The 128,014-nt window shown below is 39.7% G+C and overlaps 1 protein-coding gene, 1 long non-coding RNA gene and 1 pseudogene across 3 annotated transcripts; 2 read left to right on the top strand and 1 right to left on the bottom strand.

Moving 5' to 3' along the window:
* Positions 1–7,942: 7,942 nt before the first annotated feature.
* On the bottom strand, positions 7,943–63,221 carry ACMSD (aminocarboxymuconate semialdehyde decarboxylase). 2 transcript variants are annotated; one of them, XM_030327659.1, is made up of 10 exons: positions 63,163–63,221; positions 56,526–56,570; positions 47,334–47,430; positions 42,073–42,122; positions 40,408–40,644; positions 36,032–36,125; positions 33,355–33,450; positions 32,153–32,325; positions 12,447–12,545; positions 7,943–8,005 (listed from the first exon to the last, which is right to left on the bottom strand). In XM_030327659.1, exons 1-10 carry the CDS (start codon positions 63,217–63,219, stop codon positions 7,943–7,945), a joined length of 1,011 nt encoding a protein of 336 aa, XP_030183519.1. In that variant the 5' UTR covers positions 63,220–63,221. The 2 variants fall into 2 exon arrangements, with proteins under 2 accessions (XP_030183519.1, XP_030183520.1); XM_030327660.1 differs by lacking the exons at positions 42,073–42,122; positions 56,526–56,570; positions 63,163–63,221 and having other exon boundaries at positions 47,334–47,408.
* LOC116738273 lies at positions 57,863–63,490 on the top strand. Its single transcript, XR_004344010.1, has 2 exons — positions 57,863–58,229; positions 63,228–63,490. It is a non-coding gene; the product is annotated as an uncharacterized LOC116738273 (long non-coding RNA).
* A 4,942-nt stretch (positions 63,491–68,432) lies between these two features.
* Positions 68,433–68,685, top strand: LOC115522067 (annotated as a pseudogene).
* Positions 68,686–128,014: the final 59,329 nt, after the last annotated feature.

The raw sequence follows: 128,014 nt of genomic DNA, 5'->3' as shown, positions 1-128,014 counted from the left end.
TACCCAGGAGTCATTTGCTTTCCTATATACCAGCAATGTCCAATTGGTATTTGAAATTTAAAACACAATACCATTTATAAAAATTAATAGGTATGAATCTAAAATATGTTACAGGATCTGTGTGTAGAACTGCAAAACTCTAAGGCAATCAAAGAAGATATAAAAAGGATATTTTGGGTTTATGGATTGGAAGACACTATCATTTGATGTCAATTCTTCCCAACTTGATCTATAGATTCAGTGCAATCTCAATCAAAATTTTAGCAAGTTATTTTGTAGATATCAACAAATTGATTCTGCGGTTTATACAGAAAGGCAAAAGACTATCCAAAACCAGCACAATCTGAAGAAGTTGGACTGACGCTACCTGATCTCAAAGCTACAGTAAGACAGCATATATTGGCAAAAGAATAGATCAATGAAACAGGATAGAGAGCCCAGAAATAGACCCACAAAAATGGTCAACTGATTTTTGAAAAAGGAGCAAAAGCAATATAATTGAGAAAGGATAGTCTTTTCAACAAATGATGCTAGAAAAACTGGATATTCATATGCAAAAAAAAAAAAAAGCTACACACAGACCTCACACTGTTCACAATAATTAATTCTAAATAGATCATATCCCTAAATGTAAAATGCAAAACTATAAAGCTTCTAGAAGATGGCACAAGAGAAGACTAGGTGACCTTTTTTTTGTTTGGCAATTGTTTTCACATACAACACCAAAAGCATGATCCATGAAAGAAAAGATTAAGTTGGATTTCACTAGAATTAAAGACCTTTGCTCTGCAAATGACCCCGCAAAGAAAGTAAAAATATGAAAAAATCTGCAAACACGTATCTGATAAAATACTTATATCCAAAATATAAAAGAACTCTTAGAATTCAACAGTAATACATCCCAATTTTTAAAAAAATTGAAACATAACATATATCGGTTTTAGGCATAGAATATGTAGATTCAACAATTCTATACATTACTCAGTGCTCACTGCAATATATTTTTTTCATCTGTTACCATATGTTATTGCAATATTATTCACTATATTTCCTATGCTGTACTCTATCTCACTGACTTATTTTATAACTGGAAAATTGTATCTCTTAATCCCCTTTATATATTTCACCCATCCCCCTACCAACCTCCCCTCTGGAAACCACCAGTTTGTTCTCTGTATTTAAGAGTTTTGTTTGTTTTTTTAGATTCCAAATATGAGTGAAATTGTATTTGTCTTAGTCTATTTCACTTAGCATAACACCCTTTATGTCCATCTCTGTTGTTGCAAATGGCAAGGTCTCACTCTTTTTTATGGCTGAGTAATATATCATTGTGTGTGTGTGCACACACTTGATGTCTTTATTTATCCATTGATGCGTGATTGGATTGCTTCCATATCTTGGCTATTGTAAATAATGCTGCAATTAACATAGGGGTGCATGTATCTTTTCAAATTAGTGTTTTCATTTTCTTTGGGTAAATACCTAGTAGTGGAATTACTAGATCATGGGGTACTTTTATTTTTAACTTTTTAAAAATGTTTTATTTATTTATTTTTTTATTTATTTTTGGGACAGAGAGAGATACAGCATGAACGGGGGAGGGGCAGAGAGAGAGGGAGACACAGAATCGGAAACAGGCTCCAGGCTCGGAGCCATCAGCCCAGAGCCTGACGCGGGGCTCGAACTCACGGACCGCGAGATCGTGACCTGGCTGAAGTCGGACGTTTAACCGACTGCGCCACCCACGCGCCCCTATTTATTTTTGAAAGAGAGAGAGAGCATGGACAGGGAGGGAGCAGAGAGAGAGGGAGACACAGAATCTGAAACAGGCTCCAGGTTCTGAGCTGTCAGCAAGGAGCCCGATGCGAGGCTCTAACTCACAAACTGTGAGATCATAACCTGAGCTGAAGTCGGATGCTTACCAACTCAGCCACCCAGGTGCCCCATCTAACTTTTTTTTTTTTTTTAAGTTTAGCTTGAGAGAGAGGGTGCATGCCAGAGAGCAGGGGAGGGGCAGAGAGAGACTACCAAGCAGGCTCCTCACTGTCAGCATGGAGCCCTGAAGATCTTGAACTCACAAACCATGAGATCATGACCTGAGCCAAAATCAAGAGTCGGATGCTCAAATGACTGAGCCACCCAGGCACCCTCTATTTTTAGCTTTTTTTTTAAATTTTATTTTTAATTTTTTTTAATTTATGTCCAAATTAGTTAGCATACAGTGCAACAATGATTTCAGCAGTAGATTCCTTAGCGCCCCTTATCCATTTAGCCCATCCCCCCCTCCCACAACCCCTCCAGTAACCCTCAGTTTGTTCTCCGGATTTATGAGTCTCTTCTGTTTTGTCCCCCTCCCTGTTTTTATATTATTTTTGTTTCCCTTATTTTCATCTGTCTTGTCTCTTAAAGTCCTCATATGAGTGAAGTCATATGATTTTTGTCTTTCTCTGACTAATTTCACTTAGCATAATACCCTCCAGTTCCATCCACGTAGTTACAAATGGCAAGATTTCATTCTTTTTGATTGCCGAGTAACACTCCATTTTATGTATATACCACATCTTCTTTATCCATTCATCCATCGATGGACATTTGGGCTCTTTCCATACTTTGGCTATTGTTGATAGTGCGGGTATAAACATGGGGGTGCATGTGTCCCTTTGAAACAGCACACCTGTATCCCTTGGGTAAATGCCTAGTGGTGCAATTTCTGGGTCATAGGGTAGTTCTGTTTTTAGTTTTTTGGGGAACTGCCATACTGTTTTCCAGAGTGGCTGCACCAGCTTGCATTCCCATATTTTTAGCTTTTTGAGGAACCTCTGTACCAGTGTCTGTACCAGTTTACATGCCCACCAATACTACATAAGGGTACCTTTTTCTCCACATCCTCACCAACACTTGTTCTTTCTTTTTTTTTTTTTTTTAATTATTTTCTATTTTTAGAGAGAGCACATGTGCAAGGAGGGGAGAGGCAGAGAAAGGGAGAGAGAATCCTAAGCAGGCTCTTTGCTGATAGTGCAGAACCTAATGCGGGGCTTGATCTCATGAACCGTGAGATCATGACCTGAGATGAAATAAAAAGTTGGATGCAACAGAGCCATCCAGACACCCCTATTTCTTGTGGTTTTAATTTTAGCCATTATGACAGGTATGAGTTGATGTCTCATTGTGGCTTTGGTTTGCATTTTCTTGATGATTAGTGACGTTGAGCATCTTTTCATGTGTCTGTTGGCCATCTGTCTTTTTTGGAAAAATGACTATTTAGGTCCTTTGCCCATTTTTAATTTTTTTTAATGTTTTTATTTATTCTCGAGACAGAGAGAGACAGAGCATGAGCAGGGGAGGGGCAGAGAGAGAGGGAGACACAGAATTTGAAGCAGGCTCCAGGCTCTGAGCTGTCAACACAGAGCCCAACGCCGGGCTTGAACTCACGGACTGAGATCATGACTTGAGCTGAAGTTGGACACTTAACTGATTGAGCCATCCAGGAGCCCCTTAGCATTTAAAAAAAATGTTTTTAATGTTTTTTCCTTTGGCTATTTTTAATTGGAATTTCATTATTATTATTATTGGTGTAAACTTGTATAAGTTCTTAATTTATTTTGGATATTAACCGCTTATTGGATATATCATTTGCAAATATCTTCATTTTGTTTTTTTGGTGGTTTCCTTCACAATGCAAAAGCTTTTTATTTTGATGTGGTCCCAGTAGTTTATTTTTGCTTTTGTTTCCTCTACCTGAGAAGACATACATACAAAGATGCTGCTGAGATTGATGTCCAAGAGATTAGTGCCTATATTTTCTTCTAGGAGTTTTATGATCTCGGATCTTGAATCCAGTTTGAGTTCACTTTTGTGTCTGGTGTGAGAAAGTTGTCCACTTTCATTCTTTGGCATGTAGCTGTCCAGTTTCCCCAGAACTGTTTATTGAAGAGATTGTCTTTTCCTCATTGTATATTTTTGCCTCATGCCTTGTAAGCATGAGTTTATTTCTGGGTTCTATTCTGTTCCATTGATCTATGTGTCCATTTTTTATACTGTTTTGATTACTACAGCTTTGTAGTATATCTTGAAATTTGGGATTGTGATACCTCCAGCAAGTTCGGCTGCCCATTGCTTGAAAAGCCATTACTCAAGAGCAAATTTTTTCGTTTGTTTTTTAAAAGTTTATTGATTTATTTTGAGAGAGAGAGAGCGCATGTGCATGACCAGGGGAGGAGCAGAGAGAGAGAGGGAGAGAGAGAATCTCAAGCATGCTCCCCACTGTCAATGCAGCTCTGGTCATAGGGCTGGATCCCATGAACTGTGAGATCATTACCTGAGCTGAAATCAAGAGTTGGACACTCAACTGATTGAGCCACTCAGGTGCCACTCAAGAGACAAATTTTGATTAGAAAGGAATTTGAGCTTTAATCTGAAGGCTGGCAACCTGAGGAGAAGGTGAACTCTTGTCCAAAAGCTGACTCCAAGGGGCCTCTGGGTGGCTCAGTTGGTTAAGTGTCCAACTTAGGCTCAGGTCATCATCTCGTGGTCAGTGAGATCGAGCCCTGCGTTGGGCTCTGTGTTGACGGTGTGGAGCCTGCTTGGGATTCTCTGTCTTCCTCTCTCTGCCCCTCCCCCACTCACACTCTATCTCTTCCTCTCAAAATTAATAAATAAATCTTTATTTTATTTTTTAAATGTTTATTTTTTGAGAGTGTGCACATGCAAGAGATAGAGATAGAGTGAGAGAAAATCTGAAGCAGGCTCCCGGCTCTGAGCTGTCAGCACAGAGCCTGATACAAGGACCACAAACCATGAGATCGTGACTTAAGCAACTGAGCCACCCAAGCACCCCACTAAATAAAACTTTAAATTAAAAAAAACAAAACAAAAGCCAACTCCGAGGTTTCTGCCTGGTGCAGGAGTTTTTAAAGAGGTTTAGGGTGGTTAATCAGCAAACAGAGTGCAGTGGCCTGCAACCTTTCTTGATTATGTGAAGACTTGATGCTAGCTACAAAAGTTATCTCAGTGTTTGTGGGCTGTGCAACAGAGTCTGGTTCTTGTTTCATGATATGCAGTAGTACTCTGTTCTTTCTGCAGAGAAGGGCTGGGTTTACAGATAACAATGAGAGGTCAGTAAAATCATTTGAGTGGCATAAAAAAAAAAACACTTTGCTAAAAAAATTTTAGGCTAATGAGAAAGCCTAGGTGGCTTCAAACAGAATTGCTGGCTTCTGTGACCTGGGAAAGTTCTGGTCCTTATTCCTCAAGATCAGTGGTCTGCAAATCTCAAAGAAAGTAAATTAGTTCTGTTACAGATCAAGGGACTCAGGTCAGCAAGTAAGGAATGTTTTATCTTGAGGCAAGTTAACACATAAGATCATCTGGAGTGCTGTTACCTTTGATGGGGATTGCATTAAATCTATAGATTGCTTTGGGTAGTATGCACATTTTAACAATGTTGATTCTTCGAATCTATCAGTATGTAATAGCTTTCCTTTTGTTTGTGTCAGTGTTTTGTAGTTTTCACAGTGCAGGTCTTTTACCTCTTGGTTAAGTTTATTCTTGGATATTTTATTTTTTATCAGTTTCTAATAGTTTTTTGGTGGAGTCTTTAGGATTTTCTATATATAAGATCTGCAAATAGTGAGTTTTACTTCTTCTTACCAATTTGCATGGCTTTCACTTCTTTTTGTTGTCTGAGCTGTGGCTAGGACTTTGAGGACTATGTTGAATAAAAGTAGTGAGAGTGGGTATCCTCTTGATACTGACCTTAGAGGAAATGCTTTCAGTTTTTCACCATTGAGTATGATGTTGGTTGTGGGTTTTTCATATATGGCTCTTACTAGATTGAGGTATGTTTCCTCTAAACCCACTTTGTTGAGAGGAAAACGTCCCACTTTTAAACTGGGTAAAAGATCTGAACCCACATCTCACAAAGAAGATACACAGATGGCAAATAAGCATACGAAAAGATTTTCAACATTTTTATGTCATAAGGGTGTTCTTAGTAGTAGTTTATCACTGCAAAAGAGTGGAAGCATGACTGTCCTTGAATTGAATTGCAATGTAATACTGTTCAGCTAGTAAAAGGAAGAAGGCATCCAAGTGTTGAAAGGGAAACAAAACAAAACTGTCAACTAAGAATGCCTGGCAAAGTTGTCCTTCAGAATTGAAAGATAAAGAATTTTCCGGACAAAGACAATCTCAAGGAGCTCCTCACCACTAGACTGGCCTTACACGAAATGTTAAAGGGACTTCTTTAAGCTGAAATTAAAGGGTACTAATTAGTAACAGAAAACATATGAAAATATAAATCTCACCGATAAAGGTAAGTATGTAGTAAAAAATCATAATAATCTAATGTTGCAAAGGTGTTGGGTTAATCACTTCTAAATCTTGTGTGAAGGTTAAAAGAAAAGCATTATTAACTGTAACTATAATAAGTTGTTAATGGATACATAAGATAAAAAAATGTAAACTGTGGTATGAAAGACATAAAACGTGGGGGCTGAGTTTAATTGTAGAGCTTTAGAATGCATCCAAACTTAAGTTATCAACGAAGATAGACTGTTATAAAAAGAAGGCAGCTTAAATGTGGAATGGTCACCAAGGTATTCAGTAGAAAAAACAAGCAAGATGCCACTGTCTGGGTAAAATGAACAAAGGAATCTGCACATGTAAGTACTTGTATTGTCCTAGATGATCTCTGCAAGAATATCCAAAAGAACAGTTAAAATGGGTTCCTTTTAGGATAGGTTGAATATGATCTTTTTGAGCTCTTCTAATATATTCATGTATTGACTTTTCAAAAAAACTTAAAAATTACATGCCAATACTGAACTCTTGGTTTTCTGAACTAATGGAAGGGAAAAGAACTATGAATGAATACAAGGCAAGAGGGTAATTTTGAAAAATTATATTTGGTTTTTAGAATTCAGCCAGAGGTACATGAACCACAGATGTTCATCACCCCTCCAAGACCAAGTTCATTTTCAGCAGCTCCAAGACCAAGTTCATTTTCAGCAGCCCAGATGAGACCACCATAAATGAAGTAAGTAGAATAAGGCTACCCTGGTATCACTCTGCTCAATCTCCATAACTATCTTTACACATTTTGCTCAGTATTTTAAATTAAAAGAGCTTCTGGTAAAGGTAAATTATAGACTGGAACTGTTTTCCAGAATAGGTAAGTTCTCATTCAGTTTGAAACCCCTGTTCTTATAGTTTTGCCCCTTTGTCTATTTCCCATCCTCCAACTCTGAACAAGCCTTTCTATCCTTAGAGACTCAGCCCAACTTCTGTGCAGATCTGCTCCAATTTGAACCCAAATGAATTTTTCTTACTGAAACTTCTATAACTCCTAATATATTGTTTAGTAATTATTCCATGAACATGTGTCTTGCCTCTTTAATTGGACTATAAACTCTCTAGGGATTATGGGATATATTATATATATATATATGTATGTATATATGTGTATATATATGTATGTATATGTGTGTGTGTGTACATATCACTTATTTTTTTGGACTCTAAAGCATTCCCAGTCCAGTTGTGGACCAATGGAAGTTGTTAAAAGTGAATGAAAACAGGTTATTTGGGCCCCATTCACATATACTTGCTCAAAGTGGAGAACCTACCTCAGCCCTCCAGGATGAGTCTGGTTTTGGTCTTTCTCCATATAAATCATGAATGACATTTGGTTTTTATTTCTGCCATTAATTTAAAAAGCGCTGGGAAAATCATTTTTGATTTGCACATGAAATAATATATTGCTTTTCAGAATGAAAACAAATTCTGTGACTCATTTTTGTTATGAATAATTTAGAACATTTGTGTATATCCTATTTCTGGATAAAATAGTTCAAAATAAGATTTTAGTAATGCATGTGTGATACATATTTAAAAACAAAAATAAAATATCTTCTTGAATGTTTGTCTTTGTAGTAAATGCAAGTCATTCAAATTGTTTTCTCTCAAGACCCAAAAATGCTAGGGCATTGCCAGCTTTGAGTCTATCCTGCAAAAGAAAAAAAAAGTTTTATTTTATTTTATTTTGTTTTGTTTTTGAGGGGGGGGGCAGAGAGAGAGAGAGAGAGAGAGAGAGAGAGGGAGAATCTTAAGCAGGCTCCACACTCAGCCAGAAGCCCAGTGTGGGCCTCAATCCCATAACCCTGGGATCATGACCTGCGCTGAAGTCAAGAGTGGGATGCTCAACCAACTGAGCCACCCAGGTGCCCCAAGGTTTTTTTTTTAAAGCATTATTTAATGGTTGTTTTAAAATACTTATTGAGTGTCTTTATCAGGTTTTTAAAAGATGAATTTCCCAATGTGAGAGAAAAATATTAGCAGGTTAAACAATGAATCTCTTGACCCCTGTTCTGCCCCACTATTTGAAATCTGTTTCAAACTTGGTCATGGGAACAAAGGAGAATTATAAGGGGGGGAGAGCTCTCTTAGGAAAAAACGCCTTTCTTTGGAAACCTCTGCAGGACCCTCTAGTGGGTTTCAAGGACTATTTAGAGGCAAATACAGTTGACCCTTCAACAACAGGAGTTTGAACTGTGTAAGTTCACTTACATTTGGATTTTTTTTTTTTAATTTTTTTTTTTTTTTTCAACGTTTATTTATTTTTGGGACAGAGAGAGACAGAGCATGAACGGGGGAGGGGCAGAGAGAGAGGGAGACACAGAATCGGAAACAGGCTCCAGGCTCCGAGCCATCAGCCCAGAGCCCGACGCGGGGCTCGAACTCACAGACCGCGAGATCGTGACCTGGCTGAAGTCGGACGCTTAACCGACTGCGCCACCCAGGCGCCCCCATTTGGATTTTTTTGAATAAATATATTGGAAAAATTTTTTGAGATTTGTGACAATTTGGAAAAACTCGCAAACTGTGTAACCTAAAAGTAGTGAAAAGTTTTTTAAAAAGTTAGGTGTTATTGTAACATTACGGTGTATAATACATGTAATATACAAAATATGTGTCAATTGACTGTGTTATTGGTAAGGCTTGTGGTCAACAGCAGGCTATTTGTAGTTAAGTTTTTGGGGGGGTCAAAGGTTATACATGAATTTCGATGTAGGAGTTAACATCCCTAACTCAGTGTTGTTCAAACGTCAACTGCATAGAGAAAAGGTACACTGTAGGTCTGTGGGACAGGAGAGCTGGAAACAGTGCCCAGAAATCTTGTAGCCATCCTCCAGTTTCTAGGCATATGTGTTATCTCTTCACATGGCCCTGAATAAAAGGTAAGCTCTTTTGGTGCAAGAAAAGTGACAGATGAAGCACCTCAGAATATGGTACAAGTATGTATATTTATAGATTTCAGATGAGAAAAGGACTCTGAAATTTTTCTTCACTTTCTTCCCAGTTATAGACTCGGTCGGCTCCACAAAGAAACTCCTGTGACTTAAGGGGTAACTTTTGTGATACCCTAATTGATATATGTCCAGCTTGCAAAGGGCAGGCAAGAATGGAAGGAAATGTATGGAGTTGTGTAACATTTGTGGATATTAATGCATTTCAGTGTATCTTAACGGCTTCAGGGTTCTCAAACAGCCTTGGAGAGTGGGTGATTTGAGCAGGGACCTCGTATTCAGGGTTCTTCCTTGATCCACACTTGGACCATTCCCTCTAAAGAAAGCTTTTAGAAGTGACTCCTTCTGCTCTGAGAAACTGTGTGCTTTACCTTTACAAATAGGTTGGTACCAACTACCGTTTGAAGAAGATACATTTTGGCGTGTTGGATTTGGGATTGGGTCCATGTGCTGTAATCCACCGGTTAATATTGCCTTTGGTAAATCACCCAGCATCCAAATCTTGTTTTCCTCCTCTGCATCTGCATGCTGGAATGCAACTACCTGTCTACTCCCAGTGTTGTTATGGTCATCAAATGGGTTTGTTTATTTCATTTAAAAAATGTTTTAGTGAGATTTACCTTCATATGGCTCAAAATTCGAAAGATACAAAATGGATGCTTCCTTTCACTACTGCCACCCAACCAGTACTTTTTCTTTCCAGAGTTATTAGTTTCTTGTCTGTTTTTTCCAAACGTATTTATGCATATATAAGCAAATACTTGTATTTAGATATATAGGTTTTTTCATAAATGGTTAGTATATTATACACAAATGGAAGTACACAATATGTGTTGTTTTGTACCTTGCTTTTTAAACTTAATATATCTTGGAAATTGATTTTTAATTTTTTTATACATTCCATTGTATGGATATATTATTGTTTAACTATTCCCCTATAGATTCTTTTCAGTCTTTTATTGTAAATAGTGTTACAGTGAGCAGTCTTTTAAGGAATGTCATGAATTTGTGACAGTGTAAAATTTTCATGCAAGAGTTTTTAAAAACTTTGACCTTAAAAGTCATAAGCATGGGGGCGCCTGGGTGGCTCAGTTGGTTAAGTGACTGACTCTTGATTTTGGCTTAGGTCATGATCTTGAACCCATGGTGGGTTCCATGCTAACAGTGCAGAGCCTGCTTGAGATTCTCTCCACTCTGTCTGCCCCTACCCCTGCTCATACTTTCTCTCTCAAAATAAATAAAGAAATATTATCATCATAGCACATAAAATTAAAAAACTAGAGGTATAAAATAATAGTAATTATTATTCCATTAAAGTTTTGTAAGTTCTATTTTTTTTTTTTAACTTTTTTTGAGAGAGTGAGAGAGCACAAGCAGGTGAGAGGCAGAGAGAGAAGGAGACAGAATCCCACGCAGTCTCCACACTGTCAGTGCAGAGCCAGGTGTGGGGCTTCAACCCACGAACTGTGAGATCATGACCTGAGCCAAAATCAAGAGTCAGATGCTTAACAGATTGAGCCACCCAGGCGCCCCTCCATTAAAGTTTTAATCGGGATACTTAGGATAATTTGATTTCAGTTTAATTTTGGTTACCTTTATAGAAAGTTTTTCATTTTCAATGTTTGTTGCAAAAAGAAAAATAAAAAAACCTTACTACATACAGCTTCCTACTTTATTTGTTTATGTTTAAGCTAACTTAAATGTTTATTCTGAGAGAGAGAGTGGATGTGCATGAGTCGGGGAGGGGCAGAGAGAGAGGGAGAGCGAGAATCCCAAGCAGGCTCCACACTGTCAGCATAGAGCCCAATGTGGGGCTCAGACCCACCAAGCGCGAGATCATGAGCTAAGCCAAAATCAAGAGTTAGACACTTAGCCAACTGAGCCACCTAGGCACCATGCTTCCTACTTTAAATAAGTGAATATTTAACAATCCAAGACTTTCAGTGCTTTACGATGGGTAAGTGGCAAAGGGGAGACTTTCTGTAGAAAGCAGTCTGAAGTTTCCCAGTTAATAATTGTCCCTATGTCTTCATCTTTGGCCACCCTTGACCCCAGTTGTGATTAATGGTGAGGCCCTTAGGAAGAACTTGTTCTGTTGAGGGGTATTGGTGAGGAGGGGAAGAGGATGACAAAGGAGAGGGGATCTGGGGACACAGCATCTCATTATAAACTCATCTGACTTCATAAGCCTAAAGGGCAGAATAGGCAGTGGCAGCATTATAGCACATTTTAGTATCATTTACCCACCCTAAAAGTCAAATGCCGAAAGAAGAAAATTGTTACTTGAGAGTTCTGGTTCTTTGAGTTCTGTTAATCAAGACTTTAGTCTTAAGATCCAAATAATGGGAATCATTACAATTTTTGAGATTGGTAGATTTGTTACAGAAATATTAAAGGAAAAACTTAGGCATTTTTCTTATTCATCTAACATGTAAACATAAATGTGTTATTGTGATATGCTTCTTGACAGTTTTCTTTCTCTGCTTTATGAATTTAGTTGTACGAGGTTGGCTTTCAGCTTTTTAAAAAAGTAGTTAAAAAAATTTGAATTCCAGTTAGTTAACGTACACTGTTGTATTAGTTTCAGGTGTATAATATAGCGATTCAGTAGTTTTACTTGGTCCTCATCAAGATGTTGTACTCTTAATCCCCTTTACCTGTTTTACCCATCCCCCAACCTACCTCACTGTGGTAACCATCTGTTTGTTCTCTATAGTTAAGAGTCTGTTTTTTGGTTTGTTTCTTTTTTTTCTGCTTTGTTCATTTGTTTTGTTTCTTAAATTCCATATATGACTAAAAATCATATGGTGTTTGTCTTTGACTGACTCATTTCATTTAGCATTATACTCTAACTCCATGTTATTGCAAAAGGCAAGATTTCATTCTTTTTTTATGGCTGAGTAATATATATGTGTGTGTGTGTGTGTGTGTACACACACACACACACACACACACACACACATATAAACCACATCTTCCTTTGCTCTTTAATAGTTTTGCTATTTCCAGTAACAGTTCTAGGAATATTAGGTGTAATGTTTCCCTTGTTCTTTGTTGTCACGTATCAAAGTACATACTCTGAAACCAAAGAATTAGAGCAGGAAAACTCAGGAAGGAGACCATGAAGTAAAAGGCATATACCTTTGTTTCTGCATCAAATTCTTCTATGGACTCTATTAATTTTCCAGGTTCCAGCTCCCCTAGTGGAAAGGGGTAATCAGTTCCCAAAATGACTTTATCCTGAAAAAAATTTTTTATAGAGCATCAAAGAACCTCCTCTAAATACAATTATATTAACTTATTACAAGCACTCCTATGATAAAATAACAAATTCCTTCCAGTTAATAGAAACAAACTGATCTAAAATGTTAAAGATTTAATGAATTCAAAACGTATTCTGACATTTTCTCCAGCAGGTGTCGCTATTGGGTTTCTTAAAGTTGCAAATCAACCTCCATCCTCCCTTTTTAAAATAACTGAATATATAATTCTCAAATATAAGAAGCAAGTATTTATTCAATAAAGCATGCTGATATCTTTAGATAAAATAAAGATTCTGTATTTCTTAGAATGACATGTTGCAATTGATCCTATATATATATATATATAGGATATCCCATATCCCATATATATGGGATATATCCCATATATATATCCCATATGTATATATATATATATATATATATATATATATATTTTTTTTTTATATATATATGAAATTTATTGACAAATTGGTTTCCATACAACACCCAGTGCTCATCCCAAAAGGTGCCCTCCTCAATACCCATCACCCACCCTCCCCTCCCTCCCACCCCCCATCAACCCTCAGTTTGTTCTCAGTTTTTAACAGTCTCTTATGCTTTGGCTCTCTCCCACTCTAACGTCTTTTTTTTTTTTTTTCCTTCCCCTCCCCCATGGGTTCCTGTTGAGTTTCTCAGGATCCACATAAGAGTGAAACCATATGGTATCTGTCTTTCTCTGTATGGCTTATTTCACTTAGCATGACACTCTCCAGTTCCATCCACGTTGCTACAAAAGGCCGTATTTCATTTTTTCTCATTGCTACGTAGTATTCCATTGTGTATATAAACCACAATTTCTTTATCCATTCATCAGTTGATGGACATTTAGGCACTTTCCATAATTTGGCTATTGTTGTTGTATATATTTTAAAGACTTTATTTTTAAGTAATCTCTACACTCATTGTGGGGCTTGAACTCACAACCCTGAGACCAAGAGTTGCATGCTCCATGGACAGAACTAGCCAGGCACCCCTGGTCCCATGATTTTTGAAAACATACTAGAGTTAGAAGGGAGAAAATAAAAAACAACTGGATAAAAAGTAAAGACAAACAAAAACCAATGCCCAAATAATTCCTATCTCTATAAACTGAACCATTGTCTTTTTTTTTTTAATTTTTTTTTCAACGTTTATTTTTGGGACAGAGAGAGACAGAGCATGAACGGGGGAGGGGCAGAGAGAGAGGGAGACACAGAATCAGAAACAGGCTCCAGGCTCTGAGCCATCAGCCCAGAGCCCGACGCGGGGCTCGAACTCACGGACCGCGAGATCGTGACCTGGCTGAAGTCGGACGCTTAACCGACTGCGCCACCCAGGCACCCTTGTCTGTTTTTTTTTTTTTTTTTTTAATGATGTAGCTTGAATCTCTATTTGATACTTTGTACAACAAAGTACAAAGGCTTGTCCATCTACAAATACAGAAAGTGGTATGTCAAGCAATGTGTTAGAATCTGGATTATCCTGGCCAGCAAACAGAAACGTTCTCTGTCTTCAGAGAACTTGTAATTCGGTAAAAAAGAGTGACATTAAATCAATAATGGAAGTCTATGAAAATAAAATAAGAAAAACACATTTTCAACCAGAAATTTTACTTCTAGAAATGTGTTCCACTAATACACTTGTAATGGAAATATATGTGAGAAAATTAATTGCAACATTATTTGTAACATCAAAAGACTAGCAAACTAAATTATAGCGTATCTAAGAAATAAAGAGGAATGAGGAATACTTACCTATGTTGAAATGGAATAATCACTGAGTTATATTGTAAGGTAGAATGATATTGAAGTTAAATTGTAAAGAGAAAAAAGTCTAGGACAATGTATCTGCTATGCTCATATTTCTGTTTTTAATAAGGAATATATAGATACGCAAATGAATGTTTGTATGTATGCAGTCTATTTAAGGAATTGTACCCAAGAAACAAGTAACATTAGTTGCCTCTGGAAAAGAACATTAGGGTTTGGGGATGGAGCAGATCCCTTCGCCCCCTTTTGGAATGTAATTAGCTTAATACAAATATACCTTTTAAAAATATATAATTCAGTGGGTTTTAATATATTTTTGAATTTGTGTAATCATTTCCATCATCTAATTCCAGAACATTTTTATCATACCAAATTTAATCCCATACCTGTTAGCAGGCACTTTCCATTCCCTCTTTCTTCCCTTCCTAGGGTAAACTAATTTACCCTAGGAATTGCCTGCTCTGGACATTTTATGTAAACAGAATAATGTATTATGTTGCCATCTTTTGTTTAGTGTACTGTTTTCAAGGTCATCCATGTTGTAGCCTAAATCAGTACTTCTTTCCTTTTTATGTGGAATAATATTCCATTGTATAGATGTACCATGTTTTATTTATCTGCTTACCAGATAATGGACATTGGGTTGTTTCTACTTTTTGGCTATTATGATAATGCTGCTCTGAATACTTTTTAAAAAAATTTTTATTTATTTTGAAAGTGAGAGAAAGCATGAGTGGAGGAGGGGCAGAAAGCGAGCAGGTGAGAGAGAATCCCAAGCAGGCTCTGTGCTGTGTGCAGATTTCATGACTGAGAGATCATGACCTGAATAGAAATCAAGAGCCAGATGCTTAACTGGCCGAACCACCCAGGCACCCCTCCTCTGAACATTTTTATGCAAGTTTTTACATCAACATGCTTTCATTTCTCTTAGATATACACTTATCAGTGGGGTTGCTGGGTCATGTGGTAAGTCCATGTTTAACATTTTGAGGAGCTACTTTTCACAGTGGATGCAGCATTCTGCATTCTGACCAGGAATGTCTGAGGATTCTAATTTCTCCAAGTCCTCATCAACACTTGCTATTGTCTGTCTTTTTAATTATAGCCATCATAGATATAAAATAATATCTCACTGTGGTTTTAATTTACATTTCTCTAATGAATAATTATCTTGAATATCTTTTCATGGGTTCATTGGTCATTTTATGTCATTGGAGAGATATCTATTCAGAACATTGTGTCTATTCAAGCCCATTTATTTTTTTATAGTTGAGTTGTAAGAGTTTTAAAATATTTTCTGAATGTTAGAGGTTTATCAGATATATATCTACAGATATTTTGTTAATTCTGTGGGTTATCTTTTCATTTTACTAGAAGTATATATGAAGTACAAAAGTTTTTAATTTGGATGAAGTCTAATTTATCTAAAAACTTTGGTTCCTTATGCTTTTGGTGTCGTATTTAAGAAACTGTTGCCAGGGGCGCCTGGGTGGCGCAGTCGGTTAAGCGTCCGACTTCAGCCAGGTCACGATCTCGCGGTCCGTGAGTTCGAGCCCCGCGTCAGGCTCTGGGCTGATGGCTCAGAGCCTGGAGCCTGTTTCCAATTCTGTGTCTCCCTCTCTCTCTGCCTCTCCCCCGTTCATGCTCTCTCTCTGTCCCAAAAAAAATAAAAAAAAAAAATGTTGGAAAAAAAAGAAACTGTTGCCTAATCCAAGGTCACAAAGATTTACAACTATATTTTCTTCTAAGTGTTTGTAGTTTTCATTTGTCCATTTAGGTCTCTGATCTATTGGGGTTCATTTTTATGTGGGGTATAAATAAGCAGTACAACTTAATTTTTATTTTTGTTTTTTTGCATGTGGATACCCAGTTATTTTCCTGCTATAAGTTGAAAAGACTATTCTTTCCTCATTTAATTCCATTGGCACCTCTGTTCAAAATCAGTTGATCTTTATGTCTGCCCTATGCTAGTACTACACAGTTTTGACTACTGTAGCTGTGTAAAAAGTTGTGAAATTAGAAGTGTGAGTCCTTCAACTTTGTTCTTCTTTTTACATTGGTTTTGGATATTTTGGGTCTGTTGCTTTTATATATGAATTTTAGGATCAGCTTGTCAATTCTGCAACAGAAAAAAAAGGCACCTGGATTTTTGATAGGGATTGCATTGAATCTGTAGGTCAATGTGGGGACTATTGCCATTTCACAGTATGGAGTTTTCCAATCAGTGAACATGAGATGTCTTTCTTTTAAGTTTTTATTTAAATTCCAGTTAGTTACCATACAGTGTAATATTAGTTTCAGGTGTCCAGTATAGTGATTTAACATTTCCATGCATCACCCACTGCTCATCACAACAAGTTCACTCTTTAATGAACATGGGATGGCTTTTCATATTTTTTAATGTTTATTTATTTTTGAGAGAGAGAGAGAAGAGAGAGAGAGAGTGAGCAGAGGAGAGGCAAAGAGAGAGGGAGACACAGAATCTGAAGCAGGCTCCAGGCTCTGAGCTGTCAGCACAGAACCAGATGTGGGGTTCAAACTCACGAACTGCGAGATCATGACGTGAGCCAAAGTCAGTCGCTTAACTGACTGAGCCACCCAGGCACCCTGGAATGTCTTTTCATTTATGTAGGTCTTTAATTTTCTTTAGCAATGTTTTATAGTTTAGTGCCCAAGTCTTGCACTTCTTTAGTTGGATTTATTCCTACATATTTCATTCTTTTGAATGCTATTATAGATGAAATTTATAATATGGATTATTTTTATGGATTTTTCATTGCTAGTATACAGAAATATGATCAAGTTTTATATATTTATTTTGTTACCTACAGTCTTGCCGAATCTGTTTATTAGCCCTAATGGTTTATTTGTAGATTCTTTAGAATTTTCTTTTTTTTTTTTAATTTTTAAATGTTTATTTATTTTGGAGAGAGAGAGACAGAGTGTGAGTGGGGAAGGGGCAGAGAGAGAGAGAGAGAGAGAGAGGGAGACAAAGAACCAGATGCAGGCTCCAGGCTTCACGCTGTCAGCACAGAGCCTGACCCGGGACTCAAACTCACCAGCCATGAGATCATGGCCTGAACCAAAGTCAAACGCTCAACTGACTGAGCCACCCAGGTGCCCCACATTTCTTTTTTTAATTTTGTAATATTTATTTATTTTGGGAGAGAGAGAGACAGTGTGTGAGCAGGGGAAGGGCAGAGAGAGAGCATAGGATTTTCTATGTATAAGGTCATGTCATCTGAAATATTTATGCTTCTTCCCTCCCAATCTGGATGCCTTTTATTTATTTTCCTTCCCTAATTTCCCTGGCCAGAATCTCCAGTGCATCATTAAATAGAAGTGGTGAGAGCAGAACCTTTCAGTTCACCATTAAGTGTGTTAATGTTAGTTAGTTGCGGATTTTTAATAGATGCTCTTTATCAGGTTGAGGAAGCTCTCTTCTAGTTGTTGAGTGTTTTTATCATTAAAGGCTGTTGGATCTTGCTTAGTACTTTTCCTGCGTCTATTGAGATGATTTTGTAGTTTTTGTTCTTTATTAATATGCTATTGATTGGTGTGTGTGTGTGTGTGTGTGTGTGTGTGTGTGTGTCTGTTGAAAAACCTTGTGTTCCTGGGATAAATCCCAGTAGGTCATAGTGTATAATTCTTTTTATCTGTTGCTAGATTGAGTTTAATAAATATCATTGGGGAAATTTGCATCTGTATTCATAAAGGATATTAGCCTGTAGTTTTCTTGTGATTACTTGGTCTGGTTTTGGTATCAGTGTGATGCTGGCTTCATAGAATAAGTTAGGAAGTGTTTCCTTCATTTGTATTTTTTCAAACGATTTGTGATGGATTGAAGTGGTTGTAATTCTTTTTAAATTTTTCGGTAAAATTCACCAGTGAAGCCATCTGGTCCTGGGCTTTTCTTTGTGAGACATTTTAAAATTACAAGTTTAACCTCTTTACTTGTTATGGGTCTATTCAGATGTCCTTTTTCTTCTTGAGTCAGTTTCTGTCATCTTTCTAGGAATTTCTCCATTTCATTTAGGTTATCTGATTTGTTAGCATATATTTGCTCATAGTTTTTTCCTATAATTCTTTTTATTTCTGTAAGATCTGTAGTAATGGCCTCTCTTTCATGTCCAATTTTAAGGTTATTTTTAAGTCTTTTTTTTTTTTTTTCAGTTTATTCATTGTTGAGAGAGAGAACAGGGGAGTGTCAGAGAGAGAGTGGAAGAGAGAAAACCCATGCAGGCTTCACTGTCAGTGCAGAGCTTGATGTGGGGCTCGAACTCATGAACTATGAGATCATGACCTGAGCCAAAATCAAGTATCAGATGCTCAACCGACTGAGCTACGCAAACACCCTCGTTACAGCCTTTCTAGGAGAAGGATCCCATCATTGTCCCCTGTGGGAGGCCGGGCCCCGGTGCCAGGCTGAGACCGGGTCGAGCAACGGCTCCCTGTTGACTCAGCCAACCCGGTGGTTCCCCCTCCCATTCCCCCACTTTCAAGGGCATACGAAAGCCTTGTCAAGGCTGAGAAAGTTAATTCCTGAAGCCTGTGGTCTGCAGGTGTTGGCAGTAATGTTACCCCCCTTTTTTCTACCCCCGGTCAAATAGAAACAAACATGGGGACTGTGTTTTGCTAGCAATCTATCAACAAGGTCTTGTGACCCGTGCAGAAAGTTCACAAGGTACACAGAACTAAATGTTTTGGCTGGCAGTGATCATGTGAAACCTGTTTATTCTTAGAATGACCTGGTCCATAAGAGTCTTACATTATAAAAGATTGTGTACAGCAACAATAAAGCCGTCACTTGGGCCATCAGCCCAGGGGACCCTCCTGTTCCCAAACTGTCTTCTCTTCTCTCTTTTTTTCTTACATTCCCCTACCCTCAGGACCCTGATCTCGGTGTTTGTTGTGCCGGTCGCGACAGTCCCCATTCAACAGACGAGGAAACAGAGATGAAAACTAACTTGCTTAGAGTTGCACAGCTAGTATGTGGTAGAGCCAGGCTTGTGTCTCCATTTCTTCCACTCAGCTAAGAAGTGGGATAGAAATTATCTTTAGCTCTGAGCCAAAGGCCTGGTACAGAGTAGATGTTTATTGAATTAAATTGGACCACTACTATAATTTTATAACTGATTCCGGTCTCATCCATTTTAATCAATATCTAACACTGGAGAGAGTGCTGATTTGAATATAAATCTGATCATGCCACATCCCTGCTCAAGCTCTTTCAATAATTTCCTCTTGTCCAGAAGGTGCAACCCAAATTACTTAGCAAGGAACAAAATGCCCCCAGTAAATGTGAGAAAAAAAGTTGTCCCAAATCTAAACTGGGGCAGAGCTTAGTGGCCTGATATGGCTATCTATTCTGCCTGGTGAATAATGAGCATTCTTTTTTTAAAAATTGAGGCATAATTGATGTATAACATTATGTTAGTTTCAGCTGTCTTGCATAATGGTTCGATACTTGCATATATTATGAAAACGATCACCGCAATAAGTTTAGTTAACATTTGTCACCAAACATAGATTAGCATTCTTGGTAAAATACTTGGGTAATTTTTTTTGGTAGACTTTAATGAGTTTAAGAGCTCCTAGGACATACCCTACATTGACTATTAGTCTTCAAACTAGACTAAGAATTGTAACCAATAATGTAAACAGGCTAATTGTCCTTAACTAGATAGTTATCTTCTTTCTTAAAATCCAGTCTAAAAATAGCTAACCATCTTTTCCCCTATAAAATATCTCTGCCAGGATTCTTTGAATTGGACTTTTCAGAAAGCCTGTTTTTGAAACATGTTTGAAATAAAACTCTGACATGCATATAATCAATCTGAGAGTGGCTTTGTGTGTTGAAGGAGTGAATACTTGAATGTATGAAAGAGGGAAGTTTGATTGTTACTAGGCCTGAAATATTAAATATATTTTAAGTTTGTTTGTTTGTTTGTTTACTTATTTTGAGAGAGAGAGAGAGCGCAAGCATGAGTGTGGTAGGGGCAGAGAGAGAGAATCCCAAGCAGTCTCCTCACTGCCAGTGCAGAGCCTGATGTGGGCCTCAGACTCACAACCCATGAGATAATGACCTGTGCTGAAATCAAGAATCAGATGTTTAACTGACTGAGCCACCCAGGTGCCCCTTAAATATATTTTGAATATGCTAAATTTGACCTCTTGTAAGAATAAACGACACTTTACCAGAAAAAAAAATAAAAAGATTTTCCTAGGTTTTATGAATGCATTTACATGAAATAATATGGGAAAGTGTATAAGAAAGTTAGAGGAAGGCCATGATGGACTAACAACTCTATTTCTAGATTCTTGTATTCATTACTGTAAAAAACCAAGCAAATACACCTGCTGACGGAAGCCCTAAAGACCCGAAGTTATGTCTACTCACATCTGTGCCAACAGCTGATCTCCTTCTGCACTGCCTGTTTTATATTCACTGGAGCTTCATTTGTCCTTATTTCTGCTCCTCTTGCTAAAGCTGTTTACAATTCTAAAACACAACATAATTTTAAAAAGTCCCATGCTATATTACATTTGTTAACTACATTACATGAAATTGAAATTTAGAAATTTATTTTGCTTTCTAGTCAAGAATTCTTCCATTTTCAGTATTATGGCCTTCCTGGATACAAATACATTTGGTGGTGGTGGGGGGGGGGTTGTCCCATTTTAATATGGAGAGAGCAAAGAATTTTAAAGCAGAAATAAAAACCACTTCTCTGCATTTTAATCCTTCTTGATTAGGATACTTCCCTGCTCTCCTAGCTAACTTGATTATGTATGCCTTTTGCCAAACTCCAAACTCATGGTTTGGCAGTATTCAATTATTATTTAGTAGCTATTGATCACAGTTCCTCTCTATAGGAGGTTACTTACCCACTTATGATAATCTGGTTTGTTAATTTTTCATGCCCTTTATCTGTACAACTTTTATTGATACTGTCTGGTAAATTTTCAACCATTACTAACTTGGTAGGAATTTCATAAGGGAGAATGAAGTGGGCATAGAAGAACTGGAAATGAAGTTCTAATTAATGGAATTTCTTGTTCAGAGGAAGAAGAGAGAGTAGCAGGGAAGAGGTGGGAAGAAGAAATTCCTCAGTGTAGTCCTGAATGATGAAGGTCACATACTCTATTGCTTAATAGCAACCTCCACGTGATAGATGCTTAATAAATACTTCTTGAGTTAAAAATACTTTTTATATTGCTATTTTTACCACCTGTTATCTCATAACTACAAATTGATTGTGTTTTAGAGGGATTACCTGGAGAATCCTGGTTAAGGAGGCATAAAGTATGGACTTGGATGACTGTTGCCCCATTTCCAAGCTCTTGGGGAAACCCAAGCTCTCATGACATCTCAGGTTCCTAAGTAACATACCAGATTCTGACTTCCCCAAAGCTGGAACCTTCTTCTGTCTTCTTTGGTCTAGGATTCTATTCCCCTGGGATCCACCATGCTCATGAACCAATTTTTAAGGATATCTGTGCTAATGTAACATTTGACAACATCTACATTTTAGAGGACTTTTCTAAAGAGTCTGTAAACCCAAAGGAATAATTCTAATGGTGGGCCTTTTAGTTACCACGGCTGCTTCTTCTGGGATCCTGAAATTATACTGTCTACATAGACAATGGCTTTCTTTATTAGGCAATAGATAATCCTGATTGATTTCTCAGCACCAACACTACCCCAACATACGTTTCCCTCCTAAAAGCTGGTAACACACATTCCCTATGAGGTCAAAAACTTACTGAGAGGATAGTAGTAATGATTAATATTCCTGCCAGGGAAAAGAAATAAACTGCTCACCTGCTGGGATGTACTAACTTCTCACATTTTCAGGGAATGCTGCAAACACTGAAAGATGTGGCTTGCTAAATAAATTCAAACAGTAGAAGAGAGTGCATTTGTCTTCTAGATAAGGAACAATTAGCTATCATCTCATTAGCCTATTCCATTAGTAGCATATGCAGTAAATACAACATAACTCTATTATAATGTAGCTTATTACAAAAATTCTACCTTACCAAGGATTCAGTTTCCCTGAGACATAATTTCCTAGAGGAGGAGCCTGGTTAATTTAATCAATGCAAAGTAAGATTAGCCTTATATCTGCAAAACCATTATACAAACTCAATTAAACAGACATTAACTTAACACCTCCTATTTGTAAAGCACTAGAGTAGGTGATACAAACTGCTGACATTTGTATAGTCTTTTGGCATAGTATTATATCAGCTCCTCGCATCAACTCTGCATGGTTTTATCATTTCCATTTTACATTTGAGGAACCTGAGGGTGAGAGGGATAAATGACTTAATATGAAATGTCACTTGAGCATCAGAGGAGAGGAAGAGGGTGGTGGAATAGGAGGATACTAGGCTTGCCTTATCCCATGAACACAGCTAGATAACTGTTAAATCATACTAAATACCCCAGAAATGGACCTGAAAACTGACAGAACAAACCCCACAATTAAAGGGAAAGAAGAGCCACCCTGAAGAAGATAAGAAGTGAGGAGACGTGGGTTAGGGGAGAAGCAGTTCATGGCTGCTGTGGAGGGGAGGGAGCTGCTGTCATGGAGACGGGAGAGAGAGAGGAGCACACAGGGGAACACACAAAGAGAATGTTACCCCAAAACCATTGGCTTGGAAAATGAGAGGGACTGAATTTTATGAGTTCAACAACAATCAAGGCTTAAAGCCTGGAGTTTTAAAGGTCAGAAGCCTTGGCTGGGATAGAGCTGGGAGAGCACTGTACTGCTCCTGGAGAGAAGTCAGGCAAACAACCCAGGGGCAGACAGCATGGAAGCAGTGATCTGAAGAGCTCCAGGGACACACAGAGGGGAGGTTATTTGCTTTTCTTGGAGCACATCCGTGAGAGGCAGTGTTCATGGAGACACCTCTCTGGGAACAAAGGAGCAAGCCCATGCCATTTTCCTCCCTTGCCCCTCAGCATAAGCACAGAGCCATCTGTGGGAAGCAGCACAATGCAGACACTGGCTGCCTAACTTGCTTACACCAAGCCCCACTCCCACGCATTCTGGAAGAACCACCCTTCTTAGTCAACGCTTGCCTCAGGCACAACATAGTGGCCCCTCCTTCATAAGACCAGCACAAACTCCAGCCTATACCACATCTCCCAACCAGAGAGTTTTGCATGGCTTCAGTTCTAGTGGAGGTGGTTAACAGATTTCATTTCACAAGCAGGCCAGAGAACACGTAGCTAAAACTCGCCACATTCCGGTCAGGGACCAAACACTGCCCACAGCTGGCAAGTAGAACCTCTGCAGATGGCTGGCATGAAGGATAGAGCAGCCATAACACAATAGCAGAGTGCATGTAGCACACACCAGAGACACTCCCTGAAGTGCCAGGCTCTGGGCACTACATGACCTCTTTTTCATAAGCTATTAATTTTAGGAGCAGTAGACATAACTGGCTTTTCTAACAGAGAGGAGGCAGAGACTTACACAAAATGCAAAGATGGAGGAATGTATCACAAATGAAAGAACAAGATAAGGCCACAGCCAGAGATCTAAGTGAAACATATATAAGTAACATGCCTGAAGGACAATTTGAAGCAATGATCATAAGGATACTTACTGGGTTTGAGAAAAGAAGACATTAGTGAGACCCTTGCCACAGAGATAAGAGTTAAAAAAGAATCAGAGATCAAGAGAGCAGTAAACGAGATTAGAAACACACTTAACACAGTGAACAGCAGACTGGAAGAAGCAGAGGAACAAATTAATGACCTAGAAGACAAAGTGTTGGGAAGCAATGGAGCTGAACAAAAGAAAGAACTATGCAAAAATGAAAATAGACTTAGGGAACTCAGTGACTCCTTCAAATGTAATAACATTCATATTGTAGGAGTCCCAGAAGAAGAGAGAAAAGGGGGCAGATAATTTATCTGAAGAAATAATAGCTGAAAATTTCCCTAATCTGTGGAAGGAAGCAGACCTTCAGATCCAGAAAGCAGAGAGAACTCCCAATAAAATCAACAAAACCAGGGGCACCTGGGTGGCTCAGTCAGCATCTGACTTCGGCTCAGGTCATGATCTCCCGATTCATGAGTTCAAGCCCTGCATTAGGCTTTCTGCTGTCAGTGCAGAGCCTGCTTCAGATCCTCTGTCTCCTCTCTCTCTCTGTCCCTCCCCTGCTCATGTGTTCACTCTCTCTCTCTCTCTCTCTCTCTCTCAAAAAATAAACATTAAAAAAAAACAACAACAAAACCAGGCCAACACCGAGACATATAATTAAATTTGCACAATATAGTGATAAAGAAAAAAAAATCTGGGGCGCCTGGGTGGCGCAGTCGGTTAAGCGTCCGACTTCAGCCAGGTCACAATCTCGCGGTCCGGGAGTTCGAGCCCCGCATCAGGCTCTGGGCTGATGGCTCAGAGCCTGGAGCCTGTTTCCGATTCTGTGTCTCCCTCTCTCTCTGCCCCTCCCCCGTTCATGCTCTGTCTCTCTCTGTCCCAAAAATAAATAAAACGTTGAAAAAAAAAATCTTAAAGACAAAAGAAGTCATTAACTTACAAGGGAAGACCCATAAGGCTAGCTGGAGATTTCTCAACAGAACCTTGGCAAGCCAGAAGGGAGTGGCATGATATATTCAAAGTGCTGAATGAGAAAAATCTGCCACCAGGAATACTCTATCCAACAAGGTTATAATTCAGAATAGAAGAAGAGATAGTTTCCTAGATGAATAAAAACTAAAGGACTTCATGACCCTAAACCAGCCTTGCAAGAAATATTAAACGGGATTCTTTGAGTGGGAAGGAGAAACCAAAAGTGATAAAGGCAGGAAACACAAGGCAGAAAAAATGAGTATTTCTGTAAAAATCAGTCAAGGAACTCGAATGCACAAAAAGGATATAATATTTAATAACACATATCTGAAATAGGAGGAGAGGAGAAGAGAAAGGGTTCAAACTTAAGCAACCATCAACTTAATATAGACTGCTATTTCAGAAGAGGTTATATACACCCTAATGGTAACCATATATTAAAACCACTAATAATCATGCAAAGAATAAGGAGAAAGAAATTCAGATATATCAGTAAAGAAAATCAGCAAATCATGAAAGAGAGGAAGACGTGAAAGGATCAGAGAAAATCTCCAGAAACAACCATAAAATAAACAATAAAATGGCAGTAAATAATATCTATCAATAATTACTTTGAGTGTAAATGGACTAAATGCATAGGGTGTCAGAATGGATAAAAAAACAAGACCCATCTATATGCTGCCTTGAGACTCATTTTGGACCTAATGACAACTGCAGATTGAAAGTGAGAGGATGGAGAAACATTTATCATGCAAATGGATGTCAAAGGAAAGCCATAGTACCCATATTTATATTGGAGAAACTAGACTTCAAAACAAAGACTGTAACAAGAGACAAAGAAGGGCATTATAAAATAATGAAAGAGACAATCCAACAAGAAGATAGAACAATTGTAAATACTTATGCACCCAAATATGGGACATGATAATGGGGCCACCAATTATATAAAACAATAACAAACATAAAGGAGCTAATTGATAATAAATAGTAGTGGATTTTAACACACCACTTAAGCCAATGGACAGTTCATCTAAACAGAAAGTCAACACATAAACAATGGCTTTGGATGACACATTGGACGAGATGGACTTATCAGATATATTCAGAATATTCCATCTTTGAACAGCAGAATACATATTCTTTTAAAAAATGGTTCCTTTTTTTTTTAAGTTTATTTATTTTGAGAGACAGGAAGAGAGAGAAAATCCCAAGCAGCTCCACACTGTCAGCGTAGAGCCTGATGCAGGGCTTGAACTTATAAACTATGAGATCATGACCTGCACCAAAATAAAGAGTCAGACACTTAACTGACTGAGCCACCCAGGTGACCCTGAATACACATTCTTTTCAAGTGCAGGTGGAACATTCTCTAGAATAGATCACATATTAGGTCACAAAACAGGACTCAACAAATACAAAAAGACTGAAGTCATACCATGCATCTTTTCATACAATGCTATGAAACTAGAAGTCAACCCCAAGAAGAAATCTGGAAAAAACACAAATACATGGAGGTAAAACATCATGGTAATAAACAATGGATGGATGAGCTAGGAAATCAAAGAAGAAATTAAGAAATACATGAAACCAAAGAAAATGAAAACATCAAAAGCTTTGGGATGCAGCAAAAGCTGTCCTAAGGTGGAAGTATAGAGTAACACAGGTCTACCTCAAGAAGCAAGAAAAATCTCAAACAACCTAATCTTACACCTAGAGGGGCTAGAAAAAGAACAAAAAATGAATCCTAAAGCCCACAGAAGGAAAGAAATAATAAAGATTAGAGCAGAAATAAATGAAATAGAAACCTAAAAAAAAGCTATAGAACAGGTCAATGAAACCAGGAGCTGGTTTTTTGAAAAAAAAAAAAAATCAATAAAATCAATAAACTTCTAACCAGACTTATAAAAAAAAAAAAAAAAAAAAAAGAAGAGTGAGTGAGAGAACAAGAGAAAGGACCAAATAAATAAAATCACAAATAAGAGGAGAAATAACAACCAACACCACAGAAATACAAACAATTATAAGAGAATATTATGAAAAAGTATATGCTAACAAACTGGACAACCTAGAAGAAATGGATAAATTCTTAAAAACATATAACTTACCAAAAGTTAAATAGGAAGAAATAGAAAACCTGAACAGACTGATAACCAGCAAAGAAATGGAATCAGTAATCAAAAGACTCTCAAAGAACAAAAGCCCATGGCTAGATGGCTTCAAAGGTGAATTCTACCAAACATTTAAAGAATTAATGCCTATTCTTCTCAAACTATTCCAAAAAAATAGAAAAGGAAGAAAAACTTCCAAATTCATCTTATAAGACCAGCATTACCCTGATACCAAAACCAGATAAGGACTCTGCTAAAAAAGAGAACTATAAGTCAATATTTCTGATGAACATGGATGCAAAAATTCTCAATAAAATATATAGCAAACCGTATCAAATAATACATTAAAAAATTTATGCACCCCAATCAAGTGGGATTTATTCCTGGTTGCAAGGGTGGTTCAATATTCACAAATCAATCAATGTGATTCGTCACATGAATAAGAGGAAGGAAAAGAACTATATGATCATTTCAATAGATGCAGAAAAAGCATTCGACAAAGTACAACATCCATTTATGATAAAAACCCTCACTCAACAAAGTAGATTTAGAGGGAACACACCTCAACATAGTAAAAGCCATATATGAAAAACCCACACAAGCATCATCCTCAGGATGAAAAACAGAGCTTTTCCTCTTTTGTCAGGAACAGGACAGGAATGTTCACTCTCACCACTTTCATTCAACATAGTACTGGAAGCCCTAGCCTCAGCAATTAAACAACACAAAGAAATAAAAGGAATCCAAATTGGCAAGAAAGAAACAAAACTTTCTCTATTTGCAGATGACATGATACTCTATATAGAGAATCCAAAAGACTCTGCCAAAAAACCACATTAATTCAGTAAAGTCACAGGATACAAAATCAATGTACAGAAATCTGTTGCATTTCTATACACCAATAATGAAGTAGCAGGAAGAGAAATTAAGGAATCAATCTCCTTTACAATTACACCAAAAACAATAAGATACCTAGGAATAAACCTAACCAAAGAGGTGAAAGACCTGTATTCTGAAAACTATAAAAAAAAATGATGAAAGAAATTGAAGATGACACAAAGAAATGGGAAGACATTCCATGCTCATGGATTGGAAGAACAAATATTGTTAAAATGTCTATACTACCCAAAGCAATCTACACATTTAATGCAATTTCTATCAAAATACCAACAACATTTTTCACAGAACTAGTATGAACCATCCTAAAATTTGTATGGAACCACAAAAGACCTTAAATAGCCAAATCAACCTTGAAAAAGAAAAAGCTGGAGGCATCATAATACCAGACTTCAAGTTATATTACAAAGCTAGAGTGATCAGAACAATTTTATGCCAGTACCACAAAAATAGACACATAGATCAATTGAACAGGATTGAAAAACCAGAAATGAACCCACAACTATATGGTCTATTAAAAAGCAGGAAAGAATATCCAGTGGGAAAAAGATAGTCTCTTCAACAAATGGTGTTGGGAAAACTGGACAGCAACATGCAAAAGAATGAAACTGGACCACTTTCTTAAAATCAAACACAAAAATAAGTTAAAAATGGATGAAAGACGTAAATGTGAGACCTGAAACCACAAAAATCCTAGAAGAGAGCACAAGCAGTAACTTCTTTGACATCGACTATAACAACATGTTTCTAGATATATCTCCTGAGGCAAGGCAAACAGAAGCAAAAATAAACTATTGGTACTACATCAAAACGAAAAGCTGCACAGTGAAGTAAACAATTGACAAAACTCAAAGGCAACCTATGGAATGGGAGAAGATATTTGCAAATGATATATCTGAATTATACATAATTATCTGTATCTCTGTTATCTAAAATATTTAATGAACTTATAAAACTCAACACCTCAAAAATGAATAACCCAATTAAAAAATAGGCAGAATATATGAATAGACATTTTTCCAAAGAAGACATTAAGATGGCTAAACAGACACATGAAAATATGCTCAACATCACTCATCATCAGGGAAATACAAATCAAAACCACAATGAGACATCACCTCACACCTGTCAGAGATTATGTAATTTAAGTCCTCCATTTAGCACAGTGTTTTAGGAATAGTAGGGACTCAATAAGTAGTGTTGGTATATATATATACATATATATACATATATATATGTATACATATATATTAGATATGTATATATACATATCTAAATATTTATTATTCTATTTATTCTTCCCTATTTCTATTTATTTGCTCTTAGGGTATTATGTAAAATTTTGTTTTATCAAAGTAATTCCTATACATAAATAATCAAATATCATTGAAGTATCTTTCTCATTAAAAGCAGTCTTGTGCCTACTTTCCTAACTCTTACCTCCAAAGCAGCCACATTTACTATGTAACTTGCATCTTCTGATAATCACCTTCATTGTTCTCTAATTAGCTTATTCTATTCTCTATTTATTAGCTTTAGAGAGTATTTACTGACTTCTCATTATGACCTTTGAGAATTGCTTTGTTATCCCAACTTCTCCCCTCCATTTTCCCAGTAGAATTAGAATTTTCACTTAAACTAGTACATCGTATTTATACTATTACAACCATAAATATTGTTCACTGCTGAGTCAAGTAACTCACAATGATTACCTGCCCTCATATAGGTGTTTGTTTTCTTGGAGTAAATTATTTCCTTTTCTTTCATTTGCTTAATTTTCTATGTACATACAGCTTGTTTGTTCTTTTTTTTTTAACGTTTATTTATTTTTGAGACAGAGAGAGACAGAGCATGAACAGGGGAGGAGCAGAGAGAGGGGGAGACACAGAATCCGAAACAGGCTCCAGGCTCTGAGCTGTCAGCACAGAGCCCGACGCGGGGCTCGAACTCACAGACCGTGAGATCATGACCTGAGCCGAAGTCGGATGCTTAACCGACCGAGCCACCCAGGCGCCCCGGCTTGTTTGTTCTTAATACATCAACAGATCTGTTGAATGCCTGGTAATCATTGTTTCAAACTCAAAAGCCCATGAAATAATCTATCAGTTCCATTTTTTCTGTCGTGGAGACCTCCCTTCACAGGATTCTGTCCTTGTGCTCTAATGTGGACAGGTTGCTCTCTTGTCTAAATGTCATGCTAGGACTTTCCTTAGCATTTTAGTTTGGGGCTTGTTTTTTGAGAGAGTTTGCTAATGTGAATATAACTAGAATGAGGAAGCATTAATATTTTGGATTCAAATTATTAATCTATACTGCTTCTATGTCCTGGATTCACCAGCCAGTGAGGTCACATAAAATGAGGTCACATTTGCTTTTGATGCCCAAGTTATAATGGCTCAAGCCTTCACAGTTTGAATGCAAGATCTGCACACCACTAACTGCAAAGTTCCCGCTGAGTTTTTCTGGGGATCCCTAATAGGACTATGCTCATGTGTGCTCACTAGCTAGTCCATCTGCTGGTCACCACAAGGCATTTGCCATGTTCTTCCTCTTTTGCTGTGACTCCCCGGCAATATGTTTTGCCCTGAATATTGTTTGAAGGTGCTGATAGTATCCCTCATAAAACGGATGTTGTATTTGCCAGGGGCATTTTCTCCTGATGTTACTATTTCCAAGAATGCCAGTGGTACTAGGTTTGATGGGAGGTCATCAATGACTCTTTCCCCAAGTCCACGCACTTCCTACACCCCCTCCTCCACTGCTGTACTGTGGAACTCACAGTCTCTTTCAGTTTTTCCTTTTTGTAATTTCCTCTCTCCAAACCAATAATCATCAGCATTCACAACCCATTCAGTACCCTTTTTGTCAGGAACAACATAAAAGCTAGAAGGTTCAGAAGCACAGCTCAACTATGTAATTTATTACCAAACCAGAATGTTTAACATTTATATTCTAGTGAGTTTCTTAAGCCAGAGAAACAGCTTTAAAGTAAGATAGGTCCCCATTCTGGAGATAGAGAACTTCTTGCAACTTTGAAATGATGGACCTCTTTTTCTGCTAGGAAAGATTTTAAAAACCTTAGAGTCTACTTTCAATCCAAGTACCATATTGAAAATCTTTAAATATGCCCATATTTAAAAAAAAATTTTAATGTTTATTTTGAGAGAGAGAGAGACAGACACAGAGCGTGAGCAGGGGAAGGGCAGAGAAAGAGGGAGACACAGAATCTGAAGCAAGCTCCAGGCTCCAAGCTGTCAGCACTGAGCCTGATGTGGAGCTCGAACCCATGAACTATGAAATCATGATCTGGGCTGAAGTCAGATGCTTAACTGACTGAGCCGCCCAGGTGCCCCAAAATATGTCCATATTTTTAAAGAAATCCTCAAAAATTTTTTCCTTAGGAGAATTTGGAAACTGTCTATAGATATTTAGAAATAATATTGAATTGAAATAGTAAATATTTCAGACTTCACTAGTTCAAACTGGACTTTGTCTTAAAAATGATGTAATTTGCTGAATTAGCATTTTCAAAAAATACTTAAAAGTGGAAATGTCACCAACAGAGAGATCTGCAGATGACAACAAAGGAAAGACTTTTTCTTGTGAAGTTTAAAGTAATACCATGTTGGTCTTTGGGGCCAAATGAGAGAATTGTTTTCAAAATGAAGGCCATATTATTCCAGAAAGAAATTTAAGATAGTACAGAGACCCTTTATCACCTTCCCCTGCCTCCCTGTGAAGTGTCATTTCCTCCTTCTTTAATGTTCCAATTTTCATTTAGTGGAAGAAGACACTACAATTTACCAAATCAGTAAGAGGCAGAGCCTGGATTTTAACCTAGGTCAATTTGACTTCAAAACTGGTAGCTATTTCCTGCCTACCATATTGTGACATGTCATTTTGGATGGGTACAAAGATGTCCCTAAGGCGCAGGAGTTGTTCTAAGGGAACTACCCAGCTGTGTGGATTATGTGGGATTTCTCTGGCATATATAATGGTTCCCTGGTGATCCACACTCTATGTTGAAGGAGACTCTGGAGAAGATCTTCTGTGCAAGTAAATTTAATTCTAAATCTCACTGTCCCTCCCCTTTCTCCTAATGCCTTTTCTTCCATCCCTTTTTTAGAGAGAGGCCAAGTAACTGGTTGCTGATCCTACACTCTGCTCCCATAAGCCATCCACATGGCAGACCTGACTTACCTTTCCTATGACATCTGTTAACAGTTTAAGTGCCAGAGGATCATGAACCAAGGAGTCTGTGTAAAAGGAACCAAGGTATTTCTTTGGGTTGGTCGGATTGTCCTGGGCACACAGATCTGGGCGCATGTTGAATCCATGGGAAATTCTTCCTACTGTGAAAGGGAAGGCACCACCTGGAAGTAAACCCGTTAGTGAGAGGTTAGTGTCATTGGAAAAGATATTTTTCAATCCTCATATTGTATGCAAAGAGGAGTTACTGTAGTCTATTATTTACAAAGAATGTACTGGAACCTAAATGCTGGGAGATGACCCAAAACAAACGATATGAACTCATCTATGAATTCATGTTCAAGGAATTTATTCTAAAGAAAGAAGACAAGTGTGTGAAGTTATGTGGTCAAGGTTTTCAAATGTAGCATGCTTAAAATAGCAGAATACAGAGGCAACCTATCAGCTGGGAAATATCCAAATAATGATGGCCTATCCATAAATGTACTGCCACGCATGCAACCATCAAAAGTGGTGGTTATGGGGGTATGTGTGTGTGTGCCCAAGAGTCACAAACTCCAGTTCCCGTAAGGATCAAGCAGGAAATGTAAATTACTGAAATAGGCCTATTTGTAAATAATGGTGAATGGTAGGGACTCTTGCAAATTGGAGAGCTTATAGTCTGACTAGAGGAATTTAAACAAAATAAAACAAAAGCTATGCCAACCAAACTAACCTTGACTGCAAAAATGGAATTTGGCTCCCAAACCATCATATACTTTATGACTAGAATGATGGCTGCAAGCCTGTTATGGGCTGAATTATGTCCCTCCAAATTAATATGTTGAAGCCCTAACCCCCAATATAACTCTATTTGGACACAGGGCTTTTAAGGAGGTAATTAAGGTTAAATGAAGTCATAAGGTGGGACTTTAATCTGATAGGATTGGTGTTCTTATAAGAAGAGACTCCAGAGATCTTTGTCTCTCTGTGCATGCACAGATTAAATTAAAGGCCATGTGAGGACACAGTGAGTAAGTGGCCTCGTGTAATCCCGGCAGACAGGTCTCACCAGAAACCAACCCCACTGGCACTTTGATCTTGGACTTCTGTCCTCCAGGACTATGAGAAAATAAGGTTCTGTTGTTTAAGCCACCGAGTCTGTGGTATTTTGTTATGGTAGATCAAGCTGAGTAATGCAGATACGGTCTTACCTCCATGTGCAAAACACACTTTCAGTTTAGGAAATTTCTCGAACACTCCTCCCATGATCATGGAGCAAATGGCTGTGGTGGTCTCTGCTGGCATTCCTGAAAGAGGAAGCAGTCACAGGGCACAGAGCTGGTCACCTCCAGCAAGAAGCTCAGTGATGCTAGTGGTTGGGGAACGTCAGCTTGCTGTGATTGTGACAAACATGAGGTTGCTGCCTCAGCATGGCTTGGTTGTAGACAACCTTTACTTTGGCAAGCAGACCATCTGAAGTTTCCTATGTGCCACTTGCAGGTGGAGTCATTTAATGGCCAACATAGTCAAGGAGCCAGAGGACCTAGCTTTTGTCCTGATTCCTCCAGCTTCACTTTAGGATGTTGTAGGGCAAGCAGAGTACAATGAGTCTGGGTTGAACCCTAATTCTTCCAATCTTCTGCTTCCTGGCCTTTGACAAATTATTTAACACCCCCAGGCCTGTGCTTCTTCACCTGTAAAATGGGGACACTGTTGCCCATCTTGCAAGACTATTATGGAACCTTGCAAATGATAATGTTGAGAAAGTTCCTGGCCACTGGCCAGAGCTTCACATTAGAGGTGTTCAACAATTATTAGTTGCTTCTGTGCTTCAGTTTCTTCATCTGTACAGTGGGTTTGTTCTTGCCACTAGTCCTTAATAAATATCAACTAAAATTATAATTCCTGCCAAATCTTTGCTGCATCTTAGAGATGAGGTTGAAAATAACTGGGTTAAAATGAATTATTTCAAGTGCTTTGTGCTCCTAGAAGTAACTGTTCCATGCTGACCCCTTTACCTCCTCAGAGTTAGTCTGGGTTACATTTCCAGGCTACTGCTTTTCAGACTATGACTAAAAAATCTCTGGGGGAATCCATATGCAAGCCTGTACCTTCTGGGGAAGACTGACTCTCTGGCTGCCAAGTGGGGATTTACTAGATGCTCATCCTGCTCCAAATCTCTCATTGCTCTATGGACAGAGATACCTCTGGCTCCCTGACCTTTTGGGAATTCTGGAAGCACAATGATTCATATCCACCTGGGAGAAGTTTGTGGGCAGAAATTCCTGAAGGCAGGGAGATGGAGATGGACAGCATCACTTCTTTTTGGTCTTGTGATTCTGCTCTCCATCAATTACTTGGACCATGATTGCATAATCCATTCTCCATACAGGAGCCAAAGTGGAATATTTTCAGTGTCTGTTGCATCATGGCCCTCCCCTGCTGGGAATTGTCTAATCTGCTAATGATCACTTTTCCAGAATTCACAATAGAATTCTGAAATTAGCCTGTTTGTTTGTTTATGGTCTGTATATTTGCTTGTTACCTGTTTCTTCTAACCAGAACATAGGCTTCAGAAAGGCAGAGGTTTTTTGTCCATGTCAATATCCAAAGTGCTAGGTACAGGGCCCAGCATGCTGGAGAGGATCAACATATATTTGTTGCATAAATGAATAATGAAATGACTCTTTATGCATATGTTCTCCTCTATTTTTCATGTGGGAGGCTGTAATGTAAATAAGTTTGTGGGACTTGTCAAAGTGTTATGTGAGTTAGGATGAGATTTTGTTTGGAGCTGGACAGCATTGGTCGCCCTTAGGTTATCTCTTCTTGCTAATTGTTGCTCGAGAATTTGGTGGGGGATGGGTAGGAAGCTGCCTTACTAAATACATTGGTCTAAAAAAGAAATCACAGAGGCATAAAATGTCAGAGCAGAAAGATAATCCAGACCAGCTCTCCCATTTTAACATGAGAAATGAGCCTAAGAAGGTAAAGTGATTTGCCACATGTTATAGAAATAGAGACTGGCTGGAACTGAAATTCAGTTTTCTTAATTTCAATATATGGCTCCATTTAATTCTTCATTGTGGTTCCTTTATAATTACTTGTACTAATTGGGCTGAGGGGAGAATGGATAATGGCTTCCCTAAAGAAAATCCTGGGCTGTTCATCTGGGAACCCCACTATTCATTGGGTTTATAGATGAGCTGCACTTTTTACTTGTGGCCACAGTTACACCTGTCTCCATTTCTTGTTATCAGGGGTAATAAGGAGAAATTGGATAGGCCAAGCAGAGGTCTCTCCTCTTTTCCTCTCCCTTACTCTCATGTGGAACCGTGAATGAATAGTGCAGGAACAAAGAGCAGAAGAGAGAAGCAGATAATAGGAAAATTAAAAGCCTGGGTTATCTACAATATAGGGCCTCAGATCCTTCGGTGTTGGAAATCCTACTTGTAACTCCAGTGTTCTCATTTGCAAGACCTGATGCTATTATTGGCTCCTTAAAAAAATCTATTAGATAGGCATGGTTAGTTATTTTGGGGACCTTTTTGGGAGTCTGTTTAATGAGGTAGCTTTGGAGCCAGACAGATTTGTGTAAATTCCATTTTCACTTATTAACGGCATGACTTGGACAACTTATTTAACCACTGCAAGACTCAGTTTCTCTACCTATAAAATGGTTATTATGATGTCAACATCAAAGAGTTTTGTGTGGATATGACTAAAATTAAATAAGATAATATATACAGCATTTATCTAAAAGCTCAGGAACTCACAATCCTGTTCATTATTCATACTTTCTCTTTTTGACATAGTAGTGTTCCAGAGATAATTGGAAAAAAACTCAAAGGCTTGGTCCTCTTTTCCAGACTCTGAGCTGACACAAACCTACAAGCCAAGGGAGCCAGTATTTGGCCATTCGTCCATCCATCTGCATGTCCCAGGGGTGGACAAATAGGGAACAGTTCAACTTTTCAGCCACCTTTAAAGAAGCAGTGAGAGAGAGAGAAAGTGAGAGTTATTTGGATGAGCCAGCAAATATAGTGGACTATTTTAGGAAAACTATTTTTCTCTGGGTCTATATTGATCTGAGTAAATAGGCTAAAATACTTAAAAAATTTTTAAATATTCATTTAGTTTTGAGAGAGCGAGAGAGAGACAGAGCACGAGCAGGGAAGAGGCAGAGAGACAGGAGACACAGAATCTGAAGCAGGCTCCAGGCTCTGAGCTGTCAGCACAGAGCCCAACACAGTGCTCAAAACCACGAATTGTGAGATCAGGACCTGAGCTGAAGTCAGAAGCTCAACTGATGGAGCCACCCAGGTGCCCCAATAAGTTAAAATATTTTTGAAGTTGTTTCTTGATCTATGTAAAAGAGTCATTGAGAAATTCTGCTCCTGCTTAGAAAATAAAAATGTCACTTAGAATTAATAAGGGGGTTGGTGGATTTACCATTGAGGTTGATGAATTTAATATGTTGTTTGGCAAAACAAGTCACAGGAAGTATCTATCATTCAACTGTTTTGGCTGAGAGCAAAATGCTTAAGGACTGATCCCACACATCAGATGCAGGTGAAATTCTCCCTGCTGGTTCCAACTTGATCCATTCTTTGAAAAGGATTGTTCAGATTGTATCCATACAGTCAGGGCTAGCGTGTTCCCTTATTTCCCCCCACTTAGAAACCTGAGGATGTAGAAAGTGAAGAAGTGATGCATTGGTGGCCAGGGGCTCATGACTGGCCTGGAGCAGGCTGGCCTGACCCAAGCCGTCAGCCATTCAGAGCGTGACACCAGATAGAAATTTCCAGGGATCTCTGGGTACTCATGAAGCCTTAGGAGCCTAGCTGAGTCCCTGAACAGTCTGTTGAGAATGAGATGACTTTAGAACATCAAGAGCCGTCAGTGCCTCAGCTGGGCAGGTACTGAGATGAATGTCATGGGCAAACCTTCCAGGGCCTTCTGGGAAATGGAAATCCTATCTGGATGGAATGACTTTTGTGCAACAAAATGTTTAGTTTAAAAAAGTTCCCTCAATAGGCATTGAGTATGAGTGCTTAACAAGGTTCAAAACAGATTTCCTTAGCGCATCTTTCCCAAATAATATTGAGGTGCTGGAGTGATTCATCCTACCTTTACATATAAATATGTGGGCTAAACGGGCTGATGCAGTGCAAACTCTGGGCTTAAGCATTTTTAAAATGAAGAAGCAGGGTGCCTGGATGGCTCGGTTGTTAAGTGTCTGACTCTTGATTTCCGCTCAGTCATGAGATTGAGCCCTGTATTGGGTTCTGTGCTGAGAGCGCAGAGCCTGCTTGGGATTCTCTCTCTTTCTCTCTCTCTGTCCCTCCTCTGCTCATGCATGTGTTTTCTCTCCTTCACAATAAATAAATAAACATGAAACAAATAAAAAAATAAAATGGAAAAGCAATTCTTGAATAGTAAGGGATTCTGGAAGTGGTAGGTAAAGAGTAGGTTGGAGAGAAAGGGCTTCTAATTCATCAGGTTCTGGGGGCAGAAGGAAGAGAAGCTAATTAGTTTCTGATAATTAGTTTGGGTCATCTTTTTTGGATGGATTGATTTGACAAAGTTACAAAATAATGGTATCTCAGTGAGATTTGACTCCTCATTAGGATGTAACTTTATTCTATGTGACTGTTACAGTACATTTCTATTCAATTCAAATTAGTAAATACTTTTGATCCCTTCTGTATGTGAGGCATTGTAGAGAACACAAAAAGGCACTTAAACTCTCAAAATCATATCTCATATTAATTGAGAACTTGCCATGTGCCAAAGCTGTTATAAGAATTTTACAGTTGTTAACTAGTTTAATCCTTTATAAGATGAGTACTTTTAAAAATTGAAATACAGTTGACACACATGTTACATTACTTTCAGGTGTACAATATGGCAGTGTGACAACTCTGTATGTTATGCTGTGCTCACACAACTCAGCTACCTTCTGTCACCATACAACTCTATTATAATATCGTTGACAATATTCCCTGTGCTGTACCTTTCATCCTCGTGACTTATTCATTCCATAACTGGAAACCTGTACCCCCCCTCCCCTTCACCCAGTTTGCCCATCCCACAGCTTCTTCCCCTCTGTTACTGTTCTTATTTGTTCGTTTGTCTTTTAGATTCCACATAAAAGTGAAATCATATGGTATTTGTCTTCCTCTGACTTATTTCACTTAGCATAACACCTTCTGGGATGAGCACTGTTATTATTCTCATTTTACAGAGAAAGAAACTAAGGCAAATAGAGGCTAGGTAACTCACTCAGGTCTTACGGCTGATAAATGGGAGAGGCAGGCAATCTGCCACTATCAGTCTGTCTGCCTTATACTTGTAACAAGATCATTTTTGTGCCTGAAAACTGACCTGAGCATGTATGGTTGGGTTCACCCACTAAGAATGGTAGTCTCGGAGATAAAGGGGATGGTTAGACACTTTGGAACTCCAGGATCCCCTTGAAATGACAAAGTCAGCTTGGCTCATGGTAACTCCTCTCATTTGCTTCAGCCATGTGATTGACACAAGTTAGAGACTAGTGAAGCTGCCAAGTCTTGCTAACCAAACAATTGTGCTGCCATCCCCAAGATACCACAAGTCAGCCAGGGTCTGGATGCTCTCCTGAATCCCCCAAGAGACCAGCCCCCAAAACAGCTTATTTAGAATGAGTGATGGGTTGAGCTAGTTATATGGAAAATATCCATTTGGGATGGCAACTGGTAGCTCTTGCTTTTTGAGCTCCTTAGTAATTCATAAACCCAATCCCAGTGAATAATAAAATGACTTGCAGTCGAAGGCTTCTTACATTGTGTTGAAAACAACTTGGATGCACAAGTAAATAATTCCTCTTTCAGAGCCCATTAAAGTTTCTAGAAAACATTTATTGCATCAGTCAGCCACTGCAGCCAGTAATCTCCAGGGAGTTCAATATTTAGAGGAACATTAAATCTTTCAGGTTGTTTAGGAGGCAATTTAATAGGTAACCCCCCACCCTCAACTAGTGGGCAGTGTCCACAGATAACAGACATGGAAAAATTTTTGCATGTAGTCAGAGCTCAATAAATATTAAAGGAATACATAAATGATCAGTGATTACAGTGCCTAATGAGTCCACCTACATCTATTTAATGCATTATTGAAGATTTTCCATTTGCAATGAAAAGAATAGAAAACAATACTGTTATAATTCTAGGAGGGAAGAAATAAAAAAGTGCAATTGAAAGTAGAATTATGCATCTTGATTCCTGATACTAAGAAAAGCAGATTTAGTTGCAGAAAGAACAGCAGGGTGGAGGAAGACTGGTAGAGAGGATCATGGGACTGTGGACACTTTAGGGGGATACTTAAGAGATGAAAATGGCACTGAGTTCCTAAAAATATACTTTGTAATGCAATATTTCAAATATAGAAAGTTGTAAACAATAGTACCATGAACTTCCATATATACTCACCAGTTTAGTTTCATCAAATGTTAGCATTTTGTGGCTTTGTTTTGTGTTACATATTTTAATTATACATTTTCAAAATATATGGCTTAGAAAGTATCTTAATTGTGGACTGGTTAAATAAATGAAAATATATCCATATGTTGGAATATTATGCAGTTATTTAAAAATCACACATTAAAAGAATTTTGATATATATTGGAAATTCTTGATTATGATATGAAATCACATATGTAGTAGAATTCAGATTTCTTTAAAATATAGATACAAGCAGAAACACACAAGCAAAAAGTCAAATGAAATATATAATAACAGTGGTTATTTACCTTTGGTTAGTGGGATTATGGTTTATTTTTGTTTTTCTCTTTGGGCTTTTCTGTATTTTCCAGAATTTCTTCAAAATCACTTCATAATTTGAAAAAGTATTTTTTTTCTAAAGCAAAATAATTTTTTTTTTTTTTGCATGTCACTAGCATGGTCTTTTACACCATGGCTGCGATGAGGGTAATATTTCAGCTTCCAAATGAAAGAGTAGGAAGATAGCATGAGGGATGGAAAGTAAGAGATTTTCCTGAGCCAACTCTGGGCTGATCAGGGAAGCATTTCTCCCTGTCCCTCTTCTAGTGGAATGGCCCATTCCTTTTGGGGGACTCTGTCCATGTTTCCTGCTGTGTGTAGCATGTCATCAGGCATCTTTCTCTCCCCCTGCCAGGGGAGTGGCACACTGATATTCTGTCCTCCAGCACCGAGCACAGTGCCTGGCCCAGTTGCACGTTGGCTGAGCGAGCGCTGCATACTCACTGCATAGATGGGGAAGAGTTCCTGCGCGTTCAGGTCCCATTCATTGATGTGGGAGCCAATCTGGACCCCTGGAAAACCCAGCTCCTTCACACAGCGCTCCATTTCCTTGACGGCCAGCTCAGGGGCCTGCATGGGCAATGTCCCCAGACCCACAAACCTCCTGGGGTGCTTTGCAACAGTGGCAGCTAGGTCGTTGTTTAAAAGCTGGCACAGGTCTAGAGTGTCCTGAGGTTTGGCCTGGTAGAAACAGGTAAGGGAGAACCATAATGTTCAAAACCTATACTTCTTTAGATATTTGCTCTGAACAACACCTCCCTTGGGCTGAACCATTTGTCATTCTCTATGGCTTTACCCTTCAACAAGCTGGGGCGCATTCAAATAGGCACTGGCTGCAGGGGACCCTGAAGCAGATCACTGCAAATGCAAAGAAAACTGCTAGTATATTGCTGATTGATTAGAAAATTGAAGCTATCATTGGAAGAGATAGACACAGTTACTGGACCTGCTGTCATTCTGTAGAAGAGATGGAATGAGGATGGGCCACACTCCCCCGCCACCCCAGCTCAGACAAGGGCCTGAAAGGCTGAACACAGAGCACCACAGCTCCTCCAGGCAGGAGGCAAGGCCTGGTGAGTGCCCCACACCACCAGCAGCACACCTCCTTGTCATACCTCATCATGGGACCCCCTCCTGTCCCTGTCTGTGTTCCTCTGCATCCTTCCCATTGGCGGTGACACTCAAGAGTTACCTTAGCAAAATGTTGAATGCAGATGGTTGGCTTTCTGTTCCCCTAACTTTCCCTTCTTTATTGTTCTCTTTCCTTTTAACTTCATCCCACCCCACTGCCAGGAATTTGGTACTCTTTTGAAATTCCAGTGGTCCAGTCAAAATGGTATGCAATCTTATAAGTTTGACCGTATTGAAATCTTAGGGCATTTTTATTTTAAAGAATGAGTCTAATCACAGGAACGGGTAAAGACTAAAACACTAATGCTGGACTATGAGCACAGGTGGGGGGAACTATGTGGGAGCAGGTGCTATTTCCATTGCTCCTTAAATCACAACACAAATGAATATTTACTTGGTTGAATGGATACTTAGTGCACCCCCAGCTATGTACAAAAATGACCTTCCACAGGCTTGCGATCATGCCTGAAACTCAGCATGTGAGACTTGATCACTTGGGGAAAGGCATCCAACTGCAGGAATCCCATTTTGAACCGTGTGTTTCCCTGGGAGAGGCAACATATGAGGCCATTATTATCGCTCTCACTCTGTAATCATTGTCGTCTCAGAATAAACTTGCTTGTCATTTACTCATTAAGGCAGTGCAGGAATGAATCATGAGACAGGCAAGTTCTGATGGGATTAAGGTTGAGTCTAGAACTGACCCATTCAGTGAAAATGTAATGTAAGTCACTTACTGACACGTGGCTCCTGGCTACCATTCTGGACCGTGCGGGTCTAGAGCAAGAACATGACTAGGAAAAAGGCTGGGGAAGCGACACTGCAGTGTGAGAAGCTGGGGGTGACTGCTGGTCTCTAAAGAGAAGGAGAATTGGTGTGTGGGGGGGTGATGTCAAGACTTGAGGTATCTGTCTACTCTCTTGTGAGCCTGACATGGGCTTCCATCCACCAAGGAGATGATTTCAGGTTCACACTTACCCAGTAACTAAACATGACAGGAACTGTGGAAAGAGCTTGCACGGTCACCCCTAGACACAGACACAAAGAAAGACAAAGACAATGACATGAATAGTCCAGTCACTCTTCCGGCATTTCCCCAGGCCCAGGAAGTCTCCATCTCAATCTCCCCTCCCCTGCTGTTCCTCCCTGTCTCTCTTTTCTCAGGCTCTCTGCCACAGGCCTCCCTTATCCCTCAGCCCCAAGTCTAGGGGGAGGGATGAAGGCTGGACAAAAATGACATCATTCAAGAAAAAATTAATTTGCCCCATTTGTCAAGAGCTATTTCTACCCTCCTTCCTGTGAAGTTTTATTTAAGCAAGTCATTTTTCCATTAATTCTTTCAGAGCTTTTCATTTGAGTTCATGGGTGACAGTTTCTTAGCCACCTCCCTTTTAATTCATCTCCTAAGGGACTCTGGGTGGAGTCCCACTGTCTGGAATGGAATGCCCAGAATGGGTCTCTGGGTTTGGTCCCAGAATCCAGCAACCAGGATGCCTAAAATCTCTTGTCTTCAAGCTTCTGGAGCTGGGGTATTAGGAGAGATGCTGCCCAACCGAGCTGGTTCCTCCTTCTGCCTTACCCACATCCAACCCACTAGCAAGTCTTGTTAGCTCTACTCCAGTTCCTTTCATTGCCCATCTTTCCCATTTCCTGCTACTACCTGGTCCAAGCCACAGGCATATGTGGACCACTACAGAAGCTCCAAACTGGTCTCCTACCCTCATTCTTGTTCTTGTACAATTTGTTCTCTATTCGGAAATCAGAGTAAGAGGTAAAACTCAGATCAAGTCACTTCCTTGCTTAAAGCTTCCAAGGACTTTTCATCACACTTAGAGTAAAATCTAGACTTGAACATGGTGTAGGAGACCCCACACAGTCTCTCCCAGGGCTCCCATTGCTCTTTGTTGGCCTCCTGCCTGTTCTTTGGAGCACTTTACTGTCCTGCTGTTCCACCTGCCTGGAATGCTCTTGTTTTGGCTCATCATAGGATAGGCTCCTTTTCACCTTTAGTTCTTTGTTGAAATGTCAGCTCCTCAGAGAGGTCTTCCCCAACTCCAGCCACTCTCTCACCCATTGTTCCATTCCTTTCCTTTTCTATGCAGTCTGTCACTACTGTGTTTAGTGGCTCACTCTGTGGTTTCCCCTCCTTGAAGGTAAAAACCACGTGAGCCTGTCTATATCTCTAGTGTCCAGAGAGGTATCTGGCATGTAGACCAGACCCAATGAATGAAAGAATAAACCATTATTTAGTGAGGACTAGAGATGACAGTGTTTGATTAGAGAGCACTGTCAAAACATTGTTACAAGATAATATTTACGTTCATTGATTAGTAGAAAACAGATAAGCTCCTTTCAATTGTAAAATCTTTACGTTTTACCCGAATATTTTTGCTTACATTGCTCTATTTCATTTCTACAGTTTGTGGATTAGGTGTGAGGTCACATGGCTTAAAAGTGGTGGAATGAGGCTCCTGTCCAGCGTTGCTCTTTCCCTATACCCCAGTGGCCATTGCATGTCATAGATCTCATGTTAGCATGGTAAATTGCACAATTTGTGAGTTGGTTGGTTTGGATACATATTCTTTGGTCTCTGGGAGCTGAAAGGGAAAAAAACCAAATCTAATCCAATTGGAGCTTATATGTTTTAAAACAGGGGTCTTGGACCCTATGACATAGCACGATATTCCCCAAATTTACCTGTTGATTAAAATGGTAAGGGATGTTGTTATAAAAAAAAAGTGCCTAGGCCCTCCTTTGGACATTCTGATTCAGTGGATGGGGCCCAAAAAAGAATTTTAGCAAGCACCACAGGTGATCCTTATCCTGAGAGAGGTTTGGGGAAAGCTTTTGTGGTGGAATGAGAGAAGCGGCCCTAGGTACAATCCTAGCTCTGCCATTTACTAGCTGTGTGATCCTGAGCAAATTACTTAACCTCCTTGCATTCCTTAGGTAATAATAGGTACTGGTGAGGGAGGATTAAATGTGAGCAGGTATGTGCTCATATCCCTCTGACTTCTCTGGGACTTTTAGCTTCCTTCATGTAGAGAGGACTGAGCTCCCACTCCATCCCTCACCAATTCTAACCTTCCTGGGTTGGTTCCAGAACCAGCTTCAGGAAGAATTCAACCTAGTTGAGGGCTTTGGAGACACAAAAATGTCATCTCATTGATATCTTATTTTGGTCTTTCTCAGCTCTGTGTTGGATCTTGTAGTGAAGAGACCCAGCGGCTGCCAGTTACATTTCCCTCCCGGTGAAGATGGCATGGATTTCTGGAATCTTCTATGCTGGGCCTTCATCATTTTATTTTCCTACCTCCATGGAAGTGGTAGGATATAGTTGTTAAGCCTTTGGGTCAGACTGCCTGGGTTCAAATCCTGTTTCTGCTCTCTATAAGCTGTGTGATATCGGACAAATTGCTTAACCTCCGCCCCTCAGTTTCTTCATCTATAAAATTGGCATAATAATAGATACTATCTCCTAGTGTTGTTATAGTGAGTTAATTTATAGTGAGTTAATTGAGTTAATACATGGTAGGTGCTGAGAGCTGTGCCTAGCACAAAGTAAATGCTCAGCAAAGGTTAGTCACAATGGTTCTCTCAAGGATAGCCATGGAATTAAACACAAAACAAAAACTGAAGGAAGCACACTTCATCTAAACTGCAGTCATAGGCAGTGGTTCTGACACCAGTTATCTGAGTGTCATTTCCACTAAGTTTTCTTTGAAAGGGTGGGTCCTTGCTCAAGCTTCACATTTAAATTATTTTTTAACATTTTAAATTTATTTTTGGAGATAGAGCACAAGCCAGGAGGGGCAGAGAGAGAGAGGAAGACACAGAATCTGAAGCAGGCTCCAGGTTCTGAGCTGTCAGCACAGAGCCCAATGTGGGGCTCGAACCCATGGACCGCGAGATCATGACCTGAGCCCAAGTCAGACACTTAACCAACCGATTCATGCAGGGGCCCCTCAAGCTTCACATTTAGAGCAAAACCTTGCTCTTTGCTCTAGGTCTGGGAAACTTGTTCTGTCTTGCTCCCCTCCCACCCCATGTGGCATATACTCTTGTGTTCTGTGGAATAGTCTACAGAAATGCTTCAGACTTTCTGCAATGTTCAATTTGAATGCCAGTTATTTTTTTTATTTTTTAAACTTTATTTATTTATTTTGAGAGAGAGAGAGAGAGCATATGCGTGTGGGGTGGGGCAGGGAGAGAGAGAGAGAGAGAGAGAGAGAGAGAGAGAAGGAATTCCAAGCAGGCTCTGCACTGTCAGCTTGGAGCCCAGTGTGGGTCTCTAACTCACGAACCTGTGAGATCATGACCTGAGCCAAAATCAACAGTTGGATGCTTACCCAACTGAGTCACCCAAGTGCCCCTGAATGCCATTTAAATATACTTTTAATTGTTTCAAAAATATATGTAAAGCAGTACCTGACCAAAAGTATCCTAGACCAAATTCTTTAAAAAAAAATTTTTTTTAATGTTTATTCATTTTTTGATAGAGAGAGACAGAGCATGAGTGGGGGTGGGGCAGAGCGAGAGGGAGACACAGAATCCGAAGCAGGCTCCAGGCTCCGAATTGATAGCACAAAGCCTGACGTGGGGCTCGAACACACGTGAGATCATGACCTGAGCCGAAGTCAGATGCCCAACTGACTGAGCCACCCAGGTGCCCCTAGACCAAATTCTTAAAAAAAGAATTTTTTTTAAATGTTTATTTCTGAAAGAGAAAGAGAGAGAGAGTGCCTAAAAGCATGAGCAGGGGAGGGGCAGAATGAAAGAGGGACACAGAATTGGAGGCAGGCTCTAGGCTCTGAGCTCTGAGCTGTCAGCACAGAGCCCAGTGCGGGGCTCGAACTCACAAGCCATGAGATCATGACCTGAGCTGAAGTTGGATGCTGAACTTCCATCCAGGCACCCCATCCAGGCGCCCCAATCCTAGAACAAATTCTAACATGCTAGAGACTACCTCCTCATTTGGGGCTGGCAGGTTACTCATTTTGTGCAGACTTTGGAATAAAACATCTTCTGCTGTCTCTGTATATATTTGAAGATCTCATAAATTGGTCTTTGATAAAGAAGCTGCTAATTCTAAACTGCTCTTTCATTTGTGTATATGCATTATTTGTTTTCCATTTTAAATCTAGACTACTAATGTCAAATTTTAGGCCTGATGGTGTTGCAGTGGTGAGTTCCCCGTCATAGCACATGGGCACAGCTCTTGCATGTCCAGAAGGCTCAGTGTAGCTTCTTGGAGCATATGTTCCTCAGGTGGCACAGTCAACCAGGTAGTAATAAGTGAAAGCACAATGTGGCCACCATACCTTATTTTAGATAGTCTTTGAAATTCTTTTTTCTTTAAAGTTTATTTATTTTGAGAGAGAGAGAGAGACTGAGAGAGAGTGGGGGAGGGGCAGAGACAGAGGGAGAGACAGAGAGTCCTAAGCAGGCTCCATGCTGTCAGCATAGAGCCTGACATGCAGCCTGATCTCACTAACTGTGAGACCATGAGCTGATCCAAAATCAAGAGTTGGACACTTAACTGACTGAGCCACCCAGGTGGTCCTGAAATTCTTTTAAATTCTAATTCTAATTTTAAATTATAAATCCTGTATATCTTAAATATAAGATAAGGAAAACCAAGCAGTTCTTAGAAATTGTTAGTGATTCAGCTTTGAAACAAGATGTTCCTAATTCTCCTCTTTCAGAGTTCTGGATTAGTTTCATTGTAGAGTATTCTGAGATTATATGATTAACTTTCTTTTTAACTATTACCCTTCCCACCCCTTATATGTCAATGGGGATGTTCTGTGTACTGTGCACTGAGACAAACCATAGAAAGAAAATGGATTCCCAAATCTGACTAAACAAGCAATTGGCATCCTTAATCTGTGAATTCTAATTTTTACTGTTTTAGTTGACTTTATAGTAAGTAAAGACATTTGAAGTTAAAAAGTTTAAAGTAATAAAATACCACTTTTATCTTTTTTGATGACATAGCATTCTACTTTAAAATAGGGTATACCTAATAAAAAGAAATTGAAATCCACACTCTAAAAACATTGTAAGTGGAAGGTCCCATCCCTCCCCCAGCAAAGCTGTAATAGGCTGGCCTGTGGTAACAAGGCAATCAGAAGCTGTTTATCACACAAATCACATAAAGTGGTGGTCAACAGATTTTAGACACAGACATTCCTTTTACATTAGATGCAAACATTGGTAGCATTTCTTGTCGTAAGTACCTGTTTGGTCCATTTCTCTAATACGAACTTCTGGATCCCAGCAGTTCTCTTGGACCACTCTGAAGACCCTCCCATCTTTCAGCATCTTTGCTTCCCCCTAGGAGACAAAACTCACATCAGCAAAAGGTGGCCTAAGCTTACTTATTCTTCATTGTATGCTTTGGAACATGGTTCTCCCCTAATGTTTTTAGGGGTTTTTACTTAGTCGTCAAAGAAGTAGAAGTTTGTTCATTTAACAGGCCTCAGCTTTTTTTTTTTTTTTTTTTTTTTTTTTTTTTCAACGTTTATTTATTTTTGGGACAGAGAGAGACAGAGCATGAACGGGGGAGGAGCAGAGAGAGAGGGAGACACAGAATGGGAAACAGGCTCCAGGCTCTGAGCCATCAGCCCAGAGCCTGACGCGGGGCTCGAACTCCCGGACCGCGAGATCGTGACCTGGCTGAAGTCGGACGCTTAACCGACTGCGCCACCCAGGCGCCCCAGGCCTCAGCTTTTTATCCTCATGCTTTAATGTTGACTTTGAATCAAAGGGGTGTGCTCTGTGAGTGCCTGTGGCTGGACATAGAATAAGTTCATGGCCATAGCCCTTTGGGGCTGCATACTGAGGATGGCTGGTCACCTTGCTGATCTGAACTGCTCGCTGCAAGACCTGAGAGGATGGCCCAGTGTCTGGAAAAATCCAGATCCATAACATTTTAGATTTGGAAAGGGCCTCTAAGATAGACATCTAGTCCAACCTTTTTGTTTTATAGAGGAGCAACAGATGGATAGTGACAGTAAATGATTTATCTAACAGAGCAAGTCTCACTGATGTCAACACCTGCAGTAGGAGGCAGGCAATGAAGTGAATCACTTTAGTAGCATGTATGAAATTTGGTGCTGAGCTGCTGGCTTCCACCAGGCATCATGTCTGCCTGTATACACCATGTTTAATACTCAGTGCAGGGATCCTCTAAATTGGACTTCCATTTGGTGATCCCTAGAGAAAAGGGAAAGGTCTTATCCAGGTCTTTGATATCAGAGTGATCAGGTACAAATCGCCATTCTACCACTTACTGTGTAGCCTTGAGCAAGTTAAAAAAACACCTCTGAGACTCAGTTTTCTCATCTTTAAAATAGGAATAATAATGTTACTTACCTTGAAGGGATGTTGTAAGCATGGAATGGGTAATCCATATAAGGATTACCATATAAGGTAATCCATATAAGTGGAGTATCTGACACATGTTAAGTGTTGGTTATTGTAAGTATTTGCTATTCATGATGTATGGCTAATTAGGGACTAGACTATCCCCTGATATTCCCCTGCTTTGAGGGCACACTACCTCTGTGGTGCTTCAGGGGCTCAGACTTGCCTTTGGCCCTATACGATTTGGCCTAGTGGGTATGTGGTGATCAAAGGCCTTGTGCTCTGCTTGGTGGAGTCCTCTGCCCTTCTGCTCGTCCTCTTGGCTTGATCATGAGTTGCACACAGGCCTTGCCACAGCTTCCTTCTCCATCTTTCTATTCCATGGATAAGACCTTCCCTGCCTCCTACATGGAGAAAGCCAGCTACTTTTTACCTTCACGTGTGGCAGACCATTCATATTTGGCATGCAAAAGTAAGACCTCAGATTCATGTTTCATTTCTTTGTAAAAAATTTTTTTAATGTATATTTATTTTTGAGACAGAGAGAGAGAGACAGAGAGTGAACAGGGAGGGACCGAGAGAGAGAGGGAGACACAGAATCTGAAATAGGTTCCAGGCTCTGAGCTGTCAGCACAGAACCTGATGTAGGGCTTGAACTCATGAGCTGTGAGATCATGATCTGAGCCAAAGACAGACACTTATCCGACTGAGGCACCGAGGCGACCCTATGTTTTCATTTCTGATGGCTATGGAAAAGGTCAGCAAGCAAGTGACTTGTGTAACTGAGACAGATGTCTACAACTCAGCAGACTTGAGTCTCTGGACATCAGGATTGATTTCAGTTCCCATCCTTTTCTGACCTTGGCAGCATCTGAACAACCTTCCCAGATTGGGGAATCTCCTATGAGAGTCTTGGTGGAGGCAGGTCCCAGACTCCCTTTGATAAAGCCCCAAAGCTCCAATACTTGCTCTCCTTGCCCCAAGCTTGACCAGTCAATGCTTGGGTTTTAATCAAGATCAAGGGATGCAAAAAGACAGGATCAGTGAATTTATTCTCCCAGCGATGCCAGCAGTGGCTACATGCTGTGTCCATTGGCAGTGGTACCAGTAGCAGTGTCCAGTGTCCAGCTAGGAGGCAGCAGTGCCCTAGCCAGGCTAGTCCTGTGGTGTGGCATTGGCTGTGGCATTGGCATTGGCTGTGGCTTCAATCACCTGCACATCTTATGATTGTGGTTCCCTAGGCATGTGTAATTTTTGAGGGGCTTAAAATACTTGCAACTAATTCCTTTTCTGCTTAAACTAACCATTGTTGGTTTTTGTTATTTGCCACCAAGAATCTTGAATGATACTGATTGCATGAAGAGAATATAGGAACACATGTCTTTCCATTTGGTGAAGAAGGGAGGGAAGAGGAATGACAGTAAAAGAAAAAATCAAGAAATAAACTTTTATTTGCCAAATTAGAGGCTTTATGTTTCTTTTACTCCTAAGTAGGGAAGCTTAAACACCATAAAATAATCAGAATAGCAGAGTGCTGAAGAGCATGTATTCTGACAAACCTGGGTTTAAATTTCATGAAAATACTTACTACAGTAGAATTGGCCAAGTTAGGGAATTTCTGGGCTGAAGCCTCACTTTTTCTATCTGCAAAATGTAGATGATTATATTTGTCATGCTTGTGGCCACCCAGCATCCTTGGAACACTTCTGTGTGTAAGGGAAGTTTATGAGGGAGATTCCCGACTTCACTTTCCCAGCCTCCCTTGTAGTGAGGGTACTAACATGCGTGTAAAAGCCACCTTCTGGTATGGGTGCTGTCTGAGGTATCAGACGTGTCTAGAGCAGAAATGGTAGCACTTTGGTCTCCAGTCTCAGCCTGAGTGTGAGGTTCCTGTCTCTGGCTAGAAGAGGCAGCACTTGCATCTTTGCTGATGCAGCCCCCCCCCCCCCAGGTATGATTGGACATTGTGCATGTTAGCACAGCCTCATGGATTGATCTTTTGTCCTCCCAGGAGGTCTGTGAGCTGCCTTTCCACTTAAGCAAGCTAGAGTGTGTTCTTTTGTTTGCATCTTAGAACACTGAGTGAAACAGGAGATTCAGTAATAGAATGTTTAAAAAATTTTTTTTAATGTTTATTTAGTTTTGAGAGAAAGAGAGAGAGTGTGTGTGCGGGTGAGGGGCAAAGACAGAGGAGACAGAGGATCTGAAGCAGTCTCTGTGCTGACAGCAGAGAACCCAATGCGGAGCTCAAACTCATGAACTGTGAGATCACAACCTGAGCCTTAATTGACTGAGCCACCCAGGTGTCCCAATAGTAGAATGTTTGTAAAGAATTTAGCACCAGGTCAGAGAATATGCTCAATCATTTTGGACCAAATTTTACCATATATTATCAATGGCAAGGGAGGAAGTTGGGTTTTTCTGGGAGATAGATGAGTAAGTTTTGGTTTCAGACAAAGAAGAGCACATTAAAGAAGAAATGAGTCATTTAGTTCAACTCTTGCATCTTATGGATGCAGTGACTTGTCCAAAGTCATACACTAAGTTGGTTTAGGGCGGGGATAAGACCCAAGTTTATGGAGCCATTTTCCACACCACCACACTGATATTGGTAATTGGGGGCTATCTAGTAGGCAAAGGTTAGTTACTATCATTTCCTAAACATTCTGATCTTTTGAGGGGATTGTACTCATTGCATGGCAGGAGAATCAGACTCACTAAACCTCTCTCTCCACATCCTTCCTGTTGGATCCATGGTAAGGCTAATGAATGACAGTAACTGTCAGTAGAACTCTTTCTGTCAAGTTACCACAGAGAAGCGGCTGTGTCCCATAATAGGCTCCCAATTCTCATTGTTTCTTCAGCCAGAATTTTGGGACCTGACAGCCATTGTTAAGAATCAATTCTTGATCCCTCTCACTTTACATTTGGGGACCCAGTGTCTTTTCAGGGCTGCAAATGTGCCTCAGAGGGCAGCACTTGGTGCTGGGGGTAGGACAGAGGAGTCTCTTGGGTTATGTTTTTAACGTTAACATCAGTGTCAACCAAGATCTTAAACTAAACTAATAACCAAATAATTGGAGTAAGCTGCTCTAATTTACTCAACCCACAAACAAATTTCATTTTTCTAAACTCTCTAAGGAAAACCAAGTTCTTTTTTTAAAAGCTTCCCAACCAACGATTGCCACCCAGAAAAACCATTTCAAATATACCTCTAATATTTTTAAAGCCAGAACACCATGACATAATAGAAATCATGGTATTGAAGAAGTCAGGAGACCAGGATCCTATGTGTAAACACTTAACCTCCCAGAACCTCAGATACTAACTATAAAATAAGAGTTTAGAGTAAGTGATGTGTAAGGTCTCTTCCCAGGATGGTGTAATATGCTGCTCCAATCCTCCTGCAGGAATAAAAGACCTTTTCTCCCAGCTTCTGGGAGTGTTGCCGACAGCTCTGGGCTATCAGCCCCTATGGGGAGATAGGAAGACTGCCTCAGTTGAGAAGAGTCACCTCCCTCCCTCCAGGTCCTGCTTCATTTCCAGGGCAGCCCACTTCCAATGACTGGTTGACACAGAGTTATAAAGGCCCCTCTCTTTGTCCTCCTGCACCCCCAACTTGGGACAGTTCTGAAGGTTAGCTTTAGAGCTCCAGGTAGGGTTGGCTGAGGCTCCATTGAAACATCACAGCTCAACATTGCCTTCTGTTCTATCCTGCTTTGTTCTCTTCACTTCCCACTGGTGTCCATTGTCCGACACTTCCTGATAAGCCTCCTGCATGCTAATTTCTGTCTCAGAGTCTGATTTCCAGGGACCCTAATCTGTGACACTTCTGGTTTTCACATTCTAATTCTTTTTTTTTAATTAAAAAAATGCTTATTTATTTTTGAAAGAGAGAGAGAGGGAGACACCAGGCTGTCAGCACAGAGCTCAACGTGGGGCTCGAACTCAAGAAACTTGTGACCTGAGCCAAAGTCAGGCTCTTGACTGCTTGAGTCACTCAGGCGCTCTTCACATTCTAATTCTAATACTATCCACAAATAAGTTTCAATATGTCTGGTATTCAAATGACCGTTACTGCATGTGTCATTAAAAGTGTGTGTGTATGGGGGCGCCTGGGTGGCGCAGTCGGTTAAGCGTCCGACTTCAGCCAGGTCACGATCTCGCGGTCCGTGAGTTCGAGCCCCGCGTCAGGCTCTGGGCTGATGGCTCAGAGCCTGGAGCCTGTTTCGATTCTGTGTCTCCCTCTCTCTCTGCCCCTCCCCCGTTCATGCTCTGTCTCTCTCTGTCCCAAAAATAAAAAAAAATAAAAAAAAAAAAGTTGAAAAGTGTGTGTGTATGTGTGTGTTTAAGTTTATTTTTTTATTCTTGAGACAGAGAGAGAGAGAGAGAGAGAGCATGAGCTGGGGAGGGACAGAGACAGAGAGAGGGAGACAGAATCTGAAGCAGGGTGAGCTGTGTGTTCTTTATCCACTTGAGTGGCTTCCTGGCTCCCCAGTGACGGAATGAGAGATAATAGAAAAAATATTTATTGGTCTCTGCCCCTGGTTCCTGGCACAAAGCTCCCGAAACCCTTGTAATTTCTTAAGTAATAAGAACCCTAGGAGCATCTCTTACTTTAACATTTGGTCTTTGAACCCCAGACTTAGGGCTGCTAAAACCCTCATAAATTCCTAAGTGGTAGAGCACCAGGAGCATCTTTTGTTCTATTGATGTGACTCTGAGTAGACTCCTGGATGGCTCCTGGATGGCAGCTGGTCCTCAGAAAGACCAAGCCATGATGAGAAGCTTAGAATTTCCAGTCCTCCACCACTTCTAGAAATGGAGTTAATAATTGAACATGTCTACATGAGAAAGCCTCCAAAGAATCCCAATAGCATGGGGTTCTGGGAGCTTCCAGAATGGAGAACACATCCACAGCAGGAGGATGAATGCATCTCAACTCTATAGGGATGGAAGGTCCTGAGCTTGGGACCCAGGTGAAAAACTGGGTAGGTCTTTCTTTCTTTCTTTCTTTCTTTCTTTCTTTCTTTCTTTCTTTCTTTCTTTCTTTTTAATGTTTATTTATTTTGAAATAGAGCATGGGCAGGGGAGGGGCAGAGAGACTGAGAGACAGGATCTGAAGTGGGCTCTGTACTGACAGCAGAGCCCAATGTGGGGCTCAAAATCAAGAACCACAAGATCACAACCTGAGCCAAAGTCACTCAACTGACTGAACCACAGAGGTGCTCCAGGTTTTTCTTTATGGGGGAAATAATCTTGAGAGCAGGAACCTAATGAGATCACGCAGAATAGTATGTGTGAAAATGCTAAACAGATAGAAATAATGTGTATGTGTGTATGTGCATGTGCATGCATGTCTGTATTGTATTCCCAAGGGCCTGAAAAGCACTCAGTGGATGTTCTTGATGCTTCTGACCCAAGGATTTGTAAAGGACCCCATGCCTACCCTCTGAAATGCCCCCAGGTGTTCTCCCCCCACCGGCTCTGAAAGGAGGCCATACAAACTGACTTGCTACCTATACTTTTATAAATAGCCAAATGACAAATGGTGTGTTTCCGTTGTGAACAAAGCTCGATTCATTCCAAAAGCAATGAAAAACCAAAGGTTAAGAAGACAAACACATGGGGAAGATCAGAGAAATGTTTTGGAAAGATTTTTCAGAGGACAAGAGTCTCCGAGGTAAATCAGTCATGGGGGCTACAAAATATTTGTTCAAAAGAATGTGGGAGAACAGAAAGAAATTTCAACTACCAAATACTGGATTTTCTCATTGCTTAGCCTAATTTCCATATTTATTTACATTTGCAAGTTGTTTTTCCAGTGACTATAATCCCTGACCACTATAATTATGAAAAATACAGATCCGGTTCTGTTGTGTTTTGATTTGTTTTTGAGAGGGAAGAAGAGTGTTACTGTTTGTTCTATTTAATTGTATCCAATTTTGCTGGAAATATGTAGGTGGTAGATATGAAATGTTTTCGTTCCTGTTTTCTTTAGGAGATTTACTGTTTATGAATCTCTCTTTTTTTTAAATTTTTTAATGTTTTATTTAGTTTTGACTGAGAGAGAGAGAGAGAGAGAGACAGAGCATGAGCGGGGGAGGGGCAGAGAAAGAGGGAGGCATAGAATCCGAAACAGGCTCCAGGCTCTGAGCTGTCAGCACAGAGCCTGATGCGGGGCTCGAACTCACAGGCCGCAAGATAATGACCTGAGCCGAAGTCAGACACTCAACCGACTGAGCCACCCAGGCACCCCTGTTTATGAATCTCTTGACATAAAAACAAAATGAAATGAAAGTCATTCAAATGCAGTACCAAGGTTACAAACTGGACTTCAAAACCAATCACAGACTTCCCAGTCCTGCATTTGGGGCTTCTCAGTAGTCTCGTAATCAGCTCCACCCAGACTGTTCTCTTCCTTAGGCAGATTTGAGGCCAGCTGAGATCATCAGCTCCTGGGGTAGAACTAGCACTTTTAATGGAAGGAGTGTAGCACAGTGTCTAAACCAGCACTTAGTGGGCATTCTTTAATGAAGGTGAAAACGAGCCACCCCAGAGATTCTGATGTTCAAAACTCTTTATTCTCCACTGCCTTCAGGATCAAGTACAAAGGCCTACACCTGTTCTTCAAGACCCCGTCTGATGAGGCTTCTGCCCACCTTTCTGGCTTCTTCACACCCCTTGGCTCCCTAAACTCTGCCTGTCTCTGTTCATTTTCCACAGAGCCATCAAGGTGGTCTTTTTAAGCCATTAAGACCCTCCAGAGCATCTGTGCATTGAGAATAAATCCAGACTCTGCAGCATGTCCCCAGCGTCCCTCCATGACCTGGCCCCTGCCTACCTCACCAATCTCATTTTCTATCGTCTCCCTCTTTCACTACATTTCAGCCATATTCCCTTCCTTTCTGTTCCTTGAACACAGCTCTTTCTCATTTGGTGGGCTTTGCAACTGCTATTCCTCATCCAGGGACACTTGCCCAGGCTTTTCCTTCCTGTCTTCTAAGTCTTAGCTGGCTCCCTGAGCAGCCAGCCCAGTGAATCTTCCCCAGTCACTCGCAACCACAGCACTGTTTTTCATTCCATTCTCTGTAGTGATCATATTTGTCATCCCCTAGAATTTGAGCACCATGAGGGCAGCAAGTGTCTCAGACTGGTTCACCAGCATATTCCTGGTGTCTAGACTGGTGGGCCTAACACAAAATAGGAGTCAATATAAATCAGTGAGTAAGTGAATGAATGTCTAAGCCAGTGGTTCTCAGAATCCCCAGAGGCTTGTCAAAACACGGATTGCCATCCTGACCCTCAGAGTCCCTGAGTTGGTAGATCTGGGGTGAGACACCCAAATTTACATTCCTCCCAAGTTACCTCTGCACATGGTAACTGCGTCCTCCCAGACCACAATTCCTCCAGGGCCTGCTCCCAGGGCCTGTCTATGTCTAGCGGGAAGCTCAGGAATGTTCCCTCTGAGCTCCACCAGAGCAGAAGATGCCTCTGAAAGTGAAGTCAGTCCTGACCTGTGTGCAGGGCTAGACTTCAGCTCACTTTTAGGTGGGCCTCGTTATTTGCAGAATGCTTTGCCCCAGCCCTTCCTCCTCTTGCTTTTCCTCTTACCAAACTCAACCCTTAATAGCGATGGCTTTTTCTCTTCCTTGTCTCCGGTGTTTAATTTCTCCAGCTTGTGCTCAAACTTAAACTGTGCCATTTATTTGGTTGGCCTTAATATAATGTAATAACCTATGGAAGGAGCCCACCTCTCTTCCTTGAGGCAGAGCAATAAATGCTAAAATTGATTCTAGGGCGGAGGGAAAAAAAAAAAGAAAGGAAAAAAAAAAAAGATTTCTTAATGGCTTCTCAAATTGCAATTTTAGTTTCCTAAATCCTGCTCTTTGAATTCACCCTCATTTTTCCTAGTCATTTTGAGAAACCCAGTGCTGCTCCCTTGCCTACTACAAAGTCAGTAAGAGGACCTGAGTTGAGCTCCATGGAGGCCTGCCTGCAAGAACATCTCAGGCTCAGGATGTCCCTGGTCCAAGGTACATACACACTTTGGAGAAACTCACCTTGCTGTGATGTTGGAGCTGCACCCAGCCTCCATAGCCGAATCTCTGTGGAGGAGAAGCACAGTCAGGCTGGAGGAACAAAATAAGGATGACTGCAATAAAGGGGTATCCCTGTGGCAGAGGGTCCTGAGCTCCAATCTTTCAGGTTATGACCTTCCCATTTTCTGCCCTGACACCCATGTATCACTTTTTCGATATTGATATTTAAGTCAATTTACTTTTTTCCCTCAAATATATTTATTCAGGAAGAAAATTGTGTATCATAGAAATGCTAGTTTTATCTAGGTTGCAGTTTTTATTTTTTTTTATTTTTTATTTAAAAAAAATTTTTTTTAACGTTTATTTATTTTTGAGACAGAGAGAGACAGAGCATGAACAGGGGAGGGTCAGAGAGAGAGGGAGACACAGAATCTAAAACAGGCTCCAGGCTCTGAGCCATCAGCACAGAGCCTGAGGAGAGGCTGAAACTCATGGACTGTGAAATCATGACCTGAGCCGAAGTCGGAGGCTCAACCGACTGAGCCACCCAGGCGCCCCTAGGTTGCAGTTTTTATTTATTTATTTATTTTTTTTAACGTTTTATTTATTTTTGAGACAGAGAGAGACAGAGCATAAATGGGGGAGGGGCAGAGAGAGAGGGAGACACAGAATCGGAAGCAGGCTCCAGGCTCTGAGCCATCAGCCCAGAGCCCGATGCGGGGCTCAAACTCACGGACCGCGAGATCGTGACCTGAGCTGAAGTCGGACGCTTAACCGACTGAGCCACCCAGGTGCCCCTAGGTTGCAGTTTTTAAATGAGGATTAACATCAGGGCACCTGGGTGCTTCAGTCAGTTGAGTGTCCAACTTAGGCTCCAGTCATGATCTCGAGGTTCCTGGGTTTGAGCCCTGCGTCAGGCTCTGTGCTGACATCTCAGAGCCTGGAGCCTGCTTCAGGCTCCTTCTCTCTCTGCCCCTCCCCTGCTTGCACACACTCTCTCTCTCTCTCTCCCTCTCTCTCTCTCTCTGTCTCTCAAATATAAACATTTTTAAAAAATTAAAAAATAAATACATGAGGATTAACCTTAAAAGATACTTGTTCATGGAATGCCTGGGTGGCTCAGTTGGTTGAACTCTTGATTTCAGCTCAGGTCATGATCTCGGCAGTTGATGGGTTTGAACCCCGCATCGGGCTCTGTGCTGATAGTGTGGAGTCTGCTTGGGATTCTCTCTCTCCCTTTCTCTCTGCCCCCTCCCACTTGTGCTCTCTCTCTTTCTCTCTCTCAAAATAAATGAATAAACTTTTAAAAATCCCCTATTCTAAAACAAACAAATAAATAAAATCTCATTTTGTTCATTCATTCTTCAAACCCTCAAGGAACCCCCACACTTAACCAGCCTTACTAGGGCAGAGAAAATAAAAGGACACTTCCAGCCTGTGTGGAACACAGGCTTGAACATGTGGGGCTGGGCTGGCAAGTATTAAAGGGTAATGGTGTGTGAGACCTGCTGTGGTTGAGTAACACACAAGGTCTTTGGGAGTCGGGAAAAGCACAACTTGGGTTAGGTGGTGTCTAAGGAGGGAGGTTGAAAAGATAGTCTGGGATCATATTGGAGAGTAACTTCCAATGTTCTGTATTTCCATGCTTCAGATGAGTGCCTCTTGATGGAGGAAGAGAAGGTATTGGGCCAGAAACAATGGTGTGAGAAGCTCATCAACACTCTGGTCAGTAGTTATGGGTAGGGAACTTGAACATTAGCTCAACTTCTTGCTTGTTGTAGTTGGATGAGACCAGATAACAGTGGTTGGTTCTTATGCCATGCTACAGGGAAGTTGTCTTCAGGGAGTCAGGTCTTGGCAGGTCCTCTTCCTAGCAGCCCTCTCACCTCCAGACTGAGAGGGGAGGTCTGCCCCTACAGCACAAGGGTGTTTGTATGTCTCTGTGTCTGTGACCAGGGACTGCCAGTCAGATTTAAGATTTGGTCAATTCTGTACCAGCTTTATTCTACCTTGGCATAAGGTCTGTTCTTGAGTTCTAACTCCAAATAATCATATTAGCTCTGAAAGTCTACCTGCCTCCTTCCTAAGTGACAATAGGGGACCTGGAGTAGTAGGGTGGGCATGCAGAAGAAACTATTCACCAGGGGCCTTAGCTTCTCCTCCATACCCAGTTTCTCCTTTGCCTGCACCCCTCCACCCCACTCTCCTCCTTTCATGCATTTGATACCATAGTGCTTCCCCCATTGTCTTCTCCTGGCTAAAGCTGCTGAGAGATGTATATTGGAGGAGGGGGTGGAATAAAGCCTCAACCAGTTACATTTTAGAGTAAACAAACTTTCTCTCAAATTAAAATTTGCCATTGAAATTTTACTTTACTGTAGAAGAAAAGTTTTGTTTTCTTATTTCCTTCTTTCCTTTTCTTCTTTCCTTCTCTGTTCCCTCTTTCCTCAGTCTTTTTCTTACATTTTGTTAATTTGCTAAGGAACTTTAACCCGTAAGCTAGCAGGCTAAAGTATTCGATTGGAGGAAGAACAGAAAGGCAGAGGGAGGCAGAACAAAGGGATCTTGTCACACGTGACAAACCACTTCTATTATCATTGGCTTTGTTGGGGTAACTTAGCATCTCAAAGTCACTGTTTCCTTATGTGTAAAATGAGGCTGATAGCTGTAGCTGTGACATAGGGTTTTATGGGAATTCATTAAGATAAAATTCATAGAAAGCTATTGACTCCAGACCCTGCTTATAGAAAGGGCCTCATCAATGCAAACAGTGATCATGATGGTGGTGACAGTGGCATTGGTGGTGCTGGAGGTGGAAGAGGTGGTGACAAAGGTGGTGATGGCGATGGTTGTGGCGTTTGTAGGGATGGCAGTGGCGGTATTGGCAATGGGAGAGGTTGTGAGGTGGTAGTGGTGATGGTTGTGCTGGTGAGCTTGGCGGTGGTGGGGGTGGCAGATGGACAGCACTGGGGGTAGCATAGTGGTGACAGTCTATTTTATCCTTAGGTGTGTCACCCTGTGTTCCTCCTTCCCCTTTCTTGGAAAGCACAAAATTTGAATACTCTGTGCTTCTCCTAAGCCCCCTGCAAAGGCCTAACCTATTTAGGGCAGCTGCTCCAAGTCCAGGCTCTACATAGTTCCACAGCTGTCATCCTAGGTTGAACCAAGCTTGGGGTCTGAAATTTATGACCTTGAGAGTTGTGATGAGAGCATATGCCTAGAAGCATTTACTGTCTGAAAATGTTTGACTGACAATGACCAGTATCCCATAGGCATTTAAGGGCATGACAATAAAAGACCAAACTAAAAAATTCAAGGGAATTCAGTTCTATATACAAAAGATGTGTTTCTGAAATTGGTTTGTATGAATCAGAGGTGGATGAACTGAATGGAATTTTTACTGTCTTGGGGACCTCATACTTCCATGAGGTGAATAAGGAACCTCCTGTGTGATAAAAACAGGTATCTATTTCCTCAGAGGGGTTGTTTGAGAGTCAGGCTATGTCTGGGATTTTGACTCCTATAACCTTACAATGATCAAGTGTAATTAAATCATTGCTAATGAAAAAAAAGATGTAAGTATATAATTTTTTTAAAGTAAAGGCCAGAACTTTTGACCCCATTTAAAACTAGGAGAATCTTGGGGCGCCTGGGTGGCGCAGTCGGTTAAGCGTCCGACTTCAGCCAGGTCACGATCTCGCGGTCCGTGAGTTCGAGCCCCGCGTCAGGCTCTGGGCTGATGGCTCAGAGCCTGGAGCCTGCTTTCGATTCTGTGTCTCCCTCTCTCTCTGCCGCTCCGCCGTTCATGCTCTGTCTCTCTCTGTCCCAAAAATAAATAAACGTTGGAAAAAAAAATTAAAAAAAAAAAAACTAGGAGAATCTTTGCAAATCCTACTATTGGGCACATAGTAGGTGGTCCATAAAGTCTTGCTGAAGGAGAAAGCCATGACCTTATCATCATCGTTGTTGCTGTGAATAATCTCATTGTGGATCAACCTGAAACAACATTCACCATGGTTCCTTGGTCCACCATCCTCCTGTTTATGACAGCAGAGAGTGGGTCTCTTGATTCATCAGAAACAATCAAGAACCTCCTGAATATGCTCTTTCCACCTCAGATAGATTTTGCCCCCTAAGGATCTTAACTGTAAGTCTGAGTAAAGTCATCATTAGCAAGTGAAAATGGAAACATTTCTCAAATCCTAATCCTTTGTAATCATTAGTTAATTATCAATCCAGGAATGTTGATTCTGCTTTTCTGTTTCTTCACTGGAGTAAGAGGCCAAGGTTATTGAGGTGTGTCCATTAATGTTTAATGAGGAAAGGCAAGTTGGAAAACAGATACTAGTTCTTCCAAAGAGGCTTCATCTTCTAAAATAAAACTAGTACTGGCTTCTTTTCATTCTTTTATTGGGAAGTTTGAAAACGTGATGAGAAAAGATCAGAGACTGATGTATTGAAATAATATTTTACCCATTAAGAAACAATTTGAAGACAAAGGAAAATCTACTGTAATTATTGAACTGCCTGAATACCAAGGAAATTGTGCTCTTGCCTAACATCACTTTAATACTCACTTTACTGTGACAATATAGACTGGGAGAGAGGGAGAAGGATACTAGCACTATTTACATGTCTATTTATTTATCTCACTCCTCCCAGTTTGAAAGCATAGAACTGTTTTCTGCTGGTTATTTCATCACTGGCCTACCTGCAATCAAATGAAAACTTCTATCACATGTCAGATACACTTGCTTGACTTGTGGGTTGAAGTCAGGTTCCAATGACCCTTTGACAAGGCCCTCCATGGGTTTATTGAGTGTGGGGAACTGGGGAACAGTCTGGTGTCGAGAAAGGCACTGGGGGAAAGAGGGACCACCATGGTTCCATATAGCTCTGGGATTCTAGGCTCATTTCTGAGTCTCAGTTACCTGATTGGTCCAGTGAGGTTAATAATATAAATTTTATCTGCAATTCACATAATTTTATTTGAATCAAATATATATATTGCTCCCTGGAAGTATAAGAGTATAATGGTTATTATTACTATCATTATGTCATCAATGTTATTAAGTGTATCAGTTATCTGCTTACAGCATGTGAGACTACTAGCCTGGTTTATTGGGACAAATGCCCCTCCCCTCTTTTGAGGGGACAGGTAGACGTTAAGAAGGAGAAGGGGGAAAAAGAGCCAGCAGCAAGTGTGCTTGGGAAGTCTCCAGGGCACATATTTATGGTTATAGCCTCCCTGAGCTCTGTATCTTTCAGCTTCCTAAGCAGATTTAACATTGCCTTTAGGGCCCTGCATTAGGTGAGGGCACCTAGAAATTATCAGCTTTTGGTGAGAACTTCTTTGCTCAAACTGGAGGCAGGCTTCCAGGTGGGAGGCAGATAACAGGAGGTGGAATTGTGGCACAGGATACTCGGTAGGAAGTTTTCCCCCTTCAGCAAAGAAGAAGTACCTGTTAAGGCTGCTATGGGTCTTCATCACTAATCTTGATGAAGTGGTGTTTACACTTTAATAAAACATGATGAGGACAGTAGCATTCAGAGTAGCAAGTTCCCAAGTAGGCACTTAGACCCCTTCTGGAGGGTCAGTTGGTGCAGTTAGTTTTCACTACCTGCTATAGCAGAAAACCCTTTCAAAGATGGTTCAGCATCATTTGTATTTTTCAGTCTAAAATGTCTACCATCTATCTTACTTAAAATGCCAAAGGACGAAGAAATAAGATTAACATTCTCCCAGGAGACAACTAGGAGAAAAAAATAGTTTCACTCGCTTGCACAATAAACCATATTTTAATTAGAGTTTGGGTTAATTCATTTTCCTCCACTTGGGACAAAAAAGATGAAACATTATCAGTGGCATGAAAATACTAGAGAAGGCTGAAGATTGAATAAAACCTGATACTTAGCCTGAATAAAACTCAAGGCAATTGTAAATTTCTTTCATGTTTCCACCTCCTTCTTTTAGTATTCATTCAAAAGTTCTTAATGACAAAAGGAAATTTCCCTCTTTTGAGAAATACAGAGAAAGAGACACTCATTGTACAAAGGCTTCATGTCATTTTCTCTAGGGTTTTTTTGATGTTCCTACTCTCTAGTTCATAACAAGGATTTACAGCTTAAAGAACATCAAAAGGAAAGGTTTCAGACAGTGTCCTAAAATAGACTTTAAAAAAAAATTCCACAAAGCTATGTCTTGGTGCTTCTAAAACTTATTTTAAACATTTTGGAAAGGAGATGTGTTTTAGAAGTCCTGGAAGCCTATCACATTCCATTTTTTAATAGTCTTTTACTTGAAACTGTAACTTTAAATTCTGTAGTTGGCACGTATCTTCCAAGCAGCTGAATATGTGATTTAAATGGAAGTAAAACTGCCTGACTTAAATTGGCCAGAAATTTTAAAGAATGCTTCATTTGAGGGGAAAAGGGGATTTTGAGAAGGCACTTATTTCTTTGATCAGTGTTCTTTCAAAACAAATGTAAAAGTCATTTTTAAAAACTAAGAAATCAGAGATAGCAAATAAGTTTACATCACTCCTAGAGCAGAGAAACTTAACATCTAATTCCCCAAAGAAGAGATAGATCTGTAGTAGAAGCAGTAAGAAACCCTGGAAAAGTTCCAGAAATAATTCAGTAAATTAACCACCATTACCTTTTTTAGATCTGGCCATTCTTTTGGTAGAATATGACTATGGATGTCAATTTTCATCTCCACAGGATCAGAGGAGAAGCACGTAAAGAAGAAAGAAGTTTCGGTATCAAGAGATCTCCATAAAAACCATGGAGTTAATTGATTTACGTTGCCCCTTCTGGCACCAGTCAGTAGGCCTACTTGGCTCTGTCTAGGTCCACTGGAGCTGCCCTATTAAAGTTCAGAATTCTGTTTATTTGTCAACTTGTCTTTGAGTCATCAACTCTTTGGTAATCGGGACTCTGGGTACTAAATTTAAAAATAAAATAAAGGACTGTACTAAACCTCATAAGGTCAAATGTACTGCTGGATGCTTTTTTTTCCAACAGGTCCAAAGTTGGCTAATACTTGTTTTTAAATATTTCAATTGTTTTCAAGATATACATAGTAAAAAATAAAATAGGGCATGGTTAAAAATCAAATAGTACAGAGGGTTTTTAAAAAACAATAGATCACTGACTCACTTTTCATTGGTTTCATTTCTCAGAAGCAACCAATTTTAATGCTTTTGCTTTTTGTTCAGCTATTTACCTTTATGTCTTTAAACAATATTGATCAATTGGCTTGTTCATGAAGATTTAGCATGTTGAAAAGTTGTGGGTGAAGTTTCACCTTTACTTTTACCTTTTTATTATTATTTTTAAAAGTTTTATTTGTTTAAGTAATCTCTACACCTAATGTGGGGCTTGAACTCAAGATTGCAAGAGTCGCATGCTGTTCTGACTGAGCCAGCCAGATGTCTCTACCTTTACTGTTAAATCAGAGAAAAAGCCCATCCTTCATACATGTTATTTCTTCCATTGTCTTTTTCTTTCATATGTTCACGCATGCATTTAACATTTATTGAGAACTGCTATGTGCTAAGGATATAAGGTTGAATGAGGTAAAATAATGCACATGTTGTAATAGATGATTGTATGCTGCCTAAGTACAGGGGAAAGAACGAAGTAGCAATTCCCCTGGGAGTTGTCAAAGCAGTTGGGAGAGGGTTTCCACTGGAACAGAAAGTGGGGCTCATGGTCATGCCTCTAAAGAGAACCTAGAACAAAGCAGCCCTTTGTTATTCTATGTTAACCTTTCCTATTCCTGGAAAGCTCGAAATATTCAGGGACCTGGGGTCCCTGGCACAGCCTTGAAACTCCTTTGGGATGCTCCCTTCATTTCAGTCTCCACAGCACAGGGACTAAGTCATGGCCTTCCTACTAGGCTATTCAACTAGATTCCAGATAAACTGTAACAAATACTCTTTTCAACTAGAATCTGGGTAAATTATAACAAGTTAAACTAGATTCTGGATAAATTATAACAAACATTCTTTTCAGTGCTGCTCAGTTTGAAAAAAAAATACAGGAATCCTCAAGATCATTTTTAAAAAGTTCAATGAGCTAAAACTGAGTAAGTGAACCTTAAATCAACCTGGAGGCACATGCTAATACCCAAAGGAAGCACTTTTTGAGCACTATGGCTCAGGCACTGTTCCAAGCATTTTACTCATATCAGTTCATTTATTCCTTGTAACAGTCCTATGAAAGAGGAACTATTATCAATATCCATTTTATAGAAGAGGAAACTGAAGCACAGAGAAGTTAGGTAACTTGTCCATGGTCACACCATAAGTGATAGAGACAGAACTTGAACCCTGGAAGTGTAGAGTCAGAGTTCTAGAACTTTGAGGATAAATATACCACAGATTAATAGGATATTATACCATGAGTTGTACAAAACTGAGACCCCTTGATTAAACTAGAATTCTTGAAGGGGCTAGACCCCTAGCAAATAAATATACTAGAAGTAAAAAATCCACTGGTCAACAAAGGGAGTCTGTAAGGACATCTATTTCCATGATGAGAAAAAAAGGAAGAAAAAGAAGAGAATAACAGTTTTCTTTGATAATTTCTTTGAGAAGTATTATCCAAACACAGGTACTGAAGGTTTATTTTTATTTTTATTTTTTATGTTTATTCATCTTGAGAGAGAGTGAGAGAGCAAAAGCATAAACCAGGGAGAGGCAGAGGGAGAGGGAGAGGGAGAATCCTGAGCAGGCTCTGGGCTGTCAGTGCAGAGCCTGATGCAGGGCTTAAGCTCACAAACTATGAGATCATGACCTGAGCCAAAATCAAGAGTTGGGTGCTCAACCAAGGCACCCCTGAAGGTTTTAATTAAAGTGGTACCAGGTTGGTAATCCTTGACTACTCTATTTCTACTCATGCCCAGAAAGAGAAAATGAAGATCTTTCATGAAGGAGAGCATATCAACTTAGTCCCTTCAGTATTGCCACAGAATAAGGCCAAGAATATACTGGCTCATAGTATAAAATTCTATACATGTGAGGAAAAAAGCCACCGTAAGGGAATGTCCACAGAAATAATAAATAATAGATTTAAGCCTCCAAGGACATATATATTGGAATTGTTAAGCATAGGATATGTTTATTGTATATGAAATGTTTTTAAAAAAATGAGAGACTATCAAATGATTGACCAAATTTGAAAACGGACAAAATAGGGACACCTTGTGGTTCAGTCAGTTACTCTGACTCTTGATTTCGGCTCAGGTCATGATCTCATGGTTTGTGGGTTCAAGCCCCACATCAGGCTCTGTGCTGCCAGTGCAGAGCCTGCTTGGGATTCTCTCTCTCCCTCTCTCCCTCTCTCTGTCCCTCCCCTGCTCCTGCTCTCTCTCTCTCTCTCTCAAAATAAATACATAAATAAACATTAAAAAAGGGACAAAATAAAACTTCTGTAAATTAAAACATAATAATTTCAGTAAAAAACTCAATGGGTGGATTAAACAGCAAAATAGACATAATTGAATGGAGAATTAATGAACGGGAAGAGAGACTTGTGCAGAGACATGAGGGGACTGAGCATATTTAAGAATATCACAGAGTACAAAGGATAGAGTAAGAAAGTCTAAAAGGAGTCTGACAAAAGTGCTAAAAGAGAGGAGAGAGACGTTGGAGGATGTGGGTTTGGCTTTTGGCTTTGTCCAACAAGGCTGAGAATGGCAGAAAGGACTCGATGCAAATCAAGAGAGGTGAAAGAGGGGCTAAGGGAAGTCTTCCCAAGCTAGTCACAAGCTCCCGTATTTATTGAGCATACCTTTAGGGAAACAATGAGCAATACAATGGTGGGCTACGTGCCAGTAAGAACGTATAGAAAATGTGCAGAAAAACAAGTTAAGACAGGATAAAATATTCCATGTGATAACATGGCCTAAGGAATTTATGAGTATAGGCAGGACCTAACACGTAGATATATATTACTAGTTAAGCGAAGTGAGTGCCACCTGGAAATACATTAACTAGATAAGCAAAGCATGGCCTCTGTTTTCGGCAAGACCAGAGGCTGTTTTCTGCTGTTTTTGCAATGCATTCCCTATAATCTCCTAACCCAGGACATGTCTACTTGATTTCCCACAGGAGGAGAGATAACACAAGAGATAATAGCTGAGAATTTTCCAGAACTGATGAGCCAACAGATCCAAGAACCAAAAATTATCAAAAACTAATCAAGAAAGATAGAAAGAATTTCATTTCTAGAAACCTTGTAGTGAAACTACAAAACAATAATAATAAAGGTTAGATCCTATGAACTGCTATAGAGAGAATTAACGCCTTAAAAACTCAGCAATTAGACTGACAACCAACTGACAGCCAACTTCTCGCAATGATGGGAACCATAAGACAATAGAAAATATAGTCAAAAGGCTGATATACATGAACTGTCAACCTGGAATCATCTACTTTGTAAAATTTAATTTTAACGGTGAGGGAGAAATAAAGATATCTTCAGGTTAAAACTGAGTTTGCTATCAACAGACCTTCTCTTAAGGAATTCTGAATGATGTACTTTGGAAGGAGGGAAAAAGACTCTGGCAATATAAGAATAAGTGGGAAGGTGAGAAACTTGTAATCATATAAGTAAATCTAAATAATATTAAATATTTAAAATAATGCCAGTAATAACAATGATAATGTCTTCATTTCAGAGTTCTATTACTTGCAAAAGGTTGTCCAATCATACTTTTGGCTTTCTCTCCAAGGTATGCTTTCCTGCCAGCAAATCTCCTAATTTTAACATCTTTTGCAATATGGATAGGCTGAAAATTTCCTAAATCACCCAGTCCTGATTCCTTTTTTCTTACTAGTTTGTTTTTTGTTTTTTTTTGTTTTTGTTTTTGCTTTTTTTTTTAGAGAAAGAGAGAACGTGAGTGGCAGAGCATGAGAAAATCTTAAGCAGCCTCCATGCTCAGCATGGAACCCAACATAGGGTTTGATCCCACAACCCTGGATCCCACAACCCTGGAATCATGATCTGAGCCAAAGTCAAGAGTCAGATGCTCAACTGAAAGCCATCCAGGTGCCCCTCTTACTAGTTTTTCAATCTGTCTTTTTCTTCTTGCATTTTACCATAAGTACCAAGAAGGAACCAGGTAGAACCTTTAACATGCTTGGAAATTTCCTCAGCCGAATATCTCCTTTATAAATCATAACTTATGAATTCTTATTTCTACACAACTGTAGAACACACAATTGACTTACGTTTTCTGCCACTGTATAACAAGGATCACCTTTTCTTCACTTTCTACGATGCTCCTCATTTCCCTCTGAGCCCTCACCATATTTCTATCAATGATCTATTTATGATGGTTTACATATTATCTTACATAATATAGGCTTTCTCTACCATAGTTCTCATTTCTTTCTGGGATTCACTGGCAGAATCATTTACATTCACATTTCTATTAACAGTCCATTCAAGACAATTTAGGATTTTTTTCTATTGCATACCTCAAATCTCTTCCAGTGTCTACCCCTTACTCAGTTCCAAAGCCACTTTCACATTTTGTTGTATTTGTTACCCTCTTTTTGAAAACTATATCAGTTTTCAATTGCTGCTGTAACAAAGATTACATCCTTTGTGGTTTAAACCAACACAAATTTATTCTCTTATAGTTTTGGAAGTCAGATGTCTAAAAGGGCTGTGTTCCTGCTGAGGGTTCTAGAAAAGAATCTGTTTCCTTGCTTTATCTGCCTTCTAGACATTGTCTGTATCCTTGGTTCAGATCCCCTCCTCCATCTTCAAAGCCAGCCAGGTAGCATCTTGCAGTCCTTTTCTCAGTTTCTGTCATCACAGTTTTTGACTCTAACCCTTTTATCTCCCTCGTATAAAGATTCATGTGGGCTCTGATGGGTAATCCGGGGTAATCCACTACGGGCTGCCTGCTGTGCGCTCACCTGCACCCCTTGTGACCATGCCTCGCAAAATTGAAGAAATCAAGGAGTTTCTTCTCACAGCCAGGCAAAAGGATGCCAAGTCCGTCAAGATCAAGAGAAATAAGGATAATGTGAAGTTTAAAGTCCGATGCAGAGGACACCTTTACGCTTTGGTCATCACAGACAAAGAGTAGGCAGAGAAACTGAAACAGTCCCTGCCCCCAGGTTTGACAGTAAAGAAGCTGAAATGAACCCTGCACACTGATTTGAACTGTATTAAAATTTTAAAAATTCTTAAAAAAAAAATCACATAATTTCATTGGACTCACCCAAATAACCTAGGATGATTTCCCCATCTTAAAATCCTTAACACCATCACATTTTCAAAGTCCTTTTAGCCATATAAAGTAGCATTTTCACAGGTTCTGGGAATAGGACATGGAAACCTTTGAGTGGGGAGCATTATTCAGCCTACCACAATCAGGCATGCTAAAATTTCAAAAGTAACTGCTAAAAGAATATACACAGAGTATACAACTTTCAACCCCACTAAGTGGAAACCGGAATAAGAAAAAAAATCAATTTAAAGATACTTTATTTCTTTAAACATTTTTTTTAATGTTTATTTTTGAGAGAGAGGGAGACAGAGCACAAGTAGGGGAGGGGCAGAGAAAGAGGGAGATACAGAATCTGAAGTAGGCTCCAGGCTCTGAGCTGTCAGCACAGAGCCTGATGTCTGGCTCAAACCCATGAACCGCAAGATCATGACCTGAGCTAAAGTCAGGCGCTTAACTGACTGAGCCATCCAGGTACCTCCCCACAACCCCAAATCAATTTAAAAGAAGGCAATAGAGAGGAAAAAAGAAACAAAGAAAAAGTAGGCAAATAGAAAGCACAAAATAAATTTCAGAAATAACCAAATCCAGCTAAGTGTTGTTTATTAGAAACATATTTAAATTACAAGGATAGAGACAGTTTGAAAGTAAAAAGGAAAGAGAAAATAAGCAAATTCTAACCAAAAGAAAATCATGATAGCCATGTCTGTTATAAATACTTCACGTTAGTCCAAATCAAAGAGACTACAATACAATACAAAAAGCATTGTTAAGGCAAAGGAGGATCACTATAATAAAAGGCTCAGCTAATACAAAGCCATAATAATTCTAAATTTGGCATACCAGATTGCCTCAAAATATGCAATGCCCACAACATGTATTGCAAATGTATATTTATTTGAAAAATCTTCCAACACATGTCTCTCAATTATTGGTAAGTCAAATAAAAATTATCTACAGGGAGCTGCAGAGAAAGAGCCAATGCTGGGAAGCCACTAAAGAAACTCAAAAGCTTTTCACAAGAGAAAGAGAAAGAGAACATGTTAAGCTCCCGCCTGCCCATAGAACTTGAAGCCATTTTACCACAGGGTCATTTAATTAGCATTTGTCCTGTAGTCCTAACATTTCTTCTCCCTCTCTGCTTTGGTCCTACTGGGGAAGGAGATCAAGCTCAGGGAGGAGGAGAAATGCCTGCCTTCAGGGGGAGAAGCCTAACCTTTCAATGAGGGTTGAAGCGATTATCAGTATATTTCAGTGAGTATTTTAACCTTTCCAGCTAAGACTGGGTTTGCAATTTAAAATGATCTTAAGAATGTTTATTACCTAAAAGTGAGTAAGTTGCATAGGTTTTCATCCAGAGGGAGGAGGAAGACTGTTTTCACCAAGCAGTATTAAAGGGAAAGTGGAAATGTAAAAATGATGCATATGTAACGACATCCAGTGAGTCCTGTGTGTTTGGTGTACCTATAACAGAAGAAGAGGGCAGTGCTTTTATTTTTGCTTATAAAGACAGGCAAGCTTTTTGGATAAATGGGCAAGAGGTTGTAGGGTCCTCAAGCAAACACATTATACCCTTTCATTTCCCACTATGGTACTGAGGAAAGTAACAACAAAAAGGAAAATTGTATAAGATCTCGTCTTCACATTTAAGAAAATGAATTATAAATCAGATGAGATTTATACTCATTTATATTGGCATTCCTTCGTGGAAAGAGGCAAAAGACCCTTAAATTATTCACTACTGGATTATATACAAATTAAAAAAAATGGCTTAGACTAAGTCTAGGTAGCTCCTTTCTCCTGGCCCTAATCTGATGGCTATGAATCAGCTTAAATACCAAGGTTTGACTCCTGACTACTGCTTATCAGTTGGATGGTCTTGGGGAAGTTACAAGGTCTCTGTCAAATAAGGGTGATAACAGAATTGATCTCATAGAGTTATTGTAAGTGCTAACTTGAGTAATATAAAACTACCAGCTATGAATTACACCATGACACCTAATCCAATTATTTTTTAGTTTGCCATATGCAAAGACTGGCAGTAAGTCTGATATTAGTCAATTTGAGGGAGCTTACTCCCCCTTTTCTAGATTATATAAGAACCTTGGGTTTATGTGATCCATTACTATGGGATCGGGGTGTGCCCTCTACTGTGGTCACCATGATTATGTTTCTCCTTGGGCAGGCCTGTGCGTTCCACTTGAAGGTGGGCAGCTCCACTGGTTGAAAGGACCACTTCTCTCCCCCACTCCCCGCCCCCCGCCATCAATAAACCAACAAGTCTTTTTATTCTAATCCCATTGCATCTTCCAACCTTGTTCTCTTCTCTCCAGTCTCACTTTGAGGCTCTCACAATTTCTCTCAGGATTGTTTAATTGCCCACTAATGGTTATGGCTCCAGTCTTGGCCCACTGTTATCCATCCCCAGCACTCTTGACCAGCATGATCTTTCTAAAACACAAAACAATCGCTTCTCCTTCAGTGTAACACTTGTCATGGTTTATCACTGCTAAGTCCAAGCATGCATGGGAAACAAAGCCCCTGGGTAATTCTCCACCTCTTCTGTCTCTGTGCTTGGCCACTGTGCTCTGTGTTCCAGCCACAGAAAATATCCGTGCCTCCCTAAATATGATATATTTCCCTTTTGCTCTTTTTTTACGGCTTCTTTGACCTCTAATGCTTGGAATAACCTTTCCCTGTCCTTCCTGCCAAATGTACATCTATCCATCACTGAACATTTAGCTGAAACATCACCTCCTCTATGAAGCCTTTCCTGACAATACCCATCTCCAAATGGCAAAAGGGGACTACCTCCTCCTGGAAGAGTTAGCTGGGGGAATGAGTAGGAATGACCCTGACAAAGCTGTGAATGATTTTAAGCTCATCTTCAAGGATACCAGAATCCCCTTCTACTACCTTTTCCCTGGCTTCTAGCTTTTGGCACCGAGAGACCTCTTTATCTCTTTCTCTTCCTTATCAGTCTTGCTACTTGGAAAAGAGCTACTTTCAATCTTTTGCACTTGAGTTTGAATTTGTTTACATCCAAGCACTGTTGAATTAATGAATTTCTGAATAAACATCATGGGGCCAGGGACCATGTTTGTCTTGTCTGTTACATCCCTAGTGAAAAACAGCTGAGAAGGTACTTGTGATGCTTAATTTTATCTGTCACCTTGGCTAGGCCACAGTCTCTAGATATTTGGTTGAACACTATTCTAGATGTTTCTGTGAAGGTTTTTTTTGGGGGGGAGTATAGGATTAACATTTGAATGAATAGACTTTGAGAAAAGCAGATCTGCAATATGGATAGGCCTCCTCCACTCATTTGAAGGTCTTAATCTAAAAACGCTGACCTCTCCACATGAAGAGGGAATTCTGCCAGCCTTCAGTTTCTAATTGCAGTGTCAACTCTACCCTGGGTCTCCAACCTGTCAGCTGCCTTACAGATTTGCAGCTTGTCATCCTCCACAATTGCATGAAGTAATTCCTTAAAATAAGTCTTTCTATCTATACATATTTTATTGGTTCTATTTGTCTGGAAACTTTGACTAATATAGTGTTTTATAAATGTTTCATAAATACTCAACAACAAACTAAATAATAAATAAGTAAATAAGCATGAATATGTGGATAAAATAGCTTTTTCAGGAACATTTCTATCTAAACCTCATATGAAACTTTTATGTGAAAAAATTAACCTTTACTCAATACCATGCAGCAACAGGTGCCTTTCTTAGTATTTCTGTGAGTGCTGTGGTCCTTTTTGTATTTGGAAGACTAGGTATTCAAGAGTGAAAACAGAAGCCAACTCTTGGATATTGAGTTTTAAAAGCCTTGGTTACCTCCAGTGATTGATAGAAAGATTGAGCCATAAACTTTGGAAATTTAGAGAATCCAGGGTTGAGATCAAATTTCCTTCTGACTAAGTAAAGACCTCCCAGACAAGAAAGAGGGGAGTCAGGAAGGAGAGACAAGTGTTACAGTGGGTCCCTGAGGAGGACATACTTATGTCCTGCCTTCCATGGCCAAGCCTGGGGGTTGAGTGGTAGAAGAAACTCTAGATAGGTCACAGAGATCTTCATCTGTAGTAGAAGGGACCTGTGACTTCATTCCCAAGCATTGCCTAGGAGGATGGCAAAGATACATGGTTGAAATGTACCCAGACAGAGGCAGCTTCAGAGCCCTTACAGACTAAGGGGGGCCTTGGGTGATGGTTTAGAGTATGGACTATAGCATGACTTATAAAACTTTGTTTCCTTAAGGGGCGTCTGGGTGGCTCAGTTGGCTAAGCATCCGACTTCAACTCAGGTCACGATCTCATGGTTCGTGAGTTCAAGACCTGCATCGGGCTCTGTGCTGACAGCTCAAAGCCTGGAGCCTGCTTCAGATTCTGTGTCTCCCTCTCTCTCTGCTCTTCCCTCACTCATGTTCTCTCTCTCTCTCTCTCTCTCTCTCTCTCTCTCTCTCTTTCTCTCTCAAAAATACATAAACATTTTTTAAAAATTTTAAAAAAGGATTGTTTCCTTGAACAAATAACTAATTTCCTATGTACTCATCTTCCCATACATAAAATAGGAGATTAACAGATCCTACCTTGGGCTGTTGTAAGAATCAAATGAGGTAAGACATGGAAGGCATATAAAACAATGCTTAGCACAGAGTAAGTGGCACGTAGGGTTAGTCATTGTTTTTCGTAGTATTGTTATCACACAGGCCTGCCAGAATTTAGACAAAACCTCAAAGAAAGTGTGTGAGCAAGAGAAATCCTGACGTAATTGAGATTGTTTCTGCCATCTGATGGCATAAAGACCTGTATTAACAGTTGAGAGGTATTACAGAAAATTAGAGACAATTACATTTTATATACATTTGTACAATGAGACACCTGAAATTCTTGCAAGCTCAACTAGGAATTCCAGGTATTATTATATGGTAGGGAGATTTTTTGGGGGGATGTTAGGATTGATAATCCCACCATGTATAAGTCATATTATCAATGAATGTGAGCCACTTGAGGAAACATGGAGCAATGGAGATCAGAGTATAGGTGGAGGGTTCATTTACTGCAGGGGAGGGAGCATGGAGTGTTGAGGACCAGGGAACAGGTGGAGGGTTAACTCAGGGGACAGGAAGTGATGGAGACTAGGAAGAATGTTAGCTTAGGAGAGAAGGGATTGTCTCTCTTTAGAGGGTGAAGGGGAAGATGTGAGGGGACCATGATGTGCTGAACTGAAGGTAATCAACTCTCAAGAGTTACTAGTATCTATGGTCTTTTTGAGTAGGAAGTAAGGTCATCCACCGAGATAGGGTTAGAGACTTAAAAAGAAAGGAAAGAAAGGAATAGTTTTAAAATGGCATTTGAGTTGCTTGCTAGGTAGTGAAGAGCAGCATTGGGGCTACAGTGTAGTTGGATTTTAAGAATGCTTGATGAACAACCATTTGAAAACACACAAAGGAATTTCTAGTCTAGACAAAAATGCAGCTGGGGCTGCTGGGTGGCTCAGGCAGTTAAGCTAAGTGTCAGACTCTTGACTTCAGCTCAGGTCATGATCTCATGGTTTGTGAGTTTGAGCCTTGCATCAGCCTCTGCGCTGACAGCACAGAGCCTGCTTGGGATTCTGTCTCTCTCACTCTCTGCCCCTCCCCTGCTTGCTCTCTCTGTCTCTCAAAATAAATAAAAATAAACTTAAAAAAACAGAAGAAAAGACAGCCAAGTTCACATTATGATTCTGTTAGAATAGTGATATTCTGAATAACTTATGTCTACATTTTCAAATATTTTATAGTGAAGTTATAATATTCTGGTTATTGGAAATGTGTATAAAAATATATTTAGGGGCACCTGGGCATCTCAGTCCATTGAGCATCCGACTTCTGCTCAGGTCATGATTTAAACAGTTCATGGGTTCAAGCCCCATGTCAGACTTGGCACTGACAGCTCAGAGCCTGGAGCCTGCTTCAGATTCTCTGTCTCCCTCTTTCTCTGCCCCTTCCCTGCTCCAGCTCTTTCTCTTTCAAATAAATAAATAAATAAATAAATAAATAAATAAATAAATCAATGTCATAAACTCTGGGTCTGGAGTTCTCTCTTGTCCAGCAAGAGAGCAGATACAGGATTGAAATGTGAGAGAGGCTAATGTCCTGGAGGAGATAAGAACCCCGATTAAGGGTTCTTGCTCCGTTTTTATTAGGATCAGAAGGCTTACAAGCATGATGGACTTGCACAAAGAGACAATAAAATCAGGAACATTAAGTCTTGGGCATGAAAGAAAGGGGGTTTTGAAGATATAAGGTGTTAAGCGTTTGGGTCAATACAAAACCAAGTCCTGGTGCCAGGCAGATGGTTGTTTACTGCAGGCATGAGGCACCACATCTGTTTATCTTAGCTAGCCTAGGGGACAAGACAGACAGAGCATGCTACCTCAAGGTCAACAAGGCACTTTCTTTTGCTAATTAGCTCCTCTCTGGGCAACTTTGCCCTGCTGAGGTCTATAGCCCTGTTTACCTGTTTACCAATTTTGGTCCTTCCTTCCTGTGAAAGCAGCTTTCTGTGATTGTACTAAGTTGGGTGGCTTTTCTGCCCTGAATACCTAATCTTGTTTACCTAATTTTGGATGCTTCCATCCTGAGATTTCCTATTTCTAGACCTTTGTCCTGTTTACCTAATATGTTTTACCCTATCTTGGAGGAGTACATCCTGTGACTTTCTATTTCTTTACGCCTTGTTAACCCATCAGTGCAAGCTCAGGGAATTCCTAAGCTTATTCCCCACAAATAAACATATATATATATATATATATATATATATATATATATATATATACACACACACACACACACACACATACATACATATATATATTTATTTATATATATATGTATTTATTTAAAAAGAATGTATGAAGTGTCACATTGTCAGTGTTCTCAAAAGTCACTATATCTGGTGTCATCTTTGGCTATGAATAATAATGGTTTGTCTTCTCCAAGCAATTTTCTTTTCTAATGCAGTATACACTTGACAGATATTATATTGTTTTCAGACATACAGCATAGTGATTTGACAATTCTATATGTTACATAGTGCTCACCACAATAAGAGTAGTTACCATTTGTCACCATACAAAGTTATTACAATGCTATTGATGACATTCAGTAATATTTAATATATAATATACAAGTCAATGTATAATATTATTGACTATACTGTGCCTTTCATCCTCATGATTTATATAACTGGAAGTTTGTATCTCTTAATTCCCTTTACCTATTTTATCATGGGTTAATCTGATATTCTTGTTTCACTATGATAACCTAGATATGATACAGCCTACTTGTTTGTTCCAATGATTGAATCAGTAATCCCATAGCAATATACATTCTACTCTGATTTCCCCCTGAACTATTTTTTTCAATCAACTGCAGGAACCATGAATTATAATCCAATCCAGGATCTCCTCTGATTACATTAGCTTTTGCCAGATCAGAATAACCTGATACCATTCTATATTCCTGGAAAGAGCTATGGCTACTGGAACTCAGGAAAATGAATTGCTCATACTAAATGAGCTTTATGGGTGGCAACCTAAAAGCTAGTTGTACACTTGAATTTTATTCATCTTCTTTTTCCCTGCGACTTTGAGTCAGAGATCAGCTCTTGCTCTCTCTCTCTCTCTCTCTCTCTCTCTCTCTAAATCCCTTCACTTGCTATTGCAATAATTGATACTTAATTCAGAAATGAGGTGGTAGGTATTTGCATAACAGGGGATTATGTGCTGTTCACTCATAATAGCAATGGTAGGGTTGTCAATCATTGCACATTCTTACAGTGCTATGGAGGGAGAAGCAAAAATAAATGAATATGAAATCTGTCACCTGAAGTGTGTTTAGAAAAGAATGAATTCCACTCTATACTTACTCAAAACTCTGATGATAGAGAATAATAATAATCATTTATCCCGTGGGGTTAAGTATGGTCTGAACAAAATTAGAGATTCATAATCTTAAACTGCAAATGGTAATCACTTGAGGAACTTTAAAAATACTGATCTGCCTGCCCCCTCCTTCTGTCCCTGTTCCTGTTCCCCCTGTCAGGAGTGGCCTGATTAAATTTAAACTCATAAGCAATGAATAATATTTTTTAGTATAAGTATATCTCAACTATTGCATGGGACACCCTTATACTAAAAAAAATCATTATCCAAAATTCAAATTTCACCATGCATCCTATATTAAAATTTTTTTTTAATGTTTATTCATTTTTGAGAGAGAGAGAGCATGAGCAGGGGAGGGACAGAGAGAGAGAGAGAGAGAGAGAGAGAGAGAGAGACAGAATCTGAAGCAGGCTCCAGGCTCCAAGCCATCAGCAGAGAGCCTGACGTGGAGCTCAAACCCATGAACTGCGAGATCATGACCTGAGCGGAAGTCTGATGCTTAACTGACTGAGCCACCCAGGCGCCCCCATCCTGTATTTTTAGTTGCTAAATCTGGCAGCTTCCTGCCACTGCATCCCACCCAGATTCAGAATGAACAGTTTAGGTATTTTTTAAAGTTCCTCAGGTGTTTCCAATGTGCACCAAGATTCAGAAACAGTGGCTAAAGCTTCAGAGGTCTCCTCTGTAGACTAACATTGACAGAAACAGGAAAAAAGAAGGATGGGAAATGATTCTTGACAGATCAGTAGAACCTATTGCAACTCCTTTAGAGTGTTCTATTTTGTTGTCCTATATTCTGTATATTATTCTGTGTTTGTTATAACTATGAGGTGTTTGTTATGGCCTATGAGGTGCTGTGGTACAAGAGTTCCACCCAATGGGTTGATGATAATTAAATTAGACCAGATTCTTCCTTTGGGAATTTTATTTTTGGGTACAGAATGTCAGTTTATAGGTAATGGAAGCAGAATCATTCAGGATAGGTAGGTCAGTGTCTCTCAAACTTTAATGAGCTTAGAATATTCTGCAGGGCTTATTAAAAGACAGAATTCCAGGGGTGCCTGGATGGCTCAGTCAGTTAAGTGTCTGACTCTTGGTTTTGGCTCAGGTTATGATCTCATGGTTTGTGGGTTTGAGCCCTACATCGGGCTCTGTTCTGACAGCACGGAGACTGCTTGGGATTCTGTCTCCCTCTCTCTCTGCCCCTCCCCTGCTTGCTCTCTCTCTTTCTCAAAAATAAATAAATAAACATTTTAAAAAAACAGAATTCTGGGCCCCTTCCCCAGAGTTTCTGATTCAGTAGGTCTGGGCTGCAGCCCCCAAATTTGCATTTCTAACAAGTTTCCAGGTGATGCGGCTACTTTAGATTCAGGGACCACATTTTGAGAATTACTGGGTTAGTTTATGTGGTAGTAACAAACAAATTCCAAATCTCAGGGGATGAAGGAAACAAAGGTTTATTTCTTGTTTGGGCCACATGTTTGTAATAAGTTTTCTGGGTGCCCTGCTCTGTAATCTCAGCCTTCTCATAGAGACCCAGACTGATGGAGCAGCCTCTATCTGGACCATTCTGGCCATGGTGAAGCATTCCCTGGCTCTTAGGTTTTCTCCCAAAAGTGACACATGTCACTTCTATTCAGTTTTACTGGCTAAAGACAATCATATGGCCACACATAACTTCTAGTGGAACAGATGAATAAAATCTGAGCATTTGCTTAGAAGGAGAGGGAGCCAAAAGATTCGCAGACTGCTTTCTAATGACCACATGAGACTGCCACTAAAAACGACACACAGAAAGAGAATAGCATGCACAGGGTGTGATACCATCAGAGCCATGAACTGAGGAAACCCCCGTCTGCTTGGTTGGTAGTGGTAGGAGTAATTGGAGATAGAGTGATGTAATGGTTGACAATGGCCAAAGCTGCTTTTGGTCCTGACCCACATTTAGTTGTTGGATTATGTTCTGGTCACCATGAAATGTGTTAACAGGGCTGTTCCCCCATCTCTATGAGATTCCCAAGATCCTTGTTCCCACATCCACCTGTAAGCTCCTAAAGCCTTCCCCTATGGGATCTAGTCACATTACCAAGTCACCACCAACAGAGGGTATCCCGGCAATTAAAAGTAACTGCAAAGTAATTTGCAACTTATATTGGCCAAACATTATGAAGGGGACACATAGACCAAAATAAGACATCTTAAAATTTCTTTATATGTGTTATTTTCCACAGAAAGCTCCATGCCCCCAATTCTTATCTAGTCCTGGCCTTTGGATTTTTAGTTTTTCTTCTCCTTTCCCTTTACTCTGAGTTGTGCATTACAAATCCCAAAGGTCTGATTTAGCACAAAGGGTAGGACCAGCCTGAGCAGCCCCAGCAGACTTCTCTGTGGTGGTGGGAGGAGGAAAGTCTAAAGATATGAGTAGGTTAATAATCTGACCCACTGTATGCTAACAACTAACCCCCATAACTTCCTGAGGGTCCTGAGGGACATTCAGTTCTTTGTAATCAACAGAGTCCAAACTTAGATAGGGACTTTCATACCAAGAGTGGATGATTTCTAAGGTAAAAACTGTGTGTGTGGAGCTTAAATATTCTGACAACATTAGCAAGGAAAATGGTAAATTTTCATCATTGCTCAACTGCTTATCTTTTATTTATTTATTTTCCCTAAGTACTGATGCTTATTGTTTGCTAAGTAGGGAGTACAGGTTTAAAATTGATAAGATATGGGAATGCAAGCTTGTGCAGCCACTCTGGAAAACAGTATGGAGATTCCTCAAAAAGTTAAAAATAGAACTACCCTACGACCCAGCAATTGCACTACTAGGTATTTATCCAAGGGATAGAGGGGTGTGCTGTTTCGAAGGGACACATGCACCCTCATGTTTATAGCAGCACTATCAACAATAGCCAAAGTATGGAAACAGCCCAAATGGCCATTGATGGATGAATGGATAAAGAAGATGTGGTATATATATATATGTATACATATGTATATGTGGTATATATATATACATACACACACACACACACACACACACACACACACACACACAATGGAGTATTACTCGGCAGTCAAAAAGAATGAAATCTTACCATTTGCAACTACGTGGATGGAACTGGAGGGTATTATGCTAAGTGAAATTAGAGAAAGGCGAAAATCATATGACTCACTCATATGAGGACTTTAAGAGACAAAACAGATGAACATAAGGGAAGGGAAACAAAAATAATATAAAAACAGGGAGGGGGACAAAACAGAAGAGACTCATAAATATGGAGAACAAACAGAGGGTTACTGGAGGGGGTGAGGGAGGAGGGATGGGCTAAATGGGTAAGGGGCATTAAGGAATCTACTCCTGAAATCATTGTTGCACTATATGCTAACTAATTTGGATGTAAATTTAAATAAAATTTAAAATAAAATAAAATAAAATTGATAAGATACTTTCTTTAAAGTAAGTTATTTGGGTATTTTTTGGGGGTAATTTACTTAATTTTTTTTAGTGAAGTATAGTTGACAGACAATGTTACATTACTTTCAGGTGTACAACATGGTGACTTGATAAGTCTGTACATTATGCTGTGCTCACCACAAGTGTGGCTTCCATCTGTCACCATACAACACTGTTAAAATACTATTGACTATATTCCATATATTAGCCCTGTAACTTACTCATTCCATAACTGGAAGCCTGCATCTCTCTCCCCTTCATCTGTTATGCCCCTCTCCCCATCCCTCCCCTCTGGCAACCACCAGTGTGTTCTCTGTGTTTATGGATCTGTTTCTGCTTTTTGTTGTTTGTTTTGTTTTTAGATTCCATATATACGTGAAATTATATGATATCTGTCTTTCTCTGATTTATTTCACTTAGCATAATACCCTCCAGGTGTGGGAGGCCGGACCCCGGTGCCAGGCTGAGACCGGGTCGAGCAACGGCTCCCTGTTGACTCAGCCAACCCGGTGGTTCCCCCTCCCATTCCCCCACTTGCAAAGACATACAAAAGCCTTGTCAAGGCTGAGAAATCTAATTCCTGAAGCCTGTGGTCTGTGGGTGTTGGCAGTAATGTTACCCCCCTTTCTACCCCGGGTCAAAGAGAAACAAACATGGGAACTGTGTTTTGCTAGCAATCTATCAACAAGGTCTTGTTGTGACCCGTTTAGAAAGTTCACAAGGTACACAGAACTAAATGTTTTGATTGGCAGTGATCATGTGAAACCTGTTTATTCTTAGAATGGCCTAACCCATAACAGTCTTGATATAAAAGATTGTGTACAGCAACAATAAAGCCGTCACTTGGGCCATCAGCCCAGGGGACCCTCCTGTTCCCAAACTGGCTTCTCTTCTCTTTTTTTTCTTACATTCCCCTACCCTCAGGACCCTGATCTCGGTGTTTGTTGCACCGGTCGCAACATCCAGGTCCATCCATGTTGTTGCAAATGGCAAGATCTCATTATTTTTTATGGCTGAATAGTATTCCACTATATGTATATATCACCTCTCCCTTATCCATTCATCTATTGATGGACACTTACGTGGCTTCCATATCTTGGATATTGTAAATAATGCTGCAATAAACATAGGGGTGCACATATCTTTTTGAATTAGTGTTTTTGTCTTCTCTGGATAAATACCCAACAGTGGGATTACTGGATCATATGGTAATTCTATTTTTAATTTTTTGAGGAACCTTCATACTGGTTTCCACAGTAGCTGTACCAGTTTACATTCCTACCAACAGTGCATGAGGGTTCCTTTTTATCCATATCCTCTCCAACACTTGTTATTTCTTGTCTTTTTTATTTTAGTCATTATGACAGATAATCTCACTGTCATTACGACAGGTATCTCACTGTGGTTTTGACTTGCGTTTCCTGATGATGAGTGATGTTGAACATATTTTCATGTGTCTGTTGGCCATCTGTATGTCTTCTTTGCAAACATGTGTATTAAGGTCCTCTGCCTGCTTTTTAATTGGATTATTGTTTTCCCAGTGATGAGTTGCATAAGTTCTTTGTATATTTTGGATACTAACTCCTTATCAGATATATCATTTGCAAATATCTTCTCCCATTCAATCGGTTGTCTTTTCATTTTGTTGATAGCTTCTTTTACTGTGCAAAAGCATTTTATTTTGATGTAGTTCCAATAGTTTGTTTTTGCCTTTGTTTCCTTTGCCTCAGGAGACATATCTAGAAAAATGTTGCTATAGCTGATATCAGAGAATTTTCTGACTGTGCTCTCCTAGCATTTTTATGGTTTCAGGTCTCGCATTTATTCTTTAATCCATTTTAAGTTTATTTTTGTGTATGGTGTAAGAAAGTGGTCCAGTTTCATTCTTTTGCATGTTGCTGTCGGTTTTCTCAGTACTCTTTATTGATGAGACTATCTTTTCCTCATTGTATATTCTTGCCTCCTTTGTCGAAGATTAATTGACCATATAAGCATGCGCTTATTTGTGGACTATTTTCTTCTCTTGATCTATGTGTCTATTTTTGTGCCAGTACCATACTGTTTTCATCACTACATATTTGTAGTATATCTTGAAACCTGGGATTGCAATACGTCCAGCTTTGTTCTTCTTTCTCAAGATTGCTTTAGCTATGTGGGAGTCTTTTGTGGTTTCACAGAAATTTTAGTATTATTTGTTCCAGTTCAGTGAAAAGTGCTGTTGATGGTTTGGTGGGGATCACATTGAATCTGTAGATTGCTTTCAGTAGTATAGACATTTTAACAATATAGATTCTTCCAGTTCATCAGCATGGAATGTTTTTCCATTTTTTTGTGTCATCTGTAATTCATTTTATCAAAATTGTTTCGTTTTTAGAAAACAGATTTCACCTCCTTGGTTAAATTTATTCCTCGGTATTTTATTCTTTTTGGTGCATTTGTAAATGGAACTGTTTTCTTAATTTCTCTTTCTGTTGCTTTGTTATTAGTATATGAAACACAACTGATTTCTGTGTATTAATTTTGTATTTTGCAACTTTGCTGAATTCATTACATCTAACAGTTTTTTTTTTTTGGTAGAGTGTTTAGAGTTTTCTATGTATAGTATCATGTCATCTGCACATAGTGACAGTTAACTTCTTTACCAATTTGGGTGCCTGTTATTTCTTTTTCTTGTATGATTGCTGTGACTAGGACTTCCAGTACTGTGTGAATAAAAGTGGCAAGAGTGGACATCTTGTCTTGTTCCTGGTCTTAGAGGAAATGCTCAATGTTTCTCACTATTGAGTACAATGTTAGTTCTGGGGTTTTCATATATGGCCTTTATTATGTTGAGATATGTTCCCTCTAAACTCACTTTGTTGAAAGTTTTTTTTTTTTATCATGAATGGATGTTATACTTTGTCAAATGCCTTTTCTGCATCTATTCAGATGATCATATGATTTTTATTATTTGCTTTGTTAGTGTGGTTTATCATGTGATTGATTTGCAAATATTGAACTATCCTTACATCCCTGGAATAAGTCCTACTTGATCGTGGTGAATTATCCTTTTGGTGTATTTTTGAATGTGGTTTGCTAATATTTTGAATGTGGTTTGCAGGTATGTTTACCATGGATAGTGGCCTGTTGTGTGTTTTTTTTTTTTTTTTGTAATGTCTTTGTCTGGTTTTGGTATCAAGGTATTCAGCCTCATAGAATGTATTTGGAAGCTTTCTTCTCTTTTCTGGCTTTTGAAATAGTCTGGAAAGAGGTGCTAATTCTTTAAATGTTTGGTACAATTCACCTGTGCATCCATCTGGTCCTGGACTTTTATTTGTTGGGACATTTTTGTTTTTGTTTTTTTATTACTGATTTGATATTGTTACTAGTATTTGTACTGTTCAGGTTTTCTATTTCTTCCTGATTTAGTTTTGGAAGATTGTGTGTTTCTAGGAATTTATCCATTTCTCCTAGGCTGTCCAGTTTTTTGGCATGTAATTTTTCATAGTAATCTCTTATAACCCTTTGTGTTTCTCTGGTCTTGGCTATTACTTTTCCTTTTTTGTTTCCAATTTTATTTATTTGAGCTCTCATTCTCTTTTTCTTGATGAATCAATCTAGCTGAAGTTTTATCAATTTTGTTTATCTCTTCAAAAACCAGGTTTCATTGTCTTCATTGGTCTTTTGTATAGTTTTTTTTTTTTTTTTAGAAACTGCTCCTCTTTTAAAATAAAGCTTAGACATTTCCAAAACATCACTGCACCAGAGTTTTGAGTCTACTCTAGTTGCTTTTCCCCAATATTTGCTTGTGTAACACATTAATTTACCATGAACCATGTGATTTTTTTCCTCCTCACTATTTTCTCCTGTTCACTAAGTGATTGATTGAGCTTGAGCCTGTTTTTGTCCACCTCGTAAGATCACTTTTGTGAACACTTATAGGGGCAGGCAGTATTTCTATCGGGCTTGAGAAAGAAGACCACTTTCTCTGGGCCCCATAACCTAGTGGACTTTGGCCCTGCCTGTCCTCTGGCTTTCCTCTCCCCATTGGGTGAGAAGTCTGAGAGGCCATGGACTCATGTAGCCCTTCCTCTAACCATTTAGACCATTGTCTTGGAATTGGAATTCCCAATGGCCCTGAGCCTGCTTCTAGGGTCTATGTGGGCTTTGTCTCTGGGTCCATTTTCCCAAAGACAGAATGTGAATACATACCCCTAGGTCCAAAGGATGGCCTAAGGGTGGCTGTTTGTGGGTGTGTAAATCGAGTTTGGACAAGTAGGCTGGGATTTTGAGGCTGATTCTGGCATGGAGAGGGATATAGGGATGGGAAAAGAGGGACCACAGTTCATGGGCCAGAGATTGGAGCTCTCTGCAATAGCATTTTTGGGCTCAGAACTTTTAGGAGCCCAAGAATTTTAACTTCAAACATGGCCTTTCACATGGTTCTGCAAGTGTGTTTGTTAAGGTGGGTGGATAGAATATATTCTTTTTGACACTTTCTTAGCTTGGCTTATAACTTATAATAATGTCATAAATATGGTACACAGATCTCCATTTATATCCTGGCCCCAGACCCCGTAAATTTTAGAGTCTGGTCTGTGGGGCAGGGCAGGTGGAGGACTCAAAAGATTAGCACCCAGATATTGGCCTGGAAGAGTAAGGAAGAACCTGTCAATTTAATCCCATAAAGTAACCACTAAAGATACCAATTTGACTATCTAATTTTACAGATTTACAATGGATTGTTCCCAAATCAAACTCTCCAAAGCCTCACAGAAAAGCCTGGCCATCCCCTGGTCCCCACTCCCTCAAAAAAAGCCCTCATGCTTCACTTAGCCAACTTGGTTCTCACCTTAGCCCATCAACAACTTGTATGTAAGAAGCTGAGTTGTGATATTGAAAACACTAACACTGGAAATCAATGACATGGTTTCTAGGCACTATAACCTGGTGACCAGGAGCATGAGCTTTGGAGTCAGAGAGACCTAAGCTAGGAGGTCAACTCCTCTGCCCATAAGCTGAGTGACCTCAGGAAAGTCTCACCTTCTCTGAGCCTCAGTTTCTTCATCTGTAGTAAATAAGAGTGATCCCTGCCTTGCTGAGGTATTGTAAGGATTTAATGCGAAAGACCTGAAAGAGCCTGGTACACAGCATGCTCGACAAGAGGTAGCTGCTGCCAGTACTGCTCTTCTTACTACTGTTATCATTGATTGTGCAGCCTTAGGCCAGTAAGTTACCTAAACTCATTTTAAAATTAATTAGAAAAAAATAGTTGGTGCATTCACATAGTTAAAAAATCAGACAAGGAAAGATGTACATTGAAAAATCTTTCCACCACCCCTATTTCAATCCACCTCATCCCACACGGTTATGTCTTCTATAGGTAAGAACCACTTTTGTTAGCTTTTGGTGTATCCTTTCAATATTTCTTTATTCAAGTGTAAGTAAGTATGTATACATGTTCTGATTTTTTTCCTCTTCATACGCAAAAAATAGCACACTATATGTTTTTTTCACTTAAGAATAAATCTTGGAGATCTTTCCATATCAGTGTATAGAGAGCTTCCTCATTATTTTTCACAGCTGCATAGTATCCCACTGTGAAGTTTATTTCCTTACTTACCTGGAGATAAACAGTTGGATTGTTTACAATATTTTGCTGTAATGAACAATGCTGCTGTGAATGAACTTGAGCATGTGTATCTGTAGCTTTGGGATAAGTGGAGTAAATGCATTGGTAATTTCAATACATAATGCCAAAGTGTCCTCCATGTTGTTATGCCATTTTGTACTCCCTCCAGAATATATGAGTTTTAAGTCATGTGAACTTTTCAATCATTTTTTTCTTTTTAAATAGGGCCAATAATGGTATCCAACTGTATTAATTTCCTGTTGCTGGTATAATAAATCATCACATTTTTAAAATTGAAGTATAGTTGACACACAATGTTACACATTAGTTTCAGGTGTACAACATAGTGATTTGCCAAGTCTGTACATTTTGCTATGCTTACCACAAGCGTAGCTGCCATCTGTCCCCATACAACACTTTTACAATACCATTGACTGTATTCCCTATGCTGTAACTTTCATTCCCGTGACTCATTCCATAACTGGAAACTTACACTTCCTACTTCCTTTTACCCATTTTGCCCAACCCTCCCACCCTCTGCCCTCTGGCTACTAAAACACCACAAATTTATTATCCAGAGGCCAGAAGTCCAAGATGGGTCTCAGTTGGCTAAAATGGAGGTATTTTCAGGGTTACATTCCTTCTGGAGGTATGGAAGATAACTTGCTTCGCTGCCTTTTTCAACATTTCGAGGTTCCCAAATTTCTTGATTGTGGCCCTGCATCACTCCAACCTCTGCTTCCATTGTCACATCTTCTTCCAATGTCACATCTTCTGACTCTCCTGTCTTCCTCTTAGAGGACCTTTGTGATTACTTTGGGTTACAGCCAGATAATCCAGGATGGTTTCCCTATTTCCAGATGATGAACTTAATCACATCTGTAAAGTTGCTTTTGCCATGTAAAGTAACATATTCACAGGTGTTGGGGATGAGGATGTGGACTTCTGTGGAGAGCCATTATTCTGCCTACTGCAACTACCTACTGGGCAGGATGTTGGGAGGGTTGAGATAGAGAAATTACCTGTAGAAAATTATATAGTTTGCTGTTTCCTTTAACATATTCCCAACTAGACTATAATAATAGAAGTGTGTATTTGGTTTAGCTCTTTACTCTGTGTTTAAGCCTGGTACCATTTGGTCACAGAATAGACCTTCTATATAATTGTTTTTTATTTTATATATTTATATTTAAGTTTTAACATATGAAAGAATGAAATTTTTGGAAAAAATATAAAGCATTATGCAAAAAAGCCATTATTATTTTTTTCTCAAAAGTGGATCTGTTATCCCAGTTGGAAAAAAACTTGTCTCATTAGATAGAGAATCGTGGTAAAGACAACTGTGAACTCTTGAGCCATTATTTTGTCAACTTCTGCAAATCAGTAATACAATCTGTTCTTATTCAAAACATATGTTGTATATCTCAATGAAGAAAATGCATCTGCCCATATATAAAAAAAGATTTTCAATTTCAAATTAACATGCAAATAGTGTGTCCCACTTTTTCTAGACTCATGGCACTGAGTCACATGTCCACGGACTAAGGAACAGACTATAATAAAGGTTCAAATACACAAGCAGGGAAGAACTCAGTTTCTGTGCATTGAATGGAAGCAACTATTGCAGGAAAAAATAGAGGTAATGCCACCTTTAAGAAAAACACCATGTGTTCTTATTTGTCTGTTTGGGTCTTCACCATGGTGTTTTATTAATTCTCATCACCTCACACATACAAATATTCTTTCATTATAATGGCAAAAGCTGACCAAGCCTGACTTCCAAATGTCTGAGCTTTCTTGGGGATAGGAAACTATTGCATTTTGATGAAAAAGATGGGCTCTGGGTCAGCAGACCTGGGCTTGAAACCCAATTCCAATACAAAATGATCTTGAGTAGAGAATATGACTTCCCTAATCCCACCATTTTTTTTTGTCCAGCAAAATGTGGCTAATGATAGTACCTCTCTTACAGAACTGACATAAAGATTAAATGATACAACCTTTATAAAGTACTTTGCATAGTTCCTCAGTAAATGCAAGCTATTGTTGTTATTTTAAATGTTTATTTATTTTGAGAGAGAGACAGAGAGAGAGAGAGCCAGTGGGAGGGGCGGGGCGGGCAGAGAGACAGAGGGAGAGAGAGAATCCCAAGCAGGCTCTGCACTGTCAACGCAGAGCCCAACGTGGGGCTCAATCCCACAAACTGAGCTGATATCGAGTCGGATGCTTAACCAACTGAGCCACCCAGGCGCCACATACCAACTACTGTTGTTATTATCAATCATTTTTACTTTCTGTCAAGAGTAAAACCTGAGGCTTGAAACCATCAGTAACTATAGTACTTGTACATCTCAATGGCCACCATCCCATTTGGAACATCACCTCTGTCCTTCCATTGATCATACCACTTTCTTACTGCCCATCACCCTCTTAGTTTTCAGCTACTTTTTTTTCTCAATTCAGATTCCAAATACATACTATACACCTCCCCTTTAAAAGACCCTTAACTTAGGGGCGCCTGGGTGGCGCAGTCGGTTAAGCGTCCGACTTCAGCCAGGTCACGATCTTGCGGTCCGTGAGTTCGAGCCCCGCGTCGGGCTCTGGGCTGATGGCTCAGAGCCTGGAGCCTGTTTCCGATTCTGTGTCTCCCTCTCTCTCTGCCCCTCCCCCGTTCAGCCCTGTCTCTCTCTGTCCCAAAAATAAATAAACGTTGAAAAAAAAAATTAAAAAAAAAAATAAAAAAAAATAAAAGACCCTTAACTTGGGGCACCTGGGTGACTCAGTCAGTTGAGCATCCAACTCTTGATTTTAGTTCAAGTCATGATCCCAGGGTCGTGGGATCATGGGCACTGTCCTGAGTGTGGAGGCTGCTTAAGGTTCTCTCCCTCTCTCTCTCTCTCTCTCTCTCTCTCTCTCTCAATGAAAAACAGTCAATTTATTAAAAAATGTTTTTAATAATAAATGAATAATAAACAAAAAAACAAATAAAAGACTCTTAGCTTACCTGGTCTTCTCTGTCTCTCTTGTACCTGCCTGCTAGAATCCTAGCCTCGCTTATACCCAGCAGCTGACAAGAACTGGAGAAAGGTCACACAGCAGTGCACATCAAAACTATTTTGTTAATCTTACCAAAATGTTATTTGCCTTTTTCACTGTGTTGGCATTTGCATTGAAGTGCCGAAGCAATGATGGATAAGACTGCTGATGCCTTAGCTGGAATCAAGGCAATGGCATGGAACTGTACTAGCAGTGATTGTATTATTACCACTACACACTAGCATTCTAAAGAAAAAGTCAGTTTAACTTAAGAATGTCCTTGATGAGGCAGTAGAAATTATTCATTTCATGAAATCTCAAGTCGTGATTCTGTGTCTTTTTAATACCCTGTGTGGCAAAAAAGGATGTTTGCATAAAGAACTTATGCTGCATACTGAAGAATTCATATCTTGAGGAAAGTACTTCAGTGATTATTTGAGTTATGAGCTGAATTAGCCACCTTTTTCATGAAATACCATTTTTACTTAAAAGAATGAGTAGCAGATAAACTGTAGCCATTGAGACTTGGATGGCTGACATTTTCTTGAAAATTGACAAAATGAATCTGTTGTTTTAAGGAAAACAACTAGCAACATCTTTTTTTTTTTTTTTTAACCAATGATAAAATTCTAGCAAGCTTTCCAAAATTCTAATTTTGGAAAACTTCCATCTACATCCATGCAGTTAATAGTTTCCCAATACTTAAAAGAATTTTCTGATGAGATCGATAGTAATATAAATGAATGTGACTTAAAAAAAAATTTTTTAATGTTTATTTTTGAGAGACAGAGTGAGACAGAGCATGAGCTGGAGAGGGGCAGAGAGAGAAGGAGACACAGAATCCAAAGCAGGCTCCAGGCTCTGAGCTGTCAGTGCAGAGCCCCACGGGGGGCTCAAATTCACAATCTGTGAGATCATGACCTGAACTGAAGTCAGACGTTGAACCAACTGAGCCACTAAGGCGTCCCTAAATGCATGTGACTTTAAAAATGCTATATAATGAAATGTGTCGGTGTTTGGGAGATCTGCATAATTCAGAGAAACAATATTTTCCCAGTGTTGGAATACATGCATTATAAAATCATTCCAAATGCAAGATAGACCAGTGAATTTTAATCACAAAAAATTCATTGACATGGTTTCAGTTTCCACACTGCAACTAACTTTTACGAAACTACCACTTGTTGGGGTAATTGTTGTGGCTCAGTCAGTTAAGCATCAGACTTGGTTTCGGCTCAGGTCATGATCTCACGGTTTGTGGCATTGAGCCCTGTGTTGTGCTCTGCGCTGGTAGCATGGAGCCTGCTTGGAATTTTCTCTCTCCCTTTCTCTCTGCCCCTCCCCTCCTCTCTCTCTCTCTCAAAATAAATAAATAAATAAACAAATAAATAAATAAATAAGCAACAAAAAAAGAAACTACCACTTGTCAAGTTTCAGTCTACTATTGAAGAATATCCAAAATTATCTGAAAAAGCTATTGCAATAGTCTTCTCTTTTCCCACTATATGTGCCCTGATAATCTTCATATCCTTCACCCAGAACTACATATCATAACAAACTGAGTGTGCAAACAGATATAAGAATCCAGGAGTGTTTCACTATGCCACATATTAAGGAGATTTGAAAAATGAAAAGACACTGCCATACTTCTTTCCCTACCACTTTATAATGGCTATTTTTCATAAAATGTTATGTTAACATAACATAGAAATAAAATGTGACTTAAGTATTTAAATTAATATATTAATAATATATATATTAGAGTTAAATTAATAAAATATTAAATATTTTTAAAACATCTTAGTTTCTATACCTGAATAATATAACACTGTATGTTAATTATCCTGGGATTAAAATTTAAAAATCTTAGTTTCAGTTGCTAATATAGTAAATATTCATAGATATAATGCACATAAACAAAAGTAGTTTGGGGCCCTTAACAATTTTTAAGTATGAAAAGAGGTGCTAAGACCAAAATTTTTGAGAACCACTGCAAGACAGATAATATAACCCTTACCCAGAAAGTCAGAGCAGAGTTAAAGCAATGAAGAGTGGTTGTAGTAAAGGTCATTTTCCTTACTGGTGGCCAGGATTTCAGAGATAAATACATGTAAATAACATGTAGTTAACGGCCCTGGTAACTAAGCAGATAATCAATTTAACCAGAAACCAGCAGGCAAGTAATTGTCTAAATACTCTTGTTCTGATCATCCCTTGATTTTATTACCCTTTTGGGAAAAACCAGATTGGAAATATTAAGGCCAGATCTTCTGCTTTCCATGCCCAGGCTCTAACTCCAGATCACCCAATGAGACCCCAAGGTCTCAGTGGGGTCTGTCCCGATTGAAGTATAGTGGTTGTATTTCTATAGAAAAGGAAGCAGTGAGATTAATGGATATTTAGCTTCAGTAGCAAATGGAATTCAATTGGTGCCTAAACGGTTCAAATGAGTATCAAGGTCTTTACATACTTTTGACAGACTGAAATTCCAAATTCTGCCCATCATTGATATTGGTGTGCAACTTCCCACTATAAACTTACTCCTTCTCAACTTTGATTTGGCACTATCAGTGGTCATCTGACCAATGAGACAGCCCTGCCCTCAAACCAAAGACAGTGATCCAAGGATCCAAGGATCGAAGGATCCTTTCCTGATTGGTGTGATGGACATTTGTGGTGTTTTCCTATTTAGGATTTTTTCCTCTACCTAACAGCATCAATTCTGTTCTTTTGGTTTCAGTGGGACCAACTACAGCCCTTGGTTCCAGCCTGGATAGTGGTCAAGATGATTGGTAGAGATATGAACATGTGACCCAAATCTGGCCAATCAGATTCAGTCTCAGGTCTTCGTTGCTATGGAGAAGGATGGTGACTATTTGGTCGAATGTAATATTGGAGGTATTTATATTCATTTTGCCACCACTTGGGAAAAACCTGACCCAGAAGCAAACCAACTCTGAGGAAAGCAGAGCTGAGAAAGAAAGAGAGAAAAGCAGCGAGTGGGGTGAACAATGGGGAGGGAGAAAGGGAGACAGGGAGAGGAGAGGGAGAGAGAGGAAGAGAAGGAGAGATGGAGAGAAGAAGGGAGGGACTGAGATTTCTGATGACACTTTGTGCATCTGAATCCCGCTGCATTTGAAGAAAAATCTATCCCTGGACTTTTTCTGTGACATGAGTCAATACATTTCTTTTTGTCTTTTTTTTTTTTTTTTTTTTTTTTTTTTTTTTTTTTTTTTTCCAAAGTGAAGTTGTATTTATGCAACTGTGTGCATTTTTTTTTTTATGAAATTTATTGACAAATTGGTTTCCATACAACACCCAGTGCTCATCCCAAAAGGTGCCCTCCTCAATACCCATCACCCACCCTCCCCTCCCTCCCACCCCCCATCAACCCTCAGTTTGTTCTCAGTTTTTAACAGTCTCTTATGCTTTGGCTCTCTCCCACTCTAACCTCTTTTTTTTTTTTTTCCTTCCCCTCCCCCATGGGTTCCTGTTAAGTTTCTCAGGATCCACATAAGAGTGAAACCATATGGTATCTGTCTTTCTCTGTATGGCTTATTTCACTTAGCATTACACTCTCCAGTTCCATCCACGTTGCTACAAAGGGCCATATTTCATTTTTTCTCATTGCCACATAGTACTCCATTGTGTATATATACCACAATTTCTTTATCCATTCATCAGTTGATGGACATTTAGGCTCTTTCCATAATTTGGCTATTGTTGAGAGTGCTGCTATGAACATTGGGGTACAAGTGCCCCTATGCATCAGTACTCCTGTATCCCTTGGATAAATTCCTAGCAGTGCTATTGCTGGGTCATAGGGTAGGTCTATTTTTAATTTTCTAAGGAACCTCCACACTGCTTTCCAGAGCGGCTGCACCAATTTGCATTCCCACCAACAGTGCAAGAGGGTTCCCGTTTCTCCACATCCTCTCCAGCATCTATAGTCTCCTGATTTGTTCATTTTGGCCACTCTGACTGGCGTGAGGTGATACCTGAGTGTGGTTTTGATTTGTATTTCCCTGATAAGGAGCGACGCTGAACATCTTTTCATGTGCCTGTTGGCCATCTGGATGTCTTCTTTAGAGAAGTGTCTATTCATGTTTTCTGCCCATTTCTTCACTGGGTTATTTGTTTTTCGGGTGTGGAGTTTGGTGAGCTCTTTATAGATTTTAGATACTAGCCCTTTGTCCGATATGTCATTTGCAAATATCTTTTCCCATTCCGTTGGTTGCCTTTTAGTTTTGTTGGTTGTTTCCTTTGCTGTGCAGAAGCTTTTGATCTTCATAAGGTCCCAGTAATTCACTTTTGCTTTTAATTCCCTTGCCTTTGGGGATGTGTCGAGGAAGAGATTGCTACGGCTGAGGTCAGAGAGATCTTTTCCTGCTTTCTCCTCTAAGGTTTTGATGGTTTCCTGTCTCACATTTAGGTCCTTTATCCATTTTGAGTTTATTTTTGTAAATGGTGTGAGAAAGTGGTCTAGTTTCAACCTTCTGCATGTTGCTGTCCAGTTCTCCCAGCACCATTTGTTAAAGAGGCTGTCTTTTTTCCATTGGATGTTCTTTCCTGCTTTGTCAAAGATGAGTTGGCCATACGTTTGTGGGTCTAGTTCTGGGGTTTCTATTCTATTCCATTGGTCTGTGTGTCTGTTTTTGTGCCAATACCATGCTGTCTTGATGATAACAGCTTTGTAGTAGAGGCTAAAGTCTGGGATTGTGATGCCTCCTGCTTTGGTCTTCTTCTTCAAAATTCCTTTGGCTATTCGGGGCCTTTTGTGGTTCCATATGAATTTTAGGATTGCTTGTTCTAGTTTCGAGAAGAATGCTGGTGCAATTTTGATTGGGATTGCATTGAATGTGTAGATAGCTTTGGGTAGTATTGACATTTTGACAATATTTATTTTTCCAATCCATGAGCAGGGAATGTCTTTCCATTTCTTTAAGTCTTCTTCAATTACCTTCATAAGCTTTCTATAGTTTTCAGCATACAGATCCTTTACATCTTTGGTTAGATTTATTCCTAGGTATTTTATGCTTCTTGGTGCAATTGTGAATGGGATCATTTTCTTTATTTGTCTTTCTGTTGCTTCATTCTTAGTGTATAAGAATGCAACTGATTTCTGGACATTGATTTTGTATCCTGCAACTTTGCTGAATTCATGTATCAGTTCTAGCAGACTTTTGGTGGAGTCTATCGGATTTTCCATGTATAATATCATGTCATCTGCAAAAAGCGAAAGCTTGACTTCATCTTTGCCAATTTGGATGCCTTTGATTTCCTTTTGTTGTCTGATTGCTGATGCTAGAACTTCCAGCACTATGTTAAACAACAGCGGTGAGAGTGGGCATCCCTGTCGTGTTCCTGATCTCAGGGAAAAAGCTCTCAGTTTTTCCCCGTTGAGGATGATGTTAGCTGTGGGCTTTTCATAAATGGCTTTTATGATCTTTAAGTATGTTCCTTCTATCCCGACTTTCTCAAGGGTTTTTATTAAGAAAGGGTGCTGGATTTTGTCAAAGGCCTTTTCTGCATCGATTGACAGGATCATATGGTTCTTCTCTTTTTTTTTGTTAATGTGATGGATCACGTTGATTGATTTGCGAATGTTGAACCAGCCCTGCATCCCAGGAATGAATCCCACTTGATCATGGTGAATAATTCTTTTTATATGTTGTTGAATTCGATTTGCTAGTATCTTATTGAGAATTTTGGCATCCATATTCATCAGGGATATTGGCCTGTAGTTCTCTTTTTTGACTGGGTCTCTGTCTGGTTTAGGAATCAAAGTAATACTGGCTTCATAGAATGAGTCTGGAAGTTTTCCTTCCCTTTCTATTTCTTGGAATAGCTTGAGAAGGATAGGTATTATCTCTGCTTTAAACGTCTGGTAGAACTCCCCTGGGAAGCCATCTGGTCCTGGACTCTTATTTGTTGGGAGATTTTTGATAACTGATTCAATTTCTTCGCTGGTTATGGGTCTGTTCAAGCTTTCTCTTTCCTCCTGATTGAGTTTTGGAAGAGTGTGGGTGTTCAGGAATGTGTCCATTTCTTCCAGGTTGTCCAATTTGTTGGCATATAATTTTTCATAGTATTCCCTGATAATTGTTTGTATCTCTGAGGGATTGGTTGTAATCATTCCATTTTCATTCATGATTTTATCTATTTGGGTCATCTCCCTTTTCTTTTTGAGAAGCCTGGCTAGAGGTTTGTCAATTTTGTTTATTTTTTCAAAAAACCAACTCTTGGTTTCGTTGATCTGCTCTACAGTTTTTTTAGATTCTATATTGTTTATTTCTGCTCTGATCTTTATTATTTCTCTTCTTCTGCTGGGTTTAGGCTGCCTTTGCTGTTCTGCTTCTAGTTCCTTTAGGTGTGCTGTTAGATTTTGTATTTGGGATTTTTCTTGTTTCTTGAGATAGGCCTGGATTGCAATGTATTTTCCTCTCAGGACTGCCTTCGCTGCGTCCCAAAGCGTTTGGATTGTTGTATTTTCATTTTCGTTTGTTTCCATATATTTTTTGATTTCTTCTCTAATTGCCTGGTTGACCCACTCATTCGTTAGTAGGGTGTTCTTTAACCTCCACGCTTTTGGAGGTTTTCCAGACTTTTTCCTGTGGTTGATTTCAAGCTTCATAGCATTGTGGTCTGAAAGTATGCATGGTATAATTTCAATTCTTGTAAACTTATGAAGGGCTGTTTTGTGACCCAGTATATGATCTATCTTGGAGAATGTTCCATGTGCACTCGAGAAGAAAGTATATTCTGTTGCTTTGGGATGCAGAGTTCTAAATATATCTGTCAAGTCCATCTGATCCAATGTCTCATTCAGGGCCCTTGTTTCTTTATTGACTGTGTGTCTAGATGATCTATCCATTTCTGTAAGTGGGGTGTTAAAGTCCCCTGCAATTACCACATTCTTATCAATAAGGTTGCTTCTGTTTATGAGTAATTGTTTTATATACTTGGGGGCTCCGGTATTCGGCGCATAGACATTTACAATTGTTAGCTCTTCCTGATGGGTAGACCCTGTAACTATTATATAATGTCCTTCTTCATCTCTTGTTACAGCCTTTAATTTAAAGTCTAGTTTGTCTGATATAAGTATGGCTACTCCAGCTTTCTTTTGGCTTCCAGTAGCATGATAAATAGTTCTCCATCCCCTCACTCTGAATCTGAAGGTGTCCTCAGGTCTAAAATGAGTCTCTTGTAGACAGCAAATAGATGGGTCTTGTTTTTTTATCCATTCTGATACCCTATGTCTTTTGGTTGGCGCATTTAATCCGTTTACATTCAGTGTTATTATAGAAAGATACGGGTTTAGAGTCATTGTGATGTCTGTATGTTTTATGCTTGTAGTGATGTCTCTGGTACTTTGTCTCACAGGGTCCCCCTTAGGATCTCTTGTAGGGCTGGTTTAGTGGTGACAAATTCCTTCAGTTTTTGTTTGTTTGGGAAGACCTTTATCTCTCCTTCTATTCTAAATGACAGACTTGCTGGATAAAGGATTCTCGGCTGCATATTTTTGCTGTCTAGCACCCTGAAAATCTCGTGCCAATTCTTTCTGGCCTGCCAAGTTTCAAAAGAGAGATCAGTCACGAGTCTTATAGGTCTCCCTTTATATGTGAGGGCACGTTTACCCCTTGCTGCTTTCAGAATTTTCTCTTTATCCTTGTATTTTGCCAGTTTCACTATGATATGTCGTGCAGAAGATCGATTCAAGTTACGTCTGAAGGGAGTTCTCTGTGCCTCTTGGATTTCAATGCCTTTTTCCTTCCCCAGTTCAGGGAAGTTCTCAGCTATTATTTCTTCAAGTACCCCTTCAGCACCTTTCCCTCTCTCTTCCTCCTCTGGGATACCAATTATGCGTATATTATTTCTTTTTAGTGTATCACTTAGTTCTCTAATTTTCCCCTCATACTCCTGGATTTTTTTATCTCTCTTTTTCTCAGCTTCCTCTTTTTCCATAACTTTATCTTCTAGTTCACCTATTCTCTCCTCTGCCTCTTCCATCCGAGCTGTGGTGGTTTGCATTTTGTTTTGCATTTCCTTTAAAGCGTTTTTCAGCTCCTCATGACTGTTCCTTAGTCCCTTGATCTCTGTAGCAAGAGATTCTCTGCTGTCCTGTATACTGTTTTCCAGCCCAGCGATTAATTTTATGACTATTATTCTAAATTCACTTTCTGTTATATTATTTAAATCCTTTTTGATCAGCTCATTAGCTGTTGTTATTTCCTGGAGATTCTTCTGAGGGGAATTCTTCCGCTTGGTCATTTTGGATAGTCCCTGGTGTGGTGAGGACCTGCAGGGCACTTCCCCTGTGCTGTGGTGTATAACTGGAGTTGGTGGGCGGGGCCGCAGTCAGTCCTGATGTCTGCCCCCAGCCCACCGCTGGGACCACAGTCAGACTGGTGTGTGCCTTCTCTTCCCCTCTCCTAGGGGCGGGATTCACTGTGGGGTGGCGTGGCCCGTCTGGGCTACTTGCACACTGCCAGGCTTGTGATGCTGGGGATCTGGCGTATTAGCTGGGGTGGGAAGGCAAGGTGCACGGCGGGAGGGGGGGCAGGCTTAGCTCGCTTCTCCTTAGGTGATCCACTTCAGGAGGGGCCCTGTGGCAGCCGGAGGGAGTCAGATCCGCTGCCGGAGGTTTGGCTCCGCAGAAGCACAGAGTTGGGTGTTTGCGCGGAGCGAGCAATCTCCCTGGCCGGAACCGGTTCCCTTTGGGATTTTGGCTGGGGGATGGGCGGGGGAGATGGCGCTGGCGAGCGCCTTTGTTCCCCGCCAAACTGAGCTCTGTCGTCCGGGGGCTCCGCAGCTCACCCTCCCTTTGTCCTCCAGCCTTCCCGCTTTCCGAGCAGAGCTGTTAACTTATGACCTCCCAGACGCTAAGTCGCGCTTGCTGTCGGAACACAGTCCGTCAGGCCCCTCCACTTTTGCAAGCCGGACTCGGGGGCTCTGCTTGGCTGGCGAGCCGCCCCTCCGCCCCGGCTCCCTCCCGCCAGTCCGTGGAGCGCGCACCGCCTCGCCGCCCTTCCTACCCTCTTCCGTGGGCCTCTCGTCTGCACTTGGGTCCGGTGACTCCGTTCTGCTAATCCTCTGGCGGTTTTCTGGGTTATTTAGGCAGGCGTAGGTGGAATCTAAGTGATCAGCAGGACGCGCGGTGAGCCCAGCGTCCTCCTACGCCGCCATCTTCCATTTCTTTTTGTCTTAAGGCACTTCAAGTTGATATGTATCACTTGCTATTGAAACTTGGTTTCTTAAAGAAAAAAAAAAAGGAGAGAGAGAGAGGGAGAGAGAGAGAGAAACTAGGTTTCTTTGGTATGCTAAAATCCTGCTTATTGGCTAAAGTTTGGAGCTCCAGGATGACTCTAGTATTCATTCTACTTGCTACCTCTTTTGGCACATTGAAAAAGTGCTAGTTGCTGGGGGTGATGTGGTCTGTGGGGCATCCTGCTGAAACTTGTTGATGAACTGTGTTTGCTTGAAGCAAAGATCTCACACATTTGCTCCCTAAGCAGCCCAGGCCCCTGAACTATAGGTGATGTCGGTTGCCACCAAGTCCCTATATGACTTTGGGGCAATGGTGTATATACTCATAATAATGACAATCATGTAGAATATGGGGTACATAACACAAAATATGGGGTGCATATAATGTAATAATACTTAGACACCACTTACTCATGGGCCAAAAAAATGAACACATTTTATCTTCTATATCAAACAAGGGTCCTGGCAGAAATGGATAGCATTTCAAATTAGAAAATTTGAGAGTCTTTAATTAAGGAACTATTTACAAAGTAGGGAACAGGGAATAGGGAAGCTACTTGGATAGTGCAGTACTCCAAAGTTGGAAACAGTGGGTATAGCTACTTATTTTAAGCCTGAAGGGATAGAGGAGAGAGTAGTTACCAGAACCCAGAGGCAGAGAGAGAGCTGTGTGGAGCTATGATCTTCAGTGGAGAAGCAGGGAGAGGAGGGAATACTCCATCAGAAGTGAATTTATCCTGAACCTCTTGAAATTGAAGCCTGAAGGCCCCTCATTCACATCGGCCCCTGGGGGCTGATTGCTGCTGAAAGGTGTAGAGTACGCTGTGTGGGGGAAGCAAAACCAGCTAGCAAACGGAATGCTGTATAAGCATTTTTGATGAATTGTTTAAAGGGACCTCATATTAAAGGGAAAGTAGTTTATTCTGAATTCTTTTCTCATTCTAAATACATATTCATCCTTATATCTAATTATGTATTTGTAATTCTGTATTTTCTTAAAGAGAGCCTCCAAATGATGTAAGTTTTGGGCCCCACTAAACCTGGATTTGCCTCAGAATTACTCTTGCCCCATCCTCCCTTGGACCTGAGGAAATTTAAGATGAAAACACATAAATCCCTGCCCTCAAAGGACTTAGAGTCTGGGGGGTGGGGGCAGAATCAGACAGGTAAATACTGGCAGCCTCCCACAGCCTCCACACAACATTTTCTGTGTCCCATATCACCTCATGCAAGAATTATATATCATAGCCTTATTGTGTTGTCTTGTCAGTGTCTGGGTTCTTTGTCTCTCTCCAGTGATCTAAGAACTTCTCAGGCACAGGAAGTGGTGTCTTTGATCACTGTATCCCTCACACCAAGTAGAGAGTAAAAGGGGAATAAATGAATGAATGCAGTTGGAGCCAGTACAGTGTCTTTTTGACATAGGCTAACTTGAGTAATTACTTACAAACAAAACAGTCCTAACAATTCACATTTAGTTCTTTTTATCTATAGATTTGGTTAAAACTCCTGGTAAAAACGGATGGGAACAAATCTTATAATGATATAATAGCTAACATTTACTGAGCATTTAATGTGTGCCAGGCACTGTTCTAGGAGTTTTAAATACACTCTCTCATTTCATCCTCACAGTAACCTACAAGGGATTATATCCCTGTTTTACAGATGGGTAAACTGAGGCACTTAGTGAGCCCCATTTCCATCAACTCCATGTTCAACACACTTTCAGCTCCTAAGAAAATATTACAAAGACCTTGCCTCCTATTTATGAAGTCACCATTTAAGTGAACTATTGTTATTTTTAAGGGTTCGGAGTGTATTTCTGCTTCCAGATGTGTGTCACTGAGGCCTTGCGAGAGGATAAGAAAGAATGATGGCAGCTACAGCACATGATCACAAAAGAAAAGTCAGTAGTAGGCTGCTACCACATGAAGAGGTCTCTGTGAAGAAGGGAGGTTAGAAGTGTTGGTTTCTGTCTGCAGGGCTAACTAAATAATCAAGGGTAGCATACTACTCTCAGAGATCTAGACTCAAGCAGAAAGAAGCCGGATTAGGAAATAAGGGCGCGTTGCCATGGCAGAGGAAGTGGGGAGTTGGCTCTTATGCTATCTCCTGGCAACCATTTGACAAGGAGCCGCACTTGACTTTGAATAACAGGCAAGGAAGCTACCACTCCAGGATCATTTCAAAGGGAACTTTAATCAAGCTTACCTTGGTACCCTGAGAAAAGCCCAGATTTATTAATAGAGAATAAATACAATGCTTTCTCAGTCAGACTAGTCCTGAAATTAACGGAGGTTTTACTCATGAAGGAGCCTTCCACTTTAGTTTTCTGAAAGCAGTATGTCCCGGGTCCAGGGAAGATTAGTTTTTGTTTGTAAATTCCTCCACCCAGGGGCCAGATCATGGGGGTGATGGAATCTGGGATAACTTCTGGTGCACAGTTGACAACAATTCTGCCTGTGTCCAATAAAGGGAGAAAAACTTCATGTGGAAAGGGGAGTGTTGTATATAGTGACTGGGGTGACCAACTTGTACTGGCTTGCTTGGAATTTCCTGGTGTTAGCACTGAACATGCAAGTCCCAGGGAACTTCTCAGTGTCAAGCAATCTGGAATGGTTGGCCAGGACTGTCTGTGTTTTAAAAGTGAAAGTCTTGCATCCTGGGTGTCTCTTAGGCAGCTCAGCTGCTGTAGCAAAATACCATAGACTGAGTGGCTTAAACCATAGACACTTGTTTCTGACAGTTCTAGAGGCTGGGGAGTCAAAGATCAAGTTACCAGGAAGGTTCGGTTCCAGTGAGCACCCTCTTCTCGGCTTATAGACCACCTGCCTTCTTGTTGACTCCTCTCTTGGTGGAGCACATGAGAGAGTTCAAGATGCCTGATCTCTTATAAGGGCACTAGTCCTTTCACAAAGACCACACCCTCATGACCTCCTCTAAACCTAATTCCCTCTCAGAGGGTTAGGGCTTTGACATATGCCTTTTGGGGTACACAAACATTCAATCCATAGCACCAGGCAAACAGGGACAGTGGTCACCCATGGGTGACCCACCTTCCCCATCTTCAGATTTCTTAGAATAGAGAGCATACAGATGTTAGTTTCACTTTTGAATTTCCAACAGACTCAGCCCACTTTGACTAAACCTCAAATGGACATTTAACTGCTTGCATATAAAATTAAAATCATTGGAGCTAAAAACCTTAAGTTCTTGCTTTATGCCCATTAATATGAAGTGCCAGCAATAAGAAAGCAACAAAGGATCAGAGCTAAAATAAATATCTTGTCCACCCTGTAAACACAGTCTCAAACACACCTGAAGCTTCCTTTGCTCTAAGAAATATCTGTTGATACTCTCACCTCTCATTGAGCATAGAATCTGTGTTCTGTTCTAAAGGACCTAGAACATAGTAAGTGCTCAGTAAATAACTACGAGTAAAGGCATCTGTCATTGTATTTGTCTTCGAAGCTATTTCTTGCCTGTGCATCTTTTGCAATCTTATGGAGGTCAGTGGTAGATTCTCAACTCTACCGCCAAGGTGTGTGCCTTCTGGCTTCAATAGTAACTCATAGTGTTGGGTGATGTCAGCTTTAGCAATACCCTTTTCAGCCACTAGGTAGTGCAAGAGAGTGCTAATTACAAGGTGACTAAACCTCTCTCAGACAGATTTTGATTCTAAGAACCCATAGGATAAAGATGTCATAGAGCAGGTTTTCTCAGCCTTGGCTGCACATTGGAATCACTTGAGGAGCTTTAAGAAATCCTCATGCTCTCTGGGTATTGTATGGAAACCAATTTGACAATAAATTTCATACTTAAAAAAAAAAGAAAAAAAAAAGAAATCCCCATGCTCAGCCCCAACCCTGACCAGTTAACTCAGAATCTCTGGATATGGGTCTGAGCATCAGAATTTATAAGAAGCTCACTGGATTAGGGGGCACCTGGGTGGCTCAGTCAATTGTGTCTGACTCTGGATTTCAGCTCAGGTCATGATCTTGCAGTTCGTGAGATGGAGTCCTGTGTTGGGCTCCGGGCTGACAGTTTAGGCACCGAGCTGACAGTGTGGAGCTTAAGATTCTCTCTCTCTCCGCTTCTCTCTTTGCCCTTCCCCGTGTGCTTCCCCAGCCCCCAAATAAAAATAAACTTTAAAAAGAAAAACAAAAAATTTTTCTTTCTTGCCCCCACTCCAGAGATAATCCCCTTGTTGGTATGGTATATATCCATTCAGACTTTCCCATTGTGATTATATTTGTATATGTATTATAAATATAGATTTATTTTTACATAAATGTGATTATGCTATTTATATTGTTTTCAAATTTTGTGGTTTTTTTCTTAGTCATTAAGTCTTCTAGATATTTCCAAACTATCATATCGTATTCTACTTCACTTCTCTTAATTGTTGTTTGGTGTTTCATAAGATGGAAGTTCTATAGTTTATTTCACCATTTCCTTACTCATGGGCACTTAAGGTGTTTCCAGAGTTTTGTTATGATAAAGCCTGTGGTCCTCAACATCAAATTAAATGCTATTCTGTGCCTATGTGCAACTGGTTCTTCTCTGATAGAAACCTAAATGAGACTTGCTGGGTTGAAGAGTATGCACATTAAAAAATTTATAGCAATTGCCAAATTACCCCTCAGAAATCTATTGATTTTACATCTTACCAACACCTCCCTGTGAGCACCCTGCTCCCTGTCTTCTAAGGGCATTTGCACATGCTGTTCCTTGTACTAAGATGCTTGTTCCTTACTCATCTTTCAGATCTCAGCTCAAATGCTACTAAGCTTTATTTTGGGAAGTCTCCCCTCACTCCCTGTCTGGGTCATGCTCCTGCCTCCTAAGCTGTCAGAACACCAAGTTCTTTTTGTTCAGAGCACTTAGTATGTATCTATACATTAGTAATAGGATTGCCTGATTAATATCTGGCTCCCCGTGCTAGTTTAATTCTCCACTTACCCCTCCCCCAGACCCATTCTTTGTCCTTCTTTTTGCTTTAGAGGTCAACCCCAGGTTCCTTTGTCAGCTTGTTTCCAGTTGGGTTTGGTCAATGGGAAGGCCCTGGCAAGAGATCTGAGAGCTGTCTCCACAGTATATTAGGAGGTGGGGGCTCTGACTGGTATGTCTCCCATTCTAGAAAGCATTCCAGTATGTTAAGTGATATTATTAGAGAAAGAACCTCAAGTTTTGCTTAATAATTAAAAAATCATACACAAACTCTAGGACTTGATTATGAGTCCCAGGTGATAACCTACCATACTCTAGAAGTCCCATGACTGAGAACTCTGAGAATGTTGAGCACCAGGATAAGGTCATGGAATAGGAGCTCCCAAACTGACAGCTGAGTGAACAGCTCTTGCATACAGATGATACTGGTTATTATTGGCGGTTACATTCTATAAAGTTGTAGCAGGAACTGAACCAGTGCTCTCAGGGGAAATATAGGTTTCGGTTCCTGCGAGCCTCTGATGACAGCATTTTCATCAACTAGTCAATACATAACCTTGTTTAATGTGTGCTTCTTGTTTAAAGACCCTTTATTTAATATATATTGTTGATTCATTAGCCTTGAACTCACAGCCAGCAGCACTGTAACTTATGCCTGAATGAAGCTTATCTAACACATGTGTTTCCTCCATAACATGCATCACAGCATTTTTGCACTTAGGAACAGTAGACAGCTTTTCGGCACTACACTGGGGGCCATTTTAAGCAGCAAAACACCAACAAAAAAACCATAAAAATGAGAAAACTGTGGCACTAAATTGACCAGGGAGATGAACACTTGTTAACAGTATGAGAGCTGAGACAAGAAGGCACAGAGCATTGGCCTGTTCAGTGTCAGCTGGTAACATGTGCCCCAGGAGCTGTGCATGTCCACAAATGACTATAAAAATGCTACAAGTATTGATTCTAGGGTTATAAATATATTTTGGTGAGTAGGCAAATTTGCAAATTCAGAATCCCCAAGTAATGAGGATTGACTGTATTTTGTTTGACCAGCATGGTGATTCAAAGAAAAAAAATTGAACTGGAATGATTAGGCTTGCAGAAACGTATTCTTGATCTTGCCACGTTTTCCACTTCCAGTTTATAGCTGACCGCTTCACACGTTTCCCTTACGTACCTGGCCAGTGAGGCATCGGAGTCTGGAACTTTCAGTGCGGTTTGCCAAAGATTTGCCTGTCAAGAGAAGGTCTGAGAAACCACCCACTGGGTTATATTTGTCCAAGGGAAATGGGTTAAATGAGACTTGGAGGGGAAGGAAATCACAGGAAACAGGGGTAGCCTAAGGGAGGGGATGGCAGAGATGTTCTTTTGGCTACCCTGGTGGGGTCAGGTTGTGATTCAGATCCTGAACTTCAGTTTTCTCAAGTAACCCACTGTGGAAGGTTCTGCCTGCCACGCTCTGCTCCAGAACTCCCGCCCCTCCTCTACAGGTCATTGAGGTGGGGCCGAAGCCAGGTGACCTTCTTGTTCCACCCTAAGGACATTTCCCTGTAGTTTCAGATGAGTGGTCTGTCCCTGGGCCATCCAAACTGGGGCGGGGGGGGGGGGGCGGTGGTGGGGAAGATAATGAGTCAGACAAGTTCCCATTATCTATTCACAGCCATGAGGAGTAAGTTTTCCAAGGACCTGAAATGTATCCTTTGTGCACACAAATTTAAATTTCTAGCCATCTGAAGGGATTTTTTTAAATAAATATTTTGCTTTACCACCAGGGAAAATGATGATATTGTACATAAATGACTATAGCATTACCCTTCATATAATATAATTTTGCACTGCAGTGATTTTCTTAGGGTGCAGACTCCTATACTGAATACCCCCAGTTATTTTCCTTTTGTAGATCACTTTGTATATTGTTTGTTGGATTTTCAGATCTTTCAGCTGATCAGTGGTTACCATAAGTGATATCAGTATTCTCATGGAGTCCAGAAAACTGTCAGGGTCAGACTTAGCAGGGTAGACCTGAGTTGTTTAAGCCTACAAAAACAGGGGGGAAAAAAGTCTGGAAACCCCAGAGTAGATATTGTAGTAGATCTGCTTGCTGACTCTGAGTTCTAGAGAGTACTGAAGGATTAGTACTTTAGTGGCCCTCCTTGAGTCAGTATGTCCTGTGGTTTGGTCAGGACTTTGGACTCTGAGGCAAAGACCTCTTACTCCTGTTTGCCCTGGTCTAGGGCTCCCTAGGGCAAGACCACTCAGGTTTTTCACACAGTGGTCTTTATAAGCTGATTGACAAACTTTACAACATAGCTTTCATTCAGCATGGGCTCTGTGGCCACTCTTTTCTTCACTACTCACTCACCTTACAGTCTAGCCATTGAGGTTGGTGCCGCTGGACAGAGAGATGGGTTGTTACTGTGTGCAGCTGGTAAACCGCATCCCAGAATTAAGTTCGTTGCTCAGAGGTAGAGAAATTGGCAGGAAAGGAAAACTCAACAGGTGGAAAATTACAGGAGTGGCAGACTTTTCCCTGAGTGGCTAGAGAAGGAAGGCACCAGGAAAGTAACTTCAGAATGCCTGAACCATCGGAAGCAATCTTTTAGAACTTTTAATGAGATGTTACTTTGAGGAAAGGAAATTTCCTAGCAGCTCCACAACCAGGATAACAAAGACAATTTTTTTTCTACCTAGAACAGATGTTGGAATTTGACCACGCATCAGTTTCTGGCAACAAGCAAACTCCTCATGGGGAAAAAGTTTCCTCCCTACCTCTGGGGATGGTACCTGTGCCCACCCTCCAGTCACCTAGGCCAGAAGCCAGGGATGCATGACAGACATGTCCTATTCCCTCAATCCCCATTACAGATCTGTCATCAAGTCTATCACTCTGTCCACTAGTATCATGAATATTTGTCAATCCTTTCCACTACCTCATTCCAAGTTGTGGTTTCTGATCTACTCTCCACACTGTCACCAGAAAGACCTTCCTAAAAGTCCAGTAGGCTCACGTCCCCCACCTTGTGCATCACCAATGGGAAGGACCCAGTTACATCAGCATGGCATGTGCAGCCCTTCTGATTTTGCCGATGGAGCACATGCTAGTTGTTGCTGGGGGGCTCTGCTCCAGACCCCCTAGTTTGCTTGGTAGATCCCTCACAGTTGCTAGAGCTAGATGGATTTGGTTCTGAATTCCAGTTTTCCACCTACTAACTGTGTGACAACAGGAAAATCACTTAACATGCCTGAGACTCACTTTTCTCATCTGTAAAATGGAGTTAATAAGATTTAGCTTCAAAACTCACCAATAATACTGGAAATGGAATAAAGAGAAGTGTGGAAACTGACATTTTATATAATTTTGAGTTGTTGACTTCTTTAGTAAGAATAATTACTTTTACTAATAAAATATTGAGGGGGTGATAAAATAGTCTGGTAGAGGTCCCTTAGTGTGGTGGTTTCTGAGCACAGACTCTGGAGCAAGACCTCCTGGTTTAAATCCAGCCCACCCACTTAGTTGCTGAGTGACTGTGGGAACTGTACTTGTTCTCCTGATTTGTAAAATCAGGATAGCCACAATATTTACCTTGCAGCGTTGTTGTAATGATCAAAGGGGTAATGCACGTGAAGTATTTGGAATAGTGCTGGCATATAAGAAGTGCTACATTGGACTTTGCTGCTACTAGTCATGGATGGTGAAATGCAGCGGTACCTGTCTGGTTTCCTCTGCCCTCCCCACCTATTTCCCAGGCTTGCTGTAAGGATTAAATCAGGTGATATATGAATGGCACCTGGTCCATATTGAGCACAGCGTGCACGCTGAATAAATGCAAATCCCCCTTGTTTCTACTTTCCTGCCTTTTCCGCAGTTTGAGGACCTTTCCTTTGGAAAGGTTTTCCCCATCTCTAGGCTGTCTGTGCCACCCCCTGTGTTTTCCTATATTAGGACGCTTTTCACACCCAGTGTCCTTCTTTGTTCTGCACCAGACTCTAACAACTTTACAGGTAAGGATTATCTTACTTTATCCTTACATTTCTAGCACTTGGCACAGTGCCTGGCAAAGAGTGGGACCTCCATCTATGTTCACTGTACTTGGCATGAATGAATGTGATCTCCACCTTGAAGCAGTTCCTAATGTGTCTAGGGACAAGATACAAATATTTGAAAGCTTAATCCCATCATCAAATGTAAACACCTGTTTTTGGCAAGTTAGTGGGCCCAAGAGGTGGCATAGGGTAGTGACTCAAGCCCTGGGAAAGGGTCAGGAGACCTGTATGGAGCACCCAGGCTGCTGCTGAGTGTCCTGTGAGACTCTGGGACAGCTATCTAACCTCTCCAAGGTGAGGCCCCTTAGCCTAAGAGATGAGGAAACTAATGCCGGGTTGCATGCAAGTGCGGGGTAAACACATTAGTGATTAAGTGTCAGATGTGGGGTAGGGTGTCAGTTCTAGAGAACCTCTGAGAGGAGGAAATCAGCTTTGGCTCGTGTTCTCTCAGGCTTTATGGAAGAGGCAGTGTTTGAACTGAGCTCTGAGAGGGTGGGGAGAAATTAGGCAAGCAGGGATGAAGCTGGAATATTTTAGGCAGGATGATATCTTGAGGAGAAAAAGCTTAAAGGAAATGAAGAGACAGACAGGAAAGAATCAAATTTCTTTATTTTCCATAGTGAAGAATTAAAAGAAAATTCTCATTGGCTGGTGAATGCTGACATTTTATTTTATTTATCAAGCTTTGATGAAAAGCAGGGAAAACACTAACTGGAATCTATAAAAGAAGAGCTGCAGGACAGAGGGGTCTGCTCAGACATGGATAATTCCATGACTCTACATTAATTAATTTCAGTGAAGTTAATTAAAAATTTTTTTAAAATCTTTATTTATTTTTGAGAGAGAGAGAGAGAGAGCGTGGGCAGGGGAGGAACAGAGAGAGAAGGAGACACAGAATCTGAAGCAGGTTCCAGGCTCCAAGCTGTCAGCACAGAGCCTGATGCAGGGCTCAAACCCACGAACTACGAGATCATGACCTGAGCCGAAGTTGGACGCCCAACCGACTGAGCCACCCAGGCGCCCCAGTGAAGTTAATTTTTTTTAAAATAGTGTGCTATTGAGTTTAAGACAATCCAAAAACAGTAGGTGTGAAGATAGTTAGGCCAAGAACCAACTGTTCTTATTGCTTTGAAGTTTAATTTAGTTGTTTAAATGGATTTTAATCCTCTAAGTCTACAACTCAGTAAAACGTCTTTAAAAAATAAAACGCCAACACTTAGTTGTTTTGTATCCAGCTTTGAAGAGCCAAAAGAGACATAAAAACAATACTTTTCTTATTGCTTAACTGTATTTTCCAATTTTTTTTACAATGTGGTATTACTTAAAGAGCTTAAGTTCTAAAATAAAAACAAAAGCAAGTTAGAATAACTTAGGAGTTTTTTTGACCCCTCCATCTCCTTCCTCTGGTTCATTTGCCTTCTACACAGCAATAGCCTGAGAGGTAACGATAGAAAGGGATTGTGATTGCAGCTGCATGCGCTCTAGCATCTGTTTGTGCACACATGTGCACCTTGATGCTGTGGACTTGCATCGTTAACAGGAAAGCTAGAAACCATCGCTTCTTTGGTTGTTAACCTTTGGCCAATGCCAATGACTTATTGAAGACCCTGTTCCTATTGGATGTTGCCCTCTAGTGGAAAATCACAAGGCCATACACATTTGGGACCCCTAACTGGGCACAGTGCAGTTTTCAGACCAGGCTGTCTGCAATGCAAAAAAAATGAACTCCCAGTTTCAAGCTGCTCTGTGAAGCCTGGTTGTGGCGGTAATGGTCCTCCTAAAGATGTCCATGTCCTCATCCCCATAGCCTGTGAATATGTTACTTACATGGCGAAAGGGACTTTGTAGATGTCATTAATTAATTTAAGGATATCGAGATGGGGAGTTAGCCTGGATTATCCAGGTAGACTCAGTGTATCTCAAGGGTTCTTATTAAGAGGGGGACAGCAAGGGTAGAGTCAGGGAAGGAGATGTGAAAATGGAAGCAGACAGAGTGGTCAAGATGCCAAGCTGTTGGCTTTGAAGATGGAGGGAAGGCCATAATTGTAGGTGGCCTCTAGAGGCTGGAAAAGGCAAGAAAATAGATTCTCTTCTAGAGTCTTCAGAAGGACCTTAGGCTTGGTAATACCTCAGTTTTAGCCCTGGGAGAACCATCTTGGGTTCCTGTCCTCCAGAACTGTAAGATAAATGTGTATTGTTTTATGCTGCCAGGTTAGTGGTAGTTTGTTATAGTAGGGGTAAGAAGCTAACACACTGGTCTTGAGGAAAGAAAAAGAGCACCTGTGGGGCACTCTGCTTGGGAGGCCTGAGACTCTGACCCTGGTACTATTGATTTGGTGTGAATCAACCAGGAAGAATGTGAAACAGATCCTTGAAGATCATCACATTGTGAAAATGAATTTAAAGGAAGGGAAATCTTCTTCTCTCTGGCCCAACAGGGGAGTCAATAAAGGTGGCATCTTTGCAAAAGCAAACTGTGATGAACACCACATTATTACCTGGCTAATCAGAATACAATACAAACTATCCTGGTGACAGGGAACTTGTTGTTTTGTTTTTGTTTTTTTTAAAGAAATACTCTTTACCCTAGACGATAGTATGTCACATGTGAATTGTAAAAAAACTTGAAAAATATAGAAAAACAGATCAAAAATCGTAACTCAGTCTCTCAGAAAACCACTCCTTTAGCATTTTTCTTCTAACAAGTTTTTGCAGTTGAGATTCTAGAGTGTTAACAATTTTGAATCCTTTCTATTTAATATTATGTCATGATCATTTTCTTCATCGTTATAAATCTCCTGAAAATATTGCTTTTAATGATGACACAGTGCTCAATTAATTTCATGTTCTAAAATGGACTTAATGTTGCTATATTATTGAGTATTTCAACTGTTTGGGGTTTCCGGTACAATGAGTAACAGTGTGGCAAATATTCTTATGTAAAAATCTTTGTCTGAAATTTGGATTATTTCCTTAAAGTATATAGTTGAAAGTGGAATAACTGGTTTAGAGATTGTGGATAATTTCAAGGTCTATGAAACTTTCTGAAATGTTAGTTTCCATCAGGTTTGAACTAATTTCCTCTTATTAGTAATCTATATTGGCTGGGAAACATGCATATAGTCATATTATATCTGTGGCTTTCAAATATTTTTGAAATATTTGTTGACTCACCCCAAAAAACACATTTTGTATCATAACCCAATACACACACACACACACACACACACACACACTGACTCACTGAAACAAAGCTTCCTCTTTTGACATAGATTACATGCGTATGATACTATGTTTTTCTATTATCTTCTATTTTTAAAAAGATTTTTTTAAATGTTTATTTATTTTTGATAGAGACGGAGACAGAATGCGACTGGGTTAGGGGCAGAGAGAGGGAGACACAGAAGCAGAAGCAGGCTCCAGGCTCTGAGCTGTCAGCACAGAGCCTGATGCGGGGCTCCATGTGGGGCTCGAACTCACAAACTGTGAGATCATGACCTGAGCCGAAGTCGGACGCTCAACTGACTGAGCCACCCAGGCACCTCTCTTCTATTTTTTTTAAATGTTGGCTTTGATTCACATGGTGGTTTCAACACCTATGACTGGGTCATGACCCTTGTTTGAAAAGCACTGTTTTAGAGCATGGGAGTGGACCCAGCTGAGTGTAATTCATATGTGCATCCAGGAGGATCATAGGAACTACCTCTTCTAAAAATGTCTCAAACCCCAAGTTTCCTGTCACTTCAAGAAACCTGCTTATATGATGAAATGATCATAACACTAGATAAAAACAACATCTGCATGGAGCAGCTGACCAACCTTTCAGAAATCTGAATTTAGCTCTGCCTCAAAACCTAAATGTCATTCCCATTAGTACTACATTTTGGATGTTTGTTAATTATGAAATTCTCACAGGTACATACCTTGTGATTTCTATGCATGGAATAATGGAAGATGAAGTGGCAACAACAGATACTTAAATTTTTTAATTCCGTGAGATTTTGATGTAAGTTGCACCTTTGGTGTTATCAACACTTTTGTGTATCTATGAGCTCTTCTAGCGAGGCTGCAAAAAAAAAAAAAAAAAAAAAAGAGAGAGATTTAGATTTCCCAGCTAACGTCTGGGAAAGGCGAATGAATAAGTAGCGGGCTTTTAAAAATAGAGAAAAAGATATAGAAGAAAAACTGTCTCTATTTTTAGATAGACATCAGATTAATTTTCTGGCTTCAGGTCTAAGAAAAATCCCTTCTTATGTGCTAAATGCTACCATTGTGATAAAATACATATTTTCAAAAATCTACCAGCATATGTATCAAAACTGTAGGCCATTCAGTTCTAAATTGTATAAGAGACTTAAATGCCAAACATCATGAAACATAAATGTATTTCTGATTGCTATTGCCTCTCTTTTTTATCTGGGAAATAAATGGAGAATGCTAGAAGAACGACAACAATGATGAAACACTTGAATGTTCAAGATTGTGAAAAAAATGCCTCAAAAGTTATATTGCCTTTTCCTTATTTTTTTGTGGTAATATACTATACATTCCTTAATTTTTTTCAAGTTTTTATTGTAATCACCTGGTGCTCATTAGAAGTATACTCCTTAATCCGCATCACCCATTTCATCTATCCCCCACACTCTCCCCTCTGGTAACCATGAGTGAAATCATATGGTATTTGTCTTTCTCTGATGTATTTTACTTAGCATTATACTCTCTAGTTCAATTCATGTCATTGGAAATGGCAATATTTCATCCCTTTTTATTGCTGAGTAATATTCCATAGTATGTACATATACTGTACATATATGTATATACTATACATAGTATACACACACACACACACACACACATTTTCCTTATCCATTCATCAGTTGATGGACACTTGGGCTGCTTCCATATATTGGCTATTGTAGATAATACTGCTATAAACATCAAGGTGCATGTATCCCTTTGAACTAGTGTTTTTGTATCCTTTGGCTAAAAGTCCAGTAAGGCAATGGCTGGATCATAGGGTAGTTCTATTTGTAATTCTTAGAGGAACCTCTATACTGTTTTCCATAGTGACTACACCAGTTTGCATTCCCACCAACAGTGTAAGAGGGTCCCCTTTCTCCACATCCTCGTCAACACTTGTTTCTTGTGTTATTGATTTTAGCCCTTCTGACAGGCATGTGGTGATAATCTCATTGTAGTTTTGATTTGCATTTCCCTGATGATGAGTGTTGAGCACCTTTTCATGTGTCTGTTGGCCATCTGTATGTCTTTGTTGGAGAAATGTCTGTTCATGTCTTCTTCCCATTTTTAAATTGCATTATTTGTTTTTTTGGGTGTTGAGTTTTATAAGTTCTTTTTATATTTTGGATAATAACCCTTTATCAGATATGTCATTTGCAAATATCTTCTCCCTTTCTATAGGTTGCCTTTTTTTAAATTTTTTTTCAACGTTTTATTTATTTTTGGGACAGAGAGAGACAGAGCATGAACGGGGAGGGGCAGAGAGATAGGGAGACACAGAATCGGAAACAGGCTCCAGGCTCTGAGCCATCAGCCCAGAGCCCGACGCGGGGCTCGAACTCCCGGACCGCGAGATCGTGACCTGGCTGAAGTCGGACGCCTAACCGACTGCGCCACCCAGGCGCCCCACTATAGGTTGCCTTTTAGTTTTATTGATGGTTTCCTTCGCTGTGCAGAAACTTTTTATTTTGATGTAGTCTCAATAGTTTATTTTTGCTTTTGCTTCCCTTGCCTCAGGGTACCTATATAGAAAAAAGTTGTTAGAGCTGATGTCAGAGAAATTACTGCCTGTGCTTCTTCCAGAGTTTTTATGGCTTTAGGTCTCACGTTTGTGTCCTTAATCCATTTTGAGTTTATTTTTGTGTATGATATAAGAAAGTGGTCCAGTTTCATTCTTTTCCATGTTGCCATCCAGTTTTACCAACACCATTTGTTGAAGAGACTGTCTTTTCCACATTGGATATTCTTCCCTGCTTTCTCGAAGATTAATTGAGCATTTAATTGTGGGTTCATTTCTGGATTTTCTTTTCTGTTCTGTTGATCTATGCAGGTATTTTTGTGTCAGTATCATAGTGTTTTCATTACTACAGCTTTGTAATATAACTTGAAGTCCAGAATTGTGATGCCTCCAGATTTGCTTTTCTTTTTCAAGATTGCTTTGGCTATTCAGGGACTTCTGTGGTTCCATACAAATTTTAGGATTGTTTTTTCTAGTTCTATTCATATTTTGATAGGGATTGGATGAAGTGTGTAGATTGCTTTGTAGTATGGACATTTTAACAGTATTTGTTCTTCCAATCCATGAGCATGGAATGTCTTTCTGTTTCTTTGGGTCATCTTCGATTTTTATCATCAATCTTTTGTAGTTTTCAGAGTACACATTTTTTACCTCTTTGGTTAGGTTTATTCCTAAGTGTCTTATTATTTTTGGTGCACTTTTAAATGGGATTGTTTTCTTAATTTCTTTCTGCTGCTTTACTACTGGCATATAGAAATGCAACAGATTTCTGTACATTGATTTCGTATCCTGTGACTTCCTGAATTTATCAGTTCTTGCAGGGTTTTTTTGGTGTCGTCTTTTCGGTTTTCTAAATATTGTATCATGACATCTGCAAATAGTGAAAGTTTTACTTGCTCTTTACTGATTGGATGCCTTTGATTTCTTTTTGTTGTCTGATTGCTGTGGCTAGGACTTCCAGTACTATAGTGAATAACAGTGGTGAGAGTGTACATCCTTGTCTTGTTCCTGACTTTTAGGGAAAGGCTCTCAGTTTTTCCCCATTGAGGATAATGTTCGCCGTGGGCTTCTTATACATGGCCTTTATTATGTTGAGGTATGTTCACTCTAAACCTACTTTGTTGAGGGTTTCTATCATGAACGGATGTTGTACTTTGTTAAACGCTTTTTCTGCACAAATGAAATGATCTTATACTTCCCCTTATTAATGTGATGTATCACATTGTATCTATGTTCATCAGATGTATTGGCCTCTTGTTCTCTTTTTTAGTGGTGTCATTTCTGATTTTGGTGTCAGGGTAATGTTGGTCTCAAAGAATGAATTTGGAAGTTTTCCTTCCTTTTCTATATTTTGGAAAAGTTTGAGAAGAATAGGTACTAACTTCTTTAAATATTTGGTAGAATTTTCCTGTGCAGTTATCTGGTCCTGCACTTTTGTTTGTTGGGAGTTTTTTGATTACTGATTCAATTTCTTTGCTGGTTTTCAGTCTGTTCAAATTTTCTATTTCTTCCTATTACAGTTTTGGTAGCTTATATGTTTCTAGGCATTTACCCACTTCTAGATTGTTCAGTTTGTTGGCATATAGTTTTACATAATATTCTCTTATAATTGTATTTCTGTGGTATTTGTTGTTATTTTTCCTCTCTCATTTGTGATTTTATTTACTTGGGTCCTTTCTCTTTTTTTCTTGGTAAGTCTGGCTAGGTTTATCAATTTTATTAATTTTTCAAAGAACCAGATCCTTGTTTCATTGATCTGTTTTATTTATTTTTTTTTAGCTTTCTATTTTATTTATTTCTGCTCCAATCTTTATTTTTCCTTCCTTTTGTTAGATGATCTATTGATGTAAGTGGGGTGTTAAAGTCCTCTACTATTATTGTATTATTATTGATTAGTTCCTTTATGTTTGTTATTAATTGTTTTATGTATTTGGGTGCTCCCAAGTTGGATGCATAAATAAATATTAAAATTATTTTATCTTCTTGTTGGATTGTCCCCTTTACTATTATATAGTGTCCTTATTTGTCTTTTGTTAGTCTTTGTTTTAAAGTCTATTTTGTCCAATATAAGTATGGCTGCTATGGCTTCTGTTGACATCCATTTGCATGATAAATAGTTCTGGATACCCTCACTTTCAATCTGCAGGTGACTTTAGATCTAAAATAAGTCTCCTGTAGGCAGCATATGGATGGGTCTTATTTTTTATCCATTCTGTCACCCTATGTCTTTTGATTGGGGCATTTAGTCCATTTAGATTCAAATTAATTATTGATAGGTATGTACGTATTGTCATTTTATTACTTGTTTTGTAGTTGCTTCTGAATATTTTCTGTGATCATTTCTTGTCTTTCTCTATTTTCTTTAACTATATATTGGGATGTCTTTCTCTTTATTCTTTGCATATTTATTGGTGGTTTTGATTTGTGGTTTCCATTAGGTTTGTATATAACCTCTTCTGCATATAGTGGTCTATATTGAGTTGAGAGTCTATTCTTTACTCCTCTCCTCCCCACATTTTAGGTATACAGTGTCATATTTTTACATCCTTTTATTTTGTGAGTTCCTTGACTGATTTTTTTACAGAAATACTCATTTTTACTGCTTCTGTGTTTCCTACCTTCATACTGCCATTGTTGGTCTTTCCTTCCAAGGAAAGAAGGAAGGAGGAGTCTTTCCGTGAATGGTGCCTCTCTGGGACACACTCCGAGAAGAGCAACTAACATCCCCACGTGGGCCCCAGGCCCTCTTCAGATTGCTGTTTCCACAGCAGCCCCAATATCCTCTGAGCTCTCCCAGAGCCAAGCATGCTGACCTTTAAAACTCCAGGCTTTAAAGCTCCACTGGTTGCAAAAACTCATGAAATTTGGGCCCTCTCCCTTTCCAAGTCAGTTGCTCTGGGGATTGTCTTCTCAATGCTCTCCTGTGTGCTTGTCTGTCTCCTGCCCTTCTCTGCAACTGCAGCTCCCTCCCCAGCACAGTGGCTTTAGATCCGTTTCTCCCTCAAACCATGTGTCCACACTTCGTACTTTCTTTGATGTGGCCTCTTCTCTACCTTTAGTTGTGAAATTTGTTCTTCCAGTCTTCAGATCAATTTCTTGGGTATTCAGGATTATTTGATAGTTATCTCTTGGTATTCATGGGACGAGGCAAGTCTAGGTTCCTCCTGCTCTGCTGCCATCTTTCCCTTTTACCTTTTCCTTATGATTCACTTTTCCTTTAAGGAATCCAAAGCACTTTACAGACATCTTCCTCATTAATATTCACAGTCCTTCAGTGTCTGAAACAGATAAAATAATCTTCTATCCACTGTATAGCACTGTATAGACAGAGAGACTTATGGGAAAGGAAGGACTATGGCCAAAAGAACTGCCCACTTTCACAAGAAGTATGGACAAAAAAACTTATGGTTCTTAATCTAAATCACCATTTTATACATGACCCTGCCTTCAATCACAAGTCCCTCAGGCATAGGAGGTTCTGAGACCAAAGTTAGTTTGTTAAACATTTACATGGCACCACTTATATGCCAGGAGCTATTCGAGGTGCTTTCCAGATATGAACTCAGTATTCATAACAAGTCTATGAGGGTGGTATGATTATTATTTTCATTTTGCTGATGAAGAAACTGAGGCACTGAGATAAAAATGACTTGCCGAAGGTCACAGCTAATAAGTGTCAGAACCAAGGTTTGAATACAACACTTCAGGCTCCATGGTCTTAATTAATACACTCTGTTGCCTCCTGATGAGTAAATGAGTCCTCAGCCTTTCCATTTGAAAGCCAGCCTTCCCCAGGATCTTGAGTTGTCTGACATTTTGGATCATATTTTTGGACATGATGATTTTTGTTGGAGAAAGCATCCAAAAGCCTGTGTGTGTGTGTGTGTGTGTGTGTGTGTGTGTGTGTGTGGTATGTAGATAAAGCAGAGTAGAAGTTTGCCCACCACAACTCAAATTTTTTTTAAAAAGTTACTTTATATCCTGGAACTGAGCCCCTTCTGCTAGAGACTGCCCCTGCCTTTTTTTTAAACCTATGCTAATGAAGACACTTAAAATTGTTCATTATATTGAACTCTGTATTCCAGTTTAAAACTGTCAATTTGGAGTAAATAGTGGATCCTAATTCACATTCTTCCTCAGGGCTCTATCTCCCCTCTCCCTGGATACTTGGAAGCAAAGAGGGGGTCTCTGGGTCTCCCTTGCCTTTCATGAGATGATCCCCAACCTGCAGGGTCTCTGGGGCATCTCTACCCATGATTCTGAGGAGTACTGCGTCCTGGCTGGAATTTTGATGCCACTGATGAAGTTGAGAGCCCCTGCTACAGCCTTTAGTCACAAAATCCTATGATAGGTGGCCTCCTCTTCTTCTTGTCTAGGCTTCCACTGGTCTACCAGTTCTCTTTGCACCCCCACATCCACCATTGGCACTTGTGGGTTCTCCTGGGGCCCTACATGTGGTATGTAGGTTGTGGTCTACTGGGTTCACTAACTGCACTTGAATGAAGCTGCCCCATCACTCCTTGTGAGGCTTCAGATGCAGGGCTGAATTGTCCACTGTGGATCTTCTTTGAATGTCCTGCAGTCTCCTCTGGCACAGAGTTTCTGAAAACATAACACTTGGCTCCTTACACATATTTGGAAGTTTCCACCCCACAAGACAATGGCATTAGCATCTGGACAGGTCAGGACATTAGCATCTGACCTTTTGCTCTTTCTTCCTTTCCCTTTTCAAATGTTGTGCTTTATCTAAGTTATTGCCTTTATGATCCAAGCTTTGCTTCTTGTTATTTAAAGGGAAATTTTCAGAATTTGGAAAAAAAAAAAAAAAAACACTTTCGTCACTCCACAAAACCTAGCTCTTAAGATTATTATCTTCACTATGGACTTCAAATTGATTTGAAACTTAAAGCTGAGCTATGATTTCTTTGATTGTCTCTAAAGCAAGGAACCATTGAAGAACTGCTGAAGCAACAGGTGACAACATGATTTATCAGAAATGATGAATAGTATTCTTTGATGCAAATACCAGTATTAGAGAGTAATGAGATGTCAACTTAAAAATCTTATTTATAGACTGCCTATGGGAGTAGACTGATATGGGTAAATACACCTGAAAGGGCTCATAAAAGAATTACAGTATAAACCACTGCCATGGCATTGTCTCTATCTTTGTTTTCTAGTTTGTCTTCCTCCATCATCAAAAAATTTTTTGTTCTTTCTTTGTTTTAAATCCTTGACTTTCTAGCACATCAGGATTAAGTTGAATTTCCTCTTTGATCTCGGCTTGGCCTAAAGCTTTGGTTTTCTCTGATGCCACCCCTCTCCTCGCATTCCTCTTCCCCCAGTGCATCCTGTACCCCAGCTGTCCACCCTCAGCCTCCCATAGTCATAACGACAAATCTTTTTTTTTTTTTTTTTTAATTTTTTTTTTCCTTCAACGTTTATTTATTTTTGGGACAGAGAGAGACAGAGCGTGAACGGGGGAGGGGCAGAGAGAGAGGGAGACACAGAATCGGAAACAGGCTCCAGGCTCTGAGCCATCAGCCCAGAGCCTGACGCGGGGCTCGAACTCACGGACCGCGAGATCGTGACCTGGCTGAAGTCGGACGCTTAACCGACTGCGCCACCCAGGCGCCCCCATAACGACAAATCTTGCACATGCTGCCAAACTACTCGAGTGTCTTTCATCCTGGTCATTTGCCCTGGCCACTTGGCTTGTCCTTCAAGACTCGGCTCAAGTGGTATCACCACCAAGGAGATTGTCAACATATTTTCTGAGTTTGATGCATCTCCTCTGAGATTTCTGTGGCCCCACTATTCTCACTGTGTTTTTCAAGCAGTATTTTTATTGTTTTATCAAGCTATTTTTTTTAATCACAGTCTTCCCATAGACACACACACAAGATTATGACTTCCAGAAGGCCATAACTTGTGTTTTCATCTCTGTATCATCAGAATCATAAGATGCTCAAAACTCTTCCATTACTAGAAGAAAGGAAGGGAGGAGAAGAGAATCTAGAGTGCTGCACATCAAGGCTCAGGTGAAATAAGTTTTATCCCTAAAGAGGTTCTACTTATTGGTGCTAACAAATCAACTAGAATGGCAATCCCTGGCTCCTAAAGGCATAGGCTTTTTTTCCTTACTTGATTTGCAACTACTGACATGTTTTATTAACAAGACTATTCATAGCAGGACTGGGTCACAGTCCCCAGCACGGGGCTTGACACATAACAAGAGCACAAAACCTATTTGCTAATGAACTAGTTCAACTTTCCATTTTGTTTTCCTGGACACAGTTGACTAAGGTCAGCTGAGTCCTGTTAACCTGTGGTAGTGAAGTACCCATTTTAAAACCCCATCTAAATTTTCTCTTTCTGTGGGGTGCCTATGCTCCTGAATAGTCATCCCATCAAAATGTTCCCTTGAGGTGAAATGAAAATCCAAGACACCCGCAAATCTCCCAATTGTCTCAGTAATTGTTTTTTGGTACTGTCAACTAGAAGGTTCCCATGACAAGCCTTTGGCAGAATGTTTACCACCCACTCCACTCCTCAACCCTTCCTAGGAAAATACATGTAAAATTATTGGAAGCAGTTGATAAGAATTCTTTATAAGTCTAGTAGAGTAAAGGGACTATGTCCCCATTAAACCTTGTAGAAGCCATAGCTTGAATCAAAGCTTCCAGTCTTGGATTGTCTCAGCTGTTTTTTTCCAGGATAGCTTATAACCAAAACCACTGTATGTTTAAAATGATTTATTGTAGGGGCGCCTGGGTGGCTCAGCCGGTTGAGCATCCGACTTCAGCTCAAGTCATGATCTCATGGCTTGTGGGTTAGACCCCCACGTCCAGCTCTCTGCTGATAGCTCAGAGCCTGAAGTCTGTTTCAGATTCTGTGTCTTCCTCTCTCTCTGCCCCTCCCCCATTCACACTCTGTCTCTCCCTCTCTCAAAAATAAATAAACATTAAAATTTTTTTAAATGATTTATTGTATATAACTATGGTTAATTTCACTGGATGTAACTAATATTTCAGGTTTTTCCAGTACAGTTTTTTTTTTTCAACGTTTATTTATTTTTGGGACAGAGAGAGACAGAGCATGAACGGGGGAGGGGCAGAGAGAGAGGGAGACACAGAATCGGAAACAGGCTCCAGGCTCTGGGCCATCAGCCCATCAGCCCAGAGCCTGACGCGGGGCTCGAACTCGTGGACCGCCAGATCGTGACCTGGCTGAAGTCGGACGCTTAACCGACTGCGCCACCCAGACGCCCCTCCAGTACAGTTTTTAAATGTAGGTAGGTATATTTGAAGTTAACATTTTGATCAAACTAAAATGGATCAACTAAAATGGATCAAACTAAAATGGATCAAACCTCAACCAGCTGTACTCTGAAATTTCAGCAGCCTCTTATCAAGAACCTCCTATTTATTTCTGGAAGTCTCTAAAGGGATGTCTCACAAGTGCTTACAAGCCTATTTGTCCACTAGTTACCATGCAGCGTCACCGTATTCTTTCTCTCTCTCTCCTTTTTTTGAAGTTTATTTATTTATTTTGAGAGAGAGAGACAGAGAGAGAGACAGAGAGAGAGAGACAGAGAGAGAGAGAGAGACAGAGAGCCAGAGACAGAGAGAGAATCCCAAGCGTAGAGCCTGACAACAGAGGCTTGATTCCATGAACTGTGAGATCATGACCTGAGCGGAAACCAAGAGTTGGACACTTAACCGACTGAGCCACCCAGGTGCCCCGTTCCTTCTCTTTTATCTACCACATTCTGTCATGTTTTGGCTCAATATCCATTGATCTAGAAACTTCCTAAAGTAACCTCACTGCATATTGCCATTGATGATGGTTCTCTATTGCAAACTAACCTAGGGATGGCTATGGGAAATTTCAGTGGACCTCCACAATATTGTTGTAATAAAAACAAACCTCAGACCAAACTCTGCCACCCCCGGAGACATTTATTACACAAACTTTTATTAGCAAGCAACAGGGACCAAAAAGGTCCCTAAAACCTCTTGTGTAATTTCAGTGAAGCTCCAGCTCTCTGCCTTGTAGGTTACTCTGACCACATCCTTACCCAAAAGTTCAATCAAGAAAGTCACTCCAACATTCTAGAGGCTAAATTCAGCTTGGGTTAGAGTTGGCTTTGGCAACCAGACACTCTCTGAAACAATGACTGGATATGATACCAATTAGGCACAATTCTTCCTCAGGATGCAGGATTCTTACATCTTGATTATGAAAGATGGGAAGTGTCACTGAAATATTTTATCAGCCTGCATATCTTAAATATCATTTTTTTCACTAATGAGAATGTGTTTCTAACCATGAATCATGTTAATTAAAAAGTCACTAAAAAAAGTTGCTAATTTCATCATTGAAAAGCAACCTCTTTTTTAATTGAAATATGATCGACATACAATATCCTATTAAATTCAGAATTCAATATTTTAAAAATGTTTGTTTATTTTCAAAGAGAGAAGAGATAGAGAGCAAGCAGGGGAGGGTCAGAGAGAGAAGAAGAAAGAGAATCCTAAGCAGACCCTGCACTGTCAACACAGAGTCTGATATGGGGCTTGATCCCACAAACCACGAGATCATGACCTGAGCCAAAATCAAGAATTGGATGCTCAACTGACTGAACCACCCAGGCACCCCAGGATTCAATATTTTTACACATTAAGAAATTATCCCCACAACAAATCTAGTTATCATTTGTCACCATACAAAGTTATTATAATGTTATTGACTTTATTCTCTATGTTGTACCTTATACCCCCATGAGTTATTTGGTTTATAGTTAGAAGATTATACCTCTTAATCCATTTCTCCTATTTCACTCCCCACAACCTGTCCTGCTCTGATAACCAACATTTTTCCCCCCTGGATCTGTGAGTCAATTTTTGTTTTGTTTTGTTCATTTGTTTGTTTTATTTTTCAGGTTCCACATATAAGTGAAATTGTATGAAATTTGTCTTTCTCTGTCTGACTTAGTCTAATACGCTCTAGGCCTATCCATACTGTCATGAATACCAAGATTTCATTCGGATGTTTTTATGGCTGAGTAATATTCCAGTGTGTGTGTGTGTGTATCACATCTTCTTCTTCCATTCATGTATTGGTAGGCACTTAAGTTGCTTCTGTTTGTTAGCTATTGTAAATAATGCTTCAGTCAACATAGGGGTGCATGTATCTCTTCAAATTGTTTTCGTTTTTTTTCAAATACATGCCCAGAATTGGAATTGCTGGCTCATATGGTATTTCCATTTTTCATTTTTTGAGTAACCTCTACACTATTTTCAACAGTGGCTGCATGATTTTACATCCCCACCAACAGTGCGTGAGAGTTCTGTTTTCTGCTCATCCTTGTCAACACTTGTTATTTCTTGTCTTTTTGAGCCTGGTCATTCTGACAGGTGTGAGATAATGTCTTATTGTGGCTTTGATTTGCATTTCTGCAATGATTTGTGGTGTTGAGCATATTATTAGTGCCTGTTGGCCATCTGTCATTTTTGGAAAAATGTCTATTCAAGTTCATTTTTTAATTGGGTAGTTTTGTGCTTTTTAAATATTTAGTTGTGTAAGTTCTTTACATATTTTGGATATTAACCCCTTATTGGATGTGTAATTTGCAAATATCCTTTCTAATTCAGTAGGTTGCCTTTTTGTTTTGTTGATGGTTTCCCTCCCTGTGCAAAAGCTTTTTATTTTTTTATTTTTTTTTTCAGGGTAATTTTTTTTTTATATATGAAATTTATTGACAAATTGGTTTCCATACAACACCCAGTGCTCATCCCAAAAGGTGCCCTCCTCAATACCCATCACCCACCCTCCCCTCCCTCCCACCCCCCATCAACCCTCAGTTTGTTCTCAGTTTTTAACAGTCTCTTATGCTTTGGCTCTCTCCCACTCTAACCTCTTTTTTTTTTTTCCTTCCCCTCCCCCATGGGTTCCTGTTAAGTTTCTCAGGATCCACATAAGAGTGAAACCATATGGTATCTGTCTTTCTCTGTATGGCTTATTTCACTTAGCATTACACTCTCCAGTTCCATCCACGTTGCTACAAAAGGCCATATTTCATTTTTTCTCATTGCCACATAGTATTCCATTGTGTATATATACCACAATTTCTTTATCCATTCATCAGTTGATGGACATTTAGGCTCTTTCCATAATTTGGCTATTGTTGAGAGTGCTGCTATGAACATTGGGGTACAAGTGCCCCTATGCATCAGTACTCCTGTATCCCTTGGATAAATTCCTAGCAGTGCTATTGCTGGGTCATAGGGTAGGTCTATTTTTAATTTTCTGAGGAACCTCCACACTGTTTTCCAGAGCGGCTGCACCAATTTGCATTCCCACCAACAGTGCAAGAGGGTTCCCGTTTCTCCACAGCCTCTCCAGCATCTATAGTCTCCTGATTTGTTCATTTTGGCCACTCTGACTGGCGTGAGGTGATACCTGAGTGTGGTTTTGATTTGTATTTCCCTGATAAGGAGCGACGCTGAACATCTTTTCATGTGCCTGTTGGCCATCTGGATGTCTTCTTTAGAGAAGTGTCTATTCATGTTTTCTGCCCATTTCTTCACTGGGTTATTTGTTTTTCGGGTGTGGAGTTTGGTGAGCTCTTTATAGATTTTAGATACTAGCCCTTTGTCCGATATGTCATTTGCAAATATCTTTTCCCATTCCGTTGGTTGCCTTTTAGTTTTGTTGGTTGTTTCCTTTGCTGTGCAGAAGCTTTTTATCTTCATAAGGTCCCAGTAATTCACTTTTGCTTTTAATTCCCTTGCCTTTGGGGATGTGTCGAGGAAGAGATTGCTACGGCTGAGGTCAGAGAGGTCTTTTCCTGCTTTCTCCTCTAAGGTTCTGATGGTTTCCTGTCTCACATTTAGGTCCTTTATCCATTTTGAGTTTATTTTTGTAAATGGTGTGAGAAAGTGGTCTAGTTTCAACCTTCTGCATGTTGCTGTCCAGTTCTCCCAGCACCATTTGTTAAAGAGGCTGTCTTTTTTCCATTGGATGTTCTTTCCTGCTTTGTCAAAGATGAGTTGGCCATACGTTTGTGGGTCTAGTTCTGGGGTTTCTATTCTATTCCATTGGTCTGTGTGTCTGTTTTTGTGCCATGCAAAAGCTTTTTAGTTTGATGTAAGTCCATTTGTTTAACTTTTGTTACTCTCGCCTGAGAAGACTCGTCCAAAAAAAATATCGATAAGACCAATGTCAAAGGGTGCCTGGCTGGCTCAGAAATTAATCATCAGACTTTTGGTTTTGGCTCTGGTTTGTGAGTTCAAGTCCCACATCAGGCTCTGTGTTACAATGCAGAGGCTGCTTGGGATTCTCTCTATCCCTCTCTCTCTCTGCCCCTCCCCCACTTGCACTTTCTCTCTCTCTCTCTCTCTCTCTCTCTCTCTCTCAAAATAAATAAATAAACCTAAAAAAGACCAATTTTGGAGTAGCTGGTGGCTCAGTCAGTCCAGCGTCTGACTTTGGCTCAGGTCATGGTCTCGCAGTTCATGAGTTTCCGCCCTGTGTCAGGATCTGTGCTGACAGTTTGGAGCCTGGAACCTGCTTCGGATTCAGTGTCTCCCTCTCTCTGCCTCTCCCCTTCTTTGTGCTCTATCTCTCTCTCTCTCTCTCTCTCCAAAATAAAAACTTTAAAAAAATAAAAAGACCAATGTCAAAACTTACCGCCTATGTTCTCTTCTAGGAGTTTTATGGTTTCAGGTCTTATGTTCAAGTCTTTAATTCTTTTTGTGCTGATTTTTGTGTATGGTGTAAGATAGGAGTCCAGTTTCATTCTTTTGCATGTGGCTGTCCAGTTTCCCCAACACTACAGATTGAAGTGACTGTCCTTTCTCCATTGTATATTCTTGGCCCCTTTGTTGTGAAGTAATATGCATGGGTTTATTTCTGGGTTCTCTATTCTGTTCTATTGATCTAGGTGTCTGTTTTTGATTAGTATAGCTTTGTAGTATAGTGTGAATTCAGGGAGTGTGCTATCTCCAGCTTTGTTCTTTTTTTCTCAAGATTGCTTTGTTCTTCAGGGTCTTTTGAGCTTCCATACAAATTTTAGTATTATTTTTTCTGGTTCTTCAAAAAATGTTGTTAGTGTTTTGATAGGGACTGCATCAAATCTGTGGCTTGCTTTGGGTAATAATGGCATTTTAACAATTTTAATTCTTTCAGTCATGAGAACAGCATATCTTTCCATTCATTTGTGTCTTCTTCAATCTCTTTCCTTAGTGTCTTATAGTTTCCAACATACAATTCTTTCATCTCCTTTATTAAATTTACTCCTAGGTGTTTTATTCTTTTTGATGCAATTGTAAGTGGTATTGTTTTCTTTATTTCTTTTGCTGATGGTTCTTAGTGTATAGAAATGGAACAGATTTCTGTATATTGATTTTGTATCCTGCAATTTTACTGAACTCATTTATTAGTTCTAACAGTTTTTTTGATGGAGTCTTTAGAATTTTCTACATATAATATGATGTCATTCGCAAATAGTGACAGTTTTATTTTTTCCTTTCAAATTTGGGTGGCTTTTTAAATTTTTCTTGCCTAATTGCTCTGGCTAGGACTTCCAATATGATGTTGAATTAAAGTGGCAAGAGTGGGCATTCTTATCTTTTTCCTGATCTTAGAGAAAAAAGCTTGCAGCTTTTTACCATTGAGTATGATGCTTGCTGTGGGCTTGTCATATATGGCCTTTACTATAGTAAGGTACATTCCCTCAAATTCACTTTGTTGAATTTGTATTGCAAATGGATGTTGAATTTTTCATATGCTTTTTCTGCATCTATTGACGATTATATGATTAAAAAATTTTTTTTAATGTTTATGTTTATTTTTGAAACAGAGAGAAACAGAGCATGAGCAGAGGGGCAGAGAGAGAGGGAGACACAGAATCTGAAGCAGGCTCCAGGCTCTGAGCTGTCAAGCACAGAGCCTGACGTCGGGCTCAAACTCATTAACTGGGTAGATCATGACCTGAGCCGAAGTCAGACACTCAACCGACTGAGCCACCCAGGCGTCCCATGATGATCATATGATTTTTTAAAAACATTTAAAAAAATTTTTTTTGAGAGCTAGAGTGTGAGAGTGGGGAAGGGGCAGAGAGAGAAGGAGACAGAAGATACAAAGTGGGCTCTGCACTGACACCAGAGAACCTGACATGGCTGGAACACACAAGCCGTGAGATCAGGTCATGATCTGAGCTGAAGTTGTACACTTAACTGACTGAGCTACCCAGGAACCCTGATTATATGATCTTTATTGTTTGTTTTGTTAATGTGATATATTATATTGATTGATTTGCAGATGTTGAATCATCCCTGCATTCCTCAAATAAATCCCATTTGATTGTGGTGTATGATCCTTTTAATGGATTGTTGAATTCAGTTTGTTTTGTGGAGGATTTTTACATCTATGTTCATCAGGGATATTGGCCTGTAATTTCCTTCTCTTTTGGTGTCTTTGTCTGATTTTAGTTTTAGAATAATGCTGGTTTCTTAAAATGAGTTTGGAAGCATTTCTTCTTTTTCAATTTTTTGAAATAATTTGAGAATAGGTACTAACTTTTAAAAAAATGTTTGGTAAAATTCACCTACAAAGCTGTCATGTCCTGGACTTCTGTTTGTTGGGAATTTTTCAATTACTGATTCAATTTCATTTCTAGTAGTTGGTCTATTCAGATTTTCTATTTCTTCGTGATTCATTCTTATAGAGTTGTATGTTTCTAGGAATTTACTCATTTTTTTCTAGGTTGTTCAATTTGTTAGCTTATTAATATTTGTAATAAATTCTTTTTTTAACCTACTTATTTATTTATTTTGAGAGGAGGGGATGTGCAGAGAGAGGAGAGAGGATCTCAAGCAGGCTCTGCTCTGTCAGTGTTAGTTGAGCCTGATGTGGGGCTCAAACTCACAAACCATGAGATCATGACCTGAGCCAAAATCAAGAGTTGGATGCTTAACTGACTGAGCCACCCAGAAGCCCCTTTAGTGAATTCTTATGATGCTTTGTATTTCTAAGGTGTCAGTTGTAACTTCTCTCATTTCTGATTTTATGTGTTTGGGCCTTCTTTTTTTGTTGTTGTTTGGACGAGTCCTGCTAGAGGTTTATTGATTTTGTTTATCTTTGCAAAGAATCAGTTTTTAGTTTCATTGATCTTTTCTATTTTTAAAAGTCTCTAATGTATTTCTGCTCTGATCTTTATTATTTTCTTCCTTCTACTAGCTATAGGCTCTTTTTTTCCTTTTTTCTAAATTTTTAGATGCAAAGCTTGATCATTTATTTGGGATTTTTCTTGTTTGTTGAGATAGGCCTGTATCAATATGAACTTTCCTCTTAGAACTACTTTTGCTGCATTCCACAGATTCTGGAACATTGTGTTTCCAATTTCATTTGTCTCAATGTATTTTTTAATTTCCTCTATGATTTCTTTGTTGAGCTATTGATTGTTTAGTTACATGTTCCTTAGTCTCTATGTTTGTGTTTTTCCAGTTTTCTTCTTTTAATTAATTTCTAGTTTTTATTCTTTTGGTTGGAAAAGGTGCTTGATAGGATTTCAGTCTTCTGAATTTATTGAGACTGATTTTGTGGCCTAACGTGATATATCCTGAGGAATGCTCCATATGAACTTGATAAAAATGTGTAGTCTGCAGTTTTTGGATGAAATGTTCTCTTTATATCTATTAAATTCATTTGGTCTAATGTGTCACTTAAGGTCAGTGTTTCCTTATGGATTTTCTGTCTGGATGATCTGTCCATTGATAAAGTCCCCTATTATTATTGAATTGCTGTCAATTTCTCACTTTATGTCTGTTAATATTTGCTTTATATATTTAGGCACTCCTAAATTGGGATTGTAAATATTTATGAATGTTATATCCTCTTCTTGGAATTGACCCCTATGTCATTACATAATTCCCTTTGTCTTTGGGTAATGTCTCTGTTTTAAAGTCTATTTTTGTCTGATATGAATATATTGCTACTCCAGATTTGTTTTTGTTTCCATTTTCATTGAATATCTTTTTCTATTGCTTTACTTTCAATCTATGTGCATCTTTAAATTTTTTTTTAATGTTTATTTATTATTGAGAGAGACAGAGAGAGTGTGAGCAGGGGAGGAGCAGAGAGAGAGGGAGACACAGAGTCCGAAACAGGCTCCAGGCTCTGAGCTGTCAGCACAGAGC

The sequence above is a fragment of the Lynx canadensis genome, chromosome C1 (genome assembly GCF_007474595.2).
Source record: "Lynx canadensis isolate LIC74 chromosome C1, mLynCan4.pri.v2, whole genome shotgun sequence".
Lineage (NCBI taxonomy): Eukaryota > Metazoa > Chordata > Mammalia > Carnivora > Felidae > Lynx > Lynx canadensis.
Note: the sequence above shows the minus strand (reverse complement) of the source record. Positions and strands in the feature narration are given on the sequence as shown.

What these genes read in the sequence shown, in the direction of transcription:
- ACMSD (XM_030327659.1), bottom strand. Translation starts at nt 63,219, where the DNA reads ATGAAAATTGACATCCATAGTCATATTCTACCAAAAGAATGGCCAGAT. An exon ending in AATGGCCAGATCTAAAAAAG is followed by an intron (nt 56,571 to 63,162) that starts GTAATGGTGGTT and finishes TCTCCTCCACAG; the next exon opens with AGATTCGGCTATGGAGGCTG. An exon ending in AACTCTTCCCCATCTATGCA is followed by an intron (nt 36,126 to 40,407) that starts GTGAGTATGCAG and finishes GCTTCTTTAAAG; the next exon opens with GTGGCTGAAAAGTTGAACTG.